The 124,489-nt window shown below is 46.0% G+C and overlaps 2 protein-coding genes across 2 annotated transcripts; one reads left to right on the top strand and one right to left on the bottom strand.

The window, feature by feature from the left end:
• Positions 1-9,109: 9,109 nt before the first annotated feature.
• On the bottom strand, positions 9,110-34,592 carry r3hdm1 (R3H domain containing 1). The gene is made up of 23 exons (XM_079236977.1): positions 34,397-34,592; positions 27,269-27,392; positions 26,135-26,213; positions 25,375-25,434; positions 25,068-25,208; positions 24,823-24,931; positions 24,521-24,616; positions 24,132-24,157; positions 23,761-23,814; positions 22,679-22,911; positions 21,847-22,116; positions 21,262-21,413; positions 20,814-20,936; positions 19,732-20,142; positions 19,511-19,637; positions 16,747-16,904; positions 16,250-16,383; positions 14,402-14,505; positions 12,864-13,045; positions 12,123-12,273; positions 11,451-11,548; positions 11,282-11,366; positions 9,110-10,330 (listed from the first exon to the last, which is right to left on the bottom strand). The coding sequence occupies exons 1-23, from the start codon at positions 34,553-34,555 to the stop codon at positions 10,011-10,013; spliced, it is 3,396 nt and encodes a 1,131-aa protein (XP_079093103.1). The 5' UTR covers positions 34,556-34,592; the 3' UTR covers positions 9,110-10,010.
• Positions 34,593-48,791: 14,199 nt separating this feature from the next.
• On the top strand, positions 48,792-110,879 carry zranb3 (zinc finger, RAN-binding domain containing 3; the record flags this gene model as incomplete). Its single annotated transcript, XM_079236865.1, has 21 exons — positions 48,792-48,937; positions 54,595-54,613; positions 54,910-55,088; positions 57,677-57,908; positions 61,570-61,655; positions 63,155-63,326; positions 67,548-67,682; positions 71,033-71,152; positions 74,748-74,867; positions 75,491-75,670; positions 76,246-76,419; positions 77,246-77,687; positions 82,309-82,518; positions 87,388-87,545; positions 95,634-95,738; positions 98,176-98,318; positions 103,256-103,400; positions 106,147-106,286; positions 106,884-107,076; positions 109,947-110,078; positions 110,781-110,879. The coding sequence occupies 21 exons, from the start codon at positions 48,792-48,794 to the stop codon at positions 110,877-110,879; spliced, it is 3,330 nt and encodes a 1,109-aa protein (XP_079092991.1).
• Positions 110,880-124,489: the final 13,610 nt, after the last annotated feature.

Consider the following 124,489-nt stretch of genomic DNA (forward strand, 5'->3'; position numbering starts at 1 on the left):
CTAAAGTACGCCGAGCTCCGTTAACCGTTCACTGTCTGACAGACAGACTTTAAATGTGTAAATGCTTCATTATACACTTTAACAACACTTTGCTTTGTCTTTATTTGTTCCTATATCTTTGGTTCCCTGTAAATTTCACGAGGCATTTTTCACAGCAGACATTTTGACATTGGGACAGTGGGAAAAGCACAAACGGGGACACATGAACAAGACAGAGCCATTGTTAATTATAATATTAGTCTGTGTTTTTATTATAATGACAAGATAACATGTTTGCTGTGAAAAATCTTTTTGATGAGACGAAACCATTATTCTCATTATGGATTGACAGTATTTCTTAGTGTGAAATGTATTTGATTGATTAACAGTTTTTGTTTTATTGTGAAACTAAGAGTCCAAAATCCAAAGAGATCGGAATATTTGGGAATTTACAATTACGCAAATCAGAGAAAAGCAGAAAATCTTCACATTTGACAAGCTAGATGCAAATAGTTGGCATTTTTACTGTGTAAATAAGTTAGACAATTACTTCTTTATCTAATTAGTCATTTCCCATCCATGTGTCGAAATGCATACAGATATGAGAGTGTAATGTCTGTACGTGCACAGAACAGCCGCCAGAAATATCTCAAACATATTTCATAACCGTTGGGATATCCCACACGAGGATGGGAATCAAACGGAGGCAGGCTGACCCTCTCACAGCTGGGTCTTCTCAGGGCTTCCTGAGAGGGAGCGAGTGCTTAGAGCGAGAGGTGTTGTGTGTTGTGGGGCTACTTTGACCCACTGTGGTGCTGGGATTTAGAGGTTTTCAGAGGCGGGGGTTCATACCAACATCTCTTTGATCTACTGAAGTGGCCTAAGGTCTGAGCAACCTGCTGTGAGTTGGGCGGGTGTGTGTGTCGGGTGTGTGTGTGTGTAATTCAACATGTGAAAACCAGGGTTACAAATGAGAACAGTGTAGTGCCTATAGTCTTCTATTGAAAGGTAATTGTTTTAATGAGATTGCGTGTCCGGGGGAGATTAATACGAGAGGCTGTTCAGTACATAAATCATACTCACACACGCGTCATTACGTGTGAATGTTGGTGTTTACAGCACAGAATTACATTGTTTTTTTAAGAAAGAATGATGGTTTACGGTGGGAATAAATGTATCTACAGGATAGCGTGAAATAGAATAAAGGTCTTCATATTTGTGAGATAATATATGCAAGTGTTTTATCCGACAGGAAGGCAGTTTCTGATTGGCTCGCAGCTTTAATGAAAACAAATGTTTTCTTTGAATCATAGCAGAATCGCCGTGTTTTTTCTCCAGATAATGGACCGCATTGTTTTCTCAATGTACAAGGTGTAAGTTAATCAGAAAATGTCACATGATTTCAATAACAATCAACCTCACATATAATTATTATGAATCGCATACCGATACACTACACTATGCTCTGTCTGTGTACAGTCAATTACATTCCAATAAACTAAAATTAAAGGCACGCTGTGGAGTTTCTGACCACTAGTAGCGCTGTGGAGCAAAGTTTCGATGAGCGTTTTGCTTTTCATCACAAAAAAGGACACAAAGAAGAATGTCAATGTTCTTACGGCGGCGATGAAGAACGCGGAGATGTGCAACACACGATTTAAAGTATTCCTTTTTTTAAGTTTTGTGAATAGCGTATGAGGAAGATAAATCCCATTCAACAAATTTCAAAGTATGCAAGATCATGCCGGCGTTTATGAGACTCTGTCTGACCATTTGTCCTTCAGGTGGATGAGAACAAATGCAAGGACTGCTTGCTCTGTTCAACAAAGGGCAGCGGCCGAGGCGGCAATGCAAAGAGAAAGTGCATTAATGGAACATATTAGGAGCCAAACGGAGTGGAATTCCTCATAAAACAAGTACACGAGTACATGCGACGCATTCGCAAAATGTAGCAGAGGGTTGGTGGGCCGAGGGGCTGCAGTTAAGAGGGGGTGGGGCGGAATGTCACTTGTCTCTCCCGGATTTGGGTCTGTCTCCACTTATAAAACTCCCATAAAACCCATAATGCTGTGCAGATGCAGCCGTTTTTACCCGTGAGCGAACGCTAGAGAGGGCGCAGTATGTCGAGAATGCCTTTGATCAGGCCTTTATGAAGGAGGCGGGCGCTTTGAGGATTTTTGCTGACATTTCCAGGGGACCTTTAAAAACTCGAGTGGGGCTAATCAAATCAGCGTGTATTCGCTCTCTACCGAGGTTAGGTAGCATGTATGCGGTCAGCCTCTCAGGAGTTTGGGGTCTTTCATTTTTTTTATTGGTTTCGGAGATGAGGAGACGCTGCGTCTAAGTGCTAAGTGAATGAATGCTGATACGCACGTGTCTGTATCTTTACAATCAGAACATATGTCCCTGGCTGGGACGGTCTCAACCAAACACGCATGTTGGGGAACGTCGTCCTTCCTTTTGGGATGTATATCTGTGGGCTTTGTCCAAAGCATTAACGTTTTCCCTTAAAGCCAGCGCCATTCATCTTCCCCACGCGACTGATTTCAGCTGCCGACAGCATACAAATGCACTCATCACACACACACAGGCACACACACACACACACCTGCACGTGCAAACGCATCCTGTTGGCTCACTGGGCCACTGATGTATTCTAAAAATCTCTCTTTCACCTCCATCTGTCACTTCTCTTTCTACCGGACAAAGCGAGCCCGAGTTATGAATTAAACAGGGGAAATATTTGTATTTATAGTGATTCTATTGTCAGTTTTTTGGGGGATTTCTCCAAAGTTCTCACTTTTTTTGGGGGGCTCCAATGTTATGTTACATGTGAGTCTTCACAGTTATGATCAACCCGGGTTACTATCCCGGTCAGTGCGTAATTGGGGATGGAATAGGAGATTGTGCCGCCGGCGCCAGGCTTCAATTTTTATGTTCGGGGGCCGTTAAATCACACAGGTGCTTTTCACACAAATCTCAATTATTGGACCCATTTCGCTTCCGCGCACGGCTTAAAATAAGACAGAGTGCCTCGAATCATCCGGAGACACACACACATCTGTGGGCCACCTGAGAAATGTGCCTCCTCCGGTGTCTTTTGTTCAGCTAATGGAGCTGAGCGACAAGGGCTGAAATTGAGGAGCTCTCCCACAAGGCGGCATAACCAATCAAATGATATTTTGGACCAGCTGCAGACAGCAAGGCAGTTCGGCCATTAGGCAAAATCCACCAGAGAGTTTAGACGGCAGAAGGCGTCGCATGAAGATCTGGATCGCTCCCTCAAAAAGAGAGAAAAAGGGTTTGAATGAGACCCAGAGGTCCCGTGGTTTGCATCCATAGGAAGTCATTGTTTCATGTTCCAACATAGATCGTGTACAGTCGGCTTTACCCTTGACCCATCTTTAAATATCCAAGTGTAATGCAACAGTCAGGCCCACGTGTCATCCGTGTGTTGCGGCCTGCGGTGTCGAAAGTTTTAACAGGCAATCACGTTTCTTCCTCACACCCGGCTCACTGCGAGCGCTGTTTGAAACGGTCAGGAGGGAGGGAGGGCTGATAATTGCACCGACACTTCCTGGATCGGCTCGTAAGTGAGGCTGAGCAGATGTGGCCTTATTGTCACATAGCAGCAGCAAAATATAAAGATACACGCTGATCCTCACTGTCTAAAATTATATATATATATATATATATATATATATATATATATATATATATATGTGTGTGTGTGTGTGTGTGCTGTGGGGTTAATGGGGTATCGAGAGGCAGGTGTGACGACAGGAATGAGGGACGCGTGTGCAGGGAGGTGCAAGGTCATGTGACTGGGAAAGTATCCGGAGTGAAAAGCTCAGAGATGTGATATCAATCTGAAGAGACACACAGTTTACACATTCATCATTAGTCGCACGAGTGTCATATTTGTACCATTCAAACGGGGATTGGCTCCGTCTATATTCTGGGTCATAAGTTGCGAGACCAATAAAACACCATTCATCCTTTTTCCACAGCTAACACACACACACACACACAAACTGTTTTCTTGGTCCGTTGCCTCCAGGCTCTTCCATCACAACTCCCTAATACCCAGACCACATTTGGGGGCGGGTCAACTCATATCACCGCCTTACCCCTCCCAGGCAGGGTGATGATCTGTAAAGAGAATCATTAAGATGCAATTTGTGGCTGCAACACACACACACACACACACACACACACGTCGCCTGGAGAAGACCATTCATCAGCCGGCGGCCCTCATTCCTCACTGTGAAGAAATGTGACGCGGAGGCTTGCTGCCTGTCTGCGTGACCTCTGACCTCTAACGTGTGTGTGAACACGACGGCACGAGCGTTCACACTCGTGCACCACAGATGGAATGGTGTGTTCCCCGGCCCTCCTACACACGAGCACCTTTTGTAATCATGTCTGGTGTTGTTGTTGCTTTGTAAATGTTTGTTTTACTGCTGTTGTTGTTGTTGTGCATCTCTTTTGGTCGTTCTGACGCTCTTTCTACAGCGTTTCACGTCTCTGTAGTTGTTTTGCTTTTCTCTGTACATGCATTTTGCATCTCTGTGGTGGTTTTGTGTCTCTTTGTGGTTGTCTTATGTCTCTTTGTGGTCGTTTTATGTCTCTTTGTGGTTGTTTTTGTGTCTTTTGAAGTTTATTTTGTATCTCTGTGTGATCGTTTTGAGTCTCTTATATATTTTGTGTCTCTGTAGTCATTTTGAGTCTCTTCGTAGTTGATTAGCATCTCTTTTTGTTCATTTTGTTGTCACTTTGTAGTTGATTAGCGTCTCTTCTTGGTCATTTTGTTGTCACTTTGTCCTTTCTTGCTTTACTCCCCAATAGGAGCTGTCAACAGTCACCAGTGACCTGTGCCTACAGGCCTGTTCAGTAACCCGCCCGTGGTCCAATCACAGCTCTTATCCACAGCAGACCCCGCCTCCCCAGGGAAACATGCTTGGCTTCCTTTTTTCTGGCCTGCTGCTGTTTTTGACCTCCATCATGAAAGTCACACATTTTATTATTCAAAAATGCAATTACCTAATTATACGTTATGCATAATGAGGAGAAAGGATGAAACAGGATGTAATGGAGGACCGGGATAACAAATTCACGCTTTCTGCTCGTTGACCCCTCCTTTCCATTTAACCACGACGGCCCCCACCGGGGTGATGGGTAATTGTTCAAGACGTGGCATCAAAGGTCCGGGTGTTGAGAGGCAGATGAAGGGTCCTCCTGCTGTAATGCAATTCCTCCGTCCTCCTGGACGTTTTCATTGTGTAGGAGAGCTTCCCCCTAACGACGCCCAGCGCTGCAGCTCGGCAACCTCTTCCACTATGTTCCTATGGTAACAACCCAGAGAGTGAGTGTGTGTGTGCGTGTCTGGGAGATGAGTGATTGTCTATGTTTGTGTGTGTTCATTATGGTTGTGTGGCTTATTTTTACATAATGAATCAATTATCGAGGCTGTGGGGCGAGCTCATTTGAATAATCGCAGAAAGAGGAAAAAAAGAAAAAAAAGATTTAACTGAGCATCTTCACACATCACATGTACGGATCAGTATTTCCCTTGGAGAAAGTGTGTGTGTGTGTGTAGGATAGGGTGTATAATGGGACGTCCAACTGACATCATTTGCCTGCCAATCTGCACCCTGCTTGCCAAACCGGGCCTCCATAATAGCTTCCCTGAACAGGACTGTGGCAGCTCCAGCGTCTCTATTTTTAATCAGTCCAGCGTGCGGGAGGAAGCGCCACACCGCCCCCTGCTGTCCAACGCCGGTACAGGAACTGCAGTGGGATTTTTATAGAACATATTAAACTAACATGAAGCTGCCAAAAGGGGGAATTTGCATTTTTTTTTTTATGTATTTAATGAAATATATGAAACACAGAAACTTTTGAAAGTAAGTTTTTTTTTTCTTGGTCAGCTGCCAAACACACAAAAAAAGTTTATCAGATTAAAAACACAACAAACTTTAAAGAAAATGATTTATTGCGAACGAATGATTAAATAAAATCGGTGGACAGGAAGATGTGATTACGTGAGACAAGTTGTTGTCGTCCGTCAGTTTTGCTTTTAATTACCTTTTGTGATTAAGATGTGAGGAGGTTAATTAAGACATGTCCCAACTGCTGTGAGAACAATTGTGTGGAAACACCGGCGGTTTAAAGACCTAATTATTAAACCAAACACAAACCGAACTGAAGCGTCACCATAGAGACAAAGGGAAAAAGCAAAAGCATTGGATTATTTTTTATCTAATTAGAGAACTAAAATTAGTTGTTTGAGTAATTGATGCACATATGTAATTATGTAAGTATTATTCTTTTCTAAAGTTGTAATTAATAGCAACAATTCTTTTAAACAGGAATCAAAACCGTGGCCATGTAGATTGTTTGTTTGTGACGCAACTGCACCACCCTGTGGCCGTTGATGGTACCACATGGTTTACGCCCCCATCCTTTACCCTCTCACAGGGTCCTTGAGCAGAGCAACTCTACCCTCCACCCTCCTACAGAACAGGTGCCCTGAGATTGAGGGGCCGATGACTTTGACGCAGGCGTCCTCCAACAGGTATAGAACATCCGTGTAGTGCGCGTTCGCGTCGTCGCAGATTTTAATCACCGTCTGTCTCCTGGGCGGCCCGTCCTCGTCCAGGTCGATCCGATGAACTCGTAACATCTGCGACCAAAACTCCACCAGGCTCTTGAGGTCCTCCGACGCCCGCCGGACGCTGGAGCCCATCTTGGAGCTTTGCCTTTCCGTCAGCGATATCCGCGCGAGGTCGGCGCCGGCGAGCTCGACACGCGCCTCGAGGCCTCTCAAGCATCTGTCGAACTCACCTCTGTTAAACCTCTCGATGTACCTGTACGTGTATGAATCCACCCAGAGGCACGCGTCCCCATCCTCCCCCGGGCCGGGTGCAGGCAGCCGTTCTGTGTCCTCTGCATCGCTCTTGGAGGACGTGGAGACATTTTTGGTGCGCAGGGTCTGAGCGGTGAAGGCTGAGCTGCTCTGATCCTCCAGATAGTCGGTAGGGTTGTAGGAGGAGGAGCTCGTCGGATTCTCTCCTCTGATCTTGGGGGCTGAACTCTTGTCTGGTCTGGTGCCGTCCACTCCTTGCTGTGTTGCTGATCCTTCCTCTGCTTGGTCCAGGTCCAGGCCCGATAAGGAAGATCTAACCCCTGCACTCAGCACCTGTCTGGGGTCGGCCTTCGACAGCTCTGTCCTATATTCTGTGGACATTTCCCGCCCGGACCGCTCGCTCGGCTCTTCTTCCAAGCTCTCATTGACCTTTTGCCTCGGGGAAGCGCTTCGAGCTTTCCCATTCGAGAGCGGCCGTTGGACTTTGGTTGCCTCTCTTGTGGTCTGCGGCGGCATCGGTAAGCAGGGTGAGCTCCTCGGTCCCGGCTTAGCTTTAGAAACACCGCAGTTTACGGAGTCAACGACCTCACGGTGAGATATCACCCTTAGATTAAAGGGGGTTTCTCTCAGTTTGACGGCGGTGGCTCGGCTTGAGACTTCGGCGGATTTAAGCTGGCCGGCCCTGCGGATGAGGTCCTGTCTCAGGGCCTGGACGGCGGAGAAGGGCCCCTCAACGGTGGCTCTCATGTGCTGGAAGGAAGTCCGAAAACGGAGCGACCTGTGAGACGACTGCAGACTCCGAATCAGCTTCGACTGATCTCCGCCGAACACGGAGAGGTCGACCGTAGCGCTGGGGACGTACAGTAACACCTGCAGCACAAACACACACTCAAGTAAATGGAATTGTGCGTCTCATGTACAGAAGAGCAAAACCCAGTGAAGTCGCCACTCACGTCTCTAGTGAAGGGGAAGACAGTGAGGCGGTAGTCGCTGGGGAACTCGTCGTCCATCATGACGTGCCGCTCCATCTGCACCACCCTCTCTGCATCTGCCGAGAGTACTGAACTGTTCTGCAACAATCTCCATCAGCGTGATAGTGACTGCTTCATAAAGCCTCTCTGCTGTCAGAGAGACTGTAATACGGTGAACTAAACCACTCAGCGGACAGTCAAACATGTAAATAAACGTTTGAGCCACACTTCAGTGGGTCCCTCGGGAGCCAATTAGAGCATAAAACCAGGAGACGCTTATGACAACGAATGCGGTTGTTTTAAGGCATTTATGCGCTTGAATATCCAGGCCTCAGTATGAGCCCTTCACGTTCCCGTCGCAGTCAATAAGCGTCAATACATCAAAGATGGCCGCGTGTTTGTGCATCAGTTCTATGACTGAACGCAACGATACACCTGAGAGGCACAAACTGGGGCCGCTTGACGAGGAAGTGAACTTAAAACGTGTAATTTTCTCAATGGAGCTCGGCGTGTTAACGATAAACAGTTATTAACCCGTTTATCGTTAACTTATTAACTTCTTATGCTCAGAGCGGGGACGACTAACGGAAGCGCGTGCTCTGCTTCATTTACCTTCAGCTTTGTCGAAAGTGACAAAAGCGACGCCGTCCATGTTGGTGGGATAACTGACCACCTCGACGTCTCCTCCGCGACTCCTGCGGCAGCTCTGGAAGTGAATAGTCAGCTTGTCGACCATCCTGCCGACGGGCAACGCGTCGGGCACACCGGACACGACCACCGTCCGGGCCTCTCCCCCGCAGCGGTCGGTCTCCATTACGGGACGCGGACCCGGAGCCCAGCAGACGTTAGCTTTAGCATTAGCATTAACTGCTAACACGCGCTTTCTCGTCGGAGCTAACTCCCGTTGCTATAAACACTCACAAGTTCCCAGAGTCGTGGGTTCACTTTCACTTTCGCCTTGTCGTGTTACGTGCTGTAGTAACATCATTTATCCAGTAGGCGTCTCTGTTTCTCTACATTTCACCCAACGAGACTGTTTATTCAAAATGGCTAATTTCATGCAGACGAAAATGAGGCTGCTAAGCAGAGCAAATATCTCTGCAGTGCCCTAAAGGCAGAGATACAAACCTAGAGCAACATTTTCCATAAGGTTGCCTCATAATGTTGCTCCCCCCAACACACACACTAAAGGAACATCTTGCTCCGGAGGAAACATTTCAATACGCCCTCAGTTTCATATCAATGCAATGAGTGTTTTCGACACGTGTGGTGCAAACATTTATTAGAGTCCAAAAAAAGAAACAAGAAAAGAAAGAAAAGCCACACCAGACAAAAGAACACCTCATGATTCACACAAATAAAATCCCAAACCCCCCTCTCCAAAAAAAAAAAGCCAAGTAGTGACAAAGTTGATTGCATTTTTCTTGTGCATATAAACATTTTAATTAAATATAAAAGAAAGTGGCCTGGCCGAGTGCAACAAACGGGTACGAGGGGGGTAAATAAAAGAAAGCCCAGGCCCCGTCCGACACCGATCAAATCTCCGTCTCGTTCATCACTTCAGTGCAAATCCAACATTCACTGTGTATAAAAGTGACTTCAAATAATTCAGGTAGTATATCTATTATTCAGTGTTTATTATTGTGTGGGCTCAACATTGTACAAGTGGCTGGGACACGGATGGTGGAATTATTGATGTGTTAAATAAAAAATAAAAATAAACACTTGGATGTGAACGCTCAGTTCGATGCGGAGCCACAATTTCACGTTGTCTTGAGTGGGCACAAAAACGTTCTCGAACCAGAAGCTGGTAGATTGTGTGTACGTTCAGCTCGATGTGGCGCCGTCACCTGCTATCGAAAGAGCCACAGTGGAATCTCGCTCTCCAAACACTTTCACTTTTGAACAGCAAACTAGATTATTATTTTTTTAGTATAGAGAAGGGACCTGCTCAGCAGCCGCGGACGCATTTCAGAAACAAAACCAAACTCGGGGCCCCGACGGCCAGCAAAAAAATAAAAGTGAACGTTCATTCTTCAAACATTTGATACATTTTTTTGTTTCTTTTTTGATTTTATTTGGACAGAGTCTGGGACTTGAACCGAGACGGTCCAGACTGAGGCAGCAGAGGCAGGTGGTTGGATGTGCGTTTGTGTGGCGCTCCTTAGACGCCCTCGAGATGTTGATGGCGGCTATGAGCCGGCCCTGTCCGAGCCACACAGCTCCCCGGTGTGTCTGCCGCTAGTTCGGAGTTCGAAGGTGGCCTGGGGGCCGCCGCGGTGGAGCGCAGCGCTCGGGGCGGCGTATCTGGGGGGTAGCATGGCGAAGATGGAGTATGACGAGGCCAGGCGTCCGCCAGGAGCGTCTCTGGCCGCGCTGCGCAGCCGGGGCTGATGGTCCGACAGCCGCTGGATCAATCCGCCCCCTCTGCAGAGCTCTGCCAGGAGGTGGTGGGAGTCTGTACAGCCGATCCCCTCCGGAGGATCCGTCACTTCCAGGATCTGACTGCTCACTGCGGACGGACACACGCACACACACACACACACACACACACACACACACACACACACGCACACGCACACGCACACACGCACACGCACACACAGGGCATTGTGAGCAGCGGAGCCAGTAAATAAAACAACTGGTGAAGAGAAAAGTCAGACCTGCACCATCGGGAGGCTTCAATAAACTGCTGCCAGCACTACAGCTTTAGGTGGAAGGTCGGTCGAACATTTTTTTTTTATTTTACCAATTTCTTGATAGGTTACATTTTAAAAAATGTATGATTGTCAGTTTTAAAGTTATCGTTGCTTTTCTTTTTTCCCAGACGGCGTGACATTTCAGAGGTAGCGGTAGTTTTGAACTTCCCACCGACCTCCTTGTTGATTGTACAAGTGGGATTGTTGACAAAAGCACCTGAATAAGGCCAAGAAATATATACAAAAAAATAATGAAAAATGAAATACTTCGTCGGCAAGTGCAAAAAACTAGACGCCATATTAAAAATAATCAGCACTTTTTTTTCTCTCGGCACAAATACCGCCGGGGCTGCAGGTTCCACAGCCAGGTGTGGATTCTGCCCCGTCTGTGAATTTATTCTGCTTACATTCACAAATAAGACGCTTTTCCTCCGCAGCTGCAGGAGCGCAGCAAGCACATTTTGACACATAAAAAAAAAAAAAAAACTTAAATCAGTTAATCTGCTAAATAGACGACACAGCAGCTGAGTTTTTATCACGAGATGGAATCTCAACGCGAGTTTTCTTTTTCTGATTGACACCCAAAAACTAAACTTCTGATGAAACAATATGCTGGAGTTTTTTTTAGCAACATAGAAAATCTCTTTGGTGCTTCTTTCTGGACGGGGAGGGCCACATTTCGGTCAGGGCCGCTGATAAAATAAAAAACATGGCCGCAGCTCGAGGTTCACTAAACTCAAGCCTCCCTCTGGACTTCCTATTACCTGCTTCACCTACACTGAGATCTGAAGACAGAGGTTTTCTGCTGGCCTTCCTCCCGTGAGCGCTACGCCAAACCCCCAGTGGAGCCTGAGGAGACAGAGAAAGAAACCAGTGAGCTGAAACCGATCGAAGGCAATTCCAACAGGACTTTCATGCGTCCGTGAGTCTGACCTGGTGTTTGGCCACCATGTGGGCGGTGTGGATCAGCGGAGGTCTGATGGAGGGTTTGAACTGCAGAGGTTGGCCCATTAGAGAGTAGTGTGCTTCACCTAGACGTCACACACACAAAAATAATAGTTATCACAAGCTGCGGAGTTTTAGGTCAATAGAAACAAGAGGCGGAGCATCTACTGTGAGTTTATCCTGAGAAAGATGTGTGCCAAATGATGCAAAAAAATAAATAATAATTTGAGCAAACAAAAATATACTCTAAATAATTTAGTTTAGTTAGCTGAGCTTAGTTAGCCACTGCTTACATGGTTAGCTAGCTAGCTAGCTACTAAGACTGGATGCAAGCTAATAAAAGTACAAACTACTTAAGTGTGTCTGCTTGTCATTCTACCAATGTTTCCGTACCGCCCTAGTAGCAGATAACAGCCAATCAGAAACTTTCTACTCCAATCATGTCATTGGCTAAACAGAGCGTGCAGACCGGGGATGCAAAAAAAGGACAAGTGAGCAAAACTGAGTGAGGAAGTTGTTATCTGTACTTGTGTAGATAATTTACAAAGCACAACGTATTTTTTGTAAAAGAATATTTGCGCACACAGGATTGTGGCAGAAATACAACTCCAGAAGTTTTGATTATCCTGATATGAATCTTTTTGTATTGTGACCTCTGACCTTGTCCACTGTGGCAGAAGGCTGTAGGGAGCGGCAGGTGGTGCGGGTGGCGGGCCATGATAGGGATGGACGAGATGCCTGACGGGAGGCCCTTGAAGCTGGGCGGCTGGCCTGGTGAGGGAGTGAGCGCCGGGGACAAGGGCCGGCTGCTCTACACGCAACACACCGGCGGTGAGGCGGCAGGGGAGAGAACACAGAGACACTTTCATTCAAAACAAATAAATATAAAAAGGGGAAAAAAGCAACCGTAAAAAGAAAAAGCAGTTTTTTTTTCTCTCTCTCAAAGTCGTTGCTTTAATGTGCCGTTCTATGCACATTAGTCCTCCTTAATGTAGCGTTGCACCCTAATGCTCGGGACTATTTCCTCCTCGTTTCCAGGCGACGCCCTGCGCCAGCGACTTCATTTGCGGAGCCCGTTTACTGCGACATTTAACCCGCCCGCAGGAGGAATTCGGCAACTCTGCCGTCACTGTCGGGCTCAAGACAACCAAAATAAATTGCCTCTCAAATTGCTTTCTTGTGACCGCCTCAGCTTCCTGACACATACCGTGTTGTCCTGTGCGGCGAACACTACCTGAGCAATTTCATAATTTAATTTAACATTGTTTGGAAATTGTCGCTGTCAAGTCAAAACCTCTGGGCCACTGAGCAAGGTTATTAAAAGGTTATAAATACAATCGCATGAATGCTGTTTCTTTGAATATTTGGACGCCGTCTGACGCACATGGGCTGCGTTTGTACCTGGGCGCTGTCTGGAGGCGCGGGGAGCTCGGCGAGCCTGCGGCCCCGCTGGTGCTCGGGGCCCGGGTGTTTGTAGCCGGGTTGTTTCCGCTGGCAGGGGGAGGGGGCCCGGGGCTGCTGGCAGGAGGGCGCCGTCATCTGCAGCATCACCATGCCGCCGCCGGGGGCTGAGGGTAACAACCCTGCACGAACATGCATAAAAAACACAAAAAAGACACAAAAGAGGGGAAACAGTGTTGAAAAGAGGCAAATGAGGTCAGGCAGACACGGTAAAACACTTAATACTGCTTGTTTTTTTATTTAATTCATCATTTATGCACCGCAGTACGTTGACAGACTAAATGCCCTTTTATTTTTCGCCCCGAAAGCTCTTTTTCAGCACTTTTGTTCGGCTACACAGCCGCTGAACATTTAGCTTCTAAGAGCCTTGATTATGAAGCCGCATCCACGTGAAGCACGAACGGTCCATTCCCCTTTCGCTGCTCAAACCCTCTACGATAATGCTGGAGATCCAATTATCTTATTAGTTGGCGACGCATTAATGCAAATTAAAAAAAACTAAAAACAATCAAAGAACCTTCTGCTCTGTGAGAAAAAAAAATCCATCTAATTAATTTCTGTTTACATAAAGCTCGCATTAGGTGGAAATCGTGTCGTAGAATTTGCACAGCCGACGCCCCTGCTGATTTATGAACCGTCACCCGAGAACAGTTGCAAGGACAATGGATGTTTGGACTTAAAATCGGCGGATTACTTCTGGCCCCGGCCCGGCCAATTAAAAGTGTTTGCCATTGCTTTGTGGGCGAGACCTTCATCTGACCTCATTACCGACGAGGCTGGAAGTGACGGCTCCCACCCCATAATAATCAGGCATGAATAATAAAGGTCATTAGTAAGGAGGCCTTCCCACCTGGGCCTCTGGACAGCCAGGCTCTAAACCCTCGCAAAGGCACATGAAGACGGCTCATTATGGCGACTTTTATTCCTACAAACAACGTTTTTGAATTATATCTTTTAGGATGATTAACCTATGTATCTATTACAACTATAGAAATATGTCGCACATATCTGCTGATTACACCTGTATCAACATTCAGCCCATGTTTTTATGAATGGCATCAAAGCAGATCAGGTTGATGGTCTCCCAGTGAACAGCAAGTTCTCTTTAAAATCGTCTTTTATTTTAATTTTAGGAGGACGGTTGGAGAAACACAGCAACTTCATCAGCGGCGTCTCACTTCGATGGATTTTTTCCCCCCCGCTGTGCCAAACATTTTGACTGAATGGTTGTCAAAGTAACGGTCGCAGCGGTCGACCTGCACGCCTCACGCTTTCTCATTTTGAACAAAATAAATCCAGAGTGTGAATTTAATCACGCTTCTGCAGTGGCAAAGTAAACCCGGGGAAGATTATTTCATTATGAAGAGTGGGGTCGAGGCTGTGGAGGAGCACAATCTGTGAATATTAACACCGAGAGATCCCGTCGCTGTGCGTTTGGATCTGGAGCTCAGACTCGGCTGTGGGTTGTGGGCGTGTACCTGCATACTGCTGGCCCGGGTGCTGCTGGGAGACACAGGGGGATGAGGTCTGGGAAAACTGGAGCTGCTCCATCATCTGGGCGGGCAGGAAACTCACCGTGGAACTGTGAGAGAACACACAGGAAGCGTTTTAGAACGGGGGCGTTCTACAGCGCTCACGTTAAATAGGACCTGCTTCACCGTAAAAGATGGAGGGATGATGAGGCCTACATTTATTGGGTGGATTAACCAATTCGTGGGCTTGAGAACTACCTTCGTAAAGGTGAGCCCGTATATTTCAGAGCTGACTGGGGACAGGATGGGGTCTTAAAGAGACAGGCGCTGAACGAAGTGTTTCAGACAGACGTGAATACAGGTTTATTTAGACAAACATTATGAGGAAAATAATGTTTATTACATTTTTTTACATTAAAGCATGGAGAGACGTTCTCGTATAAACCCCAAATATAAAACCTAAAAGTGAGCCTAACACGTCCCCTTTAAATGTTGCCCAATCTGTCAGCAGCAGTAGAGCTTCTGGTCCTTCAGGGCCTCAGAAAAAGTAGTGCAACACGACACTCACACCGCTGTGATTAGAAGAGGACTTCTAAAACCTGCACAGACATGTGCATCTCCCTGCAGCTGGGGTATTACATTTGAAATTTAACTTTCAACTCCATCTGCAAAGCAGGCGCTCGGCTCTGTAAGCAACCCCGCCTGCAGGGACTCGTGTCCAGCTGGTGAGAAAGCCGGCTGCAGGTGGACAGCCGGGCCTCATGGGAGAACGTTGAGCTGCTCGAAACGCTGCCGCATAAATCATTTTTCCATGCCGGCAGCCCTACTAAAGCAGCCTCGTTTTACAGCTGGGACAATGAGAGAGAGTGACCTCCTCTTCTTCTTCTTCTTCTTCTTCTCTGTCTCCCGTGTGTGTGTGTGTGTGTGTGTGTGTGTGTGTGTGTGTGTGTGTGTGTGTGTGTGTGTGTGTGTGTGTGTGTGTGTGTGTGTGTGTGTGTGTGCATTGTTTTTTCTGCAGGTGATGACTATGGTACATGGTTGTTTTTCACGTCTGGCGTCTGTCGTGTGTATGGGCGCGTCCCAGCGGCGCTCCACTCACCAGCATCCAGATTGATTGGGTCCGCGGAGGTAGCAGCTAATTACATGTTGTGCTTTCTGTGAACTAGTTCTATCAATCAGATTATAATGAGAGCGAGCGGCAGGGAACCGGAGGAAGACGGGAAAAGGCTCTTTGAGAGGACGTTCGTCAGCTACCAGCGGAGCCGGGTCACCAAAAGCCCCCGCTCACACACTGTGAGTAAAGATGACCTTGACTCGGAGGCTTTGGGGATTCACCGTCAGCTCTATAAATAAGAGGCAGCTCCAGCATCACGTACCTGCAGAGCGGTTTCTGGGACAAAGCTCACCTACGGATGAGCTAATGTTTCATCTGAAGCAACTTCAGCCGTTAGCGACTGTCGTTAATAAAAGGAGGGACATGAATCATGTGTGGGTTTATTAATAGACCTTCTGCACGATTATTAAATGGATCAATGTAAACTCGGTCATGAAATAAATAATGTTTATACAAAGCATAAGCGTGCAATAACAAGGTGAACTAATGACTCCCATATATTGATAAAGTATCAATGCAATGCTCCCTATGAATGCAATGAAACCTTTTGAAATGAAAATAGTGCTTTTATTTTGAAGGAATTGTACATTTAACGTGGAACCATTGTACACCGTATTCTCTTAAAAAGAGATCTCAATAAAAAAAAATGTCCCAAGCGAGATCATAAAACACATCTCATTTTCCTTTTCTGTTGCCGTAGTAACGCGCGGTAAGCGTCGGCGGGCGATTGGACGCCGTACCTCATGGTGGTGTGCTGGTTCGGCGGGAGCAGGCTGTAGCAGGGCTGCATGCCGGCCACGGCCACCGGACCCTGCCCCGGCTGACAGGACACAAACACTGGCTGCTGGTACGGCTGCTGTGGCACAGAAACCTGCTGCAGGGGGAAAAACAGCCGGTAAATAAAGCAACACCAAAGAAAACTGAGTTTATTGGATAATTCCAGGACATGACTGTTAGATCATTAAAAATAAATAAAACCAAAACCAAGACAAAGAGGATACAAATCAATAAATCTAAAAAGATGGCTTTTTGAGATTTTCTCACGGCTTCTGTTTTAAATGTATACTCCACTTCCTCTTTACTGGACATTTGAAACCACTTTGGCATCATTTTGTATTCTCCGTAATGTTAAGAACAAAAAACTCAAAAGTACCCAGCGCACGCTTTTATTTTTTAAAGCTCTCTTTCGCCTCTACGCTGGTCATTTTAATCAAAAGAGGAACGCTTGCAAAAATACCTGATAAGACTGCATTGGAGGGTACTGGACCATCATGCCTTGCATCTGGTTGCCCATATTGCTTTGCTGGTTGCCGGTGAGAGCCAGGCTGGATGTTGGCTGCATTCCCATTATGGCCTGGTAGCTGGACGCTGGGTTGGGCATCATGGCTTGGTGCACTGAGGCGGAAACGAGAAGAGGCACAAACGCTGTGACCAGAGGAAAGGAGGCCGCTGGTGGGGACGACGATAACAACACTGCCATTAATATCCACGTTCATTGGTCATTCCTCGTCATTGGAGGAGGAGCTAAGCGGCGGATTGAAAGACGGTGGAAGAGGCATTTGAGGCATTCGGGGGTCAATGAGAAAGTCAATATATTTGATTTAGCCCACGGTGACCTGAACCTGTAACCCTGAGCGGTCTGGCCGCCCACTTCCACTTCGACGAGTGATTAGGTTCAGCGGGGTAAACAAAGAGCGGCAGCATGTTTCTTTAGTGCTGCTTAAAAACACATTTAGAGACAGAAAATTAAACACACAGAGGACACAAAGTCACGCGGAGCCGTCCTGGTTTTTCCCCGCGCAGCCTTAAAATGGCGGCACTCGCTCCTAGCCTGAGGGGAAGCGATCGGACGCTTAAATGTCAAGGTGACAAAGAGAGACGTCTGAAAAATACTGTCCCTCGTGACACACACACACACACACACACACACACACACACACACACACACACACACACACACACACAGAAACACACACAGACACACACTAATCCAATGGACAAAAGGAGAGGACGTCCTTTTGTGAAGGTGTCTTTACCGTCTGCCGCCCCGGGAGAGAAAAAAGTACAACTAGACAATGAGAGTGCTCGGCGAGGGGGTGGGGAAGGGGAGGGACTATTTTTATCCTCCCTCATCTCCCACCTTCCCTCACGAACCGAGCATGAAATGACAGTAATATCAAACGCACCCCCCTCATTTATTCCATTCGGCAGATTGGGACTTCTCCACTGAAGATGTTCCTTCTTGTTGCCGCTCTTCGTCCCGCGAGCTGAGGGAGTGAGGGGCTGAAAAAGAGACCGGTTCACTGTGAGATACATAGAGGCCTCTCAGACAGCGTCCCGGCCCCGCATCCCGCCTCTCGAGGCTCGCCGGTATCCAATCACACTTTAGATCCCGAAGACCGCCAGGAGGAAGAGGAAGGCCCAAACAGAGAACAGACAGGCATCCCACCATAATAGCCACGGCAGTTTACTGCATGCATCTGCTATGTGCTGTTTTAACTGTTTCTAATGACCATTTAAAGTACCTTTTTAAGTTTCACTGAAACACGCCATACAGTCTTCCAGCAGTGACATTTAGTGTATCCTAAGATTAGGGTTGCGACAAATTATTTGAATCTGCCGATTCCTTTCTCGTCTAATAGTTTCACCTTTATGTCAGAAATTATTAATGTAAGGCCCGTCTCAAACTCAAAGACATTCAGTTTGTTATCGTAAATGATAAAGAACGGCAGCAAATCCTCACATTGGAGACGCGCCATTTTCAATTTTGATGGTGTTTTCTTCGCTGCTTTTTCTTTTCGCGCAACCTCCATGAGGTCGGTCGCATTCTTCTCCTGGCGATGACGAATGAACTCAATCATTACTGAACAGTGAAGGGGAAGGCGAACAAAGGCTCCGCATAGAATAAATACCAGCCCATTTTCCCAGAATGACCATGAATGCAGCCGAAGCCCTGTGGCGGTCTGATGCAAGGCGGTGGAAACACACAGGTGTCTGTGGACCCCCGACCGCGCCGTCAGAGAATCCCCACTGATTACTCATTTATTGTGCGCACTGTTGCTGCAATATCTTCACCTTTAGTCGTCTTATATAATTAATATATATATATATATATATATATATATATATCTTTTTTTGGGAATTAATGTAGAAAAACAAGGAGGCACTGAAGTCATTTTTTTCCTCCGCTTCCCTGAGAAATAATTGCTGTCCTTTGCCTTTGTAGGTCAGCTTCATTTGTCCGCCGTCTTATTCCCCGGGTCCCCAGCAGGGAAGCCACATATGCTGCCGACAGATGACAGAATAGTGCCGCAGCCACTTACAGAGACGTGCGCGGCAGCGTGCGCACGAGTCGCGAACGTGGGCGACATCGCATCCAGTTAAGCGAGAGCGCGTGCGTGCGAGGAAGACCGAGCAGGAGCTAACAATCTCATCTCCTGTGGTGAAAGGAAAAGAAAAAACAGAATAATCAAGTGGATGATTCCCGGGGAGACGTGTGAACTCGTAAAAGAAACAAAAGAAAACAAACACGGGACAGAAAAGGGGGAAATGTTTGTCCTTCGGTAGAGCCGGCGGACTCCCTTGTGAAGAAACACACAAGAACAACAAATAATCTCAGAGAGGGAAGTCGAAGTCTATTGATTTAGTGCGAATCGTGATACGGCGGCGAAGGCTGAGAATTCAAGGGAGAACCAGTCGCTCGACATCAGAGGCCGCAGACCTAAAACATCCTTTGATTTGTCTGCTGATCCACCATGTAGATATTTCAAAGCCACGCTTGAAGAAGCTGAATGAGCTTTGGTCTCTCATTTTTAGCATTTTTTTTTGTCATGAAACACAACTTTGATAAGATTTTATGTTGATTTAAGTGTAAAATAACCAAAACGGAGCCTTGAGTGGCTGAGCGTAGCTTGGAGTGTGATCTCACCGCCTCATTTGTCACTTTTGACCCAAATTATTACTGTGAAAATAGTTATCTCTTAAGAGAATAGTGTTCATACCTTGTTGCTGGGGCAGGTTTTGGCTCTGAGGGCAGTTGTAGGGCAGCGGGTTGACGGGGGTCCGGTAGTGCTGCTGCTGGCCGGAGCAGTGCGGGTGGTGGGCCGACGAGCAGTAGCACGCCGTCATCTGGAGAAGACATGACGACAAACTCAAGGACTGTGCGACAGCGCGTGGACCCGCTTCCCTGCGAGAGCAGACGTGAAGAACTGACGGCTCCTACCTGCTGCACCGGCTGTTGGATGTAGGCGTGCTGCTGGAGCAGCTGCTGGTTCAGCGCGGACCCCGGGAAAGCCGCGGGGCCCGGTGTGGAGCTGGGATATGCGTGGTTGGGGCCCGGGGTCGGGAGTGGGACGGGCTGACCCTGCAGCAGCCCCGGGTGTCCCCCCGACGGCCCCGCCACCATGTAGCTTGCAACCTGCTGCTGCTGCTGCTGGTGGTGGTGGTGGTGGTGCTGCTGCTGCTGCTGCTGCTGCTGCGGCGCTCCCTGCAGCACCATGGCGGAGGCGTGGTGGTGGTGGTGGTGGTACACGGCGGAATAGTGCCGGGCTTCCGCCGCCGAGGCCCCGCCATCGGCGGGCGACTGCTGCTGCGCCAGAGTCATGTGACTGAACTGGGCGCCGAGGGCGTCGGGCTGGACAGAGAATTCAGAGTTAGCAGACGTCTTGATCGTTAAAGCCACTCAGAACGGCGATCAATACGACAGTCGGCTAAGTGCAAAGACATTTGCTAAATTGACTTTCACTTGGAGGTTTAAACAAATGCAGGGAGTCTAAATCTGACCCGGGTCTGCGGGGACACAGAGTCCAAAGCGAGCTATTTATCGGCATCGGTCACTTCTGACATGTTGTTGGATAAAAAATGGTGTTTTCAGCTATGGATTATTCAGCACCAACATCTGGTGATGAATTAAATATTAATGGAACTTTCCACGTGCATAATTAGTCGCAGAGGCATGTCTTTCACTAAAACCAGGTCAAAAATGAGGTTAAGCGAATGCATGATCTATATATGGTACCGGCTGCGGCTGGATTCAGAAACACCTTTCCAACAGGAAACACCCACTGAATAGTTGAGCGGCGGAATAATAAGAGGTGTGCTTTGAAGTTTGAGACGGTGAGATGATGCTTGATTTAAGATACCAATAATAAGACTTGCGTTGAGCCAAACCTCCAGTTACAACACACAAGGAGAGCTCTTGTCAAATATTCAAAGATAACTTTGTAAAGCAAATAATACACTATAATAGAGCCAAGTCTGACAGAACAAAGGAGCATAATTAAATGGAATAAAGGAGTTATGTACCACAGTGTACTGTTGGTTAGGACAGACAGGCAGGAACTGAGGAGGAGGAAGAGGAGGATGAGGATACGAGACCTGTGGGTTGTTAACAGGCTCAGAGGACAGCTGGAAAGGAGGACAGCTCGTCTGAGGAAGGAAGGAAGGAAGGAAGGAAGGAAGGAAGGAAGGAAGGAAGGAAGGAAGGGGAAAGAGATGGACAGAGGGACAGGAGGAAGGACGCTGGTAAAAATCGGTGGGAGCCTCAACTGACCGTTTAAGTCTCCTAAAGTTACAACAGAAATGGTTAAACGTTCCTATTGGTGAGAGGGGTTTATCAAACTTATTGAAGCTCCTACCATCCTAGCTCCCATTTCAACACTGTTAGTTAGTGAGGGTTAGAAAAAAAACAACACTGTGCATGAATTTAATTAGAATGAGGACCGAGTAAGAACATGTAGCCCCGCCCACTGACCTGGGAGTGGAGGTGGTTGGTCGGCTGCTGCTGCGTCAGGGCGGGGATTGGCTGCTGCGGGCTTTTGCCCTGCTGTGGGTTCCTGCCAGCGGGGCCGACGGAGGTCGGGTTATAAACCACGGCGCTGCCATCGGGGTGGATGAAAGGCTTGCCTGTCCAATTCAATTCATAGGAGACAAAACATTTGTACGCACACCAACAATGCAACGTCAAACAAAACTAAAAACACTTGAATTCTGCTGCTGGTGGACACGGTATGAGAGGGAGAGGCAGCGGGGGGAAGACAACCTTGGCAGCTTTTGAAGTTTGCGGCTCAAAAGTCTACAACTGGCCCACGATGAATATTTACAGATTTCTGCCATCTGTTCGGTGCATTTTGATCAGCATGCTTTGCAACACTCATTTTGACGGACAAACCGAGTGCAGCCCGGTGCCAAACTGTATTGCGGTCCCCAACGCATGAATAATTCACGGGGAAAACCAGAAATTTACAAGACAGGAGGAGGGGAAAAAATATCCTGTGCCTTCGTGGGACTTTTTGATTGGAGTGAAATGGAGTCTTGGAAACCGAACTCTTTCACCCACCTGTGTGCGGGTTGACCAGAACGCTGCCGGGCGGGATCCCCGAGGCCTCCAGCGGCAACACGTAATAGCTGGTTGCGTCTGCGGCCGTCGGGGGCTGCGGCGGGACGCTCTTGATCATCTCGGGGAGCCCGGAGCCCCTGGTGTCGGCGGCCGGGTGGATCAGAGGTGCGCTGGGGATGACGGACCAGGACGGGGCCGAGACCGGGAGAGGCAGCTGAGGGCGGGACAGCGAGCTGGACGAGGAGCCGACGCTGCTGCACGATTCTGAGCCTTGAGGGGAGGCGGAACAACGAGATTATCATCTGCTCCCCACATGTCTCTGAATTGAGAGGAGGAGGAGCGCTGCTTTAAGCTTGCAACATCATCTCTCGCGGGTGCAATGCATTCTGGTCTCCAGATGCAACCGCTTATGGAGAAATTAGTTTGACGGTCTCCCTGTGTAATAATAATAATTTGCCGCAGGAGAACGTGCAACATTTCTTAAAAGAAGCGCAAGGAAAAGAGAATACTCAGGGAAAGTACAAGCGCTGCATATACTTGAGTAAAAGTGCTTAATTACCACAAACTGGATGCAGAATAAAAGGACAACCAGACACTGAAATATGACGCTGAAATTACATCATGAAATGCAGAACCAATAAACTATTTTAACGGCGTGCCGCTAATTGCAGGGCGACTGCAGCAGAACACGACTTCTACTCCCAAAACACAACGTTGAGTGCAGCCAGCCGCCTCGTAAACGACTTAGAAAGCCGCCCGGCGGGACGCCTGCTGCTGCCTCTGCGTGGAAAGGAGAACACAGCAGGATATTGGCAGAAAATAGAAGACTCGCCTGTCTTGGAGAGCCTCCCGGTGCTCTTGCTGCTGGCCGTGCTGTCGCCCCGCACGAGGCCGGGGGAGATGCCGCTGAAGCTGCTGGCCTTGGTGATGGCGGGCCGCGGGGCGAGCCGGTTGGAGCTGTCCGAGCTGTCGGTGCTGCTCCACGGCCGCGGCTCGCCGTGCCGCGGCAGCGTCTCCGTCTCCGAGCTGCTCTGCCGGCTGGCGCCCGACCGGCCGGCCCGTAACCTGAAGGAAGACAGTATTTGTGTTATCTCATATTAACGTGCGAGTTGAATCCTAAACTACAGTTCAGTTTTTATCTAGCTAAAAATAAAAAAAATTGTAAATAATATTAGATTCTGCAACCTGTCGTACAGCAGAAAGATTTCTTTCACAGTACACACTCATTTGGTCCATTAATTGTCAAAAAATTATTAAAATGGTCCATCATAAACTCCAAATAAAGACATTTAGTTTATATATTTTTGTTAATCGCATTTTTGCTTATTTTGTTAAATCATCAAAACAGATTCAGCGCTAAAATCCAATCATCTTTTCCCCTGAAACGCAGGCTAGTAATGACCAATCCCTCTTGTAGCTTTAAACCATTGCAACATTTTTACCAATCTTTTGAGAACATTATAAATTAAAAAGTGGGGTGAAAAGAAACGCAACACAAAACTAAACCAGACAGCTGCGTAAAACTGTTAAAAAGAAATAGCGAATGCATTTGGATTTTTCAAAGCCTTCAAACGACTCGACCCATGACATCTGAAACACGGCCCGTGGGACAGCGATGTAGATTTAACTGGAACAAGACTGCAGCGCGATCAAGAGAGATGCCATTTCAAAAAGAGAACTCATGGTGTAATCGGCGAGCTTTAGGGTGGGAATGGGTCGTCCCACACGGCCAGAAAATCCCATTTAACAGAAGCTTTCCCCCCCGAGCGGCAGGAAAAAAAACAAAAAAATCCTCAGATCAGCACGTCTGCTCCTGAGCGAGCCGATTAAGGCGCACGGCAATTCGAAGGGCTCTCTCCTCTGAAAGGAGCTGAGCGATGTGTGACGAGGGTGTGTGGGGTGAGAGAGACCTACCTGAACATTTGCCGCCTCTGTTGGGTGCTCATGCATGCGCCTTCATCCTGAGCGCTGAGGGGAAGGGGGGAGAGGGAGACAGAGAGAGAGAGAGAGAGAGAGAGAGAGAGAGAGAGAGGTGTTACAGGAGAGAGAACAGGCGCTGGCAGAATGAGATATCCTCCATTTTATAAAAAAGAACAGGACGGAGTGGATTCTATGAGGGAGGGAGGATATAAAAGTGATGGAACGTCATTTAAAAAGGAGAAGCCAGCTGAAGAGCTTTAGCTACCCTTTAAAAGGATCTTATTGGCCAATTAACTGGCAATGTATCATCCTTATTGGGAAACAAAATCACGAGTCAAGGAGAGGCGGAGCAAAGGCACACTTACCTCCGATCTAGTATGAAGTGATCTCCCTGTGGGTGGAAAAGAAAAATCACAGTCAATTCAGTTTGTTCTCGTCGGCATGTTCTCCTCTGCTTCATACTGAAAGCTGCGTTGTGATAATTTGGCCACAGCGGCGTCAATCGATTTATTAATGCACGTAGAATGTGTGACGGCGCGCTGACAGGGTGCCCACGGACCTCGGTGCACCTGCTCGCAGGTCTGGTTATAAACGTGGACTTAATAGATTTGGCTCCACATCAGAGGAAAGAAAATTCATAAATCCAGCGGCGGTAATTGGTAGCAAGAAATGCGACTGAATTTGCACATGAATAGAGAGGACACAAAGATTTGTGCAACATGCCCCCTCCCCCGCCTACACAAACAGCTCTCACATCATGTGCGAATATCCTTTCTCTGGCTCGCTGGTACTCCTCCTCCCTCTCCTCCATCGATTTGCTCCTCTTGTCAGCTTTCAAACGCATTCGAATCTGGCGACGACACACGCACACGCAAACAAACACACACGCACGCACACGCACGCACACACAGAGCTATGTCAGGGACGCCAGATTGTCCCACTCTTACCAACATGTCAGAAATGAAAGTGACAGCTTGGTGAAGAAGAAAAAAAAAACACACAAAAAAACAACACTCACACATTCACACACACCAGAAGAAGAAAAAAAACACCTACCGTGCTGTCATCGCGATCAAAGCTGGAGTTGTCTCGTTTGAGAATGTAGCGTTTCTGAAAATCGTCCGCCCTGTCATCCTTGATGTGCTCTGAGAATTTCTGATCGGGTCTGTTGGTGAGTGGGGAAGAGGAGGTTGGGGTTAGTTCACATGTTTTCAGGCAGATGTTAACCAACTAACGGATCCGTCCATCGGCTGCGTCAGTTGATGAAGCAAAGTGTGCAGAGTGCTGTTAAAGTGGCTCACATTCTAGTGTTGGTGGTCTTGTTGATCACCACTGACTTCCCACTGGGGTCCACGTTGTGGTCCATGCCAAAGTAGGCGGCCACTCGGTGGAGCAGCATCCTGTGGTAGGACGTCATGGGCGGGAACTTTCTCTTATGGCTTCTAGAGGGAAACACCGACATGACATCATCCGTAATGTTGACCCACACTCAATATGTCATACTTCCAAAGACACGAAAAGAAGAATTCGATGACCAAAGGCGACAGTAAGGTCATAGACTGTTTTAACTCAAAGGGGATGAATAATATTTAAATCAACGTGTCTTACTCATTATTGCTGATGAAGTCCAAGATGTCCTGTTCCAACTTCAGTAGCATGATCCGATCCCTAAATAGAGAAATGACACACATTGAGCTTGTTTTTGTTGTCTGAAATGCATACATTGGGCTCATGATCACTCGTTATTACTTGTTGGGTCATAAGAAACATAATCAATGATCAGATAGTAGTAATGACTTCTCTAAAGGTCACAGCAGAAAGTAGCACAATTAAATTAATCTGTGTCTTCATTGAAGGTGAATACTGTAGCTAGAAAGCTAACGACTAGCATGCTAACAGAAGGAATCGAGCCTAAACCCTGAACTCCAAATCCTAAATCCAATACCCTGAATACCAAAGGCTGTAGAGCTTGTAACGGTACAAATGGGAACACTTTGCGATATGTCATGTTACCATGGCAACACCAAAGGATGTTATGTACAATTGTGGGTTTGGGTCTTTATATTTTTCTCTCCTTTACTGCCGAAGCAAATTCAGGCTCATTCAGTGTTTTGAACGTCTTCCCGATCAAATAAATCAATTTACTTGTCAAAACAGCATCACTAACCCAAAAATGTAAAACCAAAACAAACAAAAACGCCATGATGAATAAATCATGTGTAATGCCTTTCCACAAGCATGCCTGATATGAAGCACTGAACAAAGAGCTAAACATCTGTTCAACATCTGTACGGTGGCCTAGCAGGCTCAAACCAGGACCTCCTGAGAGTCCCAGCAGCAGTGGACTGGACTATGGGAGGAAGCGTACCTGGGGTTGCCCTTCAGCGTGTTGACCAGGAACTCGTGGAGATCGATCCCAGTGGAATCGGTGTAGTCTTGACTGGAATCTAACCAAGAGATACAGACGATGTTCAGAGATTCACCCTAAAAATGTCATTCATACGACCAATAATAATTTTATGTTCCGGCCCGTTAACGCCACTAATGAATGATAAACAGTTAATAAAACGCCTGTTGCAAATAATTAATCAGCTTGTCATTCAACTATTTGCAAAGAGAGAAAAAAAAAGGAAAAGTCAGACTGAGGGTGACATTGCTATTTGGTGTGACCAATATGAAGAAAAAATTAATCTGGCCGCATGAATCAGCATCATCGAGCTCTGCCAGCTGAACCATTTAAGAAATGAGGAAGTGGTTGGGGAACGAACTTGACACCAAAAAGCATGTCCCCGTGTAGGTGCAATAAAAAAGGGACCCAAGGGTGGGGGCCCGGGGTGGGTGTGTCTGGTGGCTATAATTGGCGGCTGCCTCATCAGCGGTGTCGCTCCGCAGAGGGGAGGCAGACACCTTTTACGCGCCTGTGGGAATCCGGATAATTGCTTAACACCTTGAGCTCGTTGCAATTAACTGAATCACGCCAATTATCGGCCCATAATGAGATATCATCTCGAACGTGGGAACGCTTTCGGACAAACCGGAGGGCACTGGGTCGGGGGTCACTTGGTCGTGACGGTAAAACATATAATTATAAGAAGTGACATGGATTGTGTGATCATTAAAGCATCTATCCATCTATCTAGGTATCCATCTATCTATCTAGTGACCAAATGGTGGGATTCTAGATAGAAGTTCTCTATATATGAATTATATATTTTTGGGATGGGAAAAAGCACATGCATCTTTTATGGGGTAAGCAATGTTTATAAATGAGGCCCCAGGTGTTCATGATGTAAAGAAAAGCTGGAGGTGCTAATGGGAAGACGTCTGCTCCCGTGACAGCAGTCTCCTCACGTCTTCTTTCCAACCTTCAAATCCAAACAATATAATGAAATGTGTACGAGGAAGAAGAGGAGGAGGCGATGACGGAAAGCGGCAAAAACAAAAACTCCATGGAGACCTTCTGAAACGAGCGTTTCACACACGAAACAAAAGCATTTCTCACCTCTCGACAGCATCTTCCTCTGCGTTTTCTCGGGCTTGTCCGCCTTGTCGCAGCTGTCCTCTTTCTCCGCCTGGTCCTGCGCGGCTCGCTCTTCCTTTTCAAAGGGCTGGAGGACGAATCCATCCTGTTCGGCGGGGAAAAAAGAAATTCAGAATGAGGAAAGGAAGAAAAAGAAAAACGTCTAATTTGCGCGTGAAACCGATCTTGGGTGTTCAACAAATGCTGTGTGTTAAGTTACCACACACACATACAAGTGCAGCATTTTACAAGAGCTTCAAATACTCTGATTGAGGAACGTACGTGAGGCATTCATTTGGAAACGAGGCCCTGAATATGAGGGCGTTTAATTTGCCACGATCGTGCCTGGAGGTTCTAGGTTAATGAGAGAACGTCACGGCAAAAGAGGTTTCATCCAAACCAGCGTCCGGAAATTCCAAATCACAAATGGCAACTACTGTGTCAGAATAGCTTGTTTAAAATGTTTAATAAAATAAAACACGGCATAGAGTTAGCTGTAATCCCCCGTCGACTGTAAGAAAAGAAATCGACTGTGCTGCAATCTGAATGGAAGATGTTTCGGTGAGATCTATTAAAAATGGCCTTGATTTACCCCAGTCTTCCTCGCCACACACACACACACACACACACACACACACACACTCTCAACTCAGAGCGGTATCTGATTTGCTTTTCAGCCGATCCTACAAAAGGCTGAAAGGAAAGCTGAAGAGAGGAGCCGGGGTTTGCTGGCGCGCGCCGCAAAGTGGATTAAACGCACAACTCTGGGAGGCCGACATCAGAGATAGCGAGTGTGTGTGTGTGTGTGAGAAACGAATAAATGAAGGAGAGACGAGGGTGACCTGATGGCGGGAGAGCAGCGCATGACCAGAAAAAAGGTCACAAGTTCGATCCCCGTAACAGCTGCGGAGCAAGATAATGAGACGCCGCGTTCTCTTTTCGTTCCTGGATATATGTGAAAATGTTATATGCTAATGAGGAACGCGGCTGACTAATTGCCTCAGCGAGACTGGGAGAGATTGAAAAAACTGTGTGTGACAGCCAGTTTGTGTGTGTGTGTGTCAAAAGCAAAAGCATCTTTTATTTTTTCCCTTCCCCTGGCACGAAGCGGTGAGGTTTTGCTACTTAATGCCACCCTCGGCATCACACGGGAGCCGCCCGGTTGATGTGCAGCTGTTGCGAGCTGCCTCGTTTGTTCCCTGACACCCATTTACCTCGAGATAAAGGAAAAGCAGCGTGAAGACGAATATGTAATGAACGCGCTGTCAGTCTCAAAACAAAACAAAACAAAAAAAGAAAGAAAGAGAAGGAAAAAGGAGCGCCGCGTGCTTTCGGAGGCCCTCGACTGTCGGCCATTGATTGAAGTTGACAGCCGGGCACAAATGTAGTTTTTCCGGGGACGCCTCGGACAGTCTTTGGATCCGTGAAGCCTTTTGTTCGCGCGTACAGTCTGACATCGGAGACAATAACTCAAACAACGGGGAAATGTTCAGATTTGATCACGGTTCGAATGCGTTTCTTGCAGCCTTAAGCGCTCTGCCTCTTCTTCCCTTTATTGCTTTACCTCGCCCCTCTAGGTTAGTTTGCCGCTGAAGGAGTCTCGACTCCGGGCCCAATAAGGGCAGCGGGGGCGGGGAGGAAATATCGGGAGTATTCAATTAGAGCGCTCCACAGCTCCTCCGCAGCTGACGTGCGGAAATTGTAATTTCCCCGACATGATTGATGGCGGTAATACAGGCCGTCATGTGAGCGCAGGCGATGCGGGACTGCTGTGGGAATAAAACCCGCCCTCTGGTTCTGGGACGCTCGCTGCTGACTGGCTGAAACGCCTGGAACAAACACACCTGAGCGTATGTGTGCGCGCGCGTGTGTGTGTGTGTGTGTCTATGTGTGTGTGAAAGCGTGCCAGGAGCTGTGCAGAGTGGCATGTAATGGAGAAAGTTCCTCCAGAGAGGAGAAATATAAAAGAAGAGTTGATTTAGCAAACTGGCGGCCGGCTCGCTGTCGGCGCTCAGCACTTTGATGATGTGATGTTTTCATGGAGCGGCAGGTATTTAATCACAGCCGTCAGACGGAGGCTGCTAATCGAGCACCGGAGGTCTGCCGGCTGTAATGATCTGAAATGGAGGGCTGATTCCCGGTCAGCACTTCGGTGCCACGCGTGTGGGGCTTGTAGCTCGGGGCATTGGGCAGAGCCACCTTAATCACACGGGGGCTTGATGAGGAGTTGTGCTCCAGATGTGGTTGCATGAGAGTTCGGGATGTGCCGGTATCACATTTTGTGGACGTAGTCGTTGTGGTTTGTGGACCGCCGGTTTGAAGCATTGAGTTCTGTGATTTCGCCGTCTCCATGTTGTTTGATCCACAACCAAATGAACGAAAGTTACCGTATTTGGAGTGACGTAGAATATACGGCTCTGGTAGCGGCAGTGACCTGTCAATCACATTAGCCCCGCCCTAAAGCATACCCTGCTTTATGGTCTGTTTGACTCTAAATGGACCATAATTTACTAAATGAACATCATGCTGTATTGAAGACTTGAAACTAGAGATTGAGACATAAACTCATGTTTACTGAGGGAATAAATCAAGAGAGAAGTAGAGTCATTTATATAGACTTCTATACAACCAGAGGAGTCGCCCCCTGCAGGTCAGCAGAGAGAATGCAGGTTTAAAGACACTTCCACATCGTCTTGACTCGGCAGAACCGGAGGTTTCCTCCTGGTAGAAGAAGAGCTTTAAGTAAGGAAACATCTTTATATTGGTGATGTTTATGTACTGAGGTGGTATGTTATACATTACTGTAGTTTGATGTTTGATTTTCTACAGCTGCACACTTGATGCGCTCTTGATGCAAGGAGTTTCTTCTTCATCAGTAAAATGCACGGTCTCTCTCTCACCGAATGTCGCTACTCGACGTCCATCAACTCTCTTAAGCGGTCAGCTTCCTCACGGCCATCGCAGCTCATCAGGCAGGCATTAACCGGTGCGTCTGCTCCGCTATTGTCACCGTATCGGCCGTGATGAAAACCTTGTTTCCGGGTACCGCCGGCATCAGAATATTTCACACGCTAGGTAGTGTGACTTGCATACCAGCACATCCCTCATGAGAACACACACCGGTCGTTCAGAGACGGTTACCTGAGGTGCTGCTGAAGGCTCAGGCATAGGGCAAGGAAAGGACTCTTCGCACACCGCCAGGCTCCGCACGAGCTTTAGCCTTGTGTTGGACTAAGGGGGTGCAGGTAAGTGGGCACAGTTAAAACCATGCGCACACACACACACACGCGCGCGCACAATTGAATCAATATCATCACAGTGACAGGCCAAGAGTCAAAACAAGTAACAGCCGGCGAGCACGATCGATTCTTGCAGGCAATTCATACAGTTTCAATATTTCACGGTTTAGCTGACAAAAATATTTTCTTGAGTGACTGACGGCTGAAATGATTGTCGACCAGGTGGCAGCAGGAAATTTGATCAGAACAATGTTGAAGAAAAAATGAAAAAATGGAGTAAGCACTTTTACATAAACCCAAGCAATGTGGTGTTTTTTTAATCTTTTTTTTCTTTGGGAACATCAACAGCGATGCAGGCAAGCATACAGGACATGTCTATTTCAAAACTGTTGTTTTTTTTCCCCAGGCACGATTCACACCACAGCCTCCCCTATCACTCATGTAATGGCATCTCAACATATTGCAGCTCGTTTTAAAACCGTTTGCTTGACAGGAAACACGAGTACAACTTCCAGCACACAACGTAAATCCAAAGTGCACATTACACGGGTTGGAGCATCCTTGCACGTCATGCATGTCGGAGCGTACCGTACCTTAGAGTACTTCACGGGCTGTCCATAGGGAGGAGGGAGGGATGCACAGGAGGAGAAATCAAACAAACCACAGAAGTTTGGTTCGGGCACACAGGATTGTTACTTCGAGAAAGTGGCAAAGTTTGAATTAAATATGACCGGCCTACATTTTGTGCATGAGTGCGCTCCTTAAAAGAATAAATAAAAAAAAGCGGCAAAACATTTCATACCAAGGCACCATCTTTTTTTTTTCTAAAAGACAAATAACCTCCTGAAAAGGTGTTTTCTTGTGTGTTCGCATTGATCTGTGGAAAAATATAATTCCCTGCATGGCATGAAATCCTCAAGTTGAGCATTTGCTGTTTCCCAGGAGCACAAATTAATTCGGCAGAGCATATGCTACCAAAGCGGCTGCACTGCGGAGCCCCCCACCCACCCACACACAAACATTGCAGAAAACAAATGCCAGACATGTGGCTGTAAGCGATTTGGGTCAGTTTTGTGCGTTGCTCCTGGCTCCATTTAGCCGTCATGTGAATCAGAACCCGGCTGAAGGTGAGATGCACAGAGAGAGAGAGAGAGAGAGAGAGAGAGAGAGAGAGAGAGAGAGAGAGAGAGAGAGAGAGAGAGAGAGAGAGAGAGAGAGCCACTGCGCTTCACGCACCGGTGGGTCTTTCTGTGTGTGCACAAGCAGAAGGTCTCTCAGTAGCGTGCATGGCGAGGCGAAGGAGGGGAGGGCGAGACCTGGCAGGAGCCATTTCAGGCAAAATTGTAACAGAGCCCAGTCCTCTGCTTCCTAATCCCAACACACACATCCACACACACACACACAGCTCTGTCCTTCCCACCTGTCCTCTGAAATCTTAAAGGACAACCCCTCCCCTCCCTCATTGAGCTCGAGGGCCAAATCGCACCTCGAAAAATGGGCCGCCGTTCGCCCCATCTCTGTGACCTGCCGCGCCCCTTTTTCTACATCAGGTAGTATGGATGGAGGAGAGGAGGAAGAGGAGGAGGGGGGGAGCGACCTGGGACTGTGAGCGCACCGCTACACCGGCTAATTGAGCGGCGTGGGGCCGGTGGGGAAACGAACAATGCCGGCAGGAGATAAAGGAATGGGGAAAAGGGCTGAAGTCAGCAGAAGTAGGCCGGCCACCAGCCACCTGTCCTGCCGCAGAGGACAGGCGCTGGAGAGCTGGAGGCAGATGGTGGCAAAGTCACCCAGTCTCTCTCTCTCTCTCTCTCCTATTTCCTCTGTCGGGAATGCTTTTCCACGTTACACCTACCGCCTCCTGCCCCTCCCCCGTTTCTTACCTCTATTTCTGAACATTTCAGGCATTTAACCGGTGCCCTTATACTGAGCGACGAAATTAGCTCTGCCTCTTTCGCGGCTGAAAAATTACGAGCGGAGAAGGTCAGGGGCTTCGGCGCGTCTCTTGGGCGAATCCCTGTGTGACCGCGGAGGGAGAGCTTTGGGGGGGAACATGAGAGATCACGTTCTGCACTTGGAGATGTCACGGTAAAACGTGAGGAGGGGGAGGCAGGGACAAGTCGGTTTTAAGGTGAGATGTGCAAGGAGAGGGACAGTGTTTTAGCTTTAGGGGCAAGAACTGAGGAAAGGAGCAGCTTGCTGTAAAGTTTGACCAAAAACACTAATGTCAACCGCTAGTTGCAACTCTATTCTCGTTATGAAAAGCTTGCTTTAATGCGGTGACGACATGCAGTATCAGTCTAGTGCGATTGATTTTTGTTTGTTTGCATCGGGGTGATGCCGTTTTTGTGAAACAGCGGCCACAAGTGGCAATTAGAGATACTGGCGCCTTCATTTCTCAAGATTGCCTCAAGTTGCTGAAAGAAATAATACAACATTTTGAGCAAAACGCCTGACGAGACACCAACCTCATGTCTTCCAGGCCTTATGCTAAGCTAATCGGCAGCTAGCTGTAGCTTTGTGGAGTAGCTCCGAGGGCATTTTCTCTTCTCAACGACGACGTCACTGAGGCTAAATTGCAGCAGCACGGGTGTCATAAAGTCCGCTCAGTAGTCAGTTAAACAGAAATAGCTGCCATCATGAGCCCCTGTTAATCTACTGGTCATACCAGACCAGGTACGGCTGTAGCAGCAAAACTGAGTGTATTGAATTGAGCAATGGTGCATTTTATTGCTTATGAAGTCAACTTTATATTTCCAAAAGGAGGACTGGGCCATTTCAGCCACCAAACGTTACATAGTGTAACTTTGAGTTCCTTTTCTGCCCCGTCTGTTCTGCATGGATGCGCCATTGAAATGGCTGCGACTTCCACCTTCATGCTTCATTTACGCCTTCCTTCCTTTTTCCTTTCCCTTCATTCTTCACGCTTTCTCACCTTCCTCCTCTCCTTGATGCCCTGTCCTCTCACCCCTCTCTCTCCCTCCCTCCCTCGTCCTCCCACCCCCCGCCGCTCCCCCATGCTGCTGTCATTCTGGTCCTCGGAAGAGGAGAGTAACGTAGACGCAGGAAGTCGGCAGATAAGCCAGGATTTGAGGTCCAGATTATCTGCCTGCCCGACTCCCTTCCCTCTGCCTTCCCTTGGCCAGATTGGCCTGAATCCTATTTTTAGGCCGCGGCCAAAAGGCAAAATCCTTTTCCTTTCACCACACTCAGGAGACAATTCGTGTAATTCTCGCGTCACTTGGGTGAGCGCAAACCCCCTTTTCCCTTTGGAAGGCAAATTAAGAAGAGCAAATTTTCCGCCGCCCCAAAGCACAGTCGTCGCAATGACATAGACCTAATTAATTAGCGGTTTATTCGAAAGTGATCTCAGTTGCCCTGAATCCCCCGTAGAGCCGCCGCTTTACCGTCTCCCGTGGAGAACAAATGAGATCCACTAGTTTCCACGAGCAAATGCTCTTTACTCGTATCGGCTTCAGTAGCGGCCGACCTCGGCGCCGCGGCAAAGGCAGAGTCAAAGCCCCACATTATTATTTCAGCCTGTGCAGATGATACTTTTCAGGAATAATTTGTCCTGCTGAAGCTGCCGGAAAAAATATGCCTTGAACGCCGCGGGTGACAGGAGGTCCCCCGGGGCGGTTGGTGTTTGACGGTTACTGAATTTTCATGGAGGGAGGGGGCGAGAAAGAGAGAGAAATCCCTCCTGGTCACGTTGCCGACACCTCTAACCTCCCCGAATAGAGGTTATAGTGTTAATAGTTATAGTCGTTATAGTGTCATATTGTGACATGTTAAAACAATTCAAACAAAGTCTGGCTTTTTGTGCTTTGACAGTGTCGATCATTCCGTCTACACGAGCTGAGGTCTTTACCTGTGCGTCCCTCTTATCGTTGCCGTCGTGTTCGTCCCTGCCGCTCTGGTTCTGGTCAGCGGCCTCAGAGTTGGCGGCGTTGTCTTTCGCCGTTGGCACCGTGTCGGCGGCTTCGGAAACCTTCATCGTTTCAGTGTCGACTGTATCGGACATTCTCATTGCAAAGTCTTACTGGGAGAGGCTGGCGAATACAGAGAACCTGGAAGAGACGGGAAAAAGCCTGTGAGGGACGCTTTCTGTGGGAGGTGACAAGGAGGAATCACAGGTGGCAAACAAGTTTACATTGGTTGCGTGTTCGGGGAAGCAGCTCTTCAAAGTTGGCAATTGGAGCGACAGGATTTTTTAAATATATATTTTAAATAAAAGATATCTATCAGTGTTAATTCCGTGACTGAGACTAGACGGCACCAATGTCTGATGATGTCAACATGTGACATTGGTCACACAAAAAAAACTAAAAAGTGGTTTAAAACACAAGAACTGGACCAAAATCTTTTATTTGCATTGACAAAAAAGACAAGACGAATATTATACGGTTTCTTTTTTTCCTTTCAATGCAACAGTTTCATATCGTGTGCCGAGGAGTAACTCACTTAAGTTAAACAATCAACATAATTTGGCAACCGTTTGCATCGACTAAAACCATACAGAAAGCTACTTTTCTTTGACTAAGATAAGACTTGAATGCCCAGACTTTTAGTTTGTAGCCGACAAAATGTTGGCATCCTGCTGTAGAACATTCCTTAAATACTCATGTCATCAAAACATGTGTAATTAATATATATATATATATATATATATATATATATATATATATATATATATATATATATATACCAACACAATAATACACCTTTTCGCTAGTTGGAGTAAATTTATTATGACAGAAAAAGGACAACATAACTAAATTGTTTTGTAAATTGAGAAATAAACGTATACATCCTGCAAATGTTCCCACTGCGAGACTAATAAAGGAATATCTAATCTAAAAGTATAACGTTGAGAATCCTGGGTGTGTCCAACGGTTGTGGAGGCCTCCAGTCAGTCCTCATCCTTCTTTTCTACACTGTGCAAGAGAAACAGTTTGTCAGAAACTTCAAACTATTAGTGGATAATGTACGGTAGGAAGCAACGCCATAATCAATGAATGCAAAAACACAGGTCTACATTAAAAAAAAAACAACATATATAAACCAACATATACACATATATATATATATATATATACACATATATATATATATATATATATGTATGAGGTGTATTACAATGGCATTAAGGTCCATAAAAATAGACAAACTTGAAATGAAATAAGCTATTCTTCCATATAGTAATAAATCAAACTTACTTGTTCAAACGGCATCATTAAATCAGGCCCACAGCAAAGCACCTGCTCTTCATCCGCGGAGATTGTTTTTCCTCGCAGGTTTTATTTTGAAAGAGCCAGCCGCAATACTGCGGCAGCAATAACTACATGATTTGCAGCACGCGTGCAGATGTTAATTTCCCACGGAGTGACTAATGTTTTCACCGCGGCCATTTAGAGTCGTTGCAGCGACGGGAACACAGGTGCCTTCACCGATGGCTCTACAGCGAGGAAGCTCTATGAAGTCGGCGGCAGGGCGGGGAGGAGGAGCGGGGCGGCTCGTGTCATCGACACAGCCTGTGATCATCAGTCACCCCTTTCTGTCGGGGCCGACTCACAGCTCTGCAGCTGCTCAGCCGCAGACAATGGACGCGATTGGACAAGACACAGCGGGGGCAGTTCGTGTCCGGTGAGATCCAACAGCTTCGGGTTGCAGCGTCGGGCCTCCACTCAAAATAATAAACCTTTGACATGGATGCTGGGAAGGGTGGAGGGTCAAGGGTCGCACCCAACTGCCCCCGACCCTTTTGAATTTTGTTGAACCCATAATACATAGATATGATGTGGCTTGAACTAAATTCAGAGCAGACTTAAAGCGTGGCGAATAAACTACACAAAAATGACCTGAAAATATTATATGCCTCTGACTTTTATTGTGAAAGGTAAAAACGTAAAGGAGTGAATCTGGTCCGAGCTGCGTAGCCTCTGTTCCACACAACATGATTTGTCGACGCCTTTATATTAAAAAAATGTATTCATCATGAGCAAAAATGTGGAATTTTAACTATATGGCATTTTTTGGGTACAGTTGTCCAAAAACTGAATTCCGTAATTCTGAATAACCGGTAGAAAGTAAATAAAGACCGGACGACATGAAGGTGTAATCTGATTTGTTTAAAACACTCTGCGTATATTTTGTAGAAGCTCAAGCGTGCACATTACACAGATTTTGGTGGATTTAATGACTTTGGTTCAAACGTGTATAAAACATGGAGAGGTTAATTAGGCTATGTTAAAAAAAAAAAAAAAAAAGAATAAAAATGAAATTTGAATTTTTCAAAATAAAAGAACTCATTAACATTAGCATCTATGGCCCGCTGCAGGAAACAATTGTGTAACGGCGTGACCTCGGCGTGTTGGAGTCGTGGTGCGAGTACATCGTGCCGATGGCCCGATGGGCCCTCATTATGCAGGCGGGCCCCACGCAGCGCAAACACTGGCGCAGACACGCGGAGGGAGGGGCCGACATCTGCTACATGAGCGCGATGATTAATAGGTTAATTAGAGACGGGCTCATCGAACTCACATCAAAAACTGGAAAAACGCACAAGACAGCACCAACTCAGCACTTGATCGGTGTGTTCACCAATCAGCGGGAGGAGGGGCAAAGCGGGCCGAGGTCGCGATTGTTTACCTCCGTCCCAAAGGTGCCGAGACGGCAAGCACTTCCAAATTCCCTCTACGTGGGAGTAATTGACTTCGAGCCGGGCCCGCTGCTCCTCCGCCGGACTGAAATGCGGCGCTAACCCGATGCCGCGCGAGGCTAAGAGGTGAGCCGAAAAACGCAGCTGGGCACTGGAGAGTCAGATGTTGAATCTCAATGACCTGTCAGAGGGTTTGACAAAAGCAACGCCGGCTGCTGCTGCTTTACATTATTTTTACATTCGGAGAGGCAAAACAGCTTAATACTCCAGAGTGCCGCGCGCCGCCTTTGAATATTTAGTGTCTGGCGCTGACATTTTGATGAGTGAAGTCTCTCGAGTGAAGATTTGCAATATTGGGACAGATATATATATATTTCCGTCCTCTCCGAGAGCCGGGCCTTGTGACGGATCGCCGTTTTGTCCCTCGGCGAATCATTCATTCTTCCAGCGCACATTTTTATCACGGGACCGGAGCGGTGCACTGAATTTGGCTTCAGACTTTGATGCATTCCGACTTCGCCGCCTCGCCTCTCACGGAGGAGGTAATTGCACCGCGTGCCTGTTTGGAATCCCTGATGTTTTGGCTGCATGAGTAATATAGATCATCATTTGATCCTTAGCGTTGCATTAAGGGAACGCGGCTGGGAATTTAAAAAAGGGAGCAGCAAATTGGTCTCTTATGAGACTGAAAACGGACATAACCATATTTTTCTCAGATCTATATATATTTAAGGCTCCCTTAATATTGTAATATCATATTATGGATTATTCACTCCATATAATGATAGCTATTTGCTTCTGTGCTGCGATAATGGAGCAGGAGGGAACCTTCTGACTCGGTTGGCTTGATCTGAATGAATTTCCGCTCTCCGGGTTAACTGCACCAACACAAACTATTAGTTTGAAGATACACAACCCGATAACGAATATTGGAGTTTGTTGAGTTTGAAATGTAACGCTTGGCTGCTATTAACGTTAGGAAAAATCCCCCTCCCCCCAATTTATAGCACAGCTATTTGAGAAACACGTCACTGTTTCTCAAAAGAGTACTTGGTGTTGCTTTTCTCGTCTTCAGGCGGAAACTGGCTAAAAAATGAGTTTAAATGCATGTTTATTCCAGTATTGGTTATTTTTGATTGGCTCGGCTGTATTGATAACATTGCACTACTGGTGGGGAAATGGATCAATGTGCTTTTGGGGAAAAGGATCAATGTGCTTTTGGGGAAAAGGATCAATGTGCTTTTGGGGAATCGGATCAATCAGGTGAGAACATGAGAATAACAAGAAATAACATGATTTTAAGTTTCAATGGAAATAACAACTGGTGAGGCGCGAAATAAACATGTTTTAACCGTGCAGGTTTAAAGAAAATGAGCGTTGAGCGGTACATTTCTAACACAAGACCGATTTGACATTAAAACACACATGATTTTTTTTATTAATATCTTCATAGGATATTATTCTTGAATCGCAACTCTTGTGCATCCTAAAGCACTGGAAAGGCAAATTTGTGTGTTTTCTTTTACTTAGACTGAACTACTTTCAGAAAATAGAAGAATGTTCGACATATCTTTCTTTCAGCATATCAGAAGGCTGGGTTGTTGGTGTTTTAATGATATCATCTCTTTTTAATGACGTTTAATGGCGCCTGGCAGGAGAATTAGTGCCACCAGCTGTTACTTCTAATATTCACATTAACAGTAGCTCATTCATTCGTGTTTTCTTTTGCAGATTTCCTCGGGTTGGAATTTGCACTATACCCGGACATTTGGAACATTGAGGACGTATCCCATTCCCTGACTGACTATTCTGCACCAACAGAAGTAAAGTGGAGACGTACTTGTTGCGTAGCCAGAGGTGGTTGCGGCGAAGGAGGATGCGGCTGGTGAGGTCGATGAGGCTGAGCCTGCCGGTGCCATTTGAGACTTCTCTGCCCATGTCTGCTTCAGCTGCTCTGAACGGCAACCGGGGCCTCCGACGCCCTCATGACCCCTGCTGACCTGCGGGAGAGAGAGAGGCACGGGGTTAGCCGGGTCGGAGGTCTGGGTCGACTTGACGGGGTCGAGCGGACTGACAGTGCGCTCCGGACGTCAGCAACTCTCGAGATATCAGCGCGTCGGAGCAAAAATAAAAGTCGAGTGTGTATTTCTGGGACTGTGCGTGCTTGCGCGCCATGAATAATTGATGAGCGCAGGAGATGGGAGTGCGGCTGAGGCAACGGGAGGAGGCACCCCCTGCCAGCCTCGTGAAAAAACATTTTTAAAAACCAAAGCATTAGGAATTCAGGGAGTGGCGGCGGGCGGGCGGGCGGGAGATAGCATTTCTCAGCTCAAAAAAAATCCTCTGCCATTTGGTGGCACATAAATTGCAAGTCGCCCGGCGTACAATCTCTTATTTTTCAGCAAATTCAGCTGAACTGCGGGGTGACACTGGTCGGGCAGGGCGAACATCTGAAAACGCCAACAACAACAACAACGAGGCTGCAAAATAATGCAGCTTCCCTTACTAAATGTTTTTTTTTGTGATGTTGTTCCCTCAACGGTTCTGTTGAATTGCTGCCTTGTGTGGAAATGCAACATTATTGCTGGACTTTGTTGGTCGTAGTTGCCAAATAAGGACGATAAACATCAGATTAGGGCCGAAGCCAAGTATCATTTTCATTATTATGTTTAGTCCGTTAATGGATTACTCATTCAACCAAAAATGGTGTGCTGTAGAGATGCAACGATCTGACGGTTTAGGTCCCGATACCGAGCAACGACCCGATACTCGTGTTTCATTGCATAGATCGTCCCCATTTTACCGATATGCAATCCGGCTATGCGAGTCAGTATCGGTACATCCCTAGTTTACACTGGAACCAATGTCTGGCAAAACAAAATAAAGATGTATTGAGGGCTCGAGGCTCTACATCACTACCAGACGCTGTGCGATCTCTAAAGCAACAACTGATCCTTGTTCGGGCTTCCATCGCTTCTCGGGGGAGGGGCCAATCCCTCATCTCCGTCTCCGTGTTGGGAGCAGCAGCCGGGCTTTGGCACCGCGGGGTGCCAGAGTCACTGTGGCACCGCTCCGCGTCTTGGTGAGACCCTCCCCCTCTTCCCACCTTCTGCCAGCCCAACAAAAAGGTCAAGTGGAATGCCTGCTCGCTTTATAATCTCCCTTCACAGCCTGCGGCGCTGGGTGGGAGCGACGTGGCGCCAATTGGTGCCGTTGCTGTTCACAGCCCGAACGCTACGAGTGACCTAAACGGGACCGCTTAACGTTAATAAGAGTTCTACGACTGCATTTCACATTTCAGCAAATTTTGTGTGGGGGACACACGACACATCGCCTTCGGGCAGTCGTGTCTCTCGCTGGCGTTAGCAGATGGACGAGTGTGAGGCCAGAGGCAAGACTCATCCATCAATGTTGGTGTCATTTATATAATTACTTACATCTGGAGAGTATACAACCGAGTACACGCAGTTCGTGGGCAGTAATTTAGCATGGCGCGTTTGTCGGATCTCTAGACAGCCGCCATCTTTTCTCCCTTCTTATTGTTACCCTTCTGCTCCTCTTTTTGCCTCCTCTTTCTGCTAAAATGCGAATGACCACCTTTTTTCGTGGTCATTCTGGCGTGACACGGCAGTGCCGTCTTGCCACTGTGGCTCTGGATTTGTGAAAGTGGTGCCGGCTATGTGGAGCCAGCTCAGTGATGCAGGTGCTGAAGCTGTAATCGCATGCAGAGCGGGAAAAAAGTTGTTCTGACAGCGTGAGTCCGGCCGTCGGCTGAACACTGTGTGTGTGTGTGTGTGTGTGTGTGTGTGTGTGTGTGTGTGTGTGTGTGTGTCTTATCTTGCGAATGCACTGCAAAAAAACTAAAAGTTTTGACAGACGCAGGGAAGCGTCTATGTTCGATTGGTGCTCGAGTGGCAGCTTCAACACACACCGTAGGACGCGCGTGCGCACACACGCGCTCGGCATGTGAATCGGTGCGTCCTCCAGCACTGTGCTGTGGCTGAACAGGGAGTGGTTCATTGGTATTGCAGTCGCCGCAGAGCGGAGCAACCTTAAAAGAGACTCCCTGGGGCGTCTTTCAGAGTCGCACCGCCCCTTCATGCTACCTTTTATCGCCGTGCATCCTCTCTCTCACACACACACACACACACACACACACACACACACACACACACACACACACACACACACACACACACACACACACACACACACACACACACACACACACACACACACACACACACACACACACACACCCTGATGCATCACACCTGCACGTAATCCCAGCACAAATGCACGAATGTCGATGCACGAATGATATGCTCAATTAGATGGTGGAGCAATGCAGGATTTGGCACAAATCCAAAGACAATAAAAACCAACACGATGTGATTGACAACGCACATTCTCCGCTGCGTGCATATTCTTGATAGAAATGAATTCTCAAAAAGAAAAGAAAAACCAACACAGCGGGGTCATGAGGACGGCTGACAACTGAGCCGAGTTAATCATACACCGGGGCTCTTAACGGACGATTGCGCTCGATGGCGAGCTAATGAGGAATTTTTCAATCACTGTGAAGCCCACTAGTGATGGCACGCGCACACGGACAGGCGAGCACAATCCAGCACACTTATTTTGCTTTCCCCCTTCACACGAACGCAAACACACACACACACACACACACACACACACACACACACACACACCCACACACACACACACCCACACACACACACACCTGCCTCTCTCTCTCTCTCTCTTGCTAAAGGGCTGACCTTTCCCTCCCACGCCTCCGCTCCGTTCCGCCCTGCGTGGATCGGTGCTCTTGTCTGGAGCTAAAAACCTGCTCAACTGGGAGGTGAAGGACCCTCAATCCCTCCCTCTATCTGCTACTCCATCCCTGGCTCTGGTTGATGAGTCAACCACGAGGGAGGGGGAAAGCCGTCACCTGTCGAGAGCCTGTGAAGGATCAGGAAGAAAGATCCGCTGTTGATTTCTCTCCCCGAACCCTCCCCAGCTGCAGATCGCGCCTTGAAAAATTGGAATCACGCTTTATTGCTGCTGATGAGCACATAAAAAAAAAATGTAACGGCAGAGTGCCAAACAGCTGGGATATTGTCTGCAGCGATGTAGAATACTAAACGGAGTTCCCATTCAGCGGCGCGTCGGGGAAACAAAAGCAGCGACTCGAATACAAAAAGGTGATGCCGTGTCTGAAGGGGGCTGCAGCTCGCCGTCACCTCACTTGCTCCCGACTGGGAGGAAACAAATAGACGAGTTCTCATATTGTACATTTCAAGGAAAACGCAGCGAGTCCTGCCAAGCGTTATTTTTTCCCGCTACGCAATTAATTGCCGCCTCCCAAAAAAGCAAAGAAAAAAAAGATACCAACGACGAGGCGAATTTGGGAGTCAAACCAGCGGTGCGCGGGACACAAACTGATAAAAATCAGACATCGAATACACAGTTAATTAGCTTACTATTGCGGGTTTGCACTCGTGGCGCCTGCGATGAAATTGATTTCGGCGTTTTGCTAAACTGAGTGACTAATCTCCCATTTTCTAGCCATTCCTGCTAATTGCGAAGCGAGGCGAGCGTTGACAGGGGAGCTGTGTAATTGGACCAGAAAAACGATTAGTGTAAAGCTTATGAAATTATATCGCTTTCACACGCCGCTTGCCTCGGTTTCTGGGGCGACCGAGGCGAGCGTCGCTTTTAAAAAAGGAACTGCCTCTAATAGCTCAGACTGAATTAACTGGAAAAACATAAACAGGCACAAATGAGCCTCTAATTGCGCCTCTCACTCTGCCTCCGGGTCGCATGAGGTGGCGGAGAGGCAGAGGCGCCGTCAGCCGGCATTAATAAATTAAATCCACAGCAGAGCGTGTAGGTAATCCATTACCTTTCCCATAGGAGAGCTTCCAGGGAATATCAATCTAGGCAATTAGAGGAGGAACAATAAACACAGAAAAACTAAACATGCAAGTCTAGCAGTTTTAATCTATGTAGCCCTATGAGAGGAGAATAACAAAAAAAAAAAGTCGGCCAGACTCATTAAAAGTCCATTTGCAGTAAACACCTGCAGAACAAACAGGGGAGCGAGAGAGGGGACGAGCTTGGCTGGAGAACAATGCGTAAGCGAAGCCTCTTATTGGCTGATCTCGGCTAATTATCCTCCTAATGAAAAGCAGAGGCAGCAATGGCAAGCCGGGGCGAGGAGATTTGGGAAGCTTTGGCTCCGCTCGCGGCCGCTCGCCGCCGCCGGCACGCAGGATCTCGCGCTGCACTTTTTTTTTTAAAACAAACGAACACTTTCTGCCATGTGCCATATGAGAAGCAGAGAAAAGCCGATGCGAAACAGGTTTTTCTCATGGATTAACACAAATGCGACATGCGCTCACCTCAGGCAGAAGAATACATTTCACAAAGACAATGTTAAAAATGCAGAACAAAAACAATAAGCGAGAATTATGAAGATGAAATCAAAACAAAAAAAACTAAAGAAAAGCATGCGAGGTTGGAAGCTGCAGGACCTACCTGCCCCGGCAGCTCTGCCCTCCATCCCTTCTGCTACTCAACCGTTTAGTTTCCATTGTACAGGAGGCACTATTTGCTGGAGAGGAGACTGGAGTCGCCTCCCAGCTCGCTCCTCGGCAGCTGCCTGCTGCCTCCTGTTCGCCCGCTCGACTGAGTGAGAGCGGAAGACGGGGAGAGGGGAGTGTAAAAGGGAGAGGGTGAGTGGGTGTCACAAAGAGAAAGAGGGAGGGAGAGGGAGGGAGAGTGCTGCGCGAGCACAAGTCTACCTGCCACAACCCATCAAGCCAGCCAGCCTTGGAGACAGCGCCAAATCAACAGCTGGCCCCCGCGTGATGTCAGAGCCTCAACAGCCAGTCACGGCGGCCCGAGGCCGGCCGGTGCTACGGAGCACCGACTGAACCAAAGAAGTCACCGGCTAAATGGGGCTCTTCATTAGCCACTCTGCTTTAGGATGGAGGCGGGGGCGGGGAGGTAGGAGGAGGAAAGGGCAGCCAGGGACATGGCATGGATGGAAGCGGGGAGGGAGAGCGGTAGGAGAGAGGGACCGAAAAAAATATATAAAAAAAGAGCACATAGGAGGTGAAAAAGAAAGCGAGGGAGAAGGAGAGAAAAGACAAAACGGGGAGGAAGAGGATGGACGGCCAGCTAGGTGCTCAAAGACCAGGTGGAGAGTCGATGGGGAGGCGCTGGCCGCTGAGAGGCCGAGCTGTTCACTGGGCCACCTTCCCATTAAAGCTGGCACCCTGCTCTTCACACACACACACACACACGCACGCACGGGGCTACAGCTAATCCCACAGACGCAGAGAGAGAGAGAGAGAGAGAGAGAGAGAAAGAGAGAGAGAGAGAGAGAGAGAGAGAGAGACCACCTGAAACACCCACCCATTACCCAGACAAGACGAGTAAAATACTGCAATAAAGACACTCGGCTTTCGGCAAATCTCACACGATCATTTTTGGTGGAGTGGCTAGAGAACAATACACCAACTGCAATGAGGAAGAGGAGCAGCTGCGCCAAACCACACCTCCTCCATCTCCTCTAAATCTGCCTTTAAGTGATTTAATAGCTAAAAACAGTATTGGATCAAGCCTCTATTAGAATCCACTTGTTTTTAGGTCATTAAAGTTCAGAATTCGATCTCTTCCATACACGCAGCAAAGATGCACAATTGAGCTCTGGAAATAATCAAGACGCCGCCATCGCTAAGTGACTGACAGGCTGTCGAAGAGGCAGGGGGTCGCACGCGGGCCCTGTGAGTCTAGACCACAATATCGTGATTGTTTTTTTTTTGTCTTTTCAGTCACTCAAGACGTTAACGGCAAACATGGTGGGCGGGAAGAAGGAAAAAAAAAGTTCCTGCTGTCACTTAGCAACCGGCACCGTTTCGCGACTCCCGATTCCCTGCCTCATAATTGTGCTGTTCGTTACGCCGGGTCTCTGAAGAATTTATTTATTGCGATTCCTTGATCTCGTGAAAAAGGTCACCGATTGGACAAACAATTTACGAATAGGCGGATGAATTATTTAATGGCCCAGACCAAATATTATGGTAGCGGGAGAGATTTCCTCCCTCCCTGGGAGGCGATGAATTATTTAGCCATTGGGGCCCACATCTTGGGTGAAAGCTATTACACAGCATCCTCAACCCCTTCAATATCTGATAATGTCATCAGCTCCAAATGGGCCCTAACCTGCGCAATGAATGGTCAACAGAGTGGTGGGCTTGCAGAGGCGGGGAGGGGTGGACAGTTGCGGCAAACAATTATTAGCATGTAATTTAGGCTTCGGGAGGGGTCACAAGAGAATTAGAGCAATGATGTAGTGCCCTTTTCTGTGACAGCCACGTTCTGATGCACGAGAGCTCACCCAGCAGGTAAAAAAAATATATATATATTTATCTGCATCACCACATCCCTCAAACATGGGCATAACCTAATCCCACAAATTGACGGTCGACAGTACGCACAAGTGCATGTGCATTGGCTCAGAGCGGCACGGTCCGCCAGCCCTGTAAAGATTAACACATCATCTCCACTCTGCAGAGCAGCGGCAGCCGGAGGGACCGAGCCAGCATCCACTCTCCACCCACCAGGCTCCGCTGGTGCCGTAATGAAAACGATACCATCATGATGCTCGGCCTCAGCAGTGGCAACTTGTACGCTCTCGATTGCCATCTCTATGCAAGCCTGTGAGGCAATGATAGGGTCAGTGCATCTGAATCCCAGTGGGTATGGGTTACTTATTACACATGTACCAAAAGGAGTTATTAGATTTTTGATTTATGGCCTTTTTACTGCCATAAATCTACTTCCAATCAGGTTTCACTGTCCACCTTTAGAGTTGGGCTAGACTACTGTACATGCCAATGCTAAGAACTATGCTACTATAAAAAAAAAGGCATTATTATATTGGATTAATATCAAAACTAGCACACAAAAAACATCAGAATCTCTGAAAATGCTTATGGATGATTATGTGCAAAGCTGCACTAGAACATTAATCTTTTAAAAATCCTTATTTACAATTATGTTATATGCAACAAGCCGATTGATACATTTTATGTCACTGCAGAAACACAACATTAAACCCCCTTTGCCCTTATTTGGTAAACTACATAGCACTTTAGAGGTATCTGCGCAGCTTCATATGTCGTTTATTAATACGTGGGCTTGATTAATTTGCGTGCGACTTGGGTCTCTATATGGTCGTCCATCGAGCAAGAAAATGCCTCATTGTCAATCACGCATCTGCCAGAAAAAGAGATTATGATTGGCTTTAGATCAGCAGGAAGGTGTGGAGAATCAAACGAAGGGGAAATGCATTTGAGTAATCGTTGAGAGCGATGCAACTTAAATGCTAGTTGTTTTTTCCCCCTCACTCTTCCACTGCGAGCCCGTGGCACAAGACTCCATTGCAAAATGTGGCAATTTTATTGTGTCCCTTCGGTATCTGCGAAAGCATAAACCCCGGACAACATGGCACAGTTCAATCTGATAATTGATACGCGAAACTAAAATTCGGCAGACACGACGTTTCACACAAGAAGCGCAACAGTTCAATTTAAGCACAATTCACCGAAAGAAGCTAACCTTCGTTGCCGCATATTAGCAGCAGAGTAACAGTCGCGCCGGGCCTAAAAGTTATTGAATTACGTCGTATTATTCAACTGCTGCCGTTTGCTTTTTTCCGGACGAACGCCGAATTTAAGTAGGGTCGCTTACAATTTGAGGCGGCGTTTCCTCGCGAGGTGTGTGCTTTTGCTGAAGAGCAAGGCACCATTAGGAGCCAACGACGGTTTGTTCGTGTGGTGTCGTGTCGGGAGGCTAAGCTAACGAGGACTACCTGCTGCCCCTGCGGCAAGCTAACGCTTGAAAACGGCCAAACACCGGCGACCTGCGCTGTCACGCACTAGCAAGAGACGTGTTTATTGCTAACTAGCTTCGTGTTACATGATTACAACAATCATCTTTTTTTCTTCTTCTTCTTCTTCTTCTTCTTTTTTTTTTTATAAACACCGCAACCCGGTAACTGTTGGACAAGACACTGCAGGTATCTAATGTTGCCTCTTACCGCTTTGCTTTACAATCGGTGCACAGCCGTAGCCTCAACCAAGGGTGAAGGAGCTAGTGTTAGTGAAGGAGTGAAGGAGAGACGGCGGAGTCCAGCAGGCAGCGGAGAGCGCGTGCGTCAGATCCTCACGTTCGATACGTAGGGTGTTGGAAATCTGTCACGTCTTGTCGTTGCTGGATTTGTGTGTGTGTGTGTGTTATGGCAGCACGCACGCACGCTTGTCTGACAATTTAATTTCTCCCACATATCAGTTAACATTGATGTCTGTATTGCTTCCGCGTTTATTTATGATTACATTAGTTTGTGTCGTGCCAGGAAGTCGCATAAATACGTCCTGCGGGTGCTCGGTGATATAAAACAAGTGAACCTTACATTTCCCGCGAAACTTTTTTTTATTTGTATTGTATTGTATTCAGTTCAGCTGTTTTATAAACAACTAACAGTAAGATCGCTGCGCTTCGTTCCGCTGTCTCACCGGGTAGGCAAACCACTCATGCACGTTGTTTTCCTTCCTGCTTAGCTTTGCTTAGCACAGTACATAAACATGTAGGTTATGGGATGTGACCGAGTACTGCTCCGTAGTCACGGATGCCATAGCAACCCTGCACGTGGCAGATCGGGTCTGCTCAGAGGAGCACATTTTGAGAAACGTAGCATAACGCATTTATGTTAGCTTGCTAGTTTCCTCCTCTATAAACATCGACGGGGTTTCAACTCACACTGTAGCTCGGTACCAGAGTTAAATACGACACGAATACGTATCCGGTGTATACAATAATTAATCTGTGGGTTTAAGTACGAGTGGTGCTTTTATTTCTATATGCACGTTTGTTTACTTCCGGTTTGAGGCGCTAGCTCCAGTGCCATGCGCTACTTCTTGACTTCGTTAGATGGTCATAACTCCACATTAGTTCTTTGCATACTTATTTGTGTATTAAGCAGTCCCCCCCCCCCCCCCCCCCCCCCCCCACACACACACACACACACAGTCCGACAGCTTGTTCTTCAGGTCCTCTCATATATTGATGATAAAGTTCGATACATAACTTTAGCTAGCATAAAATTATAAGTTAACTTAGTTTAGCTAACTACAACATAATGCCTTCCACAACAGAACATTGAGGCATTAACGTAGTTTTTGGTTGAAAATGAACAATAAAATAGAATTTGTGGTTGTTGCAATAAAATCTAATTATATATTTATTATTATAAATGATCCCAAAGATGCTTATTTTGATGTATATACATGAGGTACTTAATACACTAAAGACATGCCTTTTGCCATTTCCATTTTTACCATCTTGGGCTGTCTTTGTCCACTGCACTGCGTCACCCGGCTTCTAAAAATGGTGTTCCTGTCACTGCTGGTTCATGCATTCAAACATGTTCTTTAATGTCTAAAATGTACACTGCATATGTACGACTCAGTCTACCAATGTTTGTGTCCCTCCTGCCTCTAATCAGGGCCAAGAAACGGACGAGGCCCTGCGAATGGAGACTGACGACGGCGGCCCACAGAGCTCTTGCTGTGACACAAGATGGTCGCAGCAACTGTCAGGCCTTCCTCGCAAGCTCCTGCAGCGCCTCATGCCTTTCCAACGGGAGGGAGTGGAGTTCGCTCTCTCCAGGAACGGACGGTGAGCAGTCGGTCACGTCAAGGCCTCATTGTGTGGAAGTCAAGTAGTGTAGTTTCTCATGTGTGAATGGTCATTTTATAACAAAAAAGTTCAGCTTTCAAATCAGTAGTACCATGACAAGGAAGAGGCATGGCGTTTAGAAAGGTGTCGATATTTCACTTCCTGATGATGAAAATCCCGCAAAACCGCATAATCTGTAGTACAATGCGTTTTCCTCTTTTATGCTGCACCAGTGTGTGATTTAGTCTAATAGGGTGGCATGTTTAGATAGATAATTTGCCTAATGGAGCTTTACAACAGGCAGTCCCACCCCACCTCTATAGTGCAATAAGAAAACTCAAATTTCCAGGCCAGCTATGATACAATGTGATTACCCAAGTAAAAAGTCGAGAACGTAAGAGAGTTGCCCTTAAGTCTGTAAGTGTCTGGCTGTGTTGAGCATCGGCTTCAGGAACGGACCAGGACTTGCCCTTCCCCGCCTCCGACCAGTCGATGTACGCTCCGGCTCTCTGGAAGGTCAGCGCAGGGGGAGCCAATCTGAGCGCCGCCGCCGTGATGCGGAGCGCCCGTTATTGATCCGGAGAACACTGGGAGGCGCTGCTTTGTTACACTGGTGGGTCAGAAGTCAATTGACTCCTGCTGCGCCGTGTGGACAGCCAACTCGGTCAATTGGCATCATTGTGACAAGGAGGAGCAGTGTGGGCAGAGCTTTCCTCTGGAGACGTGGCATTAGCACCAGATATTGTAGGTAGAGAGGGAGCCGGGAAGTAGAATGAGTTTGCTTATATTCTATCTATAGCTATAGTTACTAAACTATGATTGGACACCCACTGTTTGGGGGAGGGGTTTTGCCAACAGTCGATCTTTGCCAGAGCCCATAATTACCATGAACTTTGTTTTTGCTCTCCATTACAACCATGTCTCATTTGCTACAACAAAGGCAGCTGTACCCAGCATGCCGTTCGACATTGTAACAGTTAACACGGCAGAGTGTGTACATAACATACAACTAATGCAGTTGATTGGATGAACAGTTGTTGAGAAGATCAAAGGGCATATATATATATATATATATATATATATATATATATATATATATATATACACACACACACAGGCAGAAACTTCTTCCATTTTAGTTCAGTGTGAGGTGATACAGTGACGAGGAAGTTGGAATGCGGTGTTTTAAGCCTGCAGTACGACACTAACAAACAGACAGACGGTAAAGAAGATTACAAGCTAAAAATGTCCATTTTATTGACAGTAATCCTGATCTTTCTATGTATCCGAGGCGCCCTGCTGTTCTTTATTTGAACACTCAATATCCTTGAAAAGAACCTCAAATTAAAGCGCCAGTGGCTTTTTTCTTTTTCTTTTTCACCAACATTAAACAGACTCATTGTAGAGGAGGCAGAAACTAGCCTGAGTGGACCAGAATGCAATGCGGCTGCAGACTTGCTGGTTTTTTAGGAAGGTAGTGTTCCAATTCTGGGAAATGTAGGATACCACTTCCTGAGGTGGAACGAGTTGGAAGCAGGCTGAAAAAAGTCAAATAAACGGCTTCATTATAATGAATAACTCCTGAAATGCAACGAACGTCATAGATTGATGTTGGATATCTAACAGCGTGGGAGGATCCGTGGGCGGATTTTTTCTCTTAAAAAAATAAATAATCTCATAGTCGTTGTGTCTTTTCACACCAAGTGCGCCGAACACCCAAAAACATCAGACGCCGTCGCAATTCAAATACTTATGGAGCGCGCCGCGCCGGTCTGCGTGGGAGAGCGGGTGAATTTTATGGAGTCAGATGAGGGATAATGCGCGGAGAGCTGCGGCTCAGAGCGACAATAAAAACCCTTGAGATGTGGTGGATTGTGTTGTTTGGAAAGTTGGGCAGAAAGTGTACCATCGGGGCGCTGACATCCGCACATATTCAGCTATCCAAAAAACATTTACCCAGAGTACATCTGTGGAATGCAGATATATCGAAGGAAACGCCAATCTTGCAGTAAAAGTGCATCCATTAAACCCTCTTGGTCACTTCCACGAAAGGTGTCGGCTGTAGCTAGAAGGGAGCCACGTTGATTATTATTTTTATCCTGATTTGTCCAGAATATCATCGTGAGTGACTTTTATTGAAGGAAGGCCCGTTCTGCTGCTGCAGGAAGAGATCAATATCTCCCTCCCTCCCTTGCGATGGCCGAACACCTAAGAGAAGTCCTTTATCCCGTGGTGATGGAGCCTGTTCTCTGCGCACAAACAAGTTGATTTGTTTTATGCCCATAAGAATTTGTTGTAATATAGAGTACTGTACGCAGACTTCTACCATAAAAACGATTCAGTGCAGACGCAGTTCCAGCAGTACAGTTTGGCATTTGGTCGCTTTTTACGGCCTTTAACCGTTTATTACAGTTAGAGCCTGAAAAAATCTAAAGTAACCCTAACCCGGGAAAAAAAAGAGCAATCAAAATTGAAGCAGCATAGCTTCGGGACAAATCACATGGACCTGACCAATAATCGGATGGTTCAGTATCATCTATAAAATAAGGAAGTGTCTCAGTTACTGTATTTACTAGCTATACATTCCATTACCTCCTCATTAAGCATTGGCTATAGGTTTAAATGTAAGAGGGTATTGAGGTATGCATTGAGTCGTGAAGACGCCAGGAGATGCGTTCTATTATACGGAATGAAAAATGTGATCTTTGTCACCATCAGTAACCCCGCTTAATAGCCTAGTTTCCGGAACAGCATAAGAGGTTTCTATAGACACAAAGTATGGAGGCTACACATGATGGATACACTTTGTGGCCTGCTGGGTAACTCTGTGTATCAGGGAGAAGAATTATGCTGGCGGGAAACACCTTTAACGAGCGCTGTAGCATGAACGATGCGTTTCGGGGAAAAAGCAAAATCTTCAGAGTAAAAGCATCATTAGGGCAAAACATTCATCCATCTTTATGTACATCGTACGTTCTCCTGTAATAAATACAGGACGTGAATTATGATTACACAACATCGCAAAAGAAAGTAGCAAGGCTCACCTGAGGCCATGATGTAAAGGGAATCGCTAACGTCAGCTAGCATTAGCCACAATAAGCCACTGGTCACTGGAATCGGCAAAAGCTCCTGAGATGAAAATCTCCGCCAAAATCGTCCGTGTGTGTGTGTGTGCGTGCGTTCGTGCGTGCCTGAGTGTGTCTGTCCATGGCTATCCTCGCCTACCGCTGCACCAAACTGCATGATATTTTGGGTGCAGGACCTCTCTCGGTTAGCGGTAACTCACACTTTCTGAAAACACCTTTTATTGCCCGTCTGATACTGCCGTTGGTTGACTGTTAAATCCTGACTCACTGCTCTCAGCCAAGCCCCTGACCAGTAAGGGCCGCAAATTGATAAAAAAAAACTAAATGAAAATTCCTTTGGGAACCAGTGGAATAGAAGACAGAGAGAGGTGTGTTTTTGTCTATTTTAAGCACCAGTGAAACAAATAAAGGAGCTCTCTGATAGATTTGGGTGTGCTGATAAGTTCGGAAAAACAAATGAACTTATAAGCAAAACACTAGTTGTGCATTGCCCCATATAGCGGTGGTTTCAACTTTTCCTTTTAAAGTCACACACACTGTTTAAACATCCTCCATCTCCTGCTAGTTGAAAAAAAGAAAGAAAAAAAAGGCCAAACCATTTTTATTTTTTCCCCACACTAAAAGGCTGCTTCTGTTTGAAGTTCATTTACAATATACAGGCAAACTGCACTCTGAACCGAGTGTGGCACGCTGTAAAAACGCTTCCAGACTGCCTTTTGTGTGCGGCGTCCCACCTCAGGGCGGCTCTCCCACTGACCACGGCGCGTACCGGGCCAGGAGATTGGGGTGAGACAGCCGGGGCCACGCAGCACACCGCCGTGCGGAGGTCAAACCCATCAAATCGCCGTAGCAGGCGGGGGCGGGGGTGGTGGTGTACCACCATTCTGACACGTTGGGGCTCGTGGGTTTCAGAGATAACATTAGAGAAGACGGGGCCTGTGCCGTCGTCAGGCAACGGCGCCGCAGCATCCTCGCGGTCTCAAACCGTCAAGACGACACTCAGGTTATTTAAAGGAGGATGATTAATGTGTTGGGAAATGGCAAGCACCTGCCCCAGCCGCCCGCCTCCCCAGTTTTGCGAGCGTGGGTGTGTGGGTGTGTGTGTGTGTGTGTGTGTGTGTGTGTGTGTGTGTGTGTGTGTGTGTGTGTGTGTGTGTGTGTGCGCGCGTTTACATGTGTATGCATGCGCGTGTGTATCGTGTATTTTTGCTTCTTTTCTTTCTTTCTTTTTTTCCCTGAAAGTCTTTTGTGTGCATTTCTTCACACACATACTGTTCTGCGTGTGTGTGTGTGTGTGTGTGCGTGTGCGTGCGTGTGCGCGTGTGTGCGCGTGTGTGTGTGTGCGCATGTGTGTGTGCGCATGTGTGTGTGCGCATTGCGCTGACTGGGCCGGTGTGCTGGCAATTAGAAAAACCACCAGTGGCAAGGTGCACATTAATCATGTTCCTCAGCTGAAAGAGAGAAATGGGGGGGAGGAGGAGGTGAAGAAGAAGAAGAAGAAGAGGAGGAGAAGGAGGAGGGAGGAGAGAATAATGAGAGAGCGTGTATGAGGTATTCAGAGCCACACGGTCGCGCCGTTTGCTCCCGACATGGTGTTGGAAGTGTTTATGAATACGCAAGGTCATGACAAAAGGCCCTCCTGAATCCAGCAGGCAAAGAGAACCTGAGGTTGATCTATCTGTACTTCCTCCACAGGGGGGGAAAGGGGGAGGGGGCGGACTTCAGCCAAGGAATGTGTCGCGCTCCCATTGTTCCTTTTGTTATGCGCAGTGTAAAAAGGGGGATGAACCATATGAGACACAGGTGAGCTGTCGCTTTTATCCCGGTTTCAGCTTCAGTTGGGTCTTAAATACGTGAATTGGAAGATGAATTTAAGGCAAATGGTCCTCAAACACGCCATCGTCGTTCACTCCCTGACGTCATGTCAGTAATGTGGCTGCCGCCGGCGGTTTGAGTCGCTGAGCAACCGAAGGGCAGCGTCACTTGAACGGAAAGAAAGCGCGGAGCGGCAGCCGGCTGCAAGGTGCCGTCAGGGCCCCCACCACGTTAAAATGCTACTGCTACGATATAAACACTCACTCCCTCACTGCGTTTCTATAATGGGTATTTTGACATTAGCCGTTTGGGATGTTGGACTGTGAAACTGCTCACACGGCGAGACAGAATGTACCGAGAACAGTCCGGGACGTCTGACGTCGATCAACTCTAAAATGAGTCGGGGGCGTAAGGTTTGTAGTCAACTATTGTTACATCTGACATAAATAGATAATCCTTGATTTGAGTCTTTGAGATAGATAAACCGACATAAGATTCAGATTATTATTATTTTGTTATTGACAGTTTCCTCCAAAAACTATTATTTGACTTTGGCAATTAAACTCAAGCTTCTGCATCAACCAGCTTTCTGTTTTGGGCCCTCGGAGGAGCCAGGAAGTGTCTGGACGAGTGGTGCCGTGGTGCCCTTGAGCAAAGCCCTTATGCCGTTTTTACATGTAAGCTGTAGACTTTGTCTCTTCATCGCAAACCAGGTCTGGCCTGATGGCGTTTTCTCTCTTTGCTTCTGTCTTGCAGATGTATGATCGCTGACGAGGTAAGCACACAGCCACGCTGGCTCAGGAAATCTCTTTCCCCCCAAGAAGAACAACAACAACGGCAAAAAAAAAATTAACCTGGGACTTCGCTGCATGCCTTCCAAATGAATTTGTCAGCTCTGTGCGGCGCTCCCACGTGCCTAATCGCTTCTGACACGAGAATCATTCTGAGACCTTATTACTCTCGGGCCTCGAATCAGCTCGGCTGTCATATGTAATTTTCCGCAGAGTTGGGCGTCGTGCAATTGACTTGTCCCCTCTCCTCCCCACTCCCGTTCGATTTTGGTCGGTCCAGATGGGTCTTGGGAAGACGGTGCAGGCCATCGCGGTGGCGTACGCCTTCCGGCAGGAGTGGCCCCTCCTGGTGGTGGTGCCCTCGTCCCTGAAGTATCCCTGGATCGAGGAGCTGGAGCGGTGGATCCCCGAGCTGCAGCCCGGAGACATCAACCTGGTCGAGAACAAGAGCCACACCATGTAGGTTTCCACACATTCAGCAGATATGAGGCAAACGTGCACGCATTGATTTGGTTAACTCGCGCTTCTGGCCATCTGAGAAGTGCACGTCCAACATTTTGGCTCTGTTTTTTGTCAGATAGGCAGAAGCACAACGCTATACTTTAGTAATAAAGACTTCATTATAGAACATGCATCTTGTTTTGAGGAATCATCATCAAATCACGCATTTTCTTCAAATAGACGATAAATATGTAATCGGCAAACTTCACATCAGCTGTGGAAGACACTGACTGACTGATACATTTTTATTTTGATGAAAGGCTAATATTAGCAAACGGATGAAGCATCGCTACTGTCAAACTAGTTATTAAAGCTGCACTTTCAGAGCCAGAAAGTCAAACCTCGAGGGAAATGTGCTGAGTTTCATACATTTAGGTGACATCGATCACATCGTCAACAAAATAATAATAATTGAGGTACAAACATCTTAACCTGTACGAGTTATTTACCCATTTATCACCACACGTGATTTAAGAAAACCAGAGAATATTCACATTTGAGAAGCTGAAACTATGAAATATTTAGCTTTTTCTTTTTTACTGAAAGTAACAATGTAATCATATATTTTGATTTATTCTGGTCAAAACCCTCCCGTGATATTGAGTAGATAGGGCTCATAGAGGGCATACCTCTCAGCAGAGCACATAATCCCACTGGATTATGTTCATCATACGCAGGATTATGTAAGTGAGAGGTCGCAGCCTCCTATTTGAACCCCCGACACACGCAAGCGATGGTAATACTCTCAAAGTGGTCTGGACGCATGTAAATGAACACCCTCGGTCACACACACACACACACACACACACACACAAACACAAACACACACACAGCGTGATGGACGGAGAAATCGCGGCTGACGATTTAATCTCAAAGTGTCCCCCTGGTGTCAGGACTCGGCAGGAGCCCGATGTTTGACGGCGCTGACAGACAAATCATGTCAACGCCAGCGTCTGCAATATTGAACAAAAGCTGGATATTTTTTTTCTAATGCGGGGAGAAAGAAAAAATGCTGCGGTGGAGGAATGCGTCTCATTTTCCCAGCTGTTCGTATTGATTCGGGGCTTGCCGAATAATACTTTTATTATCATCTCAACTTTCCCCTAGTTCCCCTTAACTTTCTGTATCTGTGAGAAAAAGGAAAAAAAACCTCTCCACCTCGCATCACAGACGAGGCGCAAAAAGAAGTTGTGAAAGCCTTCTGGGGGGGGAAAAAAACGTGTCCTTGAACCGGGAAGTGTTAATGACTGAACGGCGAGGCAAGAGAAAAATTATGCAGCACCTCGTCTCAGTATTTTTACTCACTTGTTCTTCTGTAGAACATGAATGGCACCTCCAGGTTTATTTCAGCATCGGAAATGTGTGTGTGTGTGTGTGTGTGTGTGTGTGTGTGTGTGTGTGGTGAAGACAAAGAATTAGAAGCTGACAGATGCTGGGAGTGTTTCTGAATATTCTCTGAGACTCTCATTGAGATCTGTGCAGCTGAATGCCACCGCTGTGTTTGTTTGTTTATCTGTGTGCGCATAAACTGGGAGAAATATAGAAATTGCATTACAGCCTAGGAATGGATTTTCTTAAGCGCCAGTTTGTGCCTGGCAGTGTCCGTGTGTGTGTGTGTGTGTTCCTTTGTATGCCCTCACATTTATCAAGTACACACACACTTTTTAAATAGTCTGGTTTGCTTTACCTTGAGGGCTTAGTCAATACGCACTGTAACAGATGTTGAGTTTGTATTTAGCTCCGCCTGTTTACACACATTTTTCAATGTTAAAGATGACTACAGTGGCAGTTTAAAGGATGGGGCTGGCTGATGCTCTAACGCGCATTGTGTGCGCATCAAAGCCCGATGTATCTTCCTCCCTCCGCACCACAGAGCTCCTTTTTGTTGTCCGTCTAAACTATTAACAACACGCCGGAGAGCCGCGCCGTCGGGCCGGCTGACATGCTTCTTGGCTACAACGCTCGTGGGCACCGCAGTTCATTTCGACTCCATCTCAAACCCACCGGTCTGCCTTCAAAATGCTCTCCTTACCAAATGTGTATCAATCCGCTGCTGAAAATAGTCCCCAATCGATGCGCTGCTTCTCCTTGTTTTTCATTTTATACGAGACACTGTGTAGATCAGTGGTTCTCAAATGGGGGTACGCGAGATTTTTAAATATATTTAAGATGAACATCCATCAAAAAATCCTTTTAAAATTTAATAAATATTCCATCAAATATAAGTGTAAGTTCATAAACTGAATCGTATATATTCTATATTAAATCAAACACTGATGGCACAGCGCTGTGTATTACATTTTTTTTTCAACCTAAAGTGCTCATGGGGTATTTATTTGGCTAAAAAAAATATTTCACATCGCTGAAAAAAGGTTGAGAACCATTGGTGTAGATAAGATAATCCTTTATTAGTCCCGCAGCTATTTAATCATTCAGAAAGGTTACCTGCTGTGAAAGACAACACATTTTACATTCTCTTGTATTCTCTTATTTTTTAAGTAAAAAAATAATTCCAGCTTCTCAAATGTGAATATGTGTCCCTGCAGGGGTATCTGCAGCAGTAAGGTGACGGTCCTGGGTTACGGCCTGCTCACCACAGACGCACGCCCCCTGGTGGAGGCTCTGAGCAGGCAGCGGTTCGCCGTGGTCGTGGTGGACGAGTCGCACTACCTCAAATCCAGGAACGCGGCGCGGACTAAGATTCTGGCGCCCCTCATTCAGGGCGCCAAGAGGGCCATCCTGCTCACCGGCACCCCGGCCCTGGGTCGGCCTGAAGAGGTAATACAATCTGATTAAATGGACGTTTTAGTTTTATTTCTCAAAAGCCCTGATTCTTTACCCACACTCGTGAAGAAGCATTAGTAGGCCACAGAGCTAACTCGGGGCTCATCTCTGGCTCCTCACACAGATGCTTCTCGACACCAGCGCAGGTAGATCGCCATGGCAACTTGCTCCGCAGCAGGTTGCGCTCCAATCCCGACACTCAAAAAGCCAATTAACTCTCTCCGGCATCACTTATCCTCGAGGATCCCGTGGTCTTATTTCAATAACCTTTGTTGCAAAAACTTCATTTGCAAAGGCCGATATGAACAGACACCGCGCTGCAATAAATGAGACGAGTAATAAAAAGAGGCGCATGGGGGGAGGAGGGGACTATTGAATTTAGAGACAATAAGAAGGGCTGTTCACAGGACAACGGTGTTTGGAGAGCGCCGGAGCCGCTCCCCATCTCCATAATGATTTATTATATCATTTTTGTATATGATGCATCGAAGCAGCGGATTGCAGCCGTATTCCATCACTGCAGTGAAAATCCTTTCACGGCCTGAAAGAGACAATACGGTATCAATAAGACGCACTTTCTGTCCACCGTGTGCCGTAGTGATGGGGCACTGATGCAGCCCTGTGTTTCGGCTTTTTCACGCCGCCCTCGCCTTCCCCTCCAGTCACCCTCTCCGGCCCCGGGAGCCGCATTTATTTTGGCATGTACAATGTTGCTCGCACGATCATTTTGTTGGCTGTAGTTCAAGGTGTAGCGAAGTAGTGAATTTATTTACTGTGTTTACAAATTCGGCGGTTGATTTTTGTAAAATAATACTCATTATCTTAGAGATGAATTTTTGCCACATAATGAATTCTTCATAGCCTGCATAATCTGATTATCTGTGTTGTACATTGAAAATAATACGTTTCCAGAATGTAAACAAAATATACATAATATTAAATATCAATAAATCATGTCAAAGTTTGAGGGGAAAAAAACATCCATGGGTATTTTTTATTTATTACGAATTTTAACAGTCCAAAACAAATCTGCTTCATTAGGGCTGTGTAGCTGAATCCCGATTGCACCGTTTAGAGAATCATACAAAACAAACGGCGCAGAAGAAAACTTCACTTCCGTTCTTGAACCGGAGACAACAGTGGGGACTATTTTCAGCTGCGGATTAACACGCATTCTGTGGTTTCTAAAGTAATTTAATATTACGTCACACTCCGGTTCGCGTGGGCGTCGGAACGTGAGCAGTATGGTCTTTTGTAAGACCATAAAGAATATTTATGATAATTCATTTTTAAAATATATTAATAAAATAATGAATTTAGTTTAAAATGAATTAAATTCTAAAACGGAGCCAAATCTGATGCTATTTGGTTACAAGGTACCCGTTCTGTCCCTGTCGTGTAAAGGAAAAAGACTTGATGGAGCTGATAACCAACCACATTGCTAGTCTGACATCATTAGTTTTGTGTCGACTACTTTTAAGTGTCTTATGCGAGAAGTGTCTCCGATCCCTCTGTCACCAAATTGCCACGTCGCCGCGAGGAAAACTTAATTATTGCCTCGACTCGATCATGATAATTAACTGAGATCCAGCCAGCTAATTAATTCAGAAATGGAGCGAAGTTAGTGCTCGTAAGAAATCTGGAGAAGGTGTGTCACGGAGACAGTTGTGTGTGCGCGCGTATGTATATGTGTGTGTGTGTGTGTGTGTGTGTGTGTGTGTGTGTGTGTGTGTGTGTGTGTGTGAGATACATGCCATCCTGTCTTTGCCGTTGCCTTGCCCCGCAGTGTTGAGGTTAGTTTTTTTTTTCTTTTTTAAGATATCATCTCTCTCCCTCTCCCTGCCACTAGAATCTGAAACCGAATATAACATTTTATCATCCGCAGCATAAACCTGATAAGCCCTGTCCCTGCCTCTGTGCCAGTCTCCCCACTGCCATCATTACTCACTGTGGCGCTGACATCGAGTTAGCACACAGCTCAGGGCATGCTGCACCGTTCACGATGTGCCCTCATTCCACCCACCTATTATATCAACAGTGTGAGGGCGGGAGGGATGCAAAGTTCCTGTTGAACAAGTGCTGATTTTAGAATAGCGCTTTCACTGTGTGGCTGCTCATTCTGGCCGCCTTGCCGATGATTGCCTGTCATTGCTTCAGAAATCACTGCAAATACTGAAAATTGACAGAGATATGCCATAAATTACGCTGAAGATAGACCAGCTTGTCTTTTTTTATTTTAATGATGCAAATATCTTTTCGATGTTTTTTTTTTTTTTGCCTAATCTGACTGCGCTAGGAGTTTGACCTGGTTAGCTGGCCGCTGACACAAATAACCGTGGCACAACGCAGGGCTGGTAAACTAGGCGAAGGAGAACATGACCTTGAATAAATTGCACACACGAAGCACTTCATGACAGTCGACTAATCGTGAGTGCAACTAAGGCTTGCGATTAAAGCCTCGACCCGCCAAAAACAAGCTCTCGGTACTTTGAGTTATTGCGTGCAGGTTTCGGAAAGTAAATGGTGAGAAGTTGCGGCTGCTAAAATTGTGTGCCATCTCAATGTCACGCCGCTAAACCTACGGCAACGCTGACAGTTCCTGGAGGAGATGGTGACATTTACACAAGGTGTAATACTAAAATATATATATTTTTGTATTATTACAAGTTATCACAGTTAGCATTTGGGGATATACAGAGAGCTTATTCACTTTCTTACCGAGAGTTGGATGAGGCGATTGATGCCGCTTGCTAGCACCAAGCTACTGCCAGCTGCTGCTTAGCTTAGGACAAACGCTAAGAAAAGAAAGTGTCATACATATCTTTCATAGTATTTTATTTGTAAAGTGTATATCAATGTGTTGGCATTTTAGCTTTTGCTAAACAGTGGCTACTGTGGTCACGAGTGGCAACTACAGAAAAAAACATGTCTCCTCGTGAAATACAGTATGTTTACTCTTTGTTCCACTTTTTTTTCATAAATTTATCGTAATCTTGTATCTGTGCCATGAAACATAGTAACGGTAGCAAAAACTGAGAAGACTCACAACTGACTGGCGTTAATGTCAGTCGGCAGCATTTAGCTTAAGTTTGCTAACATTAGCTACAACAAGCTACGTGACAGTTAAGGGATAACAGTGAGTGCTCGTGTAACGTTAGCTTCATAATGTCGGTTACACAACTCCTCATATGTCAGGTGAAGAAAACGTTATTTCTTTGTCTCAACTAATTCAAAAAAGACTTGCTGAACGGTTGCCAACTTTAGCCAAAATGAGGCACAATAAGCTACTGCAAATGTTCTGTTGCTGACTGTGTTCTTTCTGAAGTTACGTCATCTAAATTTAATCATTTAATTAATGGGTAAGATGACAAATGGGACAAATCATGCTGCATTGAAAAAGGAAAAGTAAGTCAATAATATTGAGTGGAAAATATATGAGGGATTGAGAAGGATATTACAATTAAAAGGAGGTTCATTTAAAAAAAATGGGACACAGCAATATTATCACACATTCTCCCCGGCTTGTCCCGAGTCTCTCTGCCTCTCACACACACACACACACACACACACAGACACACACACAGACACACAGCCTGTAATGGTTTAGCACAGAGCATCTATTAAAGGCCTTTATTCCCGTCTCTGTATTTCACAGCTTTTCATGCAGATTGATGCCCTCTACCCCAAGCGGCTCGGAACCTGGACTGACTACGCCAAGAAATACTGCAACGCCCATTACAGGTGAGTCTTCAACACACACACAAACACAAGCTAGCGTGCACCTCGTACACTTACATGTAGTATAGTTAAATGCTACTATATATGTCCCATACTACTGTGGGAAACAGTTAGGTGGGAAGGTAACTCTACTTGTGTTGCGAGAGTCACTTAGCTTAGCATAACGTAGCATAGAGACTGAAAGCAGCGGGTAAACAGCTCACCTGTAAACCCGCCCCCCCCCAAAATACACCTGCCAGCATTGCGTTAGCTCATTAAAATCCCAAAGTGTCAAAACAACGGAATATGACAAATCTAGGCTAGCAGCCTCAGGTGTTTACGCTAAGCTAACTGGCTCCCACTTCATATTATTTAGCGGTATCTGTCTTTAAAAACGTATTAACTCTCACTCTTAATAGAAAGTCTGCTTGTATCATTGAGCTGTTCTTACTTATTCACTCCTAATTCCTTGCTCAATGATACAAGCAGACTTTCCAATAGATCTCGCCTACTCTTTTCAAGTGTCTGCTGGGATAAGGTGGGCTGTACCTGAAGTCTGGAGTGGCGGCTCGGCCGAGTCGAGGTGGTTTTGTTGTCGGAGCCAGACCCCGACCGAAGCCAGGCGCTAAATGCCAGCTGGCTGCCAGTTGCCAGTGACGATCAGTTACACGTGTGAACACGCACATCAAATGCATTGTTTTGGATGTCCATCAAAGTCGGGCAGTCTCGGCTTTGGACGGGCCCGGCGGCATTAATCATAACACTTTGTATGTCACAGCACTCCGTTCAGAGCCGCATCAACAGCATTCAGAAGATCATGCACACACACACACACACACACACACACACACACACACACACACACACTCTCACACGGACACAATGCAGTTTCACATGAGCAAAGTCTTATTTCTTTTGTCATAGTGACGTTATTGTGGGAGAGAGTAGCTGCACAGCTGTGGAGTTGCTGGTTCAAATCTCCCCTCACCCCCTCCCAGTGAACCAGAAGCTGAAACATTATTTCACTTCTCCTCAGCGACTACACGTTCAGATACCGGCGTGTGAAATGGCGCATTCTGGCAGCGGCTTGTTAAGTTTGTCCTTACTCCCAGCCAATATGGCAGAAGACCAGCCTTTGTTTGGAGGGCCAGTTCTATTCTAAAAATCCGCTTGGCAGATAAATTGTGAAAGTTGCCGGACGAGTTTGGGGATAAACCTGCTGCCGTGGCCATTAGACAAAATAGTTTCCTGCTCTGCAAAGTTGCCCTGAAGCAACAAACTGATTTCCCCCCCCGCAACTGCTCCAGCAGAGCTGCTCAGCGGTACACGATGGAAGGCTGCTGCAGTGCCGGGCAGCTCCCAGGTGGGAATGTTTTAAATGTGTTTAACTACTCCTTCAGGGCATTGCCGTAAATAAGTATGTTTTCTTAGGAAGTTTCTCTCGGTTTTCGAAATATATATATATATAAAAAGCCGAATGCATCAGCAGCCACAGCTTCGCCTCTCATTTGTTTCTCTCGCAGGTACTTCGGGTCTCGCAGGCAGTGGGACTCTCGCGGCGCGTCCAACCTGGAGGAGCTGCACCGGCGGCTGAGCGAGATCATGATCCGCCGTCTCAAATCCGAGGTGCTCAAGCAGCTGCCGCCCAAAGTCCGCCAGCGCATCCCCTTCGACCTGCCGAAGGAGGCCACAAAGGTACGCGTCAGGCGGCAACGCGTGGCCTTTCGTCAGCCATCCGATCGCTTTGCTAATGTTGTTGTTGTCCCGGGCTGCAACTGACAATTGTTTTCATTACGGACCAATCACGAGTTGATAGTTTTTGTGAATGTCAGATAATAATTAGGTGCCGCTCGTAATTTCCCAGAGCCCAAGGTGACATTATCAAATGTCCAGCTTGACAAACGACTCAAACCGTTAATTAACCATCACAATAGTTCCCAAATAAAAAAGAAAATATTCAGTTGATGGAATGAATGATTAATTGTTTCAAGCTCTAACGTTTGCACACACACACACACACACACACACGAACACGCACACAGACACACACGAACACGCACACAGACATATGCCAGCCGCAAATTCCAAAAAGCGCTAATGTCTAAATACCGAGTCTCGATTAATGGAGATGCGCTGATTCACGCTGTTAAGTAAAATTAAACTCTGTTATCTCCAGGTTTGAGTGTTTCTCAGCACACGTGGAGTGATTAAAGATGATACATAGACGATGGTCCCCTGCTTTTATTTTTCTTTAACATTTGGATTTACCGAACTCGTCACAATTTTCTTGTTTTTCGAATTTTGTAACTGTTACTTTTCACCACTTTCATCAAGGTCCTTTTAGCCCGAAAGCTGAAAATAAAGTCTTCCTTGCATAGATGACAGTATGCAGATATCTGTTCTACCAGCAACACTTTCATCATGAGTTGCACAATTTACGAGCTTTTCTGACTTTATCGGCAGTTCTGTTGCTGGGAAGATTCTCTCCAACGCTCCTGTTTCTGTCAGGAGGCACATAACAATCCCTCATAAAAGCTGACGATGTAAAATACTGTATAATATTCTCTCGTCCATTTCCAGGCCTGTCGGCTCCCCTCGGCACAAACCGCTTTGAGAGACATCTTTTAGCATCTGACTTCATGTCATAGCGTTCCCTCTTTATTTCTGTTACAGTGTGGGGCTGCCCGGAGACACCTCGCTGGCAGCTGTATTCATATACATATTTCTTTTTATAAAAAAAAAGAAAAATCCGTAGGATTTAGGGGGATTTAATGGCGGAAATGAAATATAATAACCATAACTTAACTATTAGTGTATAATAAACTAAAACTAAGAATCGGTCCTCATCACAGAGTTCACCATGTTCTATGGTAGCCCGGAACGGACAAACCAAACACTGGCTCTTGAGAGGACATTTGGGGTTTTCCTAGTTCTGCGTCTATTACTGCATTTCAGTTCTCTACACGCGTTTAGAAATGGAGCAGTGATTGGACGGGTATTCAGTTTGATGTAATCTGCACCATCGCCATAAGAGGCCCGCTCTCTTTTTCCAGCATCTGAAATGTGAGGATTTTGTTGCTTTTCTTAGTTATAAATCGTGAACGCAATACATTTAGATTTTTGATTATTGGTTGAAGCTGTCACCTTAGGCTGTGGGAAGTTATGGCAATTAGTTGGACTATTTTCTGACGTTTGCTTTCTGACGCCTATTGCTGCTTTCACAGATACACTGAGGTGTGTGTGTGTGTGTGTGTGTGTGCGTGTGCGTGTGCGTGTGCTCGCTCCCCACCAGGGCATTTGTAGAGTGGATGTCATGTTTGGTGTGTAGGTGTTTGGCATCTATTCTTTCGCCTCCCCCAAGTTGTGGTTGCGGTCTCCTCCTCCCACGCCACGCTGGATGCATTAGCACTCGTGATGGCTAATGTGGCTCTGACCCTGGCCTGTGCGCCTCTGGCCTCCACCCTATGTGACCCTCTACCGCCGTCAACGCTGCGAGGGGGTCGGCGTCCCAACAGAAGCAACCGGCACATAGAACAATACACATTTAGAATCAATAGGAGTGGGGAAAAAACAAAAAAACACTGGAGGAGCTCGTCCAGCTCCTAATTACGCCACCGTCCCAGGAATGACACAACAATGAGGAAGTTGCTCATGAAAAGTGATGATGCAGGATTTTCGTTTTCTTTTCTACCCCAGTCTCCTCAAATGTGAAGGGCCGCTGTAATTAGGGGGCTTAATATGGTCAGTGTTCTTACATAGTGGTGCCAATTAGGCCGCCGAGCGTACGCCCGGCAACACTTGTGGGAAAGGTTCACGCCATGTCTCGCGGTTGTTCTCGCTCTGCTTCTCTTATCTCACGCTGAAAACATCCCGGAGATCATTTGTCTTCAGCGGGAACAAAACACAGAACGACCGGCCCATCCTCGCGAGCGCCATATCTCAGGAACGCAACGAGGGAACTTACCTAAACTTTGGCACAAACATCTTCTTGAACTCAGGGTTGAATTGATAGGGCTTTGGTCATAACTCATAATTAATATGCTAATTATGATAAATTAATAGCGTGAAGTGATTTCACAGTGTGCTCTAGTTCGACTCTTTTTTTTAAACCGGTATTTGTCCTCTGAAGAGAATAGACGGAGCATTTTATTCTCCCAGCTAAATGGACGGGTTTTTAAATAGATGAGAACGGGAGCTGTGAAGTGGCCAGTCACCCAAAGTCCCATTGTGCCGCCCCACGAGAAACAAAAAACATGAACAATATAAAACATGAAAAGGCTGTGCGGGCATTATTTTCCTCCACAACAAACTGCCTTTTGAAGCACAGTTTAGAAAACCGACGATATCTAATGTACACCAGCATCACTAGCCAGCGCAGCCCTGTCCCCTTCTCATTTTACTCCCTAATGACGGCTTTTATCTCCCACAGCAGACACTTTTTATGCCCCTCCTGCCCTTTACGTTTTCAGCCCTGGCCTTTTGTCCCTGTTAGTCTAGTGAATATCATCAAGGGTGGAGTGTTTAGCCACTCAGTTTTTTTTCTTTTTTTTACCCTCCCCTCCCCCGAGCAGATTCTAAAGCAATACTCGAATGTACAGTACATTTTTTTAAATTAGAAATGAACATTGAGAGACGGTGCAAGCAGGTGTTGCTGAGTGAAACATCTGAAGGAAGCTTTGCTCTCCGGCATTACGGCGCCATTCGCTCACCCGGCCGTCCTTGACTTTGAGGAGGTTTTGAATCCGATGAAACGCTAATTGTTTCACTAACTGGTGCAAAGCTTTCATGTTTCACCAAACGCATCTCATTGGAAAAATAAAATAAAAAATGCAGTTGTGAAACTTCACAAAAATCATCCATTACACGCGCGCGTGCGCTCGCATTAATAAGGCTTCTCACTCTCTCTCTCTCTCTCTCTCTCTCTCTCTCTCTCTCTCACCCCCTCCTCGCTCACTCATCACCCTCCCTGTATGTATGTGCTTAATCACGCGCAGACCACCTCTTCCCTCAGCCCGCCATATGGCTTCACAGTTTTGTGTCGTTTGATATGCAGCGCTTCGAGGAAGTGTTCGTCGCCATTTGCTGAAAATGAAAATGTGTAAATAAAAAAAGAAGAAGAAAATAACACATTTTCAGCCTGAATTCAGATGAGTTGTGAACAAAAGGCACAAAATAACCTGCCATGGAAAAGTGGTCTGAAGTTAGACAATTAAAAAAGTCAAGGGGATTGAAGCGCTTTAGATTATGGCCACGCAGCAGTCATTCAAACCCAAGCTCTTAATACAGCATGCTGCTTTTCTTGTCACACTCCAAACTATTATGTTGGATTGTAGTATTGGAGAGAGCGCGTTTTCATGTGTTCTTATGGGAAACGGGGCTAACCCCGAATGCCGACCACAAATGCGCGGCCTCTCCATGCTGCGCTTTGTCGGCAGCCTCTCCCAACTGCGCTCCCAAACTCCCACCCTTAAATACTTCTCGCCCATCACCTTGAGAGAGAGAGGGAGAGGAAAGGGGGAGAAATGGGGAGAAAGAGGGAGCGAGGGAGAGGGAGCGTGAGAGGCGTCTTTTGATTTATTGTACCGGCCCGGCTGCTTCTCCATCTTCGACCCCGGCTTGTCACACGGCGGCTATAATTGGGAGATGCTCATGACCCACCTAGCTCAGCAGCCCAGTCAGGAGGGGGCGGGGGAGGGGGGGCATCCTTGGGAATTCTCCATCTCCCTCTATTTTCTCTCCCTCTTTCATTCTTTCTTTCTTTCTCTTCCAGGGAAAGTAGGACACCCAGCAGCACCATTAATTGTTTTGCCCTTTTATATCACACCAAAAAAAACAGAGAGAAAAATGGTGGATGGAGACATGAAGGACGCGGCCTCACCGGGTCCATTCGCTCTCTCTCTCTCTCTTTGTCCGCAGGAGGCCTCAGCCAGCTTCGCCGAGTGGGAGAGACTGATGAAGGGACTGAGGTCGGGGGGCGGCGCCACGGACAACCCCTTCGGTCAGGTCATGGGCCTGGTCACACAGATGTACAAGCAAACGGCTATCGCCAAGGTAATGGGGCACCAGGTGGTGCTCGAGTATATCTTGTTTGAACCCCCGGCCTTTGTCATTATACAGTATTTCTCTGAAAGCTACTATCAAGTACTGTGTGTGGGTGAAACAGCCTGATTCTTCCTCTGCGCTAAAGAGCTCCTGCAGCTGAAAATAGTCCCTAACAAAAGAAGCTACGGTTCCCGTTTGTTTCAGTGAAGCGTCGAAAGGCGGACGTACACTTTCACTTCTCCTTCAAAACATCAGAGGAGTTGAAAAGCTCGATGCTGCTGTCACTGTTGTTCGAACAAGAAGAAACAAACGATTAATAAATAGTTTTTTTCTTGCAGAGAGTTGGGTGAGAAGATGGATGCAACGCTCATGTCTGTAGGCCGAATATGAAGCTGCAGCTGGCTAGCTTAGCTTAGTTTAGCATAAACACAGAAAGTGCGGCCAGGCTCTGTCCAAAGCAAACAGAATCCACATACCAGCTCCTCTGAGGCACCGAGGACGGTATCGATCCCAAGAATTTATTAAACTATTCCTCGTGCTTTTTATTTATTTATTCACACATCAGCAAATCAATGCAAACATGCACGTCACATTCTAACTAATGAGATTTTAGTAAAATGTTGGCTCATTTTGTTACTAATAGTATTAATTATGTATTACTTCGACAATGGTAATTAATAATATAACAATACATTCGGAGGGGGCCATGTTTTCATTAAAGCTGAAAATATCTCCTTGTGTTAAATATTATATTGTATTAGAAAATATGACAACAAATATAATAGCCTTGTTTAATAGTTTGTGTGTTTTCAAGTAAAGCTCACAAGCTGTGAGGAAACCGACGGCATGGCATCATTAGCGCCATGTGTCCTGCGGCTGAGCACCCAAAGGTGTCGAACCCTCTGTGGCTCCCAGCGACTCAAACATGCCGTTTAAATAGCCTCAAAATTGGCAAAAAGAATGGCGTCTTTTTTTCCCCCCACGTTCGTTTTGATGTTTCAGGAAGTGTTGAATCGACGGTGCGGCATCGTGTTCAGAGCGCTTGGCCCGACTGCCGAGATCTCACGGAGGGAAGCGTCGCCATGGTAACAGAGCCTAATGGTCGCCGGTGAAAGCACTTAGACAAAGTAGGGAGTTATAGCCGAGGTATTATTTTGTTGCGTCCAGCCTGGCATGATTACACCTTATCTCAAAGTTACACACCGCGCTGGAAATAGCATCTCTGTGATGCTGTTGCCATGGGAACTCCGCCGGCCTCTCGGTTTTGAAGTGACGGCTCTTTTTTTTTTTTAATGAGGGAGAAATAAGCGATGTGGGGAAAGGTGGCTTGATGCACACAGTATGAGGAAGGTCAGAGCAAACTGTGGCGGTGATCTTAACAAGCATTTACATGTCCTGCCCCTCGGTGGAAACATCTGTGCGCCGATCAGCGCCGCGCTCTTCTCGCGGCCGGGTAAACATTCCCGCCAAACACAAGCACATCCCTCGCCAATCCTCTGCCACGTTCAATAGGCCGGCGTTCCTCTCAATTAGCCCGACGCCCCCACCGGAGGTCAAGGAAGACCGGAGATAACCTCCGAACGCAATCATCGACGCGCCACTCGCTCAGCCTGCCTCCGAGCTCGGGTCTTTTTCTGCGCTTGGCGTTGTTTGCTGATTGGATTTCTGCTCAGTTTAGCCTAACACCGGACCTCCTTTCATTACAAAGCCCCCACACCACACACCCGCCTTAAAGCCGATACACCCGACCCAGTCTCATTTCCTCTCTTATTGGTTTTATTTGTGTGTGTTTTTTTTTTTTTTTTTGAGAGCCGGACACACTTTCTACTTCAGAAAACAAACAATAAAACGCATTCTTTCTTTTTTTCTTTCTTCTGTTGTGATATGTTCACACGTCTCCGTCACTCTGACGGGCATCATGGCCCCCGGCCCGCCTGCCAGTCCGGCTTGGCGACGGAGCTGCCAAACGCCTTTGGGGTATTTTTATTGCTTAACCCGCCAAGCATCTGCTCCCAATTACCCAGAAAGAGGACAGCTCTGATGCCGGACTTTAAAGCGAGCTAACGGGGCCGCTTCAGACAGCCGAGAAGTTTGTGCACTAATTAAACTCGGCGGAAGGAAGCCCGAGTCGTCGGTAATGAGGGCCCCCCAGATCAGAACGGGGTCGGCAGGCCTGGCGAGGAGATTCATTATCGGGCGCGTCGGCTAATTATCAGCAAGGCGAAGCAGAGGTTCTCCCACCAGAGCAGGTGGTTGTCAGGTTGCAGGAGTTGCGGAGATCCACACCACGGAGACAGGCCCCGTCTCCCCCGAAAAAAAGATAACCATCCAGGGACGAGCCAGTTTGAATGGAATCAGAACTCAGTATTTCTCGCTCGTCTGTGCTATTCTCGGACGTTTTTTTAACTTTTTTCTTTTTTGGCCCCCGAGGCTGCGAGACGAGCCCGAGCCCCGGATGCTCAATAACACGTTCGCTCAGCATCCACGGCGGCCTTGCAGAGAGTAGCGGGGACGGGCCGTAGCCGTCACAGTGTGATCGCCGGGCAGCGGTGAAATGATAGATACCTGCGGGGCACAGTTAACTCGCTGGCACTTCTGCTGCTTCCTTCTTTTTCTTTTTCCAGATCGTTAACTTCACGCTGTCAATCAGGGTCACGAGCTCCTGTGGAATTCGCACTGATGATTTATTTTTTATTTTTTTTATCAGTGTTGGCGTTTGACTTCATAAATAAATCAAGACTAACAGGTAGAAAAACACCAGGCATTAATAAAACAAAAAAACAGGGTCACATAAAAATACACCAAGCAACTCCAGAGGGAAGTTAGTGAACTTTGTCACACAACCAGCCGGAAATATATTTTTATGGGGCGTTTGCACGACCTAAAAAAAAATCTGAAAGTGTTCTGAAAAACTGATAATAAATCAAATTTGTGAAAAAGAACCTTTCGTCTTCATTAAGTTGTTGGTACATTCTAAGATGCATCCTGTTGTCTGCGGAACAAAAGGTGACTTTTGATTGTGTCTGGAGAACAGTGCACGCACCAATCATATCTCTCCAAGTTGCGAGTTATTGATTTGCTCTCCCTATCTGAGCTGACAACAAATGCCTCCCCTCCCCCCACGGTCGCCTCCGCGTGCTCGCTGCTTTTAAGTCCGGATCCCCGGCATTCAATAGAGAATCGATCCCGCAGAGAGGAATGCCGCGGTGATTAATTGACTTCTTCACTGATCCAGCCGATTCCTCCGTGTGTGCGGTCGACCAGTGTGAGGTGATGGATGCAGCAGCTCTCTTTCATCTGTGTCTATTTCTGTGTGTGTGTGTGTGTGTGTGTGTGTGTGTGTGTGTGTGTGTGGTCAGGCGGGAGCTGTGAAGGACTACATTAAGATGATGCTGGAGGCAGAGCAGCTGAAGTTCCTGGTGTTCGCTCACCACCTCACCATGCTGCAGGCCTGCACCGAGGCGGCCATCGAGGCCAAGGTAACCTCTGGACCTCTCCGTAGGCAACTGCAGGGGGTCGGAAGCAACTACACGCAGCAACACACACACACACACACACACACACACACACACACACACACACACACACACACACGAGCCAACCCGTTGTTGACGGAAGCAAAGCAAAAGCTTTAAAGACAAACCGTAAAGTAAATGAAACGATAAAACCAATGGCCCACTAGCCTCCCCTCTGGGCCACCGTCCAGCTCAGCAATACCCAGGATTCAGGCCCTTTTTGTAGTCCGCAAACATCGTTACGCACAATAGATCTTACATAATGAGTCTGATGCCACAGTTCGCAATAGTACGGACAGCGCTAGTTCCAACCGAGGCTTGTGAACAAATGACATCAGCTGAGAGTGATCTTTCTCACGTCCTTTGTTTTGATTCCACAATCTATCTCTAAATCCTGCATCTCTGCGTTATTTTTTTTTATATATACTTTTTTTTTTATTTTGCCCAGTGGAAAATCTTTCCTTATCTTGGAGTTTGAGGTGATATTGGGTCACTGAAAATTAAAAAAAATTAAATATTTGTTGAACTAAAATGTGCGTCAAATCCTATTATGTTGCTGTGAAGCACCTTTCCCTGCAGGTGAGCGGATAAATAAATAAAAACGAAGGGTCACAGAGAAATTTCTGGGATGAGCAGCACAGCTGAGTATGTAAAAATGAAAAATTTGCCAAATCTTCTCTGCCAATGCCGAACAGCTGATTCTGCTGTTGCTAGTGACTCTTATTTGGTGGATTGGATTCTTGAAGTCTATCAGTAACGAGGAAGAAACGAGACAATTTTACAATGCATTGATTTAATAAACAGTCAGGAGCCTCAGTAGCGTGTGGAAGAAGCATCCACAGCCAAAACAGCCTGGCACCTGCTGGTGAACACAGCGTTCCACTCAAGCAGGATCTGTCTCAAGTCAGCCAGCGCGGTTGTGTTGGTCACTTTAGCGTGAACAGCACACCCACGCTGATCAACAAGTGTTCAATTGGGTTGAGGTCAGGACTGCTGGAGGCCATTCCAGTCTCTCTCCTCCCAGACTCTGGTCTCTGATGAACCGCTCTGTGGGGGCAAGAGCTGACATCTTGGAGGATGGAGTTCAGTCCCAGACTGTGGAGCAATGTGATTGCCACTGGTTGCAGAATGTCATCTTGAAATCTTGATAGATTTCCTCCAATGAATCACTTTTGGGGTACCGGAAGCTCAAAACAAGAGTCAATAGCAACATCAGAATAAGCTGTTCGTCATTGGCAGAGAAGATTTTGCACAACCCAAAAGATATTCGTTTTAAAACGGAAACCTCACGTGAGGAGGACAGGGATTAAACCTGCTACCTTGTGGTTACAGGACGAACACTCTTCCACATATATAGATAGGACTCAACCTGCGCATAGTTGTCTTTAATTGACCTCAATGTAGGCCAACTATTTTTTTTTCTCCTCTTCATAAGAGTTTGATAGTTATAAGAGGTAAAATAGCAATACAATGTCAAGAAGTCTTTATTCTTGTTCTACAATTTCATTCGTGGCCCTGAGTAGTCAAATATATAATTAAAAAAAACAAATCTGTGACAAAAACTTAAATGACTGACAGATAAAGGTTTCGGAGTCGGTGTAAACTCAGTCCTTTTCACTCCACGGTCCTACTGATACGGTATATCCGAAATGTCCAGATTTGTAATATTATTTTTTAATCCATTCATAATTTCAAAACTTTTCTCTGATCGGTCAAAACCAGCTTCCTGTGTACAGGAAAAAAAGAAAAAAAAGGTGGTTATTCTTGTCCTATCGATCCCTTTGAAACAAGAGGGAGCACTGCTTCTATATGGTTATTTCATTTCGGCACAGACGTTAATTTCCATCAGAGGGACGTGCTGCAGGTATCGGCCGTCCACTTATGCGCTACGTTCAGGTGCCCAGTGCAGTGCCGGTCCAATATGTGGATAATTAAGAAGCACAACATGCGTTTAGTATCAAGCACCTCTTGATCGGCCCATCAATCCTCATCTATGACCGACCATTCATTCTTTTTCCTCGTGCTTTTTTTATTTTTATTTTTTCCTCCCTCTCAGAAAGTAAACTTCAAACAACTAATCTCCCAAGACGCGTTTCACAAGTCATCACGAGCAAGCGGGCGCTCTTAGCTCGGCGCCGGCGAACCTGTGTGTGTGTGTGTGTGTGTGTGTGTGTGTGTGACACGAGGTCGGGGAGGCGTCGTCAAACCGTAATGCCGCGGTGCGACGTGTGATCGCACATCCCTCCTCGAGACGCTCCCTCTCTGGTGCGTTCGCGCTCGCCAATTAACAGAGACGGGCTAAAAAAAAAGGAGCGGCGATGAGGAGGGGTGACGTTAAGCGTTTACGCTCTTGAGTTTTTTATTTATTTATGAAGTTGTGAATGTTTCGCTGTGACGGAAACAGCAGTTTTGATTTATGGTGTTATTTATATTTTGTCTTTCTCTCTCTCCATGGCCTTGTTCTAACCTGAAGGGATGCTTGGTTCTCGGCGAGCACATTTATTTTCAACCTTTTTTTTTTTCCAGAAAAAAACTGGAACAAGACCTCTATTGTCTCTCTCATCTTCATATTCATCCAGCCACAGCTGCGTCGACACGTCGGGGCTGCACAGTGCGAGCGGCTCTGCGGGAGCGACGGACCCGAATCAAAAGAGTGCATTAGCGGCTCTGCCGAATGTCAAGTTCAGGTTTAACGAAGGCTCTCTCTTTGTCTGCCTGACAATATTCCAAAATATATTCCGTTATCACAGTCGCTAAATTTTTTTGCCCATTCACTGCGGCTCCTCTGTTCACGTTTCCTTTCTCCGCGGCTCGTTCATTCAGACATCCTTCATTGAAATGTCTCCAGTATAGGATGCAGGTTAATGAAAAAAGCAAATCTGCACCGGCTTTGTTGGAGGCCGACAATGCTGTCGCTTCACGCACTGTGTGAACCTTTAGTCAAATTCAAAGAAGTGTGCAAACAAGCTCGCTTTCATCATCTGCAGGTGTAAAGGTGCACTTCCCAACAAATGCTGCTTCAAGGCCATCGACTGTTTGAAGCCTTGAGTTTGGCAATTTGGCCGCCGCCATCTTGACTTTTTGCAACCAGTTACCAGATTTGGAATTTCTAGTACCCTGCTTTATGGTCTATTTGATTCTAAATGGACCGTAATCTATGAAATGAACATCATTTTGAAGACTTGAAACTAGAGATTGAGACATACACTCATGTTTATAATGTTTACTGAGGGAATAAATCAAGAGAGAAGAGTCATTTTCTCATAGACTTCTATACAAGCAGAGGAGTCGCCCCCTGCTGGTCAGTAGAGAGAATGCAAGTTTAAGACACTTCCGCATCTGCTTTACTCATGAGAACCGGAGGTTGCCGCCTGTTCTAGACTAGTGATGAAGAACATAATTTAGTTGGTTTGTCTGGCCTTAAAAGTTTGAACTTTGTTGAAATTTTAAATGAGACAGGAGAACTTCTGAAAGGAGTTTTAAAGGGCACGTTCCATCTATAACCCACTGAGAACCAGGTTTTTTTTCCTCCAAAGAAGTAAACGTTGTGTCACTGCAGGCCGGTTACATTCGCATCGACGGCAGCGTCCCGTCCTCCGAGCGAATCCAGCTGGTCCACAAGTTCCAGAGTGACCCGGAGACGCGGGTGGCCATCCTCAGCATCCAGGCAGCCGGCCAGGTACACACACACACACACACACACACACACACACACACACACACACACACACACACACACACAGACACAGACACTCTCTGACTCAACATCATTCTTTTTATTTCGGTTGCCAAGAATCTGCTCTTCAAGTAGTCACAAATGACTCTGGAATAGTTCTTAAAAAGATTGAATTTCATCACCAGAAACACTTATGAGCACTCGGATCAACTGGTGCTTTCCTTTGGCAATAAAAAGGCTTCGAGGTGCATGTTAGTAGTATTGATGGCTGCTCTCGATTGTAGTGAATCCTATTCGAGGTTTGTACAAGCAGAAATAAATGCCGAAAATGTGTTTTTGCTCTTGATGATAAACTTAACATAATTATTCTGGATGAGCGAATGTGTGCACAAATGTTACGCGTTCCAATCAAAGGAAGTAGGTGCTCGAAGCTCTCATACGGCAATTAGCTGCTAATATTCTAGTTATTAAAAAAAAGAAAGGATTTCACCAAATTACATTTCATTGGATGTGGACTGGAGTGCTTCATTTGTGGTGAATTGTGTGTGTGTGTGTGTTTGTGTGTGTGTGTGTGTGTGTGTGTGTGTGTGTGTGTGTGTGTGTGGTTGTGCGTGTGTCCTCTGCAGGGCTTGACCTTGACCGCAGCGAGCCACGTGGTGTTCGCTGAGCTCTACTGGAACCCCGGCCACATCAAGCAGGCGGAGGATCGAGCCCACCGCATCGGGCAGACGGCCTCGGTCAACGTGCATTACCTCATCGCCAAGGGCACCTTCGACACCTACATGTGGTCCATGCTCAACAGGAAGGTGCAGTGGGGCCACGGGGGGGAGGGGGGGGGGGGGGATATTTGGGCTAAGTTTTGTCACCACACAGTCCACCAATGACGCAATCATTGATGTGAATGTCTCACTAAACATTTAAGACATAATTAAGACATATACCTACGGCAAGGGATAGCACAGATTATTGTTTAAGTGGCTTTGTATATCTATCCATAGTGTATACAAAAATAAATAATCTATCAATAATGTACACTATTTTTGGCATATTTTCACCATTTTTCACCTTTTCGACGGGGAACTGAAGCCGTTATCTATGCGCTAACCTGTAATTTAACTAATTTAATTTTAAGTGTGTAAGTGTGTGACTTTGGTGAGTCCGGACTAACACCAAAGTCACACATTGGCACACACATACTAACCGATGGAGGCAGACCGGTGACTCCCGTGTTCTACGAGGTTAAATTACAGTCATTGTCAAAGGAGCCTCGTGGCTTTTTGAAGAGAGCACAGATAACGGCTAAAGGCAAAGAAAAGCAGTGAGAATATGGACCGAAAGATGGGAGAAGAGAGCGCTAAACGTCCCATGCGTTGTCCCGCAGGAAACGGTGACCGGCAGCACGCTGAACGGCAGGAAGGGCTACCTGAAGGCCGACGAGGGCGACAAGGACAAGTGGGAGTTCCTCAACTTCGCCGACGCGTGGAAGCCGAGCGAGATGGTGCTGCCCCCGGAGGGGAGCGCGGGAGATGCCAAAGACGACGTGTTCTTTACTCACGTGAGTACGCTTTGTTTTAAAATGAGTGAAAAGAGAAAGCGTTCAGAAATACATTCCCACCACCCCGACCTTCAGGTGAATACGGCGTTATTTCTTTTATTGAGACTGTATGTTCAATCTCTGTGGAAGCTTCCTCGTCTGGAGGCAGAAAGTGTCATACTCCACTGCTGTCGTCTGAGTGGAGCTTAATAAAGTCCTTCAAAGAGGGGAAGAAGCCAGATTGTGAATAATTGCACAACAAAAAATATTCCGGTCCCAGTTGTGGAGTGATTACTCTCATGTTTGGGACTTGCTGTCCAAGCGGGTAATGTTTTTTATTTGTATTAAATGGAGCAGGACGTGGTTGGTAATCGTGAAAGAACATTCGAGCTTTGACTTTAAATAATAATGAACACGTCTGAGGTTTGTGAGATTTCAAGCGCACGACCTCAAACACTTTCTCTCAACCACTCCACATCAATCAACACGTATTATATTTAGCACGATCAACAAGTTCGTCGCTACCAGTCGGAGCCGCCTCGAGTCGAAGGCACCGTGTCAGCGTGACAGAAGATGCTACATCTGCGTTTTAGTTTTTTCACGATATTAAATGGATGGGATTTATTTATAAAACAGCCGTGCAAAAACCGCAATCCATATTTGATCATTGGGTGTTTCTCATTATTATTATTATTATTATTATTATTATTAGCCAAGACACAACTTAGACTCAGGAAATGTTTTTATCAAAAGGGGAAGTTAATCGTGATAAAAGTGAGATGTGTGTCATTGTGCTGTTGTGTCAAAAACCTAAGTTGTGACTTCTTTTATTGATTTTTCTCTCAAGTTTGAGAAAGAGAAGCAGCACGACATTCGTTCCTTCTTCTCCCCGGGCGGCGGCGGCAAGGAGAAGAAGAGGAAGCGAAGGGGAGACGAGGAAACCTCTCCCTCCATCTCTTCAGAGAGTGGCAGTGGGACAAACGCTGAAACGAGAGAGGAGAAGGGAGAGAGGCCCGGCTCCCAGACCTCCCTCTCCCCCGACCAGGACTTCTCCCCGCAGCTGAAGAGGCTGCGCACGCCGCAGTCCGGCCGCGGCGGGAGGCGGAGGTCGGCGGCCGCGGGCGTCGGTTCCGCCGCCCCGGTCCCCTCCATGGCCCCGCGGAGGCTGTCGGAGCACCGCCCTCCCGCTGAGAAGTGGGGCTGCGGGGCCTGCACCTACTCCAACAGCAGCCTAATGCCGTACTGCGAGATGTGCGAGTTCCCGCGCTCCCCCTCTGACGTCCACTCAGGTAGGATTGCCACCCAATTATTAACAAACTTCATTTCCATACTGGATTCAAACGAAGAACAAAACAACAACAACGACGTTTCCATCATCTCTGCACCTGACACTGATATCCAGTCATCTCTTTAGTTCCCTTCCTGTCAATATCAATCGCAGCAGTCTGTTGACATAATACTTTTGAACAGCATTACAGATTTCACCAGATGGAGACGCGTGATAGCGAAAGATGGAGGCAGGCTTGCCAGAGTCTGAAATAGCTCTGCCTGGAGAATTCTCTCTCTCTCTCTCTCTCTCTCTCTCTCTCTCTAATGACAAGGACACAGTCTAATTCTCACCTGTCAAGCTGAGAGAGAGATACAGACAGAAAGAGAGAACAGGCACCTACTATTGCTGCAAACGTCTCGCACAAAGTTGGAAAAGTTGAGCTGGCTCTAGCTGATATCTCTGACAGCCTATGATTGTATCCTGCAAAAGGTGTGTGTGTGTGTGGGGGGGGGGGGGGTTCGTTATGACCTGATGCATGTCAGAGGTGCATCACATCGGCTCCGAGAAAGGAAAAAAATCCTAAAATGCAATGCCGTTTCAGCAGCAGAGATATTCACGCGGCGTTACGTTTTCGGTGCGTCTTTTTAACGCAGGCTGTTGATTTTAAAGTCGAGACGAAACCTATAACTGTTAGACGGGAAGAAGAAAAAAATCTAGTTGGCGAAGATAGATTAATGAAACACTGTAATTAACAATAGTACTGTAAATGGATTCAAGGTATCAGATTGCAAAGGTACCTTACTAAATGACCTTGGCCCACTGAGCTCGAAGAAAAATAATTAATCCCCCTATAGTCTGACAAATTGCATGCTTTAATATTTCACAACGCAGTCAAACTTTCCTTGACATTGATGGAAAACGTCACGAGAACTCATAAGAACTACACGCAGCCACGCAATTATGCAGCAGCGAATGTTATGGACGTGGGTCTGCAGCCGCGAGGAACTGTGGGAAGGCGTCGTCTCCGTTCCTCTCATAATAAGGTGCTGAAGGAGAGGAGGAAGGAAGCATTGAAGCGCCCGAAGGCCATGATTTTAATTTAACTTTTGTGTGCCGTAAACACGAATACAGTACATGCGCGTGATCCGGTGTGACGTTCAATTTCTCACCAGTCTGCTTTAATAACTCTCAGCTCTCATTATGCAAATGCAGGATCTATATTGAGTGCGGGTGCAGAGTAAATATTGGCCAGGCTGGGGGTTTGTTTGCAGCTCAGTCCAGTGGAAGTGAGGAGCGTTGCACTCGAAACGCGCACAGTTCAAACAAGCAGCACATCGGCCTTCAAGCGCCACCGGGATAATACACGCTCGCCCACACACACACACACACACACACACATTTCATTCTCAGCTGCAGCAGATGCTCGATAACTATTCAGCAATCACGCTCTCTTTGTCACAAGCGCCGCTCTGCATTCACAGCGGCGGGCTGTGTCAGCTCGCGAGACGGAGGAATTTAACAACCTGCTAAATTTGTAAATGACAGACTGTGGCGAGAAGTAACAACGGTATTTATGGAGATATCGCTCAACTTGGCACTGCAGTCCTCCGCGCGTGGCAATGGAAGAAAAATAATCAGCTCCGGGGCCGACGGCACGACATGAGAGACGTTATCCCTTCAAGAGCAACGGATTCTCACAATGACAGGAAGTTGTGTCACCGGCATTAAGACGTGCTGCCGAGAATCACAGCAACATGATGCAAGGGCTGATGCCATGTTCAAAGTCAGAGGAACGGAAGAAGCATCATGTGGCCTTCGCCGTCTGTGGATTTGAGCAGCGTGGCAAAGAAATACAAGAAAACTGTAAAAACAGCTGTAGAGGACGAAGAAGACGGCACGCAGAAGGATATTGGTCTGTTGTATTACACCAGAGTCAAATGTACCAGAATGAGATGCATGAAACAGGAACATTTATATGATGGAAACATGGAGCCTGATGGCAGGTTAGAAGCTGCCCTCCAAATGTCAAAGTGACAAATTCACCCTTCGTTAAGCCCCTTGTTCCTACGCGTGTCATGCTTTCCCGTCAGGGAACTGCACGACTGCCGTTTGCGGTGATATTGGCGGATACTAGATTTGCCACTCGAAGTTCATGCAAATTTACAATAAAATAAAAATAAAAAAAGTATCTTTTTAGTTTTTCGCCGGCTTTTTCTAATGTAGTTAGTTTTCGCCTTGCTGGGTTGCTAACGTTGTTAGCAGGGCATGCTAACGTCTGAGCAGGTGAACACGTGGTTTAATATGTTCCTTATACCTTTTACTCTGGTGTTTTTGCCCTTTTTGAAAAGCTAAAAAAGGACCCTGTCCTCCAAACCCCCTCACATATGGAGTATAGCTCTCTTCAGCTACATGAACAGCACTTTGGCAGGTTGAGAAATCCTCGACAGGTCCGCCGTGCCCACGGTTGCTAAGCTAGGATTAAACAATTGCTGTTCCGTGGAGGGGTTTTAGCGAATGGTAATAGAAAATGCTAAATTATGTTTTAATTTTGGAGGAATCTTTGGTTGGAAGCTGTGTTTTATAAGGTCCTGTCTTCTATATCTGAAGGTGTTGGCACTCTTATTTCCTGTGCGGAAAGGAGAGAGAACTTCATTAATTGGACACAAATTGAATCACTGTTGTGCCATATCCCCGAGTAATCAAGCACCGTTTTTTTAATCAAACTGTCGCGCATTATAAGCTCAGGGTGGGTTCGTCGGAAACGGTCTTCCCAAAGTGGATTTTGCTCGGGCAAACATCGAGACAGCTCTATCCTCAACCGCGCACCTCTCAGGTTTGAGTTCCTGTGTTTTTGCAGCTTTTCCAGGGCGGGAGAGCGTGGGTGCGGTTCAATCCTTCAGCTCTTTTTCACCGGCAGACCAGCAATTTGTCTCGCATGCACCTGCTGGGAGAGAGTATACAGGAAGTGGCCAATTTGGTTATCTCCCGGCTCTCCACACCTCTCAGCTAGCACTCTGTCGTTGTCCGGATTCATTTTTTTCCTGACAGATTTTTAGCATTTAACAACAAAGTCCAGTCAAGTCTTTGTCCTCACATGAAATTGTTAAAGTACTTTCCTCTTCTTTGATATAAATATATATACTTTTTTGCCACAGGCTGCAGCTTTTTCACTCCATGCAGACTGTGAAAAAAATCCTTTCCTGTTATATTCAACAACTGAAGTGTGATATTCTTTTCCTCATAAACTCACGGTCGGCTCACACGGTCGGCTTCCCATGTAGTAGTATGTTTGTGCGCCCGGGAATCGAGACTCAATTCTGGAACCTAATCAAGCCACTACAGACATAAATGGGGCCCTGATTGGAGGGGGAGGGGGAAACAAGTGGGCGGACTGGTAAAGTCGCGGCACGGCCCTGTCGGTTTTCTCCCGCTAACGTCTTCCTCGGCGGGGACAGCTTAACACAAATTGAGCCGTCTCTCCGCGGTCTCGCTCGGCTTGTTAGCGAAGGTAGGTGGTGGGGGTGTAGGGGGCCAGGAGCCCGGAGACTTGGATGACATTTGAGGGAGCCGACTAGAGGCTGGCCTTTTGAAGAAACAAGCCACGGAGAGGCAGGATCACTAATTAGCCCTCTGCGTCCCAGAGTCTCACAACTTACTGTCTTGTTAGATTTTACACCTCAAGTTCAACAAATACTGTAAGAGGATATGATTTATATTTAGCTAGGAAAGTTGGGTAAGAGAAGGGAAAAAAGGGTGGCTGTTCTCTGTAAGAATTTCTGTTAAGACTGAAAGTCACATTTACATTTATAAATAATTGTCTTCATGCCTTTAGCAGCCGTTAGTTTTACCTTGATGCTTTACATCAATACGAGCAAACCACCAGTTTGTGCCTCTGAACACCACCTAAAGTTTAAATAATATGCAGTCCATGAATGGCAATGGCATAATCCTTGCAGCCATTAACATTTTTGTGGCTTAGATTTCCGCCTGACCTTCACAGAATTACAATCAATCGGTGTGAATGAAAACCACCCGACTGGTTTGAGAGCGGGTTTCTCTTCAAAGCCAGATCTCTGCGCCTGGCATTCTGCCTCGATCAGCTGTTTTAACGCCGCTCGCTGCGCCCAGCTGGAGCGCCGCCGCAGATGCAGCGATCGCCAATTATTTTGTTTAGGTTTAATTGCACATGATGCAGACGGGCAATTAACAAAACAATGTGACACAAACGTAATATATTCCCCCGGCAAATTACATTGACTGTTGATCTGAAGAGCTACTGAAAACGGGGGAGAGGGGTGTGTGGCAGGTGTTTCATCTGCAGCGCTCACTGCCAACGTGCTGCTGAGCAATGCACAGTTGTATGTGTTTAGACCACCCACGACAGCCATGCCCATGTCTATTCGTTTTACCCCAATCACATCTTCTAACATTGTCAGTAAAGGACTTATGATAGCTAATAACACCACTAATGAGCCATATTGAGTTTTACTTTCATGCCAGCAGTCATTTTGTCACACTCTTCAGATGATGGATATCTCGCCAGGGAATGAAACTCCTCAAAGTCTGACTACTACGACTCGGCCAATAAAGTCGTCTTGATCTCTCTCCCTCTCTGACTTTCTCTCGTTTCTCTGGCTCAGAGCCACCCGGGCCCCAGCAACCTCCCGCGACCCAACGGGGCCAGGTGTGCGACGTCCTCTCCGGCTCCGACAGCGAGCCGGAGCTCAGCCGGGGAAAAAGCCTGAGTCCGGAACCGTGCGAAGACAAACAGAGCGAGGAGGAGGAGGAGGAGAAGGAGGGCAAACAAATACTGGGAGAAGCGGAAGAGAAGGACAAGCGGCAGCTCAAAGGTAAACAATCAGCGGGAGAGAGTGAGGCGACTACCTCGCTGGCGGTAGCGACACACACACACACACACACACACACACACACACACACACACACACACACACACACACACACACACACACACACACACACACAGTAATCCCACCTGCAATCTTCTCCTTTTCATATCTAGGGAAATTGGCTGGTGCCACATTGTCACCTGCCCATATAATACTGTTTAATATTATCACTTCAGACCAATAAGGGACTATATCTCATTCCATACGGGGCTGGCCATTATTAATCTTACTATTATTAGTATCTAGTAAGGGATATTGCCTGTTTCTGCACTCAAGAAGCTACAGGAGATATTGAGTAAAACTTCACTTATTTCCGGAGTGCAGCTTGTTGAGGAGACCTGCTTGCTGCACCAAAATACGGTTTTCAGGTTCAACTGCCATCCAGTAGGGTAACTGATGAGCTTCTGATAGGCTATTATTTTTTCTATAAAGTGGACTGAGGTCTAATTACATAAAAGGCACAAGTTCCCCCCCGACACCAGCTTATCCTTGAAACACAACCTGCTTTCCCCGTCCACTTTGGTTATATGTGTACATGTCTGCAAGTTGCCGAGGGATGTGAAGAAACAAATTCTCAATTACATAGTGTGTAATATTGCAAATTAAGACCTCTGTTTTCAAGGAGTTGCGTCTCAAAGGTACACGCAAAGCAATAAATTGCGCTAATTACAAAGAACTAATTACACCGTGTGCAATATGAAGAGCTCTTAAAAAAAAGACAGACTAGCAGAGTCTAAGAAAAGCCTGTGACCTGGCTCTTGCCTCTGAAAGCGTGCAGACATTTTGGGTCGGAGTTACTGAAGGATGAAACTGAGCTCATGGCAGTTAAGGGCAGTTTAAAAAAAAAGCCTCTTTGTAGAATACTTAACATAGGAGGGAATATTGCACAAGCCATTTAACAGGCAAGCTATCAACCCCTATTAGCCTTTAACATCCTAAGATCTGTGTGCAACAACTTGGCAGATTCCTTTCCTTTCAGGGCCTCTCTCACACACACACTCTGACATCTACTAGTGGCCAGAGATTGTCGAGTGGTTAATTTCCCGTCTCCGTGGCTACCTGTGTCTCCCCAACGGTCTCGAGATTGAATCCCACCGCAGCTTCCCCTGCACTGTGCCCCCCCACAGCACCCCCAACCTACTCAGAGGCAAAGAAATACTAAATGTGAGCGAAAGGCTACGCTTTCTTTTTTGAAAAACCTCTATTTACACCGACTCTATGGGAGAGATAAAAGCTTCTTTGTCGATCAAAAATGGCAGCACTAAAGAGACACTGCTGGATACCAAGTTGGCCCCCCACCTCCGCTTTAGAAATGTACTTTTCCCTGGAGACCACTAATATCTGTATCACTCTCTGTCTGTCTGTCTGCCTGTCATTTTCTGTTTATATAGCTAGCTCGCTAGACGTCTCTCTATAATTCTGTCATAGCTAGCTAGCTGTCGCCTATTTTTCTGTCTATATAGCTACCTTAGCTATCTGTCTATCATGCTCTTGTCTATTTTTTCTGTGTATATAACTAGCTAGCTAGTTAGCTAGCTGTCGCCTATTTTTCTGTCTATGTAGCTACCTTAGCTAATGCTATATGTCTTATCGTTTTGTAGTCTCTTTCCCTATCTGTCTTTCTAGCTATAGCTACCTAGTTGGAGAGATAATTAGCTGTGTTTACTTTTCTGTCTAGCTTTCTGTTGACTAATTTCTGTTGTCGGCCAGACAGGTCGATTTTTGTTTGTCTAAATCTGTCTCACTAAATACTATATCTATCTGTCTTTCTGTTTGCTGTCTACCTGTCTGCCTGCCTGCATATCCGTCTCGGTCTCTCCATCCATCCCGTTGATGGTTAGTCCGTTTGTTCGTTGCCAGTGTGTCTCCGGCAGCGTGGGTTTAGTGTGAAACACAGCGGTTGTCTAATAAAAGTGACCTATGGGGTCAGGAGCAGTGCCTAATGATTTTCCTCTACCTGCCCGTGGTTTTAGAAGGCAAACCGCAGCGCTGTCGGCCGCCCCCACCTCTTGATTACTCTGAGATTACTTTCCTCACAGCACAGACAGGCAATCACTCCTCCTCCACCTATCTCTCTCTCCTTACTCTCTGTCTCTTCATCTATCTGCATGACCCAAACATTCCAACATTGATACAAGTTTTTTCCTTTTATGTTAGTTCAAACGTTGCAACAGCATCTTGAAGTGTGCAGTCGGAAATGTATTTTATTTTTTTCCCCCGATCCGGCAGAAGATGAGATGACTCAGTCCAATTAGGCGTTGTTTTCTTTTTCTCGCAGTAAAATAACAGATAAATCCCTTGGGGTGTTTTGAAGGCACTGTTCATACTGTGTAAGTGACAGTCTAATAAGACGGCTTTGTAAGATGAATTGCCCCCATCGTTTAAATGGCCCACTTAATGCAGCTGGCGCGTTCCCCCCACTGCAAACAAGGGAAAGGGGTAACAAAAAAAACTGCTTACAACAAATATAGGTTGCACATTGCAGAGCTGCTAGGTTTCATTACAGATGTAGAAGGACAGATAGATGGGATTTTGTGAAACGGTTGTGTCCTGCAAAATGCTTTTGCGTGGCCCATTCCAGCTGAATCCGGGATGAGATCAGAACGCCGTGTACCAGACCCAGGGAAATTGCACCTGTGAGGGCGGCAAACATAAAAATGAAAGATATGGACATTGTACATGATAGGTCAAGGAGAGGAGATGAGTTAACAGGATGACATCATCCTTTTAAACAAAAAAGGTTTGAGCATCGATCTGCATCACAAATGTTTGGCAAACCAGCGGCGAACGGTACATTTTCTATTTTAAAACGGCCGTCTTAAATAATAGCCATCTGTGCAGGAAGTACTGCGTTTCAATGGCGGTAGCTTTATGATCATAAAAGCATAAAAGTAGTAGTGGTGAGTGTAACATGATGGTAGTGCTGGAATGTGGAAATATAGTTGATTGAATTCATGTAGATTCATCTACACAGCAGGTACAAAAGAAATGAAAGCCAGTCTCTACTAGGCCTGACTCTACGGACTCTATTGTCAGTTTAGGTTTAATCTAATAAATCTCTTTTCGAAGGATATCGGCATAATTTAGTTGTGATCTCGAAATAGCAATATTCAAAGAAAGCCCGTTTCGGGCTGCCGTACGATTCTCTCTGCCGTCGAACGGCCTCCACTACTATTTGAGGACTTTTGGGCCATTTTTCGAGTACATGCACTTTTGATACTTCTGGACTTTCTGTCGAGTCTGAACGTTTTCCACCACTGCAAGACAATGAGATGAAAAAGTTGGGAATCAAGCATAAAAATATAGGTAGAAGTCGTCTTCGAAATGGAAATCATCACTAGTCATATTTTCTGAAGCAGGTACATATTGGAATGTTGGTACCAACCCACAAATTACATTTTTCAAACTAAACCCCCCCCCATACTTCAAACCATTGAGAAAAGAAATGATCTGTCATTTGAAATAGACAACAAAAAAAGTGAACATATATTTGCAGGCCCTTTTAATATCTTTATCTGAGGGCCTGTCTTCGTACCTAATATGTTCTTCTGTAAGTCAACCCGCCTGAAGCTGATTCTTCCCCGTGACCGCCAGGTACATGGCGGCACCAGTTCATAGAAACACTCGTGTCGCCGACATCAGCCCGCTTCCCTGTTTCCCCCCCCATTAGCAAGCCAAACGGACACATGCCCACATTCTCACGGGCCGGGCAGACAACTGGCCACGCAAAGTGATTTAAGGCAAGTATTACCAGAGTGTTATAGGTCATTGTCTAAATGAAGCGTGGTCGAGCAGCGGCGCTCTCATTTCCACCGGCTGACCTTTTCTTGCTCGATGCTGGCAGGATGAGCGAGCTACACGACTGACATTAATGACCCACTCTCCCCACTTCTCTGTGATCGTCACTTTATCACTCTCTCCTCCTCCCTCGCTGCGTTTCCACCCTGCTGTGCGGCAAATTCCTCAGAGGAAAAACAGGAGAAACAAATTGGGGTGTTTCTGTCAAAGAAGCAGTGTTTTTTTCTCGCAGAACATTAAAAGGCGTAGCTCAGCGTGCCGGGGAGAATAGCCTTATTTGCTTAAAGTCGGAGAAATGTAACCGGGCGCCTGTGTGTTGGACCAATCATCAAACTAGAGGGTGGTGTCGTGCGGCCCAAATGAAGCATGGTTCTACAAATGCACGGCTCATTCTGTCACCTGATATTTATGCAGAAGGAAACTGACCAGTAACCAGCGTCTTTACTCCGAGCTCATGGCCGTCCACTGTTGACAATGAGGCACATTCAAAATGATTGAACCTCACAAGCTTCACAACAACAAACAAGCGTAATTGAAGATATCAGTCTTATATTCTGATATTTTGCTCTCTTCTTCTTCGAGCCGTTCGAGACAATCTGCTGCTTTCAGACATGAAACGCTAATGTTTCGACCTCCACGTGTAGGTTGGTTGTTATATCAACTGGTGACGGCAAGAAGCAAGATCGACTTCCAATGCTATTTATATGAAAATGTCAAAGATAATGACTAAACTGTTTTCATTTCCGATTCTATAATCAAGTGTTTGAAAGCAATAAAGCTAAATATTAGGTGGTATGCGTACACATTTTAATGATGCGCTACAAATGTCATGTCTTCTCAATATTGTGCTGCGTGTAATAAATCTGAAAAGCCTGCTGGAGTTTAATGTGCCTGCGAGTCATTGCATCACCAAAGGAGCAAACGGAGAGCTACCAATAAAGCCGCAAAAGCCAATAATGAGCCAATAATATATACTCTGAGATATTATCCGGCCTCTTCCTCTCTGCCCCGCAGACCCGAGAGCTGCGGCGTCTCCGACCTCTGCTGCCAATGCTTATGGAGACGCCGGGGGTCGTGATGGAGACGCCGACGCCGGCGCCGCCCATCCCGTCTACCCGGGCCTGCAGTTCTGCGCCAGCCAGTACACGGACCGGATGTATCTGTACTCTAAGGTACTGCATGTGAGCGTTTGATTGCATATTGGATAACGGTTAGACTCGGCTCACAATGGGACCAGAGATGTTTTACTATTGATTTTGCCTGGCTTTTTTTCCTCTAAAGGTTGCAAATATATGTTGCAGTAACAGGGAGTGTTTTAATGCCTCAAAGTGCCTCTCCCTGTGCTTTGGTTTAGTCTAGTCTCCCTTTGGTTTATTTCTTTTGTAGTTGCCTTAAAGCTGCATTCTCTCTAATGGCCACCAGGTGGTGACTCCTCTGTTTGTATAGAAGTCTATGACTCTACTACTCTCTTGACGTATTCCCTCAGTAAACACTGTAAACATGAGTTTATGGTCTCAATCTCAAGTTTCAAGTTTCTGCTTCAATACAGCATGATGTTCTTTTAGTAAATTATAGTCCATTCAAAGTCAAATAGACCATTAAGCTTTAGGGCAGGGCTACATTGTGATTGGCCGCTACCACGGCGTTGTGCGGTCTGGTTGTCTGTGTTTTCCTCTTACAATTTTAACCCTTTCACAGTGGGCCTCCACAGGGTTGTTGGTTGTACACACCCTCTAGTGTGACTTCTGTTTGCCGAAAAACAAGATGGCCATTGGCAAAATGCCGAACTCGCGGCTTCAAAACAGCAGTCCACAAACCAACAGGCAACTTATATTCAGTTCATGTTTCTTATACGTGTCGTGTGAAAACGGATCATGTCACTTGTTGCTTTGACTTGCAGTTCGGGTTAGTTATCTGGTTAAAAGCTCTAGTGTCTAGCATTTCTGGCAGAAATGGAATATAATATCCATTAATATGTTTTAGCGTTTAATGACCTGAAATTATGAATCGTTGTGTTTTCATTACAATGAACACTTCACATCTACCGACGAGTCGGAGAGTTGCACTGCCATGTTTCTACGGTAGCCCTGAACGGACAAACCAAACACTGGCTCTTGTGAGAGCCTTGCATGTTTTTATGTTACCTGAAGGCCAATTTAGTTCTCACCGACAGATGCCACTAAATCCTACACACTGCTCCTTTTAATTTACCTTCAATAACTCACATCAACCGTTTTTTCATTGTACAGTACCAGCATCCTTCACTTTTCCTTTGATAAACCACATTCTTGCCTGAGGAGAGAACCAGGGTAAAAAAAAAAAAAAAACACACAAAAAAAGTGTGCAATATTTGAATCCGGGCCAAAAAACAGAAAATAAATTACCACATGTAGAAAACAAATATCTACACACATTTGATTGCCGTGGGGCCTAAAACTAAGAGAAGAAATGTGTTAACTGAGCATTACTGAAAGCCCTGCACACTTGCACAACCGAGGATATATTGGATTTCACCCGGAAAGCCAGTCTACGTGATATCTTTTCTGTGAAACATCGTCTGTTTCTCAGGTCGAGTGAGGCCGTATTCACCAAATTCGCCCTCACAGATTCTACAAACTCACATTTTAATTCATGTAATGATGCTCCTCCTTTCCTTCAGTGTGAAACAATGCTGGATATCACGCCCCGTGTTTGGCACTGGGTATTACTTTTCAAACTGTTATTCCTGCACCTATGTGAAGATTCTAAAGTGCAAACATATCAGGGCTGTCAGGAGGCAGGAGCTCTTTTTAAGTTTTAAATGAAAGTCAGAAGCCTCTGATGTAATAGTGTTGATGTCAGGTCTCAAGGCAGGAAGTAAAACTGAAAGGGCATGTACCCACTCAATGTTTTGTTCCTCACCAGCTTGTTCCTGTCATATTCAACTGAACAGTGAACAAAGCAGAATTAATTCTTCTTTTTTATTTTATTTTTTCGGAGTGGGAAGTCTCACTTGAGATCAAGTTCTCTTGATCGAGATAGAGCTGCGAACAACACCACGCTGATTGAAAACAGAGGACGTGCCGTTCCGTTGCACGTCGCCAATTAGCGAATGGGATAGATGTGAGGAAGTAGAGACGGGCAACATTAAGAAGGTCGGAGCTTAAGAATACACGTAAGGATGATTGAAAGAGCTCAAATTAGTCCAGTTACAAGCGGCACTTTGAGCTTGGAAAACGCGCTCCGTTGTGTCATTACATGTTTATGAAATTACTGAATATAACCTCGATGCTTGATCTTAACCCGGACTGCCTCCTGCCGGTTACCAGAGGAACAAGAGCCTGTTTGAGTCACAAAAGGAGAAAGAGAAGCTCTTCGACTAAATTAAAGTTCTCGGAATTACCAAAGGATTACCAACACGCGAATGTGATAGTAGCTCCATAATACATTTGAGTCTGGAGGAGTTTTATCATGACCCTCATGATGTCATCAGGGTTACTACCTTGGCTCGGGCTTGAAGACATTTTCAACGGAAAACCTGCATTACAACGTGGGGATGTCTTGTTGCATTATGGGAGATGTAGGATGCAAGTTTTTTTGGGGGCGCTTGACCCATCCACCTTTTGGACTTGTTCCAATGACAAAAAACACAATCACAATTATAACAGGTCATTTTAATTTGAAGAATGCAAATTACATTAATGTAACTTAATAGAGTGCTTTATCACACTTAAGGGTAAAAAAGAAAAGACAAAAATAATATGCATACTGCGTAGCATAAGCTCAATACTGGAGACTAAAAGTCATATATATATATATATATATATATATATATATATATATATATATATATATATATATATATCTTGGCCTCTGCGGCATTGATTTTTTTATCTGCCTCTCGCACATCCCCCAACTTTATGGAGGCGTACTCTTGTACTAAATCTCTAGAGTGCCCCTTTGATATGATTTGTTTTCTGTGTTCTTGACGTACCTAACAGTGTAAAACAAATGGATACAAACATTGCTCAAAATACTAAACCATTGAACATCTTGCTGCTCTGTTCAAATAGTAATGAACAGCAGCAGAGACGGAGCACTGCAGACCGATCATAAATTTGTAGATAAACCCCTAACAAGCTCCGGTCGGCCCATCTTGAAAGAGCTGACCGGGAGATCGCAGCGACGGCACGGAGCCAGGAAAGGAAGCGGAGACGGTTTACCTCCAGCGACCAATCATGTCGGGTTTTAAACCAACTGCAGGCGGCCTCTCGCAGGGGGCTTTTGTGTGAAGACTCCAGATAATCAAGTAAAATGTCCTTTTTAAGGGGCTTTTTGTTTCCGTTGACATCTGTGGTGCTCCCTGCACCCTCGAATAAGACAAACTATAGTTTAACCCCAGTCTGTCTAGTTTAACCCCAGTCTGACTCTGATTCCGCCGCGGCGCATTCTTAGCACTCGTCTTGAGTGCTACTCGCCAACAGACCTCTGTATTGATCAGATTGTGATACTTATGCCCTTTTGTTTCATTCATGAGGGATCAGACTCCTTCCCCGCTAACGCAGATAAGAGACGAAAGGGTTTTACATAGAGAGGAGCGGAGAGCTGAACTGAATCACCAATGGAATATTACCCTGGCGGCAATAGACCGGCAATAGAAGTGGTGGTACGCGTGGCTGAGGCGATAAGCCGCGGAGATAAATGTCCCCCGCTGTCGTTTAAATGATAAACTGTAGGAATTCTGGCTGGAAAGCTGTCACTTCGGGATAATCCTGGACCCGGCATAGAATTCTCACAGGGGGCCGCTCGGCACACAATCGGCGGACAATTTGTTACTGGGGATTTCGAATGAGAAATATGGAGAGTGTTAGGAATTTGATGTCCTTTTTCTCCACATCAAACTGTTGTTTTATTCAAGGATTCACTGTTCCTGCTTGTAGGTGGGTGGGCGGTTTGTGCCACGTCAACACCAGGCTCCAGCGGACTGCTGGGGTTCATGACGCCCGGATGATTCAGACATGCATTATTCTGTGCTTAGCGTTATTTGAAATGAATTCCTGTGACTCCCCATATCTTCGGGTACTCATTATGTTGCAATAACACTGAAAGACTCAATCAAAATCAGCACAAACTCTCTGTTCACGTCTCACTACCTGCTAGAGCTAACTGTGTGTAGCCTCGTTAGCATGACTTATGCTAGCAGCGTCTCTTTCTCGCTTGAATTCCCGTTAGCTAGTTGGAGCTTGCAGATGTCTTTTAAATGAGAGGTGTGCGGAAAAAATGTGCCTTCACTTCGAAAAAGTAATTAATCTGGTTTCCAGCAAAGGTAACCCTGTCTATATATACACTAAACACTAGTGATGGCGAGATGAAGCTTCCTGAAGCATTGAAGCTTTCCATCCAATTTGTTCGCTCATGGGCCGAAGCTTCATGGAGCTTCATTTGCTCTACTGCGCCACCAAGTGGACACTACATGTAAAACAAGCAGAGTGATCATAACGACACCATGGATTTGGTGTGTGAAGCTTTAAATTGAATAAATTATGTTTGTGACGCCAATACATCAATTATTAACTTATTAATATTGTGTCTATCTTTATGATGTAATGGCGGGGTCAAAAACAAATTGGGAGAGGGTTGTGATGTGACTGGGGGTCAGTGGTTAGAATATCCGACTTTCAGTCAAAGGATCAGTGTTTCGAGCCTCGGCTCCGTTAGTTGATGTGTCCAATTTTTTAAGTAAAAATAAGAACTTTTCCACAGTGCTGGGCTTTTTGAGACTATTTCGCCTGCTTTATAAAATACCCTTTCACAGGCACACATGAAGCTGGGTACAGAGAGGAAGGGCGAAATCCATTGAGTTTCGCTGCCCCTTATATTTCAAATCGCATGGCAAACCCACGAACCATTTTCTGAATCAGTCACGTGGAACGGCCGGCTCGCGAGGCTTCGAACGTCACCACATACGTCATCGACACAAGCCTCGATACGCGCTTCACCAAAATCTACCTGGATTACTCGACACGCGCATCGAAGCCTCGACACGAAAAGACACATCACTACTAAACACATACATTGTATTATGAAAAATGTAATGAAATTCATGTATGCCTGAAGTATAAAAAGTAATGAACCTTTTATTTCTTTTATCCCGTTTGTCCCAAACATTAGACGGAATCTAAGTTTGATTCATTGTAACCCAATGAAATATTAAATACTGATCGTTGTGAAACACTATTTGTCATTGAGGAGGAGAGTGCACCTCTTTTCTATCTCATCTAACTCCTGCTTCACGCTGTAACGGCACAACCCGCTCCGCCGGTCCCCGAGTCACCATGATATTTATTTTGCCCTAATCCAAATAAACATGCGGGCCTCTGTGCACCGGGGCTACAGCACAGAAAAAGAAGAAAAAAAACTTCCTAATGTTGATTTGTATCTCCAAATCCCTGTCAGCTGCCGGCAGGTATTAACCTTTAAACTTAATCTTTCCTCCCGCCTGTCCTCTCCATCCGCCGTGTCCGTGGCTGAAGCTGGAATCCAGGTAGCAGCTTTTACCTAAATTCTGTGCTCGGCCTCTTGCCTGAGTGAAGTTAACACTGAGCGTGAGGCGGTAGTTAGTACTAATGAAGCAGTAATAAGCAGGAAAATGTTCTTTTATTGTAGTTATTTATTTATTTTTTACGATGATTATGCAGATAACTCCAAGGTGTGATTACCCATAATCACAGCAAGGTGCATTCTTGTGGGTATATGCCGTTTTCTTTATACTCTTCACAAAATTCTCATTATTTTTTGGTACTAATGCATGCATACTGTCACAGGAGAAGCATTATCTTCAAAGTGTACATATATTAGAATAAAAAAACAAGTGAGATCACTAACGAGCTCCTCGGTTACCACAAGAATTACCATGGCAACCAAAAAAAAAGAATATGCAGCCAGATTACAGAACTTGGATGTAATTGGATACCAATTCTGCGTCATTAAGAATGTGATTGCTCGGCTGAAAATACCTGAAATGCAATACAAATTGAGGTGCAGAATACAATGCAACTAATTAAACACTATATACCTGGTACCTTAATTATAGAGCGACGGTGTTGGTGCTGCAGGTGCAATTGTCGTACATGTTCCATCCAGCCAATGGCTTCTCGTGATTTAGTTACGTTTATTTTCGGAATGACTACTTCTTTTGTACTTTTCTTTTTCTTACTTTCTGTTCTCAGTTGTCTGTAAGACTTTTTAACAATGTGATGGTGTGTTATTACCCGCGACCTGTTTCACACATTTCATTCTCATATGCATGTGTGCCAGATGCATATGAGATCCATGGGCGAATTCACAAAGAACGGCCGCTCTAGAGCCATGAATTCAACCGCTATCTGCCCCGGCTTGAGGTCCGATTTACAAAAGATGTTGTGCTAAGGATGTTAAAGTGCAAACACGCCCATAAAATCGTGCAATTTTGTCTGTTTTTAGCTACGAGAGGGAAGAAATTATTTGTTTATTCGTTTATATAATTTCATTCCTTTTTTACTTTTTTATTCTCATGTATTTTCAAAAATGACATGTAGGGGATCCTAATTAATATATTTTAAATGAACATCATGCTGTATTGAAGAAGACTTGAAACTAGAGATTGAGACATGAACTCATGTTTACAATGTTTACTGAGGGAATAAATCAAGAGAGAAGTAGAGTCATTTTCTCATAGACTTCTATACAACCAGAGGAGTCGCCCCCTGCTGGTCAGTAGAGAGAATGCAGGTTTTAAGACACTTCCACATTGGTTTCACTCGGCAGAACCGGAGGTTGCCGCCTGGTTGTTGGTCATAAACTGAAGTATTGGAATTGGTCAAATGACAAATTTAACCGTTTGATGGTGCAAGTACCGAAGTACAGTTTACCGAAGTACAGCTTATCATTATACAGTACCAAATTTCTTGGCAAACCCATCCATAAAACATTTCACATTATGTTAATTAAAATGATAGGTTACTAGCATCACTAATAAGGAACTATTGAAACTTATGTATAATGCTAATTCAAGGGTAAACTCCTAAAAAGAATTGATTATTACAGTTCAAACATGAAAAAAGACAATAATTGAAGTCAAATAACTGTGACTTACACTTAAAGGACAGTATGGATGTATGATGTCATGTCAACACGATAGGATTTGGCTTCGTCCTGCTGGTTCACAATAACATTAACTTCTGCTATCTGACAAAGTCTCAGAAATCCACCTATTGCATTTGATGAGAAAACAGAACAGCGCCCACCTTCTCTCCGACACACAAGACATTTATTTGGCACCTCTAGCATCCGAGAGGTTTGTTTGCAATGTATCCCTCTTCTAGAACTACATTACCACCCTGACATTTGTTCTCGCCCGGCGAGGAAAACAGTAACTCCGCTACGTCGCCGTTCACTCGAAGCTACGCGCATTGGTTACGACGGTGACTCAGCAGCGAGTCCCACGTCTCTCCAGCTGTCTGGGAAAACTCTAGGAGCCAGTCAGGAACCTCCAAAGAACCATGAAGGGCCTGTGTGCAGTGTAGTGGTGCCACTGTGTACCGTTTACACTAAGTGTGTTGATCTGTCTCTGCCCTGAGAGCGAGTGGGAGGAGATTTCAGCCAAAGATATTATCTGTTTTTGGCATTTACGCAAAAAAAGACGAATAAATAAAAAAACTCATCATTTAAGCTCCACTAAGATGAAATACTTTCATTACGTAGTGCCATTTATAGTCCCAATGTGATAAACTGTAATTTATGTAAACTCCAATCACAAATTAACATTTATATCGTGCGTGTGCTAAAGTATTGCAGTTGAGTAATTAAATGATTGTAAAGATGATTAAATCTCGATAAAGAAAACTGTAATAGTTCCAATTAAAGGGCCAGTTCACCCATACTAATAGTTTTATTGATGCAATTTTAAATATTTTATTGCATTTTTGTTAATGGTTGATTTTAGGTCTACAGAGAGAAGAAAACATCCAATCAATGTTGCAAATGATAATAATAATTAAAAACATAAATGATATGTTACATATCAATATGAACGATATGCTGAAAATATTTGAAAAGATATACAGCATTTCCCTTTACAGTTTCTTGCACTCAGGTTTATAACGGGGAAAAAAGAAGAATATATATATATATATATATATATATATATATATATATATATATATATATCCGTCGTAGTAAGAGTGATGGGGATACAAATCCTGTAGCTTAAGGCTGTCCTCTTCCTCTCTGTCTCCTCATAGGACGGGACTCCGTTGAACCTGAGCTTCGTCCCTCTGGACATCAAGCTCACCAACTGGGACGACCTGCCCGAGGCTTTCTGCCGGCACCAGGAAAATCGAACACAGGTCTGCCCTTCCCGCCAGGCCTCGCCGCGGCCGCGTCTCCCGCATGAGGCGCTTTGATATCCGTGGGCGTGCATGTGGGTTTGGAGTGTTTCCGTGAGGGCCGCGTTGCTAGTTAATGTGTCATTACTGCCGAAGCGCCTCGGAGCCGAGGGGGGGGATTCAACATGAGCCGACTTTTTAGGGTTGTAAAATGTGCCAATATTTTCCTTCTTTTGATTGATTAGAAAGATATCAAAGTATATGACTTCCAAGATGACAGAAAATTCTACATATGCTCAAGAGTGTAGTTTTTTTTTTTGCAGCAAACCGGCCCAGAGGCGGCCTTCATTTCAGAGGAGGTAATTTAGTTTGATATCGCAGTCAGCAGGGCTATCTCGCCAATTCCACTGACCCAGTGAAGGCTGCACGGGGTTATTAAACAGATGTGTGCGATACAGCCACGTGAATCTAATGACACCAGTGATGATGAGGAAGAGGAAGAGCAGCAGCGCGGCATTTGGGAGCCTGACGGATTGGTGGTTGCGCGGACGCCCACCTCCACCACCGCAGGGCCAGAAGTGGGAGAGGGAGGAGGCGTTGGGAAGAGGATGATGGAGCAGGGGAGAAAAGAGAGGGTGCGGGGAGAGAGAGAGGGACCAGCAAGAGCGAGAAAGTGGCGCTTTATGGCGGTCGTTAAACGAGACGGATCATCGCCTCAAACGACCCCGCGCACCACCCGGCTAATATTAAATCCTGCAATCTGCCGCGGCGGTAACCGGAGCCGCTGACAGACGCCCCGGCCTGTCACGTTGTTTATGTTGCTTTTGTAAAACGAGGGCGTGAGTTGCATCCGTGCTCTGACCCATCATTCACGCCCTGTTACACTCCAATTGTCCATCAAAATCAATAGTGGGCAGGTGGTTTTATTACGTGGCCTGGAAGGCGGTGGGCTAACCAGCTCACCTGCCCTCTGCTCAAGCAAAGAGAGGCCAATATTTATGGGACGCTATTATAAAAGAGATCAGAATAATCGTTTAAGGGAATTAATAATGTTGTGTATATACAGTATAATCAGGCTAGAACAGCTGGGCACTGTAGTTTTTATCCAACGGGACTCAAACAGGAGTTAAAAGTGCATTTGCTGGGGACTATTTTTAGCGGCGGATTAATCCACGTTCGGTGCTCAAGCGGGTATTTCCAGCAGCTGGATGGTGTATGCAGAATTGAGTCTAGATAAACTACACGCATGTGTGTGTTCATGGTTATGAAGGGACATGTCAGCCGGTAAACAGTGTGGCTCAGTACTAGTTTTTACACAACAATGGAGCATTATGGCACAGAGGAAGAAGATGCATCAGGCTTTGATACAGAATATAGCCTTATCCTTTTAAGATATAAAAGTATGATGAACAAACTACTTCACCCGGCCTCAGTTTTAAATCTAAGGCCTCCCAGTTTCCGCCCACACGATGTCTGATACTCACCTATTAACCCCGGCCGACCTTTCGGAGAAGCGGGAAGCTGAAAACGGCATCCCACTCTCCTCCTCGGTCACGACTCCTGACACCTGATCCGGGCGCCTCGACTCTCCGCCGACCTCTGATGACCTCGCCGAGCTGTTGCCGTCTCAGGATATTTCTCCAGCTCTTCCGGAGTCTTGATCCGCACCGCGGCAACCCGGTTGGATCAGTCGGTGCATTCCGTCCATCCCGACTGCGGCGCTTTGACCTCTGATCTTTCCCTCGGCTCCCTTCCACATGTCTTCACAGCAATATCAACCTCTGGTTACCCTGATCTCAAACTACAGCTTGATTTTATTGATGTATTTTACCTGATTTTATCTGCTGCTTTTAATGGGTGTTATTAAGATAAAAAAATATCCACAATTTCACTGCAGAATCGCCAACAAAGTGAACCTGGCTTTGAATAGTTTTTCACTCAAATAATCATTTTTTGTGAAAGTAGCTATCATCCATGGGGAGGGGAAAAAGTAAAAGCCTCTCCAGCGTAATATACGTAGGTAAATTGCCCATTAGGCCTTGGTGCTTGGTGTGCTATTTGTTATTTTGCCAGTGGATTTTCTTTGAATCCTTGACTTGGCTGAAAGCATATACGGCTCTCTTGCTTTGATGGGTTTTTATTCAGCTGTCTGGGAAACTGTGTGTGTGTGTGTGTGTGTGTGTGTGTGTGTGTGTGTGTGTGTGTGTGTGTGTGTGTGTGTGTGTGTGTGTGTGTGTGTGTGTGTGTGTGTGTGTGTGTGTGTGCTCTGCAGGTTTGGATTATTTCAAAATTGAAAAACAAAAAACAAAACAAAAATGTTTTTCTCCAATATCCAAACTATGAATTTGTGTTGAAGACGAAGCCTCCAACGTTTTATTTCTTCGATTTTGGCTTGAAATTGAATTGAAAGTGCGGTCTCCCCCCCCCCCCCCCCCCCCTCCCCTTTTCCACCCTACAGGTGCTGAGGTTGGTGCAGGAGTGGAGCGGCCTGGCCGCCATGAAGCAGAAGCTGCTTCGACGCGGCTGCCTCCTCTTCCACAGCCCGACTCTGGGCCTGCAGCAGCTGGCCGCCGCCCAGCGGCCTCACTCCAGCACCAAGAGGTCAGACGCTAGCGGGGAAATGTGCTCTTAAAGAAAAACGGGGCTCCTTTTGACTTCACAAACACTGAGAGGTGACCGTTCAATAAACCCCTCTTGAGAACGGAGCATGGTCAGGTTGAAGAGGTGCTGTTAGTACAAAAAACTAAACCCAACCAATGAAGGGCAAGAGTTCTAGCCAATCAGTGGCAGGTGTGGAGGAGGGGAGGGGTCAGGACTTTGCCTACAAACTCAATTTGACATCATATATAAGAGGAATAGTAAGTTCTCATGTGATTTCAACCAGTTCATGGATGTGTGAAAACTAAATGCTGATGTGTTGATAATACACATATGATAATATTGTATGTATTCACAGTTATGGTTACAAACTCTCTCCACCTCCTCCTTGTGTGTAATTAATTTGCCCCAAAGACAAACCGCACAATATACAACACTATTGATGAATTTGACAGATTTTTCTTTCCAAATGGTCTATAAACATCGCAATAATATCGTGGTATCTTTTGGCCACAATCGTGTAGTGAAAATCTGATTTAGTAACCACACCCTGGCTGATTAAGGACCGCCCTTCTTTTTCATTGTTTTCTTCTAAAATGATTGAAAATGTAAGCAAATCTTCCTATCATTGTGAATACATCTGTCAACCATAACAACACATACACCGCCCCCCTCTCTGAGAGGATCAGCGAGAGCTAATTTGACCCAGCGCCCCCGTTGTGCCAGTTAAGTGATCATTTGAACGCGCTGGAAACTGCGAGAGGAATTGTTTCCTGAAGTTAATGTCAGAAACCGGAATAAAGCAACGTGTGAGATTTCACAGGGAAACCGGATTTTGTAAATACTAACTGCCCCAAGCGTCGTGGAAGGCTCAATAGAGAGTGTGTGCGTGTGTGTGTGTGTGTGTGTGTGTGTGTGGGGGTGTATCAAAGGTGTCAGCTGAGCAAGAAGAGAGGATGGGATGAGCTCTGTGTGTACATGTGTGTTTTTCTCCTCTTTTTTTTCTTTTTTTGACAAACAAGCATTGTTGCTGGCACACTAATTACAGCTGGCGTGGATCGAGGCAGGGAGAGTTTGCCAATTACAGGGTAGAGTCTCTTGTGTGTGTGTGTGTGTGTGTGTGAGTGTGAGAGAGAGAGAGAGAGAGTACGCAAGAGAGTGTTTCTCAACCGGGGGAACGTGTTTGGGTGCATGAACCTAATCAAGGTGTGAGTAGGAGGCAATTGGCCCCGGCTTGATTTGATACCTGTTTGATTTATTCACTAATCAGAACCAATCAAGCTCCAGCGTTCGGCTCAGCGGGGCGATCGCCGCGCGCCTTCCCCTCGGCAAAACCGAGACGCTCGGCTTTCAGCGGCTCCGAACTTAATGCACTCTGCCCGGGCTCTTCCAGCGCCGCGGATGTTGTCGTCGCAAGCCACTCGTGGTGATTTACAGTGATTTCAGAGGAGTTAAAGGGGTTTTTAATCGGGTTTGCATCCCGCGCAAGTGCGCTTCGTCTCTTGGATTACTGCACACATTGGCTAGAAACGGATTATTGCTTCTATAATACGCCTCTATAATAGAATAAGAATGCACACGGATTTTCCTTCCTGTTTACATGCATGCTAATTCTCTTCATAATGGTAGCTATTCGGTTGCAACGGAACACGTGGAAGTAGCAGTGGTTTGTAAGATTATTAAAAAGTATCTAAAATATTACTACTTTATTGTAATTGGAGAAAGATGACTGCAGAAGCAACAAAAAAAAGCCTAAAAAACCTTGGATAGTACAACTCTGAGGTGTAATGTGTGGATACAATTACATTTCTTAAAATCTGTGAAATAACATTAATGCAGAAATCTTATACTGCAGCACGCCATCTGACGAGATGGGAAATGGATAAGTAACCAGAACATTTGACTGAGAATATGTGGCGACCCTTATATTAGAGCTTAGTCCACCGATGAATAATTCACACGGCAAAAAAAAGAAAAAAACATAAAACAACTCCCATCCCACCCTTCCTATTATGCAACTTTATAGCGTCTTTCATTAGACACGCCTTGCCTCATAAACACACACATCTTTCTAACTCCACACCTCCAGTTTGTAAAACAGGCCTTATAAATACATTTGTCTTGACTCGAAACTGGCAAAAGGCAAGGGTTCATTTTCTCAGACCTGACGACTACTTCTCTAAACCTGTGCATGATTCAAGTGGCCACAGGTGTCTCCTCATCAACCAGGACTGAAGTCTTAAGGATTATAGCTTTAAATACAGCTTGTTTATAGTAATTTTTATTGACATCCTTGTTAACCTAAAGGCCCCATGACGTCTATACACAACTCAAACTTTGTGTAGCTTTGAGTAACTCTGAGGGCAGTTGCTGTCCGGATGATCCACTGTGAGCTATCTTTAAGGCATAGTTTGACTGTTTTTGGGAGAGACACTTATTCTTACTTCTTGCTGGGAGCGACATGAGAAGATTGACACCACTGTCATGTCTGTACAGTCAATACGGAGCTATCAGCAGCAGCCCAACAGTTACCCAGCAGCCAGCGGACACTTTAGGAAGTTTCTGCTGCTCCGGCGCCGAGAAACGGTCCTTGTAAAAGCGCAAATTAGCAAACAGACATGGAAGTGGTATCAGTCTTCGCGTCCAACTCTGGCAAGAAAACGAGTATGTGTTTTTCTGAAAAGAAATATCACACTGTTCCTTTTTTAAAAGGGGACATATCGTGAAAAAAAAGTAACATCTTTTTTCAGTTGGAACATAATAAAATAAGATGACTCAGTCAGCTTTTTTGTTGGCTGCCTAGATCAGAAAACATGTGACACATGCCGTCTCACATGCCGTCTCATTAGAATATCACTTACCCCCCCATTTAAGTATTAAGAACAACATTTTCAAAGGCGTGTCATATTTGTCTCGCGAGCCAATTAGAGCAGACTTGGCTTTTCGGGAGTGGGGCTTAAAGAGACAGAAAGAGGTGAACATTGTGTGTATTCAGACGGACAGAGGGGAAAATATAGTGTTTTTCAAAGTATGAAACCAAATATGATGTGCTCCTTTTTAAAGGTGGCCCTGTGGAGTCGTCCTGAAGGGCATAAACATTGCCGACAGCACTTCTAGTGGTCAGACACTTGAAAGGCGAAATAAAAAAAGCTTTCACCTTAGTGTACAGACGTACTGTCCAAGCCCGACAGCTGCATTAAAAACATGCAAACACACATCCACACACTCTCCCAGAGGCGCAGTTGGACTCCAGTTTAGTGCGAGGTATCTCGTTTCATCCAGCCTCTGTGCTGGGACTGTTTGAAGCAGAGGGAGCTCATGTGTTTGATGGAGACTCGCCTTCTTCCTCATCTCCCCTCAGCTTCCACAGAAACTTCTCCTCTTTGATGTGTCTCCCTCCTCCACTTTCTGCCTTCTGTCATCCATCTCTTCCTTTACTTTTTTTTTTTTGTGCCTTCTTTCCATTCCGACTCCCAAAGAAGGTATTCTGTCCAGATGGAGGTGGAGTGAAATGCATGGAAATGTCAGTGGGGCCCCAGTGGAGGCATTCAAAGTTTAACAGTGGCAACACCTTCCTGTTTAAATAACACGGCTTCATGAAGGCTAGTGTTTCATTAGTAATCAGGGACACAGTGCAGTCAGAATAGAAACGCATCATGAAAGCATTCAGGGAGCATTAAATAACCCATTCATATATAGGTAGACATCACTCCATGTTCGATACAGCTCTATTAAAGAATGCAAAAATAGTGTCAATTCAACATATAACCACAGGCAACTTTTATCTCTCCGTCCCTGCTCGTTTAAATAGTATTTTCTACCTGTCTTATAGGTCTGGGAGTTGCTCCAGTTATTGATTATGTTTCACAGGTGCCAGTGCAACTGCTCTTGTTCCGTCGAACTGAGTTCAAGAATTGGCGAAGAACAAGTGTTTACTAAGCACAAGACTAATTATCAATCTCCATAACATTTAGTGGTGTTGATTGATCGTGAAACAGCCGCCTACGTCTCGCCCATCAACAAGGATCTCTGTCCGTCACCCAATGAGAACGAGACATCTCGAACAGAGAAACTTCAAAAAGTACACGGCAAAAAATCATCACACGGGCCGCGAAATGCCACTTTACGGTCGGGTCGTTAAAAGAGTAGCCGGCTCACTTGTCCTCACCAGCTGCAGGCCGGTGTGCAGCGGCTCAGCCTGATCTCTGACCCGCCTGGAGAGGCAGACAGAGGAAGGATAATTGCTCCGAGGGGACCATTAGAGTGTTGTATCATCCTCCGGTGGAAAGCCTTAATGTTACCTGGGGACGTCTGGTGATTGGTCACTTTTCTCTCAAGAACACAGCAATTTTCTTCCATCCAGAACAAACAGAGATTTCATTTTTCTCCCCCCCTCCCGCCCCAATTTCTCCTCCTCCTTCCTCCCTCCTCCTCCCGCATCTCGTGCCGGCTCTTTATCGGGGTCATTTTAATCCTGTCCAGATTGACACACAGTGTTTCCTGCGATCCTCGACCTGCACACCCAGCATCTGTAATACAAGAGCCATAAAAACCAGTGGCGTGGCGGATGGATTAGATTAGATTATTGACGATGCCTGTGGGGAAATTAGATTGCTGCAGCGGCAAAAAGTGATAACATTCAGCACGGGGGAAGAGGACAAACGGAATATAAGCAAAGAAATGGGATGAAATAAAAGGAGTTTCTGCATTTAAGCACTGTTTTGGAAAATCTAAACATGCATCGAGTTTTGAGCTCAAGCAGCATCCGATTTCCCTTCTTTTACCTGCTGCTAACGCTGTCCAGAGAGAGTTTGTGAATCCATCTCCTTCTACACCCCCGTGCTCACTCCAAGCGAATCCGTTCTCCCTTCTAGGCTCTTTGGTTACATAAATCCTCCGATCCTTCACGGCCCCGTTTTATCCAATTTTCTTTTTTTCAGGTACCTCGGCAGGGACGATGTGGCCCAGGCCTCCCTGAGCAAGGCCCAGCAGGAGGGCGGCAGCGTTCGCCTGGTCACCAAGGAGAACTTCTTCACAAAGAGGAGGTCCGCCGCTCCGCTGACGCCACCTGCTTCAGAGAGGTGGGTGAAAGGGCGGCCGTGTGGGCGAGTGTTCACGGCAAGGGGGAGGCCAAGCCGTTCTCCCAGCTTGAAAAGTCCTAAATAGCATCCTCTCTCTCTCGGCGCAGAGCTCCACAGCTGCTATACACAGCGTTTTTTTCTGTGTGCAGTATTTAGATTTAACTGATCACGTCCAGCCTGGTTTGTGGTTTTTCTAACGAGGAGGTTTCATGGTCTCTACATGAAGGTGGCTTGTGCCGACACGCGGCTTCTTTGGTGGTTCGGTGTTTTTTCATTTTCCTTCCCATATAGCTGTCTCCATGGAGATCCGTGTGTGCCTCGTGGGAGAGGCACAAAGGCCTGCTGAGCGTGTTAGTACAGTAAATAAAGCCCCTAATACGATCTACTGTGTGAGATGCAACCTGCTCAGCCCCAGGATGGAATATCACTATGGAAACCTCCAGCAAACACACACACGGTCTCTCTCATGTGGACACAGCAGCTGTTGTTCCACACAAACGTCTGTGATGTGCCATGAAGGGTCTTAAAGGGAGTATCTCTGACAATACAAAGGTTGAAGCCAACATTGCTGTCTAGCTGACATGCTAAAGACATTTCAAAAGCTAGTATGTCGTTGAGCAAGAGACGATAACTTTAATTTTGTCAAAAAAATTAAATCGTGAGCAAAAGCTAACATCGCAAATTAGCTTACACGCTAAGAACAAGAATGAATACTTCGATTATATAACAATTTCCACAAAAGAATCAAAAGCTAGCGTGTTGTTTAGTGAGAGACTAAAATATTCTCTAAAAAGCCCAAATGTTTTACAAAAAGACCATTACTGTCCAGCTAACCCGCTAACACCTAGCATGGTAACGACGTAGAAAGATAATATAGCGAGACTGTGCTGAGCAATAAACTAGCATGTTGTTTGCTAAATACTATAGTTTTAGCAAAATATCTAGCAAAAGCTGTCATCGCTGCATCCAGCTAACATGCTAATAGATTCAGTTTTCTCTTTAACACTGAAAAACGGTTTTATTTCTGTGTTCCATTTTATTTAATGTTCAGTCCAGTGGTCCACCAGGTTTCTTCATATTCACTGCTGAAGCGTCTCTGCTCATCTGGTTCTCCGCTTTACCTTCGCCTCCAGGCCAGGGTGACTTTCTGTCATTTCACGCGCGTCCTCGAGCGCCGTGAGCGAGCGCTCCGCTCAGCATCAGACGCCGTTCCTCTGCCGTGCCTTTGGTTTCTTTGTTCGACAGTATCGGGGATCAACTCGGCGGTAAACACCGGCAGGCTGTGTGCCGTTTGCTGAAGGCATGTTGGGTGATTTTTTTTTTTTCCGGGGTTTTTGAAGCCTCGTTACCTCACGCTGCCAACACGCTCGCTTGCTTTGTGCATATATGAATTTAAATGACTTTGAAGATAAATCTGAAGTGCACATAATAATTAGTTTTTATTACATTATTATGCTATGTGTTTAAACTTCTTTTCTTCTTCTGGCTAATCCATTCAACATTTACAGTCACTAAAAAAAAACTATGTTTTACTGGGTTACTTTTTTCTTTTTTTCTTTTTTTCAAAGTACCATATTGTCACCATTCTCAGTTTGGGCACACCAGTAAAAAAAAAAAAAAAAAGTCTATTTCTGTCTCTCTTTCATCCACTAGATGTTGCTGGCACAGTATTTGTCTCTTGGTACTTACAGTTTTTGGTATCTTCTCAACTTTGAAGCAGCGAGGTTCCTTTTTTTAGTTTTTTTCTTCTTCTCCATTTCAATCTCACTCTGTAGTGCTATGTGTCTTTGTTCATCTCTCTCTCTCTCTCTCTCTCTCTCTCTCTCTCTCTCTCTGAATTGTAAACCACGGGGAAAGAGAATTTAGTCCATCTGTCCCCACCAACGTGGCTCTAGCACCCTGCTGGGACAACATGGCAAATGCCCAAACTCGCTGTCCTCTGCCAAAAGGACGGGCATACACATTCACACACTTGAAATGTTCTACAGATGCACACACACACACACACAGGATGTAGACATTTTCCACACACACACAGCAGCCATATGTCCATCAACTCTGTATCTGCAGCACACAAAGCAAGCATATATATATATATATATATATATATATATATATATTGAATTGCATTTTGCTGTGTTGCTGGTGTTGAAAGAACTGAGCTGACATTGAACACACCATTGGCTTCCTGACTGATGGTTGTCACGCAGGTCAAGGTAGCGTCTTTCTGAAGTTTCCATGACACAAAGGGCTGAAAATCTGCTGCAGCCGTGCATCAAAACGATACGCGACATAAATAGAAGGAATCCATTCATTTAGCGTCTGACATTGAAAGAAGTTCCACATTTTGTCATTTCTTGTGTGTTTACCCACACTCTGGTCTTTTATCACATTTACTGTAGTGTTCGTTATCTATGCATTGCATTGCTCACAGTATTATCTACCAAATAATGTATTTTATTTTATTAGAAACTAGGCTTTTGTGTCCAAATATTTCTGTTGCACAAGCATATATTTATCTTTTACTCTCGTTAATTTCTCATCATGTTTTCCGGGAATGTTATCTGCTAGTGCAAACCTCCTCGGTTTTCGTTAACGTGATGCATAATAACTCCTGATTCTCTGAGTTTGTCTTCATCAAGCAGCCGACGACCGAGTAAGTGTGACAGATGTTCTTTCTCGATCTGTGTCTCTGCAGCCGGGGCGCGGACTCCTCTAAGACGACGACGACTGAGGAGGAGGAGGCAGAGGAGGAGGAGGAGGAGCGGCCCCCGCTGGAGTCCGGCTACTTGCAGGCGGTGGACACCGCGGGCGTCCCCCTGTGTCTGTCCTGCCACCAGGCCTGTTCCGCCGCCGGCGGGGCCTGGGACACTCGGTTCTGCAGCCACAGGTATGAACTAACCGCTCACGGTATTTAATTACCTTTCAAATAGTTTGTGTCTGATTGCTTGAACCTTCCGAGTACCGATTGCCCTCCGTGACAAAGCCATCTGGCTTCCTTTAAAAAAATTCTATTATACTCTTTACGTTTCCTGTTTTATTTCTGTTAAGATCAGTTTAAATGAAATATGAACAATATTCTGAATGGAAAGTGGAAATACGTTCAGCCTCTGCAGTGTCTTGCTGTCCCTGAGCGAGACGCTGCACCCGTTTGCGAGGTCGCCGTCGAAATTCCTACAACTAAAAACATGTCTCCCCTTTAGACTTATCGCCCATTTTAAGGTAGAAATCCAATTTCCGTAAGTGGCTTTCAAGAGATTCAGGTCATTAAGTCAAGGTGGGATCCTTCGCTCCTCTATACCCGACTTTGATCAAACTTCCACACAATGATGTGCGCCCCTCAGCTGAATCACACCACAGTAATAAAAACCACAATAACCGGATTCTTCTGGTGTCTGAAAGGGAAGAAAAAAAGAATATCGGCTGTTAAGGGTTTGAAAATGTCAAGATTCTAGTCAGGGATATATTTATGTTTCCCCACCCGTAGGTGCCAGGAGGAGTTCCAGTTGCGCTCCAGCCAGACGTACATGCGCTCGCGGGTGCTGGAGGTGGAGCAGGGCGTCTGTCAGCAATGCGGCCTGCAGGCCCACGAGCTGTACCTGAAGGTCCGCGACGCGCCGCCCTCCCAGCGCAAGGACATGCTGGAGAACACCTGGCTCGCGCAGCTGTCACTCAAACAGGTCGGACGTTGTTTTTGTGTGTGTGTGTGTGCGCGTGTGTGTCTTTCAGATGTTTTAATGACGGACAGATATCAGGCAATGGAGTCCATTGGTGTGTGCATTCTAAGGAGGCTCCAACCTTCAGTCTCAGAAACGCTTGATGGGGGCTACATAACGTACATCAGCCACTTCTTGTTTAGGTGTAGGTGCAAAAATAAAAAGCGCCCTTGTTGTCTCCATCCACCTACGCACACGCACAAGCACACACACACGCACAAGCACACACACACGCACAAGCACACACACACGCACAAGCACACACACACGCACAAGTACACACACACGCACAAGCACACACACACGCACAAGCACACACACACACACCCCTACACACACAGGTTGATCTGCACTCCGAAGGGCCAGCTCCCAGTAAATGGATTGCTGGGACCATTGATTTTATTTAATTTTTTCCCAGTGCCAGGCCTCGACCAGTAAGCCTGTTTGATTTGGTCGGCTGTTATCCTGCAAAGCCAGCCCCCCCCCCCCCCCCCCCCACCCTCACACACACTTTACACACACACACACACACACACACACACACACACACACACACACACACACCCTCCTTCCTTGTGCCGCCGGCAGCTGCATGAGCGCCGATCGATGCACCGAGCTTTAGAGGAAACAAACTCAGCCACATGATAAGACGCAGCGGTGGAGGAGCCTCCAGATTATCGGCTCATTCTTTTGGTTCATGGGGGTTCTTTTATGTATGTGTGTGTGTGTGTGTGTGTGTGTGGGGGGGGGGGGGGTCTTTATGTGTACCATGGGGTCTGTCTCGGTGTGCGTAAGTATGTGCACATCAGAATTCTGCTGTGTGTGTGTGTGTGATGCCTTTAGGTGCCTGTCAGCAGTATTTAGTTGTGTGTGTGTGTGTGTGTGTAGTAGTGTGGTCTAGTGTTGCAAGGCGCATGGTTTTGGCACAAAAGCCGGTGTGTGCGTGTGCGTGTGTGTGTTTGTGTGAGAGAGAGAGACGTGAACTGTGCCCCCGTGAGCGGGCCTGTTCTTTAAATCTGTTGGGATCAATTCCAGCTCGCTGCCTTAATGCCGGCAGAGTAGCACTCAAAGAGGGAAAATGGATTTTTTGCCCTGAACTCTTCCCATCAGGCTTCTCTCTCTTTCTAATTCTAAAAAGTCATCTTCTGCTTCTCCGCTTGCTTACTCTCGTACTCTTTTCTTTATTATTATTATTATTCTCAAATACGATTCCTGTTGTAAAACAAGCGAGCAACATTTCCTCACTACTCCACTGGAGTTCAGCATTCTGGTCCTGTAAGGTCCAACCAGTAACTTGTTTGCTTGGTATATACGCTGCTCTGCCTGTGTATGATTAGTAAAGATTTAATGAGTGGATCGGATATTGTAGCTTTTCTTAGATTGCGTACGTCCTCAGTAATCTATTTAAATCAACATGACATTTGTGCTGAAACACTTTGCTCATTAATAACAACGGAAAGTCACATATCAAGCGATCAAAAACACACAGCAAGAATTGCTTCCTGCGCTCGTCTCAAATATGACAATTTGCTACTTTTCTCTGTTTCATATTTTTAAGAATTTAAAGTTCCTTCCCAGAGATTTAAACAATGTGCGGAGTTTGAGGCTTTTGGCCATTATTATCCGAACTATTTTGTCCACAATTTCCTCGCATTTTATATATCAATTAATACAATCAATTAATTCATGATAAAAAATAAATAAAAACACTAAACTGACCTCATGACCATGCTAGCAGCTCCGTTTGGCTGTATTAGCTAAATCCAAACCTCAGCAGGGCTCTCAAGTGTCAGGAGGAGGATATGTCACTCTTACCTGTCTTAAAAACTTATACGAATATATATATATATATATATATATATATATATATATATTAATATATATATATATTAATATATATATATATATATATATATTAATATATAAAATACATCTTTGCTAACATCTGTTACTAGCACGTAAGCCAGCAATGCTAACCGTGCTAATCATCTTAGTTCGGTGTGTTAGCATGCTAACCTTCGCCCAATATTGCTACTGACTCTGGTTTCTTGTGTTCATAGTTTTCACAGACCAGTGACGTGTGGTATTTACAGGTATTACTGAGTACCAGTTACTACAAAGCCAGTACTAGCTGAAAGCAGACGTAGCATGTTTTTCTCCGTGGTTTATTTCACTTCATTCCTGCTTCTTTTTATCACACTTACATGCACATCATAGAGCCCGATAACATTTTGCTGGTTTACACGGCCGTAATGACGGATAATAGCGTTATGACGGATAATAGCGGGTCAAAGTTCACCGTCATCGATGTGGAGCAATTATTGCTTCCATCATATTGTCTTACCCTTGAAATCAGACAGGCTTCCATTAACCTCGACCTTTTAAACCTTCCTTTCATTATTTCCTGTTGTAGATTTCCGGCACGAGTGTGTCATGGTCTCCTCCAGACGTATTTGTTTCTTTCCTTTTTTTATTGTGGAGCACATTGCAGAAGTGGCCCCGCGGTGCGGAGATTTGTTTAGCGCGAACGCCTCCGTGTGTGTGTGTGTGTGTGTGTGTGTGTGTGTGTGTGTGTGTGTGTGTGTGTGTGTGTGTGTGTGTGTGTGTGTGTGTGTGTTAGTTGAGTGTGCGTGTGGCAAAATAAGAATTTAGGTCACTTTAGCACTCGGAGAAAGACTGAGCTTCTCTAAAGACATCACATCGGTTTGCAAAAAATAAAAAACTTCACCGTAGATGGATGGTGTGGGAGAGCGGCTTGAGTTCTTTGATTTATTTTTTTGGCAATTTAGAGCGGTGCTATAAAACATCCAGTCGCTCACCGTTTTCTCCCACAGCTGAACGAGATGATCCGCGCTCCGGTCGAAGGCGACTTCTGGCAGGTCGACCACATCCGGCCGGTCTACAGCGGAGGAGGACAGTGCTCTCTGGACAACCTGCAGACGCTCTGCACCGTGTGCCACAAAGCCGTACGTGCACACACTCGCACACACACACACACACATACACATACTGCATCGCTGCACCCATAACAACCGGCTTTCAGAGCCAAAGGGGCTTACGGGGCCAAAGCAATTTGTATCTAACATTTAAGATGGCACAGTGGATGGACCTCTGCTTTATCCCCGGCCTCATCCCTCATGTTGAGGATCATACGTGGTGGCGGTAATGTGATACATGGTCAAACACATTGATCAAACGTCACACCATCCCTCACGAAGCTATATATTGCCCGTAATATCATCACATGATGTGCCGGTGTGACACGTTGATGTATAGCGTTTGTTGCCTCGGGAACATCTCCCCTTCTTCAGCTCCTGCCGTCAATATTTCATAATCGCGGACAGAAAAAAACAACATCAAAACAGCACTGATTCGAGAGCAGATGGTTTTTTCTCCGGAAATAAAACAGAGCTTTTCATTGTCGCCTGAAATGTGCTTTGCTTTCACGCCAGATTTATGTTTTTTGTCAGAGTGGGTGTCAGTTTGGAACACGTCGGACGCGTATGAACCCAAGCGGAGAGCTGCTCGTTCCGATAAGGGGATACTCTCGCCGTTTATGCCGCCACTCGAGACGCTTTAATCTAGAGACGCTCGATGTATCGATATTTTTTTCTGTCAACTTCTTACGTCATGTTCCATTTTCTCTCTCTCTCTCTCCCTCTCCACAGAGGACGGCTCAGCAAGCCAAGGAGCGCAGCCAGATGAGGAAGAGCGCGGCAGCCTCCAAGGTTGCGTCAGATATCAGCAGGTTCTTCGTCAGGAAATGAAAACGAGAGGTTTAAAGGATTGTCGGTAGTGTGAAATGTCTCTAAATCTCATCGCTGAGTCCTCGCTGCCGCGCTTTCTGACGGCGTGGCTAGAGATGAGCCCTCAATCACGTTTAGGTCTTAGAAAGGCCGCTCTCTCTCCGACAGATTAGGATAAAGAGGCCAGACTTCCTTCGCATCTTTACTTTTCCTGCACATCCGTTTGCAACGGGATCAGCACTCGGCACCTGTGGAGATTTACCCTAAAAAAACAACTACAGAAAAAACGAGACGACTGCAATAAGTGCTAATTCAGCCAGCTGGTCCCCGAACCGTCACGGGCAGCGGTGGTTTTGATTTATGACGGCCCCCTTTTTACGTGCTCGAGGCTGAAATGGAGCAGGTAGTTTAGAGAGAGAGAGACGCTGCTATTTTCAGATTTTTGCAAACTTGGTTGAAAAGTAGCAAGTGAGAGATGAACTGAACTTGGGGAGGGTTTGTGATTAAAACTTTACGGCAGAAAGTGTCCTCATTGGCGCCTCCTCAACAGCGCCAATGAGGAAGATGTAAATCTTCCTCTAATTTTTTTTGGGAAGATGGATGAACGCTCCCCGGTGAAATAAAAAGCCTGCTCTCATCCCGCCTCGTGTTGTCTCCTTCAAACCGCGGCCTCGGACTGTAAATACCCCACGAACGATTCATCGCCCCGAGTCAAGAACACCATTGTCCATGTCCACGCATCTTCCTCCTCTTCAGCTGTGCTTGATGATCTGAGGAGAGCTAAAGTCAGTCAGGAGGGCTATGTTTAGAGAGACGGAGAGCAGAGTTACTATGGAAACAGGGCTCCAGGTTCAGCAATGTCGGGAATATTGAATTCTCGTCTTGTGAGAGTTATACAATGAGCCAGACAGACATCAGAAACTCCAATCAATACCAGCAGGCTCCTGTAAAAACGAGGCCGTCACATTCCTCCGCGGCAGAAATTTCGATGCCCTCCCCCCCTAAGGCGGATGTCGTCAACGTCACGATCTGTCAGTCCGTCAGACGACTCCGAGCTCAGCAAATTTGTTGCAAAAGTTCGAAGAAGCAAAAAAAAATCCTGGCAGCCCCCAACTTCCCTCAGCCTATCGGAGCGCTCTGTCGAGGCAACGGCTTCAAACTTTCTCGGGAGCCCATGTGGGCGCGCGCGTGGGCGTGTGTGTATTTCCCCTACGGCTGCTCCAGGTCTCCACTTAATAAGGCCGTTGTTCCTCTCCTGTCCAAACCGACAAGCTTTGTGAGTAATGAACATCTCCCAGGCAGCCTTCCAACAACAGCCGGCTCCAGTGTCAGTCCCTGTCAGCAGCCAATGACTCTGATCTGCTGTTTTATTACACCCAAAAGATGCGCGTGTGTGTGTGTGAGAGAGAGAGAGAGAGAGAGAGGCAAGAAAGTAGTGCCGTTTTTTTATTTTCCTGGGCGTTACACAAATCAAACTGTGGCAGAAAGAGGAGTGTGTATTGGATGAGGTGTGTTTGTGTGTGTGTGTGTGTGTGTGTGTGTGTGTGTGTGCCGTAATGAGGCAGCGCCCAGATGAAGACGTCGCATGTTCCTCCCAGAGGGGCTGCTGGGTAAAGAGCCGCGTGACACTGTTTGCGTTTGGACAACCCGTCCGCCCGGAGGAACAACCTTACCTCCGCAGGTGATGACAGTAATAAAGATGGACTCAAACACCGAGCGGACGGCCGCCGAGGTTTGCGTGTTTGCTCTCCTCACTAACACACACACCCCTCCCTCCCTTGTTTCTTTTAAAAGGCGGCGTCAGAGCTAAACCCGACTCACTTTTTTTTTTTTTCCTCCCCCCCCATCAAGTGCAATCAACGTCTTCGCCTCGGTGCCGCCCGCCGCCGCAGACGTTTCAGCAGGTTACATAGCAACGCGGCATGCTCTTGAGCGTCACATGGCCCGAATTAGCTGGGCAAATATCTGGCGGAAGTAATGACACATAGTTAGAAAAAGTCACAGTGGAGGGGGAGACAAAGAAATGAAATGTCCCCATTTGAAGAAAATCCAAGCAAAAGAAAGAAACCAAAGACCAAAAGCAACAATAAATTGATTCCACCAAGTAAGTGTGTGTGTGTGTGTGTGTGTGTGTGTGTGTGTGTGTGTGTGTGTGTGTGTGTGTGTGTGTGTGTGTGTGTGTGTGTGTGTGTGTGTGTCTCTCCACTGTGAACGCACAGAGCAGCTAGCACGGCTTCAGAGAAGTCGCCTTTGGCCGGCGTGCTAGAGTCCACGCGGAGCCGTTGAGGGCGGAGGGAGGAATCAATAAGTTAGACTGTAAATTAAACCTTTTTTTTTTTTTACTATAAACTGTTCTTGACAACCGAGATCCAGCACTAACCTTTGACCCAGGAGATCGTGCTGCTAGCTACTGCGATCTACCGGCTAATGGTCAAAAACGATTTCAAATCACGATAGCCAATCACAAGCAAGAAAGTCATTAATGTGTCCACCCAGGATGAGTGAGGAAAAGCAGAGAGGGATTTCTATGAATAAATACTTTCAAGTTATCTTAGAGTTTTTTACACATACATAGGAACTGGAGAATGAGCAACTGAGACACACACACACACACACACACACACACACTTATTCTGAGTTAATCCCACACACACCGCCCTGCTGCTGTGAACCGACACTAGAGCACCAAATGTTTGACGAATCCGCAGCTTAAAATAGTCTCCAACAAACACACAAGTTCCTCCTGTTTGATTAGTGTTTGCTAAAAAACTACAGCTCCCAGCTGTTTGAGGAACTTGCTGAGCCTTTAAAAAAGTGTGTGTGTGTGTGTGTGTGTGTGTGTGAGAGAGAGAGTGTGACACAGTTTAGGGAAGTACAGATTGTCCTATCGCAAACATCATAAAAGAAAAAAGGGCCGTTCACAGAGGAATACATTTCTGCAACAAAAAAAAAAGAATGCTAACATCAAGGTTGCAACAGCGTTTCTCAATATGGGTCAGAGGACCTCCAGGGGCCCTGCGCTGGGCTCCTGGAGGTCTACAGCAAATTGAGAAATAGATTAATATCGCTCTAACTCAGTTCCATAGGACCTTCTCTAATAACTGACATTACATTATGTCTAATAATGATGCTTGTAATTGTAGGTTTCATGTTCATTAACCCCTCCTCATAGGATGTGTGTGTTTAGGGGTCTTTGACACGGAAATGTCTGAGAAGCTGTTCCAAACTCCACAGCAAACCATACAAATAATTTTGGCGCCATTCCATTGGTTATTCCATTTCAGCCTCGCCTGCCCCCATAATCTACTTTGGCCTTTTTCAGCCGAAGGAAGCGCTTCCACAAACCCAATCTCGTGTGACAGGTGTGATGGAGAAGGGCCAATAAAAAGGTGGCGTGCGGCGCCGCGTGCAGCCGCCGGCTCTCCAATCCGTGGCCGAGTCCTGCTGCGGTTTGATGCCTGGCTGCCATATTCTCCGCTGTGATCCGTGTGTGTGTCTTGTGTGTGTATGTGTGTGACCCTCCCTGCCCTTCAGCGAGGGAAAGGAAATGGACACGGGGAGGTCGCACCCCGCTGCTCCCCTTCAGGAGTGAAAAACAGGACCGGCAGCGTCTCCGTTGCCTCTGATAGTCGTTCTGGTGGAATGTGAACCGCAGAACCTCATTATGGAAAAGGAGCGGACCTCCAGTCAGACCTCTGCGGTGAGAGCTTGTACTCCATCCAGCTGCAGCCGTATCGTCTAATTGAACTCTGGAGTCGGCGTTTAGGAAGCGATTCTTGGCTTTAAACAGCGGCAGCCGACAAGAGGCTTTTTGTCTTTATTGTCATCCCGTCTCCCGGGACGACGTCGAGATGATTAATCATTTCCTGCCGCAGAAAAAAAACGGCTCGCGAGAAAGCTGGCGGAGCACGACGCCCTGAGTGGAGGAGGGGGAGACGGTATTATGGCCCAGGTAATTGGTGGAGGGCCATCACTCATCAGTGATCTAATTAATCTCATTAAAAGCATTTTTATTTTTTCTCCGTTGAGATGTTCCCAAAATGGGCTGATCCATCCTGATGAGTGTCACGCACGCAAATGATATTCCGGGAGAGAAACTGCGGCTGAAAGCGGGTTCACAGAGAATCAATACGCCGCCTCCGTGTAAACAGCGGCCGGCCATTTCCTAATGTCATTCGGCGTGGTCGGGGATGTGCAGCGGCGAGAGGATGCTTTCTCATTGCTCAGCTGGAGGTGGCTTTTGTCAAGTCCAAATTCTATTTATTCAAGATGGCTCCCCCCGGTCGCCTCCCAACACGCATGGCATGCTGCGGATTAAGACCAAAAACGCAATCAATTCACCCAGCAGGAGGCCAGGGGAAATAACAGATAAGGTTCTTAGCATAATTCATACAGTCCCCAATCTGGCCAGGATTAATGCACGTCGCCGCCGCGGCTCGCTCTCATTTGTATGTCGGCGCTCGTGTGGAGCTAAATTGGCGCGTCATGTGGCCCATTACAATCGGGCTTTGTTTGGAGAGGCCCCCGCGAGGCCCGGCTCCGACCACGCCGTCTGCACCTGATGCGATTTAGCGCTGATGTAATCTCATCTATATTTTATTATCATTAAAGATCCCCGCTTTGCCGGCAGGCTGCGTCAGCATATCCATACGAGTGTAAACCAAGAAAAAAGGCGAGTCTTCCAATGACTCAAAGTCCCCCCACCCTGAATGCTTAAATTATGTTTCCAGCATGAACTAAACATACATTGAAATGTCACATAGATTCACGGTGGAAAGCCACAGTGGGCGACGATGTCACCGCTTTGCCCCTTTCATGTGCGCTGTGTTCATATGGTTGAGGTTAAAAAAAGGAAAGCTGAGCAAAATGCCCTCCAATGAGCCCACCTCGCCCCCTCCTTTTCATGAGCCTTAAAAGACATCTTTTCATCTCCCATTTTATTTGTCGGCCATTGATCAGCCCTCTCTCACAGATTGCTTCCAGACATCTATTCAGCCGCTCAGCGTGCCTTTATTTCATAGGTCTTAATGGCAAGGTCTGGGATTTTTGTGTGTGTGTCTGTGTGTGCGTGCATAGATTAAAACATTGAATCACAGATCAATTCACAGGAAGTAAGTAGCCCTTTGACTTGTGAAGAGTGAAACCAACAGCTTGGAAAGTTTGCACTCTGATGCAAATCTTGGCAGATTTTCTAAATTCCGAAGGGGCAAAATAGGACATCTCTTTGCCTCATCCCTGGGATTTCTTATTTATTTCTTTTTTGAGCCAGAAAAAGGTCATGTCAGTCTTGTGACAAGAGTGACAGGTCCGGGGCATCATTACTGAGGCTTGGAAGGTCTGCGTCAGCACCTTTGGTCACCTCAGGAGAATAGAGCCCCACTGCGCCGCCGCCGCCGGCCTAATGAGCACCGACAGCTCTGCGTCTAATGAGAAGAGGGCGATTGCGACTGTCTTCCATCAGCCCTCTGCGCCGTCGCCACAGCATCCCATAATGCCTCGAACACGCGGCGTGAGCAACTGAGCGGGCGGCGGACGGCCTGTCACGCATCAGAGGACAGGAACCTGCCTGAATGTCCTCATCGCAGGGCCCCGAAATGAAAAGCACGGGTAGCAACGAGCTTCATATTCATCCACACAGTCCATACGATCATGTGACAGCATGTCTGCCAGAAATAACTTCCTCACTGCATTTGCTATGTGGTCCCTTGTTTCCAGCTGGCAAAACATGTTTGGACTGCATCTACTAAAGCGTTCTGTTTTTAGCTCAAACATTTAGTAAAGTCTTGGCACGACGAGAACTCTTGAAAAATAACTTTCCTGCCTCTTTGCGTTTCTCATTAAAGTGCGTGTTGCAAATCCTCATTCGTTCCCCTAAAGGAGCTACAGGTTTGGGGCTTTTATTGTATGTTTGAGCGGCGATGAGTTCTCACGTCCGCCTCGACAGGTTCCTCTTGGGGCCCCGTGTGAACGGCCCTTCAGTGGGAAACAGATCGGCTTTGGACTCGGCAACAATTGATTCGCCTTTGGTGGCGATCCAGATCTGGGATTTCTGCCACTAGATGATTATCACCTTGTAGCTGTTGTTATAAAACCAGCAAAAGATAGAAGAGAAAAGAATTGGTTCCAAAAGTTTGGGATAAGTTTGCCAGGTTTAACTTGAGTCTGAAGTGTGAGGAGCGATTTGTTTTTGGGTACAAGTTGTTCGGCGTTGGCGCTTGTTCTCGAGTGCCTTTATAGAAAATTAGCCCAATTAAATCAGGAAGGAAGGGGGACACCTTTTCTTAGAAGCAAACAATTATGTGTAAAGTTATGTTGGCATTTAAACTCGAGACGGTTTAAAGCCGTGATGTAAGTTAATGCGTGCCCACCCATCATTAGCAAAGAGCCCATAATACACCGAAGAGCAGTTGGTGTGTAAGTCGTCCTGAAATAAATCTGAGTCTAGGTGTTGCTACAAGTGAATAGAATCCGTCATCAATCTTTCATCATATATGTAACTCATTGCACAACCAATTATACCTGTGTCACAAATGTCCATTGGAATTTATTGATAAGTACTTTGACAATTGGTTCTTTGAGTGGGTTGCATTTGGCCACTCAACCGTGGACATCTTCACACCCACCACTTTTTTTTTTTTTTGTATATTCAGTAATGCCAGTTTCTCAATTACTGTGCGAGTGGGCTGGTGCAAAAGAAAATGCAAAAATATTTTGGGGGGAAAGTTGGTTTTAGCAGCATTCACCATCAGCCCACACAGAATTATTCCATGTGATGATATACATCTTGTTTAGTTATGCGATAGCGGGCAGGTTTGCCAGGCGTGATGAAAGGGCCGAGGAGTTCCGATACACCTGGAGAAGAGTTGGACGGCTTGAACACGCGGCGGGGGCACCGGCGGTAATCCTGAGAGTGTAAAGACGGAGTTATCCCCGTGCCAGTGTTTATATAATTCAGCTTTTTATTTATTTATTTTGTTTGGTAGTTTTGAACACATGGTGTCCTAGATTCATATCAGGTGTATTTGTGATGTTAGAGGATGTTCAGTGTCTGAAAGCAGGTGGATGTTGTGATCCGTTCTGTCTGCCACCTGAGATGTAAGATCCAGTCTCATGACTTGTTTTGAATATAAAAATATTAAACAAGATTAAAGGGCTGAATTTGTGAGCCTTGGATTTTTTTTATAATGGTCCAGTATGGATGGAGAACGGGCAACGCTCGGGCAACTCTTCACCGTCAATGTTGACTGGCTTTTATTTTGTATCGATCCCGTCTGTTTGTTATCGAAACTGAATTCTCACGATGCATCTGCATTGTCAAAAATCAACGTAGTATTCAGCGATGACTTTTAAGATAACGCGAAGCTACGCTCTCTGTACTCGCACAAAACAACTGACACCCTCTCCAGCCATCACTCACGTCACTGCCGGTGTCTTCTGGCGAGTCACATGACGCAATGACTAATAGACGGGGTCAAGCAGAAGGTCATACATTTTTTCTGAGTCCAAGTTGAAAAGAAAATGAAGTTACCTCTTCACCACACCCCCGCTTTCATTTACAGGTGTTGTAGTTAGTTTGTTCCACACACATTCACTGATCTCCTCTTTATTTTCCTTTTTCTCAAATATATGGAAACATATTAAAGCATTTATCACACCCGTTGTGTTTTTGTTTGTGAAAGAGAGAGATTTTCTTATTTAATTCATCTTGTTCTCGAGAGCCACTCGTTGTTCTCTGTCGACGCTTTAAAAGCAGTCCGTCATCTGATCCATCGGCATCAGACTGTACTACATCCTTTATAGATTAGCTAAATTCAGAGGACATTTTAATAATGTCTTTGGGGAACTTTGCTCGCTTCAGCTACAGAGAAAAAGAGTCATCTCGGGAGTAATGAAGATGATACAACCAGTAAATCCAAACGCATTCAGAGAAATGAGGCAAACAAATGATGTGGAAATATGGCATCTTTTTATATACAGGTTTATAAGGCTTATGCGCATACTGCATACGCAGGCAAATGTGCTTCATAAGCCATCCACAGTGTCAGATGTGCTGGAATGAGTGATCAAGTCTTTGTCAAATTAATGAGAAGCTGATTCAAAGAAGGAAAACGAAGATAATAGGACATGAACACACGCCGGAGGAATTACCCAGCAGCAGCAGCAGGTGCGTCTCTGGGATGTTGCTCTCTCACACAGAGGATTAGCTTTGTTACACCCACAAACACACACACAAAGGCATGAATCGCTGCCTGGCACACACACACACACACACCTCTGCTGTTGAGGACATGTCGATACAAGATTACAGATGTTCCGGCGGCAAAAACAATCTTTTGCCGTCATTATCTCAATGTCAGTGCTGTAATGCCTGACATCGCATTAGGTGGAAAAAAAGAAAAGCAACACAAATATAAACCCTCGTGACTGCTTTTTAAACCCGCTGTGCTTTTCTGGCACAGCAGCAATAAAAAGATGTACTTTTTTAGTGCGTTTAATAATCGCGTGATATATTGCACGAAACTGCAGTAGTTACGGAAGCCAGATACCATTATCATATCTCAAAACTGTAACCAGAGTCACTATTTTCATCTGTGCTGCTTCACCTTAAGATATCAATAAACCCTTGGCAGCACCCCCACTGCTTCACCCCGCCGCTACGAACACAGAGAAGAAACATTTCTATGCTCCGTCGACCCAAATCCAGCTTTGGAAAGCCTCCTACCTTTCCAATTCAGCTTTCTATATAACCGACTCATCCTCCTCCTCACGCGCCCACTCTGCTGCATAATCCATAACGTTTTGTTTCGCCTCTACGCCGACGACACCCCGCTGTACCTCCCACGGAAACCTGATGATCCGAGCAGCCGCTCCGGTCCCGTTAAGTGCCGGACGTCCCAGAGCTCCCAGCACCTCGGTGGTCGCAAGTCATTTTAACTGGCGGGCCCTCCGTACAACCATTGAACGCAAACTAGCCAATTCATTTTGGGCAATTAGGGTCAGGAAGGTCAAGGAAGTGAGATTGAGAAGGAGGAGCTTAATGTAGTTTGCCTTGAGCGGAATATATTTAATCATGTTTTCACGTCCCTTTGTTTAGTCTCCAGTGCGCCACGAGAAACATCAAAGCCAGACTCTGGAATTTTTTTCATTTTACTGAATTATTTTGTTTTTATATCTAAAAGCTCTGACCTTCATGGCGACGAGACTTTAAATAACATAAAAGCACAAAGTCGACATCTTCATTTATTAGGTATTGTTCGCCGACTTCTTAACTTTGTCAATGCTTCTTTTCGTCTGTGATAAATCATTGATGGAAGCTAGCTTTTTGACAAGGTTAGGGAAGATAACTTATCAGGCTTTAACAATATCAGCGTTCGTCGTGTTTGTGTCAAATGTAAGTCCGATACTCGTTCTCCTTTTAGCTCTGTTTTGGTTTCCACTAACTCTTAAAGGAAACATAAGCCTCTTTACCTCCTAAATGCTAGTTCACCGGTACTTTGTCTTTCTGCACTGTCACTGAGCAGCTAGTGTAAGTAGAGCGTCATCCTGTCGCTGCTATAAATGAGGTCAAAGAGGAAATCCATACCACTGCCTGTTCGCTATTTATGAAGCTAGCAGGTATTTAGCTTAGCTTAAAGTTTGGAAACAAGGGGATCCAGCTGCCAGTTGCTTTACGTGGGTTTATTGTTATGTAGGTGGATCCTTTGTTAACATGTTCATTTGTGAGTTTTAGATTATAATTTTTTTTTTTTAGACGGAGTCTGGTTCTGCTTCAAGTCTTTGTGCTAAGCTAACTGTTTCCTGGCTCGAGCTTCATATTTAGCGCACATACACGAGAGTGGTGTCGATCTTCTCATCTAACTCTCGGCAAGAAAGCAAGTAGACTTTTTTTTATACTTCAAACTTACGTTAAGTTACTTCTATAGCTAAAAACGATTTGCCTAAAAAAACTCAGTACTGTATCTACTACCTTCAAAGTCATGCTACGTTTTAGTTTTCATCCCCATGCGTGTCATTCTTTATCGCTTTAATATATTTGGGCAATATTTGACCAAAAATAAATAAATGGAATACTCCATTTCAACATGATAATGATGATGATTCTTATTATTGTTCTTATAAATCCTTTCGGTTGTTGAGGCTGATGACAGCCGCCACAGCGGAGTATAAACCATTAGGAGGAAAATAATTATTAGGGCAGGTATTTTCTTGGTGTTGTGATTGCCGGGTCATTATGCGCTCCCTAATGAAACAAACCAGCAGAGAGCCTCCATCTCGGCTGTAGCCTTTATCATCGCCCTTCAGAGAATATAAAAAGGAAAACACTTCAGCAGCAGGCTAATTAAAACCAGAGAGGTCTGGATGAGGAGGCCAAACAACCCACACAGGTGGCGGGCACGTCGCTGTGTGTGTGTGTGTGTGTGTGTGTGTGTGTGTGTGTGTGTGTGTGTGTGTGTGTGTGTGTGTGTGCGCGTGTGCGCGAGCTACTGTAGCACATCATGTTTATGCATGTCTGCACAAGTGTGGGTGTGTGAGGCAGCAATTCATGTTTATTTTTTTCCTTTTTATTTGTGTGTTTGTCAGTGTGGCACGTGTGTACGTGTGTGTGAGGCAGCAAAGGACAATGTTAAAGTGTGTGTGTGTGTTTGAGTGTATTTGAGGCAGCAGTTTCTCTCTCTCTCTGTGTGTGTGTGTGTGTGTGTGTGTGTGTGTGTGTGTGTGTGTGTGTGTGTGTGTGTGTGTGTGTGTGTGTCAGAGGTGTACGATTGTTAAAGGTGCTTTCCATTCATTTTAATGGCTTCAGCCGCCACCGCTGTCGCTTCATTCTTGCTGCCTGCACCGCTGACAGGAAGGACCCAGCAGCTTTCATCTGACAGGACCCTGCTCAAATAGGCCATTGGTGCACAATAATTAGTTCAAATGTCGAAGTCGGTGAATTATTGATGATCGGGGACGAGTAGGGAGGAAGACATTTCACATCAACAGTCTTTTTTTGGAGGGGGTAGCTGTCTCTTTTTAAGGGACAGCTGGTGCTGTGCGGTTCGCACCACAAACATGAATCTCTGGTGATCGGGCCGCGAGAGGATGCATTTGCATCGGGCGGAGAGAATAAACTGGGGCAGTAAAGGGAATAATTACAGAGGACAACTGTGAAATAATGTCTTGTTTTTCACAGAGAACAGCTGGCTAAAGAGAGCACCACTGCCCTTTCTTCCCACCCCACCACCATGTGAAACTGGGATACCTCAGCACTGGTTGGAAACAAAAAGTGAACCACACCACCCAAGACGGAGGCTAATTTATGCGGCTGCCAATCATTGGATATAATTGCGTTACCATGGCATAATGGCTGCTCGGGCCAGTCATTTCCACCCTCCGGCTCTATCTCAGGTACTTAGAAGGGTTTCCATCAGCTCCTGATTTTTCAAGAGGGACCTCTCAGCCGAGAATGACAATGGACTTTCAATGGCTTATAATTATGCCACTTTCCTGCACAATTTCCTGGGCATCATTTGCATTAAGATTCACACGGGCACGAGTGGCGCCGTATGCTCCGCGAAGGCCTTTTTTTTTATTTTCCCCTGATCGAAATTGCTCGAGTGCCGCGTGACATTTCCTGGAATGCGCGCGTCCGACAGTTATGAGTCTGTCAATTAGACGGATCAAGTCCTGCGACCCGGCACGCGCGCGCACGCACGGTGCGATTTCTTGTGACTGAGGATCAGAGTGCACCTTGGATTGTGGCATGAAAAGCGGCGTCCTGTATTATTATTTTTTTCAAGGTTATTCAACACTGCGTCTTGTTTGCTCTCCAAAAAGAAGAAAAAGAAAAAAAAGTCCTCCCAAAAGCAGAGAAAGAGATGAAAGAGATGCTGGGTGTTTGTGCTGCTTGTAAAAGGACAAATGTAATACTGCCATCTAGTGGACGTGAGGCGGTTCAACAGCTGTGTGTATACAGAGGGATTCATTGCTCCACACCAGAACCTGCAATTCTGACAAATTGCTCATTTTAATTATTGGTCCAAACTAAATAAATTGAAATGATGCCGTCATTTTCTTTTTCTTTTTTTCATCCACCCCAAAAAAACTGCTCATGATCCATCTTATAAGCACCCATTTGACTTCTCATGTAAAAACAATCATGGTAATGATGGTCTTTGTGTTCGGGAGGCTTGCACATGTCCCATCTCTCTTTTTTCATTTGTAATTAGAGCTTGGACGGTGTTTTCCTTTCAGATGGCTCTTAATTCTGGGATTTGTTGCTCACAAAAGAAGAAGCCTCTCTCGCTCATATCTCTTCCCTTCTGCGGGTTTATCGAGCAGTAGGCGTCACTTATGCAGCCCGAGAGGTTGCTGAAAATAAATCACCAGCCTCCCACCAGCGCGCGCAGAGTCCAGATGGATGAGCTTCACTGACGCGCTACCCGCTGAATTTCCCCATTGTCTTCCCGCGCTAAAATTAGAAGGTAATACTCGGTGAAAGCGCTGCGTCTGCTCCGAGGGTGCTGCTTAATTATCGGGAACTGGGTTTTTAATGTTCCACCCACACCGACGTGCGCGCGCCGCCTCGCCTCGTGCGCGCGGTGTGAAGTCCAGAAGATGAAGCTCGAGAGCCCCCGTGAGGGTTTTGTTGGAAGGGACCGAGTGGCAGGTTTCACTGAGGCAAGAACAAAAGACAAATAAATAAATAAATAAAAGCGGGCCTCGAGGTAGTTTAGCTGCTACAAGAAAGACACAAAAGCATCTTAAATGTAAAAACAAACTAATTTAAAAAGCGTGCTCGTGCGGTGGTGCTACTGGTTTCCCATCATGCATCATTACTCACATTAACATGACTGATTCAGGGCCAGGAAGTGACCATTGTGCGTCCCGTGTTTTTTTAATAGTACATTTTCTTTGGCGTTTGACAACATGACTGTTTTATCTCCCCATGCAGAGTCTATTCAATGAGGGATGAATCCAACGTTATGCGGCTGGGATTAAACCATCTGCATGATTTGGCAGTTCTCTCTTTTTGCATACTATATGCTTTGAGCCAAAATTAGGGGTTTAAGATTTTTATTTTAAATGTATTTTTCGCACTGAGGACTGTTCCTACCCAACGTTTTCTTGAGGGGGAAACTTGAGTTAAAGGCGATCCCAAGTATTTCATGTGGACTGGTGGTCGGATCCTTGTACAAGAAGAGGGCACAGAAATAAGCAACTGTCCAGCCAGCAGCTACTTCTTTTTCTTACTATTTGACAAATCATTACATAAAATAGCACGGCCAACTTTACTGAGGATAATTGTACAATCACTGCCTAAAAAACTGATTCATATTCTGGGTTTAAAGGAGGAAATAAAAACGTTTGACCAAAATAAATATATATTTTAACACTTACTAGCTTTTGCCAGAGCTTTCAACCACTCAGTCTTCCTCAGCACAGTTTGAGATAACAATGAATATAAAAAATAAATAAAACCTGAGATGACAACTGAGCTTTTTCTAAAACATCTAAAACAGAGGAAGATAAGCGAAAGTTGGTTGAAAGTCTTGGAAAAAGTCTCCTTGACCCGGGTTCAGATTTAGTCTTTTGATAAGACGAACATCAGAGAAGTAGTCAGCAACCGTTGGATTGATGAATCATTTCTA

Source organism: Taurulus bubalis (assembly GCF_910589615.1).
Source record: "Taurulus bubalis genome assembly, chromosome: 21".
In the NCBI taxonomy this organism is placed as follows: domain Eukaryota; kingdom Metazoa; phylum Chordata; class Actinopteri; order Perciformes; family Cottidae; genus Taurulus; species Taurulus bubalis.

Coding starts and splice junctions, on each gene's coding strand:
- r3hdm1 (XM_079236977.1), bottom strand. CDS start 34,555: ATGAGAATGTCCGATACAGTCGACACTGAAACGATGAAGGTTTCCGAA. Junction 27,393..34,396: donor ACGATAAGAGGGACGCACAG/GTAAAGACCTCA, acceptor CCCGCCGAACAG/GATGGATTCGTCCTCCAGCC. Junction 19,638..19,731: donor TCCAACAGCCGGTGCAGCAG/GTAGGAGCCGTC, acceptor TGTCTTCTCCAG/ATGACGGCGTGCTACTGCTC.